General features: G+C 45.1%; 2 protein-coding genes and 5 non-coding genes across 10 annotated transcripts; 5 read left to right on the forward strand and 2 right to left on the reverse strand.

Moving 5' to 3' along the window:
• The first annotated feature begins 23151 nt into the window (after window positions 1-23151).
• Window positions 23152-50550, forward strand: PWWP2A (PWWP domain containing 2A). The gene is made up of 2 exons (XM_060240650.1): window positions 23152-23740; window positions 47752-50550. Exons 1-2 carry the CDS (start codon window positions 23247-23249, stop codon window positions 49418-49420), a joined length of 2163 nt encoding a protein of 720 aa, XP_060096633.1. The 5' UTR covers window positions 23152-23246; the 3' UTR covers window positions 49421-50550.
• On the forward strand, window positions 24704-24775 carry TRNAA-GGC (transfer RNA alanine (anticodon GGC)). The gene has a single exon. It is a non-coding gene; the product is annotated as a tRNA-Ala (tRNA).
• Window positions 24842-24908, forward strand: TRNAA-AGC (transfer RNA alanine (anticodon AGC)). The gene has a single exon. It is a non-coding gene; the product is annotated as a tRNA-Ala (tRNA).
• Window positions 45153-45219, forward strand: TRNAR-GCG (transfer RNA arginine (anticodon GCG)). The gene has a single exon. It is a non-coding gene; the product is annotated as a tRNA-Arg (tRNA).
• On the forward strand, window positions 45278-45352 carry TRNAP-UGG (transfer RNA proline (anticodon UGG)). The gene has a single exon. It is a non-coding gene; the product is annotated as a tRNA-Pro (tRNA).
• Window positions 50551-64970: 14420 nt separating the features above from the next.
• TTC1 (tetratricopeptide repeat domain 1) lies at window positions 64971-96306 on the reverse strand. 4 transcript variants are annotated; one of them, XM_060240665.1, is made up of 8 exons: window positions 96146-96306; window positions 92966-93284; window positions 85318-85378; window positions 78738-78850; window positions 78115-78151; window positions 71454-71602; window positions 67799-67853; window positions 64971-65513 (listed from the first exon to the last, which is right to left on the reverse strand). In XM_060240665.1, exons 2-8 carry the CDS (start codon window positions 93275-93277, stop codon window positions 65386-65388), a joined length of 855 nt encoding a protein of 284 aa, XP_060096648.1. In that variant the 5' UTR covers window positions 93278-93284; window positions 96146-96306; the 3' UTR covers window positions 64971-65385. The 4 variants fall into 4 exon arrangements, with proteins under 4 accessions (XP_060096648.1, XP_060096651.1, XP_060096649.1 ...); XM_060240668.1 differs by having other exon boundaries at window positions 96164-96269; XM_060240666.1 differs by having other exon boundaries at window positions 96142-96258.
• An 11743-nt stretch (window positions 96307-108049) lies between these two features.
• Window positions 108050-108120, reverse strand: TRNAI-GAU (transfer RNA isoleucine (anticodon GAU)). Its single transcript has one exon. It is a non-coding gene; the product is annotated as a tRNA-Ile (tRNA).
• Between the last annotated feature and the right edge of the window lie 12717 nt (window positions 108121-120837).

Here is a 120837-nt window from a genome sequence, read left to right on the forward strand (position 1 = left end):
TGACAAGCATCATTGAACTCCAAAGGGAGTTCCGGCCATCACATTTAAAGGGACGGCACACCTTTTCAATTCCTTCCTTCCATAGGAAATAATGAAGGATAGGGGCACCTTCTTTTAGGGCTCATAGAATTGGACCCCCTGGTCCAATCTTTTCGAAACTTGGGGGGTATTTTGGGGAGAGGCACTAGATGCTATACTGAAAATTTGGTGCCTCTACTCCAAAAAACAGGGCCCCCCCCAGAGCCCTGGATACCCACAGATCAATTCTCCATGATTTTCTATGGGAATAAATCTCCATAGGGAATAAGAGAGTTCCCAGCAGACATTTCCCTCCCCTCCCCCCGCTTTCTGAGGACCCTGAAGCGGGGGGAGGGTCTCCAAACCGGGGGATCCCCTGCCCCCACCTGGGGATTGGCAACCCTACTCAGGAGAACTGAGGGGGTGTTTGGAGTCCCTCCCCTTGATCACGTGACTGTTTATGCGGGAAATGGCTCCGTCTGGTTGGGAGGGGCTCCTCCCACTATGCTATGAAGAAATCTCCCAGTTGCTGGCCTGCGGCTGCACAAGGACAACTCAGTAAACAACAGTTACAGGGAAGTGCAACCCTTTTTTATTGAGCCTGCTTGTGGGGAGGGTGGGATATAAATGGAATAAAATAAATAAATACATTTTGAGCATGGGATGAAATTTCTGGCATTTCCTCCCTTCTAAACCACAAGCCCGTGTGTCCTGGTTCCACCTGCTTTCCAATCATGTATTACTTTCCACTTTTATCCCGCCCTCTCCGTAAGCAGACTCAGGGTGGCTAACAATCAGTTCAGACATTCACAATGATAGTTTTTTTAAAACAAATACAATTTAAAGCATTTTATGGTGTTGTTTAACTTCAATACAGGCGGGATCTTCCTTTCCTCTGACAGCGGTCCTAGGGGGCCTCAGTTTCAAAAGTGTTTTTGTGCCGCGATAGAAGGGGTCGCAAAATGAGGAACAGAAAACCTCCCCCGGCATGTGGAACTAATGACATCCTCGTCATGACAATCCTTTAGTCACACAGCTTTTCAAATTCAGGATGTTTTTAGAGTAAGCGGTCAGATTTTACAAATGCATTTAGGAATCATTTGTAGTCTTAGCAAAACCAGGGATGGGCGCAAAGCAGGAAAACATGGTTTGTTTTGTGACATGCCCAGTTTGTGAATCATGGGCCATTTTCAGGGCTAACGAATGAGTGAGGGTCGTGAGTGACACTGTAGAACGCCACCCCCACCGCATGCTAGAGAGCGGGATTTCCAGGAGATCTTGTAGGAGATTTCCATCTGATCACCTGCCTTTCAAGTTTGGTGAGGATGGATTTAGGGGTGTCTGAGTTATGCTCCCCCCCCCCAAGAAGGTGCTCCCAGGAAAGTGCTTTCAGAGAAAATGACAGGTGCAGATTCAAGAGGTTCAGAAGTGTAGAGAATGAACCACGTACAGGCCAGAGGCACCAAAGTCGCAGGAGATCTCCCCCTGATTCTCTTCTACATGCCCTCCAAGTTCTGTGCAGATTATGTCCAATTTATGCCCCACCTCACCCCCAGGAAAGTGCTTATTGGTTAAATGTCCGGGACAGGTTCAAAAGTGTATAGAATGGACCCCCTGCAAGCTACACACATCAAACACACGGGGAACCTCACCCTCAGGCCCGTAGCCAGAAAATTTGGAGGGGGATAACATTTTTGGTGGGGGGGGGCCACAGGACTTGGCTGCTTCTTCCCACCAGCAGCCAGCGTGGCCCAGAAGCAGAAGCCACTAAACAGAAAAGGGGCTTCCCTTCCTCCCCGCCCCCCCCAACTGTTAAGCTGAAGGGACTTGGGGTTTTCGTTTTTTCAGAGTGTGGATGTTTGCACTGAACTAACCACCAGAAGAATTTCAGAGGTGGGAGACAGCAATGAAGCCAGATGCCCAAGACTGGGGTTGAGGTGGAGGGAGTTGTCCAGTTCTCACTTGGGCTGGGAGGGCAGATTGCTCTCTCGTACTCTCGTGCACACGCACGCGCTTGCTCTCTTGCTCACTGTCACACTCTCTCACTTTCGCTCTCTTGCTCTACCGTTCTCTTTCTTGCTGTCACTCTCTTGCACTCTCTCGTTCTTGCTCTCTCTTGTGATCTCTCTCTTGCTGTCTCTCCCTCCCTTTTCCTCGGGTCCTATTGCTGGCCATATGAATTGGAACACATTGGAGGCCCTCCATTGGAGGGGCCCAACAGAGGGAATGGGGGTTTAAATAGATTGGCCTGCCCCCCTGGGCCCCACCATAGCTAAGGGCCTGCTCACCCTGCTGTCTGCTCTTCTACAATCTCTCCATGTTGAGGACAGATTACATTTCTGGGATCCCAGTTACAGACCCTCCCAAAAAGGTCTCCCCAGTTCTCCCTCTGGTAAAGACATCTGCAGTTACAGGAATCTATGGCATGGCTCAGGAACAAGCCAGGAACACCAAACTCACGGGGAAACTTCACACAAACCCAACAGGGTAAAAAAGTGCACAAGCAGGAGGTTACAAAATGTGGGTCCTCAGTCAAGGCACCTAGTAGCTAAGCCCTCTGCTTGTCATGAGCAGAGAATGGATTGGCTCAGAACCCCGAGTCCACCTATTGCGGGTAGAAAAGTACACAAGTAGGAGGGTATAAAATGTGGGTCCTCAATCAAGGCACCCAGTAGCTAAGCCCCACCACTCAGTGTGATTTAGGCTTGCCAGTCCTCAGGTCCCAAAGGGGGAGTTCCCAGTTTTGCAGGCTCCTCCCTGCAGCCAGCCAGCTGGCCTGAGGGCAAAACCCCACCCCCAACAGTCGTTATATACCTCAGGTTTAGAAGAAGCTTGCAAACTGTTTTGGAATGTTTGTGTTCCTTTAAATCTCAGTAGGAGGAAAGCTGCATGGGGGTGGGGGTGTGCAGGCAGAGCCATGTGGCTTTTCCCGGTGAATGTGTGAAGCTGTGAGAAAGGAAGAGAGCAGAATCCCTCTGTTCGTATTGCATTCATTTCAGAAGTCATTTGTGTAGTAAAATGGATAGTAAAGAGTAAACTAGAACCTAATAATGGGATAGAGGAAAACTCCACCCCCTAGACTGCTTTGTTCTTTACTTTCATTTTCCTATGTTAGTCTGAAGAACTTGATTGAAATACAATAGACTGTTACTTTCAGCAACTCTCGTGTGTAAATTGCCCTGGTGAGATCACAGAAGTGTGGGCTTGCAAACTGTGTTTACTTTGGCTGTTTTATGAGTGTGTGTCCCTTAATAAAGCAATGCTTGGAAATTCTACCAAAGCCTGGCAAGGGACTTGTGGAGGTATGACAAATTTCACTTCCATTTAGTGGAAGTGCAGCTGCTGGGGAACCCTTTGAAGGTAAAAGAAAGAGGATGAGAAAATGAAGACTGTATTCAGGGGAAGTGCCCTGCATATATAGAGACAGACAAGGTGGCTCAGAGCTCTGAGTCCACCTATCACCCATACTCCAGGAGGGAAGAGGTGTTCACAATCAGAAATAAATTATGAACGTTCTCTGTTTTTAACAAGTTCCCTGCTTCTCTGTCTAACTGCCAACAGCCAATAGAGGAGAGACTGTGGAGCTGAGCTGATATATAGCATTCTGATTCCATAGAGCAGAATAGGAACTCTGTTATTGGCAGCCTGCAGTGCCTGTTAAGCTTTGGAGGACTCCTATTTGTGTTTGCAAGGCTGGAAAATTCTTGGGGGGGGGGGCAATTGCTTTGAAGTTTTGTAAGCAGTTTAACTGAGCAGAGACAGTCTGGAAATGTATCCATTCACCACATGAAAATTCGTGGAGTATTCCTGCCAGTTGCCCTTCCATGGACATTGCTCCACAAACCATGAACTAACCAAAATTTGTGATGAGCCACTTAGTGCTCATCCCTAATCAAAACAAAACAGTCAGTGTATTTGCTGATTACTATGGCAACTTGTATAGTCTAATTAAACTGTAGTTCTTTTGTTGGGAAATAGGTGCGGGACAGACAAAAGGAAATACTTATTTAAAAAAGGTAAAGGCAGTCCTCTGTGCCTCTCTCATGGATTGCTGCCTTGTTGTGGCGAGAGGGCTTGCACAGTTCAATGAGGCTGTGGGCTATGCCATGCAGGGCCACCCAAGATGGACAGGCCACAGCTGAGAACCCAGACTAAATGCGATCCACTGGAGAAGGAAATGGCAACCCACTCCAGTATCCTTGCCAAGAAAACCCCATGAGCAGAAACAAAAGGCTAAAAGATATGGTGCTGGAAGATGAGCCCCTCAGGTAAGAAGGTGCCCAATATGCGACTGGGGAAGAGAGTTCAAGTAACCACAGAAAGAGTGAAGCGGCTGGGCCAAAGCTGAAAGGACACTCAGCTGTGGATGTGTCTGACGGTGAAAGAACAGTCTGATACTGCAAAGAACAATACTGCATCGGAGCGTGGAATGTAAGATCTATGAATCAAGGTAAGCTAGATGTGGTCAAACAAGAGATGGCAAGACTGAACATCGACATCTTGGGAATCAGTGAACTAAAATGGACGAAAATCGGTGAATTTAACTCAGAGGATCCCTATATCTATTATTGTGGCCAAGAGTCCCATAGAAGAAATGGTGTGGCCTTTATAGTTAACAAGAGAGTGAGGAAGGCAGTAATGGAATACAATCTCAAAAATGACAGAATGATCTTGGTCCGTATCCAAGGCAAACCATTCAATATCACAGTAATCCAAGTCTATGCCCCAACCACTGATGCAGAAGAGGCTGAAGTGGACCAGTTCTATGAAGATCTACAACACCTTCTAGAATTAACACCAAAAAAAGATGTCCTCCTCATCATAGGGGAACTGAAATGCCAAAGTAAGAAGTCAAAAGGTAACTGGAACAACGGACAAGTTTGGCCTTGGAGAACAAAATAGAAGAAGAAGAAGATATTGGATTTATCCGAAGAGTCTCAGTGAGGCTCACAATCTCCTTTACCTTCCTCCCCCACAACAGACACCCTGTGAGGTGAGTGGGGCTGAGAGGGCTCTCACAGCAGCTGCCCTTTCAAGGACAACCTCTGCCAGAGCTATGGCTGACCCAAGGCCATGCTAGCAGGTGCAAGTGGAGGAGTGGGGAATCAAACCCGGTTCTCCCAGATAAGAGTCCGCACACTTAACCACTACACCAAACACTTAACCACTACACCAAAAAGCCAAGCACAATATCCCACCTATCAGATCTCACTTGATCCCGAAAGATTCTACAAACCCTAATTCACAAAATATGTGGAATGTAGCACTGCTGCAAGCATGAGTGGGAACAGGGATCATTTCACAGAAAATGAGGTGCTGGAGCTCATTAGCACAACTCATTTGCATATGCCACACACCCCTGACATCACCGGAGGGGGTACTAAATGATATCAGCTCAGCAGCTACCTTCAAATGCTTCTTGAATTATAACTGTCATAGTAAAACCTTACTCTCACCATACTTTACAAATTACTTTCTCCTATGTGGCCGCAGTGGCATGATGAAGATTTCCATCTGCTTTATACGTTTTGGTTATTTCCCCATTTTCTGTGGGGGGAGGGGTATTAGAAAGCTTGTGAAGTTTGTCTTAGAGTTCAGCAAAATTCTCACAGAGGGTTTGAACAATGGAGCCCAGAAGCAAGTATTTGGTGGAGGGGAGGGTACACAAGAAAGAGCATAATAAAATGTAGAGGTTCTGCTCCTGTGAGTTCCTGCCGAAAATGAGGCTTGGTGGGAGAGAGATAACCTAACTAGTGAGGTATCAAAGATAGACTTGGGCTGGAGAACCCTGAATTAATGCACACTTAGTCAAGAAGCTCAAAAACTTAGCAGTGATCTGATAAGAAGACTGGTCCTCTTACAAATTAAACGTTGGTTAAGCAATGCCTTGATCTGGATAACCACAGCAAACCCAATCTCGTCAGATCTTGGGAGCTAAACAAGGTCGACTCTGGCAAGTTCTTGGATGCGAGACCTCTTTGGAGTAGGTTCTATTCAGCCACCTCTCTGAATGTCCTCCAGGCCCCTAGTAGGGCTCACCATGACTTCCAGGTGCAAACACATACAAGCACACACACACACACACACACAAAATACAAAAAAAAAGTTGGTTAAATGGCAGGAAGCAAAGAATATGAATGAATGGAGCAGTGGAATTGCACAAGGGTCAGTACTGGGACCAGGGCTATACATATTTGGAATTAGGGGTGAGTAGCATAGTAGTCAAGTTTGCAGATGCTACTAAATGATTCAGGGTGGAGAAAACAAAGGTGGATTGTGAAGAGTTACAGGAGGATCCCCCTAAACTGAATGCGTGGACAACAACATGGCAAATGAAGTTCAACGTGGGTGTATATAAGGTGATGCCTAATGGGTGGGGGGGATCCTAATTTTAAATATATGCTGATAGGGTCTGAAATGGCTGAAAGTGAGATCGAGTAGATCTTAGGAAAGGCTGGAAAGTGTGGGACTTTTCAGTCTATAAAAAGGGCTTTCCAGTTCAAGACGTGGTACAGGTATATAAAATTATGCATGGGGTAGAGAAAGTGGATAAAGGGAATTTTTTTCTTCCTCCCCTGTAATACTAGAAATTTGGGGACACCCAATAACATTGTTGGGAAATAGTTGCAGGACAGACAAAAGGAAATACCTGTTCACTCAATTAGTAATTAAGCTGTGGGATTCACTGCCAACGCAGGAGTGATGAGTCACAAGCACAGATAGCCTTCAAAGGGTTTTAGACAGATTTTATTGGCCCCACAGTGACTGAAGGGAGCCTCCATCTACAGAGACAGCAAACCTATTAATACCAGTTCTGGGAGGCAGTAGGAGGGGAGAACTTCTTTGTGTGTTCATTTGGCCCTCCGGGGCGACTGGTTTAACAGGATGCTGGACTAGATGGACCAACAGTCTGATCCAGCAGGCTCTTCTTATGGACTCAGTCGATGTCCCCTCACACACCCTAACAACAAAGCATCTTGTGGCACCTTAAATACAAGCACCATCAAAATGGGATCACTCCATGTAAGGCATCCTGAAATTACCTGGCAAGACATGATAAATGTGAGATAAAAATCGCTGCAGGAGTTAATCTGTTTGGTACTCTTGTTTTATAAGTAAGAGCAAGGCCTGGCTGGAGAGAAGAAATAGTCCTGACAGAATTTAAATAACTAAAGAAAAGGGAGCAAATGTTTGTCACCTACCATAGTGCTTTGACTATAGTTTAATACAAAAACTTGCCTTGAGTAAATGGAGATGCTAGTTGTTATGCTAAACGCTAGTTTATATCTTGGATCTATGGGTAATCAGTAGTTCATTACAATCTTTTGTGGTAGAAACAAGCACTAAAAAGAATTAGCCAGGGCTCAACTGGTATTGAAAGGACTCAATTCATAGTATAATTTGAAAAACTTGCAATTCTTTTTTTTCTTTTTTTTTCGGGGGGGGGGGGGGGGAATGTAAACATGTATTTACCAAGCTTTAATACGTAGTATCAGAAAGCCTAAGACTTTTCAGGAGATGAATAGTTTAATTTCATTACTGTGTTTCCAATATAGTAAAGATGAAAATAGAAGGGAGCTTGCTAAACCAAGCTGTAGAAGCACAACACCCATGAGTAGATACAGTGAACCTTTCTAAGTGATAGGTTCAAAATAGACTCAGAATTGATGACTTTCCTTGCATGAGATGGGAGCAAGTCTCCAAACGCTGTTTCTGATCCTAGCGGCATTTCTGTGGACTTAAGCCATTTGTGTTGCATTGAACGCAATGCACGTAACATGATTTTTTATATATAAAAAGATCAATTCTACAATCACTGAAATGCCTTTGTGGTGGTCTTACAGCCTCAGGTCGTGATGATGTTATCAGATCAGGTTGTGATGATGTTATCAGATTGTATTGATGTTATCAATACATGCAAATAAAGTTTGATACAGAATTGTTAGAGAATGCCACTCTAATAGCACACGCAGCATCTATGCTTATGTCCTCCAGGATGGGGGGGGGGGGGGCTGGTTAAGCGGTATGCAAAACTTTCTATCTACACCAACAGTACGGAAACTGCTACATGGAATCAAGTCAACTTTGGTAGACATACAATTGCTCTTAATACAATTGTACAACTGGGAATGCAATCCTGAATTGTTCCACTCTGAATCTTACTGAAGACTACTTAAAGGGGCTTACTCCCGGAAAAGTTTTTAAGATTACACTGAGAACATACAGTATCCCTAAACAATCCCAACCAGCAATCCAATTACTAGAGAATTTTCTACTTGTTATTTTGGTGCCAAAATCAAGCATATTTTCTGCAAAAGGTATATTTCTTGGTTTATAAATATGATTTCAAAATTCAGCCTCCAGTTTCATATTCATTCCTGCATAGACTATATATCTCCTATATCAGAGGTGGCCAACAGTAGCTCTCCAGAGGTTTTTTGCCTACAACTCCCATCAGCCCCAGCCATTGGCCATGCTGGCTGCGGCTAATGGGAGTTGTAGACAAAAAACATCTGGAGAGCTACTGTTCGCCACCCCTGTCCTATGTGGTCACTGTATAAAGGCCAGGTGGAAACAGGGCCATGGTTGTTTAAAAATGCCAGTATTAAGCAACTGGAAATCCTGAATCACTCTTTCACTTCACATGTGACTGACTCAAGTGGCTGACTTGGCAATGGGAGGAGGCTGAAATTGGTTCCTTATTCCCAGTTCTTTATTAATTCCTTATTTGTTACTTATTCATGAATTCAACAAAAAACACTAAGTAGAGTTTGAGAGTTTGGCAACGGGGGGAAAAATACATTGCATATTAAAACACAACTGGGCCGCTGCTTTGAAAGCCGATTCTCATTACTTTATTTTTGGACCGTGAAGTGACATCACCTTTTTCTCTCCCCCCCCCACCCCCTTTTATCTATTTGCCACGAAAGACATGGCCACCAATACCAGCAAGTTAAAGCTTAGTTTTGCCCTGTTTGTACTTGTTGGATCTGTCTTCCTGGAATTTGGTTACGACACACTGTGTACTTATTAAGTCACGCTCAGGTTCCAGCAGGGTCACCCTGTTCGTTGGCTGCAGCCAAAGTAACAACAAAGAGCCTTGTGGCACCTTAACGTTTGTCAAGCCACTGGTGGCATAAGCTTTCATGAATCAGAGCCCGCTCCATCAGATGCTATATGTCATATTATACACCGAGGTTATATTGTTGTTTGTTTTGTTTCTTTATTATACTGAACTAACCGCCCCATCCCAGCTTGCACCAGGCTCTGGGCACTATACAACGTATAATTTAAAACAATAAACAAAATAAATAGAGCTCATAGATTAATTAAAATTATAAGAGCTCAGATGGTGCCCAATAGCCCCCCCCCCTCAAAAAAAATACCCTGGACTTCCAGGTAGGGTTGCCAAGTCCAATTCAAGAAATATCTGGGGACTTTGGGGGTGGAGCCAGGAGACATTAGGGGTGGAGCCAAGATCAAGGCTGTGACAAGCATAATTGAACTCCAAAGGGAGTTCTGGCCATCACATTTAAAGGGACGGCACACCTTTTCAATGCCTTCCTTCCATAGGAAATAATGAAGGATAGGGGCACCTTCTTTTGGGGCTCATAGAATTGGACCCCCTTGTCCAATCCTTTTGAAACTTGGAGAGTATTTAGGGAAGAGGCATTGGATGGTATGCTGAAAATTAGGTGCCTCTACCTCAAAAAACAGCCCCCCCCCAGAGCCCCAGATACCCGCGGATCAATTCTCCATTATTTTCTATGGGAATAAATCTCCCTAGGGAATAATAGAGTTCCCAGCAGACATTTCCCTCCCCTCCCCCCGCTTTCTGGCGACCCTGAAGCGGGGGGAGGGTCTCCAAACGGGGGGATCCCCTGCCCCCATCTGGGGATTGGCAAACCTACTTCCAGGGTATCCCACCTGGGGTGGGGGAGGAAAACTTTCAAAGCATCTGGGGGGAATGGGAAAAGGAAGTGCCAGTTGAACTGTTGCTTTCCTCAACAAAAAGCCCTACAAGTCCTGCAGAGATCCCTCAGGGCCCTGAAGTTGTCTGGCAGAGTTTAACCGAGATGGCCCTGGTCCTAGTTAAGGACAGCCAGACCTGCCTGGCACCTAGGGTTGCCAATCCCCAGGTGGGGGCAGGGGATCCCCCGGTTTGGAGACCCTCCAAACCTGGTTTAAACCCTGGTTTAAGGAGAGGGACGGTGGCTTGAGACCCTGGAGAGCCACTGCTGGTCAGGGGAGGGACGGTGGCTCAGTGGTAGAGCATCTGCTTGGTAAGCAGAAGGTCCCAGGTTCAATCCCCGATATCTCCAACTAAAAAGGGTCCAGGCAAATAGGTGAGAAAAACCTCCGCTTGAGACCCTGGAGAGCCGCTGCCAGTCTGAGTAGACAATGCTGGCTTTGATGGACCAAGGAGGGTCTGATTCAGTATAAGGCAGCTTCAGATGTTCTTCACTCCTGGTGCTGGATCTAGATGCAGAATGGGACTAATGTCAGCGTATTTTCCTCGCTACATGAAGAGGGGAAGCACTGCATCCGTATACCTCCTATTTGGATTAACAGCGCGTTCTTGAGGGGTGTTGGGGGGGGGCGCTGAAAGTGCTGTGGGAGAAAACTTGCCTGTATGTCAGCATATATCTCCGTTACATCAGTGTAAGTCCAGGTTTATCACAGTAACAATGCAGGGCAGCTGCAGCTCGCTCGCAAGTGGTGGGGACAGGGCGCAGCAGCCGGCCCCCTGTGTGATAGAGGTGTAGGCCCCTCTGCCAGGCATGGTTGGGGATGGCGTTGGGAGCATGGCTACAGTTACTCAGCTCCCTGAATACTTTCAGCCTGGGAATTCCCCCTGTGAGAGGTGGAAAGTTATGCAAAAAAGACCTGGCATAAGCCATAAGCACCCATGGATCGCAAAAATGAAGTCGTCCACCACCATTGCAGCCACACCCGGGCTAATGGGTGTGGCCTCTCTATTGACTAGCCCTCCCTCCTGCCAGCTGACTAAGACTTTAAATATGGTGGGTGAGGAAAAAACTCCCCGCTTCACCAGTTTGCTTAATTAAGCTAACACTAAAGGCATCCAAGGCAGCTTTGAAAGGGTTCACAACTTTGCCAAGAGACGGCAAAGTTTGTAAGTTGACATTGAGGAGCAGAAGCCAAATAGCTCAGCAGATATGATGGATTCTTCAAGGGTCTTCACCCCCCTTCCTCTTGGCCAGGGATTGCCAAGGTCGTTTCCAGCGGGCAGTACAAGCCCGATTGTTGCTGGAGCTGCTGTCCTTGAAATACATGTTTCCTTCCCCAGGGATGCCTGGCCACAAGTCCAACAGCTGGAGAATTTCCAAACTGAGCAACTTTCTCATTGTACCGCTAACTAGCTGAAGTTAATGTAAATCCAGGGGTGGCCCGAGGGCACGTGGCGTCCTAGGCAAGGTGCCACCTCAGCACCCTCCTCCATAGTACCCTGCAGACTGTACCCCACTGCCTGCACCCTTCCACCCCCCACGGGTCGCAGGCAAAACTGGAGGAGGGTGGGTAGGGCACCCAGCGGCACACAACTTCTGTGGCACTCTCTTCCGGAACTTCTGGAAGGGAGGCGGAGCGACGCTGGTTGCCCAGTGCGGCCTCTCTGGGTGGCTGGCATCACACCACCTCCCTTCCGGAAGTTCTGGAAGAGAGTGCCACAGAAGTTGTGCTCCAGCTGGGCTCCCTCCCCACCTTCCTCTGACGTTGACCGCAGCCCATGGGGGGCAGAAGGGTGTGGGCAGTGGGGCATAGCCCATCAGGCACTGAGGAGGAGAGTGGTGGGGCATTTGCCTATGGCTCTGGGAGGAAGAAGGGCCCAGTTTAGCACACCCCCAGCCTGGTGCCCTAGGTAAATGCCTAATTTGCCTAGTGGGAGGGCTGCCTCTGTGAAAATCAGTACAATTTCTGCCAGTCCTTTGAGCGGTAGGCTCTCCCTGGAAACTCTAAGGTGAGCTGATGATGGTTGCAAGTCCTTCTGGACACCACAAAGAATCAAAGATGGGCCAGGACTCAGAGTAGTTCAATGCAATCTTAGCCCCCACAGTGTAATACGAATGGAATTCTAATTGCAGCAGTCTGTAGTGTCGTCTCCCAGTAGAGGGCACTGTAATGGCAGTTTCAGCTTCAGAAGCCAGAGATTTGAGCACCTTTACCCCGATGTTGTAGGGAATCTAGTTCAGGCTGTTTCTGAATGCTGGGACATTAAAGCCCCCCAAAAGCCCAATCAGCCACTGTCTCTCCAGCGCTCAGAGTCTCCCATGCTTTGGCTCCCAAGAAGTACCAACATCAGCACTCAGCTCACCGATGCTGCGTAGAAGGACTGTTCTGAAATGCTGGGACTCTTGCTGCCACATTTCCTCAGTGCTCTCTCGACCCCCTGTCCACCAGTCCACTAGTTTGCCATTCCTGGTCTGCAGTTTACCCACAAATCTCTCTGGCACGTCTCTCCAGGCTAGCAGGTATTTCAAGCTGCCTTAAAACTTGTTATGTATGTGGACCAAAGTGAAGACTGCCAGGCTCATTGGAGCCAGAAGGACTGAGCTTGAGGACTCGGGAACAAATGGGCAGCAGGATTCAAATCCCTGCTGCCCTGCTCCAATCACAGGTCCCCTGCTGGTTTGAATAACACAGGGGTGTCAAACTCATTTGTTAGGAGGGCCAGATCTGACACAAATGGGACTTGTGGGGCCAAGCCATAAGTATCATGGCCAAGCCATAAGAATGTTGGACTGGATGGGCCATTGGCCTGATCTAACATGGCTTCTCTTATGTTCTTATCATAAAATATGTCAGGTAGTAAAGATATAAACTTTATAATGGACACAGACAAACCCAATTAAAGATATTTTTAAAACTTAAAATACAAACATGCTTAAAACTCTTCCAATGGTTTATGTTGGAAAGGTGGGGGACTAGTGAAATTTGGCAATGCAATTTTTAAAATAAAACATCAAGAAAAAGCACAAGGCTCTGACCCTGTGGAAACAATGAAATGGCATTGTAAACCTCTCCCCACCAGTCTACTCAGATTGGCAAAGCCTTTCCAGTATAATATCCCCCTTTGGCTGTGGGTTCCCACATTAGAGTACTCACTAGGTTAGGTCCATTCAGGAGAGATAAGCTGGCTGAAAGCATCAACCCTTGTTTGCAAGGACACAACTCCAGGAAGCATGAGTTTCAGCTAGCTATAACCATCTCCACTCCATTTGAAACCATTGCAGAGTACAGCCAAAGCTGCAAGGAAAATGTGGAATGGATCTTAAAATCCACCCCACGTTTTTCTTGCAGCAGCCAGCAAAGAAAGGCAGGAAGAACCTGGAACTCAGCCTGCGAGCTTCAAAGTGTTCTTCAAAGAGCCTTTGAAGCTGCCAGGCTGAAACTGAAAGAGTCTCAGCCTGGAAGCTTCAAAGAGCCTGGGCGCTCTAAGAGCCTGGTGTCAAGCAAGCAGATCTAAAAGTAACCAGTCCTTGAGTTGAAACAAAGTATGGTTTATTGATAATCCATGTGCTTCTATTGAGCCAAGTATTGGAACTGATATAGAGTAGCAGTGAAATGCATACTTAAAGGTGGCACACCAAAGGTTCTCTAAACATTGCTACAATTGCTAAACAATCCTGTATTCACATGTGAAACTTCACACAGTACTCCCTTTATCTCCCTTGCGGTTATTCTTCCTGGGCCCAGGCTCGGCCTGGAAAACTGTCCCTGGAGGGTTTGTAGAATCTTTCGGGCTCAAGTGCCATGTTCTACTGGAGAAAGTTTTTCTTCCAGATGTTTCGTTCTCAGCTGCGGAGAACATCCTCAGTGGTGTTGCAGCCGGAGCAGGCGTTCTGACCTTCTTGGCTGCTGTGAGGCCAGGGCTGCTGGAGAGCTGCTATTTCTAGGCTGGAGGGGGTGTGGTGAGAGGGCAATTGGTTTGTGAATGTACCCATTGTTTGGTGGGGCTTCCTGGAAGGGTGGTGATAAGGAAACTGGCTGTGGAATGTGACCATTGTTCTGTGTTGATTGCTGGGAGGGTTGGAAGGGGTGTGAAGAGAAGGAAGATGGTTGTCGATTGTGCCGATTGTTCTCTGGAACGTGCTGGTTGTTCTGTGACCTTCTGCAATTTGTAGTCTGCAGGGTGTTTTGCAGAGCTGGGTACCAAGAATGGTGGATGGAAATGCCTTCTTCCTTTCTGTTAAAGTTGTGCTGGTGTTTGTAAATCTCAATAGCTTCTCTGTTCAGGCGGGTAAAGAGCCATGATCACTACCACCTTGCCTCTTCCTTGCAATGAACCCATAATAATAATAATAATAATAATAATAATAATAGATTTTATTTATATCCCGCCCTCCCCGCCTAGGCGGCTCAGGGCGGCTAACAACAATTCAACATTAACATAAATAGGTAAAACATTGAATTTAACAATTAAAATTAAACATATAAAAACCAGTTAATTAAATTAAAACACATAGCTTAAGTTACATTATATATATCTGGCAGCAATAAAGCTGTTCTGGCGCTGGTTCTGCCAGTTTAGATAATATTATAGATGGCGGTTCTTTGTTCCTAGCAACTCAGCAGTCGATATCGTTATAAGCTTGTCTAAAAGGGGCGGTTTTGCAGGCCCTGCGGAACTGGTCGAGGTTCCGCAGGGCCCGCACTTCCTCCGGAAGCTGGTTCCACAGTGCAGGAGCCGCAACTGAAAAGGCCCGTGCTCTGGTGTTTTGGAGTTTGGCCTCTCTCGGCCCAGGGATGGTCATTTTGTTTTTACCCACTGACCTCAGTGCCCTCTGGGGTTCATATGGGGAGAGACGGTCCCTTAGGTAGGCTGGTCCTCGGCCATATAGGGCTTTAAAGGTAATAACCAACACTTTGTACTGGACTCGGTAGGTAATTGGCGGCCAGTGCAGTCCGCACAGTATATTATAGTGGCGATGAAAGTGAGACCCAGATGAGCGAAGCGCAGGACCAACCGGCATCGTCCAGTGCACCGAGCTCCAGCGCCACCACACCACCAACACCTGGCCCAACTGCGGCTGCCACTCCTGGACCGCACAGATACATTCCGTTCAACCCAGACCACCTTGAAGACTGAAGCTGAAGTGAATAGTTTATTGTACATGGCCATTGGCCGTTACAATATAAAAGCACGTTATAAAAAACACAATATAGGATTTACATTCAAAATACCAAGCTTAAAAACCAAGTCTTCGGGTTGAAACTGTATGGCGCTTCTAAAATTCCAAGCATACAACGTTTAAAATAGACAACATTAACTATGCTGGACTATAGAGCTCAGTGTGATGCATTTCTAGGAGCCACCTTGGATCTAACTTTTCTAGCTGCAAGTGCGAAGAGTGCTACCCTACGTGAGACCAAAGGATTAATATCTGACAGTAGGAAAACTAGCCTTTCATTGTCTGGAAAGTTGTATATTTGGCTTAAAATTCCAGACAGAAATCTGCTTCTTAGGTCCGAATATAAAACCATTATGTGGTGGTAGAGATCTTCCACTGCAGTTCCACATATACATACACGTTGTTCCTGTGGTTTCTTGGCGTGTCTTCCAAGCAGCAGTTCTGTGGGCGTGGTCTGAAAACAGAGCGCAGTAAATGCTGCTCTTAGGCGATAAACTGCGCCAGCCCTGGCTTAGGAACTCGGGAACAATGGGCAGCAGGAGCCAAACCCCTGCTGTCCTGCTCCAATCATGGGTCCCCTGCTGGCTTGAATGGTCCAATAGGATGCTAGCGTGGGAACCCTGAGTGGTATATAGTTGGCCTTTTGGGCCCCGTTTGAAAGTCTTTGAGTGTAGCCCTATACTATGCTGTACCTAATCAAGAGCCATGATCACTACCACCTTTGGTATTGAACCCACTATATTATAAAACTAGTATTTGTATTTGTAACAAAAATTCTGGACCCCTGGGGAGGGCTTAGACCCACCCACCAGCCTGCAGGCCAACATGTCTGTCTGGATGACCACTCTGACAGCAATCGGGCTTGGGCTGCCCCTGGAAAGGACCTTGGCTGAGAAGACCCTTGAAGAATCCATCATATCTGCTGGGCTATTTGGCTTCTGCTCCTCAATGCCAACGTATAAACTTTGCCATCTCTTAGCAAAGTTGTGAACCCTCTCAAAGCTGCCTTGGGTGCCTGACTGTAGTGTTAGCTTATTTAAACAAACTGATGGTGAAGCAGGGAGTTTTTTCCCCACCCATCATATTTAAAGTCTTAGTCTGCTAATGGGCTAGTCAGTAGAGAGGTTGGGTGGATTATTGTGGACTTAGAGAGAGTGGAGTGGAGCAAACGCACAAGTGCACCCATGCACGGACAAGGAAGCATGGGCAAGCATCTCAGACTTCCTCCCCCTCTCTCCTTGCTTGAGGTGAGGTGAAGAAGAAGAAGAAGAAGAAGAAGAAGAAGAAGAAGAAGAAGAAGAAGAAGAAGAAGAAGATGATGATGATGATGATGATGATGATGATGATGATGATGATGATGATGATGATGATGATGATATTGGATTTATATCCCACCCTCCACTCCGAAGAGTCTCAGAGCGGTTCACAATCTCCTTTACCTTCCTCCCCCACAACAGACACCCTGTGAGGTGGGTGGGGCTGGAGAGGGCTCTCCCAGCAGCTGCCCTTTCAAGGACAACTCCTGCCAGAGCTATGGGCTGACCCAAGGCCATTCCAGCAGGTGCAAGTGGAGGAGTGGGGAATCAAACCCGGCTCTCCCAGGTAAGAGTCCTCACACATCACCACTACACCAAACTGGCTCTCCAGTGTGCCATGACAGTGTCTCCTTCACTCAAGCCCAGCAACAGTGCAGCATCGCGGCCCCTGACATGCCGTGGAAAAACTCCCCTGGAAAGTTTTCCATGAGACTCAGCAGGGCACAGGGTGTATCTGTGTCCGGGGGGAGGGGTTAGTCAGCTGCTTGTGGTGAACCAGTTTTACAAGTGTCCCTTTAAACCATTTCCTTTCCAATTCACAGCCTTCAACTGAAGCTCCTGCAGGTCAGATGGCAAGATCTCCAGGAGCACCTCGACACAGGACAGGGAGTGCGCATCGGCAGGTTCCATCCTGTGCCTTAACAGTGGGGCCCCGGAGCTGTATCTGCAGACCCTTCCAGGAAAAGACATCCATGGCTGAGGCTGACATGGCAGTTATGCTTGATCTCCATGACTCTGTTTTACTGTCTTGCAGGTGGAGATTCAACACAGAGGCTTGTGGGTGTGGCAAGTCCCTCCTCGGTCAGCTGTTGCAGTCCTGCTCTTGAAGCAGAGCTTTGCACCCAGCAAGCCTTTCCGGGCTCCACCTGCGATACTGTCCCACTTAGGATCATGCCCTGCCGGGGAGTCTCAGTCCCCAGAGTGGAAGCGGATGGAGTTGTCACCCTTGTCGTGGATTCCAGGGCAATAAAGTCTATGTTGTGCCACAACTTTGTCTCTGCTGCTTGGTTTCTGCTGTATGGCCAGAGGCCCATGCCACTCCCCGCCTCACTCCCTCTACACCCCATCTGCCACTCCTGTGGGCTTTCCAGGGGAATGCCTAAGAGGGCTCACTGGCCTCGCGGGTTTCTGTGTGAAGCGAGGAGGGGCCAGAGGGCGGTTTGCAGGCATAAGCTGTCTCATCACACTGATTGGAGTTTGAGGCTGGACCAGAGAGTCCCAGGGTTTGTTCCCCTCTTGTACAATGGAAGCTGTGTGGGTAGCCTTGGGCCAGATGCCAGATGTATCCCCTCCGCCTGACCAACCTCATGGGGTTGTTGTGATCATGGAATGGAGAAGGGTGAAGTGGTGCAACCCTTTGGGGGGGGGGGAGGTCGCTAATGGAATGAGTGTATGACTGAGGCTCCTGTGTCTGCTGCAGGATGGGGTTGAACATATGAACATGTGAAGCTGCCTTATACTGAATCAGACCCTTGGTCCATCAAAGTCAGTCTTGTCTTCTCAGACTGGCAGCGGCTCTCCACGGTCTCACACCTCTTTGCCTGGACCCTTTTTTGGAGATGCCAGGGATTGAACCTGGGACCTTCTGCTTACCAAGCAGATGCTCTACCACTGAGCCACCATCCCTCTCCTGCTCTCCAGGGTCTCAAGCTGAGGTTTTTCACACCTATTTGCCTGGACCCTTTTTAGTTGGAGATGCCGGGGATTGAACCTGGGACCTTCTGCTTCCCAAGCAGATGCTCTACCACTGAGCCACCATCCCTCCCCTGCTCTCCAGGGTCTCAAGCTGAGGTTTTTCACACCTATTTGCCTGGACCCTTTTTAGTTGGAGATGCCGGGGATTGAACCTGGGACCTTCTGCTTACCAAGCAGATGCTCTACCACTGAGCCACCATCCCTCCCCTGCTCTCCAGGGTCTCAAGCTGAGGTTTTTCACACCTATTTGCCTGGACCCTTTTTTGGAGATGCCAGAGATTGAACCTGGGACCTTCTGCTTCCCAAGGAGTTGCTCTACCCACTGAGCCACCGTCCCTCCCTCTGGCAATCGGGGTGGGGGGAAGGCATCTGTGTAAGTAGTATGGGGGGGGCACTGGGTCATGGAGGTTCTGAGTCCGTGGTGGTGGGAGCCATTGCAGGGGGTGGATTCAGAGTCTTCACGAGGGCTCGCCAATGGAACACGCTGGCAGACAGGGAAAGCAAATGATTGCAACCTCTTGCCTGTCGTTGGCACAGGTTTCTGCCAGAGGGCAGGTTGGGAGAGGAAAACGGGGTTCTCCCCAACTGCCCTTCCCCATCCCCAACTGTCACATGCAATGGCCACTCCCATTGACCTGATGCGCTCCTCCCCTCGTGCCGCCCCCACCTCAACGGTCCGCTGGGAGGCCACGCTGCAGTGGAATCTGCATGGGCACTGCCTCTAAGCAGCCAGCTACACCCCGCTCCACCGCCACAAGCAGCCAGCTACTCTCCTCCCCTCCGCTGCCACAAGCAGCCAGCTACACTCCTCCCCTCCACTGCCACAAGCAGCCAGCTACACTCCTCCCCTCCGCTGCCACAAGCAGCCAGCTACACTCCTCCCCTCCGCTGCCACAAGCAGCCAGCTACACTCCCCTGCCCCACCGCCACAAGCAGCCAGCTACATTCCTCCCCTCCACTGCCACAAGCAGCCAGCTACACTCCCCCGCCCCACCGCCACAAGCAGCCAGCTACTCTCCTCCCCTCCGCTGCCACAAGCAGCCAGCTACACTCCTCCCCTCCGCTGCCACAAGCAGCCAGCTACACTCCTCCCCTCCGCTGCCACAAGCAGCCAGCTACATTCCCCCCCCACCGCCACAAGCAGCCACAAGCAAGACTTGGCCTTTAGGGAGCTGACTAGCAGTGCCAAGGTTTCATGGCAACTGCAATGTAGGCGTAATTCAGGATCACTCTGTAATTGTACTGGTCACTGGCAGAATAAATAAATTGAATTGATTAATAGGTTTCCATTGCTACAGTTCTCCACCCAGGAAGGCGGCTTGATCAGTCCACACAGTTGTTTGGGGGGGGTGTTTGGAAAGAAACACTGAGGAATGCAAAAACATAGCACACAAGAAGATATATCAAAAATAAAGGTGTATTGTGAAGTACCAAGTGAAAACGCCACAAACGTTACAAGCATATAGTAGTAAACAGTACAGTGTACCGATAAAAGGTGTGTAAGTGCATTAAAGGAACCCCATAGTGCATAGTGGCAAGCTGCAGTACTGCAGTCCAAGCTCTGCTCAGAACCTGAGTTTGATCCCAGTGGAAGCTGGGTTCAGGAAGCCGGCTCAAGGTTGACTCAGCCTTCCATCCTTCCAAGGTAGGTAAAATGAGTACCCAGCTTGCTGGGGGGGGAAAGTGTAGATGACTGGGGAAGGCAATGATAAAAGTCTGATAAGAAAACTTCCTGATGTGACGTCATCCCATGGGTAACAATCCAGTTACACAGGGGACTACCGTTACCTTTAAATTCACGAAAAATAGACAGTATAATGAAGGGTTCAGATGGCATGAGATCTGATAGTTGTCACTGGGGCTCTGTCCCTTATATCATAATGTTGTCTGTGCTTGGAAAACAAGACAATTGTTTACATAGCATAGCCAGTATTTAAAACCACCGCCTTCCCAAGATTGCTCTGTATGGCGAACTTTCCACCGGCCATCGAAATAGAGGGGCACCAAAGAAGAGGTACAAGGACTCCTTGAAGAAATCCCTTGGCACCTGTCGCATCAACCATCACCAGTGGTCTGACCTAGCCTCAGATCGCAAAGCATGGAGGCACACCATCCACCAGGCTGTCTCTTCCTTTGAGAACGCACGCATAGCTGGTCTTGAGGACAAAAGGAGATTGAGGAAGAATCGCACTGCTACAGCACCAACCCCAAATCAGACTTTTCCCTGCAGCCACTGTGGCCGGATCTGCCTGTCCCGCATTGGTCTTGTCAGCCACCAGCGAGCCTGCAGCAGACGTGGACTACTGCACCCTTCTTAAATCTTCGTTCGCGAAGTCAAGCCGAGAGAGAGACAAGAGAGATAGCCAGTATACACTGCAATTTACAGAATAATAAACTAAACAAGACATGTTCCTTCTGCAGGTGTAGAATCTAAATTTCAACGCTGGTTGAAGGAAAACTAAAGAGGGGAATGGGAGGAACAGAAGCTGTAACCAAAAAAAAGATGAGAGGAATGGCAGGGTGAAGAGGAAAAAGGAATAAATAGGAGCCAGTGCAGGATCGAGAACTGCAACAGAGTTTGGTTTCATAGTAACACAGCATCACATCTGGATCTTCTAGAAATGTTGAATCAGAAATGTATACCTTCCCTCCTCAGACCTCTTTGTCTTGAGCCTGATTCAGGCACAAAGAGGGCCATTTTATGAATACTAACATTTTTGGCAGCAACTCCCAGAATAGGTTTATTTCTCCTCAACCTCCGTCACATGCCAACTTTTGTATATGGATGGCACATAGCCTAGTGCAAAGCCTTGCTTGTAATAAATGTTGGTTCCATTCTAGATGCAGGGAATTTTATTGCTTTGTGGTTCATAGTGCTTTACAGAGCAGTGTTTTCATTGTAATTGCAGGAGATATTGCAGAAGAATTTTGCTAAACATAGATTCAGGTGAGTACCGACAAAGTTTAATTCTGGGTATAAGCTTTTGTGTGGATGCACACTTCTTCAGATAATTGAAACAGACTTCCTCAAGCCTTATATATAGGTGTGTGGGGCGGGGTGGGTGCTGGTTGCCAGGAAGGGCTAGTTAGAGTCAAGATGCATTAGTAATTGAGAGATAAATATAGCTAAGATTGGATTAAAGCATCTGGTAAACCAGTGAATAGCAGCAAATTAGCATACAAATAAAAGAGTTAACAAATAGATGTGAGAATTAAGTTTGAGTCCAGTGGAATCTTTAAAACCAACAAAGTTTAATTATCGGTATGAACAAGAATTGTTTTGTCTAATTTGAATACGGACGCTGGTACCAAAACGTGCAATAAACCCAGAGGCCAACTTTGGTGCCATATACACACAGACTACACAAATCACTGAACCTAATCTCAACTGTACCATCTCAGGCTCATTCACTCGCTCATCTTCTCACTGTATATATGCCATTAAATGCCAACAGTGCCCTTCAGTTCTTTTTACAGGGCAAACCAGTCAACCCCCATGCCAGGGGATAGAGGGACACAAATCTGACATCAAGAATCACAAAACTGAGAAACCTGCAGAACATTTAATCCTTCCAGGACACTCAACGGGGGACTCCCAAGTAGTTGCTTTATTGCAAAGGAATTTCAGAAACCAACTGGAACTAGAGATCTCTAAATAACCAGTTGCTACAGCAATCAGGACAATGAAACCCCCTGGGCTTAACAGAGATCACTTATTATATCATTATCCATGCTAAATCACTCAGTTCTCACTTATACCGAATAAAATGTTCTTGGCCTTAAAGGCGCCACCGGACTTAGACCTTGTTCTCTTAAACATGTAGAAGTGTTTACTCGTGAAATTAATGTAACCCCTATACACGGGAGAAAGCAGCTGTCATAGCCTGGGACACTGTTATTGGACCTGTAGAAGTATGAAATCTGGAACTGATGTGTAAACACAGAGGTATCTGAGTAAGCTCTTTCTTATTTGTGTATATGTGTGTGTGTTTGTGTGCATGCACAAGCATCTGGAACTCATGACAACCTCTGGTGACTCACTAGGGTTGCCAATCCCCAGGTGGGGGCAGGAGATTCCCCGGTTTGGAGGCCCTCCCCCCGCTTCAGGGTCGTCAGAAAACGGGGGGAGGGGAGGGAAATGTCTGCTGGGAACTCTATTATTCCCTATGGAGATTTATTCCCATAGAAAATCATGGAGAATTGATCCGCGGGCATCTGGGGGGCTGTTTTTTGAGGTAGAGGCACCAAATTTTCAGTATAGCATCTAGTGCCTCTCCCCAAAATACCCCCCGTGTTTCAAAACGATTGGACCAGGGGGTCCAATTCTATGAGCCCCAAAAGAAGGTGCCCCTTGAAATTGAATTGAAAATGTGTGCCGTCCCTTTAAATGTGATGGCCAGAACTCCCTTTGGAGTTCAATGATGCTTGTCCCAGCCTTGATCTTGGCTCCACCCCCAAAGTCTCCTGGCTCCACCCCCAAAGTCCCCAGATATTTCTTAAATTGGACTTGGCAACCCTAATCCTAGCGCATATTGTGAGTTCACTTAATCGCTCACTTTTCGCTTTTAAAACCACAAATATGTGTCACAGCTAAATTTAGGATAACTGTGAGAAAACTCCCTTCTTTAATCAGCACAAAGCCTCGACGAACCTAAAGCAGGGCAAGAATGCCCCATAAGACCTAAGCAGCTTCCACCTCTTTGCTTTTTCAATAGACATCCGACAGAGCCAATGAGCAGCAAGAGAAAAAGAGGGCGGGCCTACTTTCGTTCCACGAATGAAACAAGAGGCGCTTCTTAACCTGCCCCCTTTTGATCTTTGTCGACACAGATCCCCACTAGCCCCGCCCCTGTTTCCCACTTCCTGCCCTTTGGAGCAACGTCTCCTCTTCTACCCAATAGGAACTCCCCCCGTCCCTTGACGGATCTCCCTGCCTTCCAATAGGAGCTTAGAAGCGGCCCCTCTCCTCCCCTCGGTAGGCGGCGCCCCTTGCCAGGCGGGCGAAGAAGGCCGCGCGCATCGATTCCGCCGCTGGTCGAGGGAGGAGGAAGCAGCAGCAGAGAAAATGGCCGCCGTGGCTGCGACTGCGGCGGTGCCGGGTGACGGGGGAGCCGGCGAGGCCGAGCCCATCCCGGGCACCGAGGCCGGCGCAGACGCGCTCCCTGCCGGCACGCCCGCCGCGGTGGAGTCCGCCGTGCTCGACGTGAGGGAGGAGCCGGAGCCGGCCCCGGGGGGCGAGGCCGAGGAGCCGCCGCCGCCGCCCACGCGAGACCCGCCGCAGGCCCAGCCCGGCCCGGAGCCCCAGCCCTTCTCCCAGCTCCGCGAGGCGCCGCCGCCCGCCGCTGGGGACGAGGAGGAGGAGGAGCAGCCGGACGCCGCAGCCGGGGCGAAGCCGGACGAGGAGGAGGAGGAGGAGGAGGAGAAGGAGGCCGAGGCGCTGCTGCTGCCGGGCTCGGAGGTGCGGGTCACCCTGGACCACATCATCGAGGACGCGCTCGTGGTGTCCTTCCGCTTCGGGGAGAAGCTCTTCTCCGGCGTCCTCATGGACCTCTCCAAAAGGTGAGAGCCGCGCTCCCCCCGAATCACTCTGGCTCACTGGCAGGGCGTCTGCTTGGCATGCAGAAGGGCCCGGGTTCAATCCCCGGCGTCTCCAAAAAAGGGTCCAGGCAAATAGGCGTGGAAAACCTCTGGTCAAGACCCTGGAGAGCAGGGGAGGGACGGTGTCTCAGTGGCAGAGCATCTGCTTGGCATGCAGAAGGTCCCGGGTTCAATCCCCGGCGTCTCCAACTCAAAAGGGTCCAGGCAAATAGGTATGGAAAACCTCAGCTTGAGACCCTGGAGAGCCATGAATGGGGCTGTGGCTCAGTGGTAGAGCATCTGCTTGGGAAGCAGAAGGTCCTGGGTTCAATCCCCGGAATCTCCAAAAAAGGGTCCAGGCAAATAGGCGTGGAAATCCTCTGGTCAAGACCCTGGAGAGCAGGGGAGGGACGGTGGCTCAGTGGTAGAGCTTCTGCTTGGCATGCAGAAGGTCCCAGGTTCAATCCCCGGTGTCTCCAAAAAAGGGTCCAGGCAAATAGGCGTGAAAAAGCTCAGCTTGAGACCCTGGAGAGCAGGGGAGGGACGGTGGCTCAGTGGTAGAACATCTGCTTAGCATGCAGAAGGTCCCGGGTTCAGTCCCCGGGGTCTCCAACTCAAAAGGGTCCAGGCAAGTAGGCGTGAAAAACCTCAGATTGAGACCCTGGAGAGCAGGGGAGGGACGGTGGCTCAGTGGTAGAACATCTGCTTAGCATGCAGAAGGTCCCGGGTTCAGTCCCCGGGGTCTCCAACTCAAAAGGGTCCAGGCAAATAGGTGTGGAAAACCTCTGCTGGAGACCCTGGAGAGCAGGGGAGGGACGGTGGCTCAGTGGCAGAGCATCTGTTTGGTATGCAGAAGGTCCCAGGTTCAATCCCTGGCATCTCCAAAAAAGGGTCCAGGCAAACAGGCGTGGAAAACCTCTGCTCGAGACCCTGGAGAGCAGGGGAGGGAAAGTGGCTCAGTGGTAGAGCATCTGCTTGGCATGCAGAAGGTCCCAGGTTCAATCCCTGGCATCTCCAAAAAAGTGTCCAGGCAAATAGGTGTGGAAAACCTCAGCTTGAGACCCTGGAGAGCAGGGGAGGGACGGTGGCTCAGTGGCAGAGCATCTACTTAGCATGCAGAAGGTCCCGGGTTCAATCCCCGGCATCTCCAACTCAAAAGGGTGCAGGCAAATAGGTGTGAAAAACCTCAGCTTGAGACCCTGGAGAGCAGGGCAGGGACAGTGGCTCAGTGGCAGAGCATCTGCTTGGCATGCAGAAGGTCCCGGGTTCAATCCCCGACATCTCCAACTCAAAAGGGTCCAGGCAAATAGGCGTGAAAAACCTCTGCTCGAGACTCTGGAGAGCAGGGGAGGGACAGTGGCTCAGTGGCAGAGCATCTGCTTGGCATGCAGAAGGTCCCGGGTTCAGTCCCCGGCGTCTCCAACTCAAAAGGGTCCAGGCAAATAGGTGTGAAAAACCTCAGCTTGAGACCCTGGAGAGCCACTGCCAGTCTGAGTAGACAAGACTGACTTTGATGGATCAAGGAGGGTCTGATTCAGTAGAAGGCAGCTTCATAGGTTCATATATATTCACAGGTCAAAGGGGAGGTACAGTGGCTCAGTGGTCGAGCATCTGCTTGGTAGGCAGAAGGTCCCAGGTTCAATCCCCGGCATCTCCAACTAAAAAGGGTCCAGGCAAGAAGGCGTGAAAAACCTCAGCTGGAGACCTTGGAGAGACACTGCCAGTCTGAGTAGACAATGCTGGCTTTGATGGACCCAGGAGGGTCTGATTCAGTAGAAGGTAGCGTCATATGTTCTTTAAGTGAGGGATGGTGGCTCAGTGATAGAGCATCTGCTTGGTATGCAGAAGGTCCCAGGTTCAATCCCTGACATCAACTAAAAAGGGTCCTGGCAATTAGCCGTGAAAAACCTCAGTTTGAGACCCTGGAGAGACGCGGAGGGTTACTTCTCCTCGAACCTTGTCTAGTCTTCAGTGCTACCTAATGCAATAACACTTTCCTTTCTTTTGTTCTCATTCTGCCTTAAGTTAAGACGGGGGACTGGGAAGGAAAGGATTCCTGCGGGAGTGGACTGAGCCGATGCCAGGAGGCGGCTGCCACCTGAGTTGCGTCTCATAAAGTCTGAACTTTTAAAAACCCTAAAATCGATGCCACTGTTGAATCTTGGTAGCAGTACCAAAAAAAAAAGCCGAACCGTAGTTCTTGAGTAAGCTTATTAGGCTGCTCTGCTTTTTACACCAGTTTGGTGTAGTGGTTAAGTGTGCGGACTCTTATCTGGGAGAACCGGGTTTGATTCCCCACTCCTCCACTTGCACCTGCTGGAATGGCCTTGGGTCCGCCATAGCTCTGGCAGAGGTTGTCCTTGAAAGGGCAGCTGCTGTGAGAGCCCTCTCCAGCCCCACCCACCTCACAGGGTGTCTGTTGTGGGGGAGGAAGGGAAAGGAGATTGTGAGCCGCTCTGAGACTCTTCGGAGTGGAGGGCGGGATATAAATCCAATATCATCTTCTTCTTAATTTGTGTCAGAAAAATGTGGAATTAACAGCAAAAAAAGTTACCATGCTCATAATGTATTATACACATCCAAGATGAAAAATATTCCATCACTAACAAAGTACATACTTTTCCCAGTGAAGATACTAACCCTGTTGAAAAAAAGTTGTATAAAGGAATCCCAAGCTGAAACATATCTGAAAACCCTAAAATCAATGCCACTGTTGAATCTTGGTAGCAGTACCAAAAAAAAAAGCCGAACTGTAGTTCTTGAGTAAACTTATTAGGCTGCTCTGTTTTCTAATTTGTGTCAGAAAAATGTGGAATTAACAGCAAAAAAGTTACCATGCTTATAATGTATGGATGCTCTTTTGCAATAGGTATACGTGTTGAGAAGTTTCTTCCTCATTGCTTTTCTTGTGTACACATCCGAGATGAAAAATATTCCATCACTAACAAAGTACATACTTTCCCAGTGAAGATACTAACCCTGTTGAAAAAAAGTTGTATAAAGGAATCCCAAACTGAAACATATCTGAATGTGCAATCTTGGGGTAGATTTATACATACAGTTTGCTTAAAATGTGTTGCTTTTTCTATCCATAGGAGCCTGAATTCCAGTGTGGCAATGCTTTGATGCATCTCAAGGTCTATAAAAACCCATTCTATTGAAAAGCAAATATGAATCTATGTTGTAATGCCAGAAGATTGTAGTATGCAGAGAGGATTCAGTGCACACTGTCCTTTAGATGCCCTTTGCCTTAAGGATATGGTTTAGATCAGAGGTTCCCAAACTTGTGTGTCCTAATGCCCCCTTTTCAGAAAAAAAAGGTACACAGCGCCCCCTGGAAATCTGCCTTCAAGAAGTGGTCTCAAAGATGCAGTGACATATTTGCACACAGAGTAAACAAAGGTATTGTAAAGGAGACACTTTGAAGCTAGAAATTCCGAGATTGTTTTATAAAATCAACCATAGCGACATTCCCATAGACACAGAATTTTTGAAATTTCTTTATAATTATTATCCATCCTCCCATTGTCAGCTCTAACTAATGCAATGGGAAGGTGCCCTGCCCAGCCTCTTTCAACCTGAAAGCAGCGGGCAACGGGGAGGGACGGTGGCTCAGTGGTAGAGCATCTGCTTGGTAAGCAGGAGGTCCCAGGTTCAATCCCTGGCATCTCCAAAAAAGGGTCCAGGCAAATAGGTGTGAAAAACCTCCGCTTGAGACCCTGGAGAGCCGCTGCCAGTCTGAGTAGACAATACTGACTTTGATGGACCAAGGGTCTGATTCAGTATAAGGCAGCTTCATATGTCCAAAATGGGGCGCTCTTCGTAGGCTTCCTTGGAAGCCTCTGACAAGTGCAGGTAGTGTTTGCCCTGAGAAGAAAAGTGGCGGCATGGCAGCAGTGCTTGGAGCTCCTGGCTTGCCTGCTGGCTGGCGCCATCGTGCCACAAGGAAAGGGGGTGTAAGGGGTGCCCAGCAGTGCCCCCGGCAGAGTGGCACCCTAGGCGGTCACCTACCCACCTACTCCCATGTGCTGGCCCTGCAGAAGACGCTCTGACCGATTTCCCACTCATCTTACGCCGCTCTCAAGCTCCTTAGTGGGGCTTCCCTCCGATTTCACACTATCTGCCCTGGGGCTGCAGCTAGCTTCGGCTTTTTCGCACTGCAAACAGAAACCTCTAAAACCCAGTTTCTGTTTGTGATGGGAAAAAGCTGATGCTAGCTGCAGCCCTGGGGTAGATAGTGTGAAATTGGAGGGAAGCCCCGCTGAGAAGAGGAACTTGAGAGTGGCGTAAGGTGGGTCTCTGTGCCTGGGGCATTGCGGTTAGCTGAAATCAACAGAAGCAACCACCTGGTAACCAGAGGACTGTAAGAAGCTTGACGCTCTGCAGAAAACCTTGTGCGGAGCAAACTACAGGTTGAAACTCTTTAGAGAAGTTTGTGTGATTGCCTCAGTGCTTCTTCTGTCCTGACTTGAACTGTATTGCTGATAGAGAAACTGCAAGCAAACTTGAGAAGCTGCTAGCTATAGCAAGTATTGGCTAGGATATACTAGTAAGGTTTTTTGTTTCTGTCTTTCTTTTTTGTCTGTACACCTCTATTTTTTTATTCTGTCATGTAAATAAACTGCATCCTTCTTATATTTTAATTGGAGAGAGTTTTGGTCCTCATTACTAGTCTAATTGGGTGAATTCGCACTAAGCAGACAAAAAGGAACCCTCTATTTTTGTTAATTGGAATTTTTCTCTAAATTAGAAATTCTGGACCCCTCCCAGAAACGTGATGTTTTGACATCTCCCACCCTCTTCTTTTCTTTTCTTCCTTTATGCTTCCACCGCCCCCTTATTTTTATTCACTGCCCCTCAATTGCAGCCAAGGCTATTACCGCCCCCCTGGATGGTTTCAGCGCATCACCCACTTCGGGAAACACTGGTTTGGATGAACTGGTGATTCTATAGCAGGGGTTCTAAGAATGAGGGGACTATGTCTCAAGAGGCAAACAAAAGAATACTCGCCTATAGGGCAACTGCTTGCTGGCATTTTTAGTATATTCCACAGGGACCTACATTCAGAGTTTAAGCCTTAGGGTGTAAACTAGAGCCAGTTTGGTTTAAGCCTTAGGGTGTAAACTGGGAGAGCCAGTTTGGTGTAGTGGTTAAGGGGCCTTGGGAACTGATGCGGAGCATCTCTTCTTAGTATTTCCCAAGAACTCCTTCACCATTCAGGTCAAGAATTTCAATCTGTCATGCAATTGTTAAATGCACAGAAACCCTTCCCACCCCCCCCAAAAAACCCAGTGCCAGCTCCATGCTAGTATGAGGAAGTCATATAGTACAACAGTCATTTGAAAATGTGTAGATACAAAGTTATCACCATTAGAGCCAGTTTGGTGTAGTGGTTAAGTGTGCGGACTCTTATCTGGGAGAACCGGGTTTGATTCCCCACTCCTCCACTTGCACCTGCTGGAATGGCCTTGGGTCAGCCATAGCTCTGGCAGAGGTTGTCCTTGAAAGGGCAGCTGCTGTGAGAGCCCTCTCCAGCCCCGCCCACCTCACAGGGTGTCTGTTGTGGGGGAGGAAGGGAAAGGAGATTGTGAGCCGCTCTGAGACTCTTCGGAGTGGAGGGCGGGATATAAATCCAATATCTTCATCATAAATGTGGTTGCGTTCTGGAAGGCAGAAGAGCCTCAGTGGCCCACAGCATACTTTAAGGATGTTTGGCCTTTAGTAAAGGAGTAGACTTGAAGGAAAACAATCACCTTTTAATTACAACACTGTCATTTCCCTTGATAGCTAGCTGTGGGGGGAGAGGCCAGAAGTAGCCATAAGCTTGTACTTTTCATGCAAAGGTTTGCCTTTACCTGTAAAAATCTCCAGTCTTGCTTTGAGGACAATTGGTAATGTGTTTTTCAGCATAGGGAGGTAGGACAGTGTAGTTTTTAGTAATGTTGGGAGTCCAGTCGCACCTTACAGACCAACAAAGTTTTACCGAGAATGTCAGCTTTTGTATGCTAAAAGCACACTTCATCAGACAGTGTCAATAAAACTTTGTTGGTCTTAAAAGTGCTACTGGACTCCGACTTTGTTCTGTTGCTTCAGATCAATGTGGCCACCCCACCTGGACCTATTTTAGTAATGTGAGACAAAGTAAATCTTGATGTTTGACTTATTTAGTTATCCTCTGTACTGCGTTGCCATTCAAGAATCTGAATCTGAGTTCTGTTCTCTGTCCAGATCAGTCTTTGCCTACTGCAACATGTTGTATTAAAACAGTCAAATGATAGTCGATTTTATAGGCAGTTTTTGCTGTTAACTATGAGGTTTACTGATATAGAATTAAATATTAAACAGACGAGATATCAGCTGCTGTCTTATTGCTCCTTCAATGGTTACAAAGGTTTGGTGCATGTAGGACTTATGAATCGGTGTGGAATCTTGATTGTGTCTGACATTTCATTAAGATGCATGGTGAATCTCGGTTCTACTACCTCTGTTTCCGAGGGTTAATAGAAATTAGTACAAATTTGCCGCCTGTCAGAATTTGCCTTGCCTTCTATAGATGGCAGCTACAGAAGCCGCTAAATGTGCTCCAAAGCAAGCTTGTCACATAGCCTTCTTGTTAACAGTCACCTTTATTTCCCAATACAAATATGAGTAATTGTTCATAATAAGTAGTTAGAAGTGACCACCTCCTAAGATCTGGTGGGCTTTTATTCATGACCTTCAGGAGTGTAGTCAAATATCTTACCATGCATTTTCTTTTGCAGGTATGAAGGCCAGATATGCAGGAGGAGTCAAGTAGGGTTGGAGAACAAAGTAACACCAGTGTTGTTAGCTTGAATGACCAAAGCAAAACTCAGACCCATAAAAGCAAGGAACTTCAGTTGAGCAAGCAAGTTATTTTACTCAGACATTGTACACTAGTTGTTGATGTGTATGATGTAATCTTATGTTCACAGTGTTGTGCTGCTAGTTTATCTGCTCCGGAACATTTCTTCAACTACATTTAACACTTTCAGAGATCTCTTAACTGACAGACTGTGTTGTCATCGTGTTGGCATAAGCCTTGCGCAACTGTGAAGGGTGGGAAGTAAGGTGCAGAGGGGGGGTTATTCTGACCTGCTTCTAAAACCTGTGCGCTTTAAAGGCATTGACAGGCAGCAAGCTGAGGTTGTGTGCTGAAGAAAAGTTGCTCATATTGTGCAGTGTTTACTTCTAAATCCAAAACACTTTGGTAACTCCAGTGCATTGCACTTGATAGCTCTAGCTGTCGTTTCGTTGCTTTTCTAGGTTTGAGATCTGAAAACCCTGTAGAAAGGAACTCATTTTTAAATGTGTTGCTTGCTCACATTTGTTTTGTAGAGTGACCTCCTGATTAGTGCTACAGTTGACAGTAAATAAAGATGCTAGATTTTCAGAGCAATTCAGTGTAAGCCCAACATAGTCAGTGGCCTTTGACTGGAATAACTGCAGAAGATTGTGCTGTCAGTGATCCATTGGGAGTTAATGGTTTGGATTTGCCCTCTGTTCTTGATCACAGATGGCTGGCTGTTTAGCATAGAGGAGAATATTAATGCATAATGTCACAAAAGTCTTGGCATCAGGAAACGCTGTTTACATAATCAGTTCCAACTTTGATTATATCATTTGATCTTTGTAATAGCACAAAAAAACCCCTTATTCTTGACATCGATATACCCATTATATATCCAAGTGCCCATCAGACTGAATTTTACCCACTTTGCCTGCAGTAGTGCGTGGAACCTGCATGTAATACTTCAGCTTCAGTGTTGGGTTTGGTTCATAAGATGACTTTGTTACTGAGTTATGAAGACACTAATTCTAAATGTGGCACATTTCCTGGTAATACCTGATCTGGTCATCAGTATGAAAAGGCCCTCAGGCTTAATTTACCTGTTCCTGTGTGGCCTATCAGACACCAATCATTAGTTTACCTTCCTTGCTCACTTTTTCCATAATGTGCTCTTTCGAAGTGGTGATAGGACATTTCAGGACTTAGGGTGAAGAAAGTGGTAGAGCTACTAGAGTGCAATCTGTATGGTAGTAAAAGCCCTATGAGCTTGTAGTACATTTAATGAAATTAAGTACACGAGCTTGCCTGTGTTGCTTTATACTGCAGCAGCCAGATTCTAGCAGTTCTAGAATATTTGTGCTGATCAGGACATCTGGAGATGTTTATTGTAATAAGATGGAAAAAAAGATTTAACACTAATATCTCCCAACTCTCAACAAAAACTGACAGCATTTGGCATGGAATTAATGGCCCTCATTATAGAAGTCTGATGTTTCATACGTGCCACACACTCCATATTAGCCAAAAGGTCAAGAAACAAAGTAACCAAACCCATACTAGCCTGTTGTTTCCCCTTTTAAAAATCTTCATAGGTAGCTCCAGTTTAACAGTTTGGACTTGCTCAGATATTTAGACTGGCCTGTTCAGAGATGTAAAATTTTGGGGAATTTTGAAGCTGTGGGGTTTGGGTTTTTTGTTTTGTTTGTTTGAAAAAGGAAACTTTGGAAAAAATTGAAATCTTTGCAGTACATCCCTAACTTTATTTTACAAGCAACATAAAATGCATCATTTATAACGTAGTTTATTCATAAAAATCGTGCTTGTTTGGCATACTTCTGAAATTTAAAAGTATTCATAGCTTTGTTTTCTGTAAGAAAAATTGCAAGTATACCCAGTACTTAAGAAGAGTTGCCAACTGCTGCACCCTGTACTATATAATGGCAAATGTACCTTTAATTTTTGCCATTTGAGAGGCAGGGAAAAAGAAAATTTGTAGGTAGGAAACAAAAGGTAATATTTGGACAGTCAACAATAAGTAGGACCGGGGGTCATATTGTAGAAAAATAGGTGGTGGAGCTCATCCAGGGATTGTTATGCAGCTGCACATACTATTCAGTGGACAAGGAGATGGAACACTCAGAAAGGTTCAGGAACTGCGCTCGTGAGCTCCCACTGAATGCGAGACCTGAGTAGGACTATGAGCATGCTTGGATATTACGCTAAAATTTATAGCATTAAACACTGGATTCTTTAATGTGTTATCATCAAACACATAGCTACTGTTGCCAAAATGACTTAAATTTAAACAGAGTGGTTTTTGAAAATATGAGTATGTCTACAGTATAAAAGGTTTTTTCAGTGTTCTCCCAGATTTTCCACTGGAGGGGAAATGCCCTTGGAGAAAAGATAAAAAGAGGGTTTTCCAAATTTTCCTGGGTTTTTTCTTCTCAAGCCTTGACATTTCTAGGCCTGTTACATCTCACGTGTCCTCTGCTACAATAGGAACTATTACATGCTTACAATCTTTTGGTGGCCCTGATGAAGTTTTCTTTATGGGGCACTTTCTTAAAGATGCTTGGCTGCCCTGTTTTTCCCCACTGACACTTTTTGCTAGGCTGAACATGTTCCTTAGCGTGTGTGTAGAAGACATCTTGTATTCATAATCCCATTTATTGCTCCAGAATGTTTCTCAGTCTACATATCCTTTGTACTTGGTGAGAGATGGCATGCAATTTTTTTTTTGAGAAATTAAGGTTGAAAAGTCCATTTTCAAAGGAGTACTAATTGTTTTTTAATTGGCAAAAGTAGGTTTAATTGGCAGTTTGAAATGGAATCAGAAATTAACCTAGATTTCCTGGGTCACATTCCTATGCCAATGATTTCTCGTCATTGGTGGGAGATGGCAGCTGCAATAACCTACACGTAACAAAAGTACTAAATCTAGAGGTCAGAGGAGTCCAAGTGCAGAATACCTGCCTCCAGGATTCTTTCTTTGTCCTTCTAAGAGCTTGTGCACAACTGTAAGTAAGGGTGCTGAAGCAATGCATTTTCCCTGTTTCCTCTTGATAACTGGAAAAGTTTGTTTTTTCAGCCCGGATTTCAGGGCACAGTTCTGGAAGGAATTATGGAGTAGAAAATGTTTATTGAAACTGTTGAAGTGTGAATAAAGTTGGTGATGAGTTTGGCATTCTCACCCATCAGCTTTAAAAAATGCATTTTTGTTTCTGCTGAGAGATCTTTAGGAAATGCAGTTGACATAGAAGCATTTCGTTGTAGAAACAGTCACTTCCTCATGAGGCATTGTGCTAGGGAAAGACCCAAAGATCAGGATAGGTTTAAAAAAAAAATCTAATGACTATTGGGATGTAAATTACGGTCTCCATTCTTCACCAGAGCCATTCTAGCACAGTGTAAAGCTTCCCTATAATATAATTCTCCAGGTTTACTGGCCACAGATTACCTACTCTCCCATTGGCTGAGCCACAATGCATGGGCACCAACCAAAGAACCAGTCGTTCCTTCAGGTGCTGGGACCGGGAACCTTTGCACAGCTAGCCAGTCACAGGCCGCTTTGACAATCAGCCATCAGCCCCTCCAGTCACCTCTGTGCCTCACATTGCGGCCAGCTGAAGCTGACGGAGGATAGCCTAGCCACAGCCATCCCCTGCACATTCTATCATGCTCACAGCGCTCCTGAGGAAAGAAGAGGAGGGGGCCAAAGTGAGCAGAGCTGCCCCCCCCCCGACCTGAGAACGAGACTCTTAAGGCCAGACCTCCCATCTGAGAAGCAAACAGCCGCAGGGCTGCTTGTTTGCCTTTGGAGGGGGCCTGCCCAACTATTTGCGGCCTCACCAGTGGCTACCCACAGCCTGGTAACTGCCCTCTACTACTGCCTCCTTCCTCAGAGACCGCTCCCGGATGAGATGTGTGGAGATGGCAGGGGTGTTTGACTCCCCATTGCCCCGTCAGTGGTGTCTGCTTGGGGGGGGGGGGGGAGGAGAGGGCCCATTGGTTTCCCGACCCCCTTGGCTGCAGTGGTGCTCATCCTTGCCTGCTCTCCCTCCCTCTCCACTTTTTTGCCTGTTCTGCTGCTGACAGGGTCCCCGATTCTTCAGCATCAGAGTTTAGGGATGTCTGTCCTTTGTGCCGGGCATGAGAATTCTGCTCCTTTGGAGGCACTGGGACGATCGCATTCCCCCTCCCTCCCCCCAAAAAACACACACACAGTTCTGCCCTCACAAATTTGACAGACTGGCAGGGCATCATCTTCACAAAACAACTTTCCTTTCCATGTCTAGAGCCCACTATCTATTCCAACAACGGGCCTTATTACTAGTTGTTCTATAAAGTACAAAAAAAGCCATTTGGGAGCAGCCCTGAACTGAACCAGTTTTTTTGGTGTTGCGCCCATCCCAAAAGGGCCCCATCTGAATCAAGCTGGTCTTGCAAGTTCAGTTCCCCCTTTTCTCCTGGCAGTGGAGAAAGGGCAGGGACTTCCACCTTTCTCCTGGCCACAGGGGAGGGGAGCAAAACTGAGAGTTTTAATGGCTCACAGCCATTTAACGCTAACAGCTAATGCGGTCCGTTGGCCAGCTGTTAGGTTTAAATGGCTGTAAACAAAAAAACTGAAACCACATAGGCTGAAATCTTATATAATAAAATTTTATACAACCAAACTAATTATGTGCTTAATAACTGCTATATAATATACTATTAGAAAAGTTACAGACATTCAGTAGAAGCAACGTTGTGAACAAAGGGAAACCTCTCTTCCAAATCAGTCTGCGGAAATTAATCCAAAAGCATTTTAAACCACAATCAAAATCAGGTTAGTCCATGTATTCCACTGCAATCACAAAATAGAACAGTCCAAGTGTCTTCAGTCCATACAGAATATGAGCATTGATAGCACTGACTGTTTGTCAGATGTGAGAATAATTGCAGAAGCAGTTCTTTGACATATTTGCCTGATATCTTATACAGAACGCTTTTGGTCATTTGCTTTGAGGAAGCTTTGGCAACATGTGGCTATTAGTTCTCCCTTAAAGGTGGGATCTGTTATAATCACTGCCACCAGGTTACCTTTATTATATTCCACATAGACTGAAGAAATTTGGACTGTTCTATTTTGTGATGCCCGTGGAATACGTGGACTAACCTGGTTTTGATTGTAGTCCAAATGCTTTTGGATTAATTTCTGTGGACTGATTTTGAAAAGAGGCTTCTCTTAGTTCACAACGTTGTTTCTGTCTAATGTTTGTGACTATTCTAATAGTATGTTAATTATAAATTAGTTATTTAGCACACGGTAATTTTGAACGTATTGAGCTTTATTATGCAAGATCTCAGACTGGGGTTTCGCACCGTTTTTTTTTTGACAATTTAAAATTTTTATTAAAATTTTAAATAACATTTCAACAACTACAACACACCCCAACACGGGGTCCAAGACATAACCTCACACCGTTTTTGTTTTATTTATTTATTCCTTGGATTTCTCTCCCGCCCTCCCCGCCGAAGCAGGCTCCGGGTGGCTCGCAACAGTCAAGATTAAACAATAAAACAATGAAAAAACAGCGTTTTGACAATTAATAAAACAATTAAATAATTTAAAAAAGTTTTGGTGCTAGTATAAATTTCAATTTCAATATATTCAGCAGTGTTGGGCATCCTCTTGTACTATAATTCAGCTGAAGGCTAGTCGAAACAGTACTGTTTAACAGGTCTTGCGGAACTGAGCAAGGTCCCACAAGGCCCTTACGTCTTCTGGAAGTTGGTTCCACCAGTAGGGAGCCGCAGTTGAGAAGACTTTCTCTCTAGTACAGAGGTCCCCAATCCCCGGGCTATGGACCAGTACCGGTCCGTGGCCTGTTAGCAACCGGGCCGTGAGTTATATAATTATTTCATTATATATTACAATGTAATAATAATAATACATTGGATTTATATCCTGCCCTCCACTCCAAATCTCAGAGTGGCTCAGAATCTCCTTTATCTTCCTCCCCCACAATAGACACCCTGTGAGGTAGGTGGGGCTGAGAGAGCCTTCCCAGAAGCTGCCCTTTCAAGGACAACTCTTGCGACAGCTATGGCTGACCCAAGGCCATTCCAGCAGCTGCAAGTGGAGGAGTGGGGAATCAAACCCGGTTCTCCCAGATAAGAGTCTGCGCACTTAACCACCACAAAGTGCACTATTGTATCATCCCAAAACCATTGCCCCACCCCCGCACCGGTCTGTGGAAAAATTGTCCTCCACAAAACCAGTCCCTGGTGCTAAAAAGGTTGGGGACCACTGCTCTAGTAGACTTCAGTCTTGCCTCCCTCGGTCTGAGGATCGACAATAAGTTCTGCGTCCCAGATCTAAGTACCCTCTGGAGAACATGTGGGGAGAGATGGTCTCTAAGGTAGACGGGTCCTCAGCCATATAGGGATACTATTGGCAGCCAGTGCAGTTCCCGCAGCCTTGGCTGTATGTGCTCCTGTATAGAGAGACCCAATAACAGCCTGGCTGCCACATTCTGCACCAACTGCAGTTTCCAGGTACAAGACAAGGGCAGCTCCATGTAGTAGTCCAGTCTCGAGGTGACCGTCGCATGGATCACAGTTGCCAGGTCGCTGCACTCAAGGAAGGAGACCAACTGTCTTGCCTGCCTAAGATGGAAGAAGGCGGATTTGGCAGTGGCTGCTATCTGGGCCTCCATTGCCAATGTGGGCTCCAGCAGCATCACCAAGCTTCTGACTCTGAGCACTGATATTAGTGGCGCCCCATCAAAAGCTGGTAGAGGGACTTCCCTTCCCGGACTGCCACAACTCAGGCAAAGGACCTCTGTCTTCATCGGATTCAGCTTCAGACGACTCAGCCTAAGCCATCCTGCCACGGCTTGCAACGCCAGGTCTAGATTTTCTGGGGCAGAGGCAGGCCAGCCATCCATCAGTAGATAGAGCTGGGTGTCATCAGCATACTGGTGGCAACCCAGCCCATATCTCCAGACAATCTGGGCAAGGGGACGCATATAGATGTTGAACAACATTGGGAAGAGCACCGCCCCCTGAGGCACGCCACAGTTAAGTGGATGTCTCTGGGACGATTGTCCCCCAATCGTCACCCTTTGGCCCCAACCGCAGAGAAAGGAGAAGAGTCACTGCAGGACCAACCCCTGAATCCCTGCATTGGCAAGGCGGTGGATCAGCAACTGATGGTCGACTGTGTCGAACGCCGCTGACAGGCCCAACAACATCAGTACTGCCAAACCACCTCGATCCAATTGTCACTGGAGATAATCCCCCAGGGCGACCAGTACTGTCTCCATCCCATGACCCGGGCAAAAGCTGGACTGGTATATGGGTCTAGGATGGAAGCGTCCTCCAGAAAGCTCTGTTACTGTAGCGCTACTGTCCTCTCGATAATTTTACCCAAAAAGGGTAAATTCAAGACCGGCTGGTAGTGTGCTTATTTGGTCAGGTCTAATGTTGGTTTTATCAAGAGGGGATGGATTACTGCCTCTTTAAGGGGCCTTGGGAAAAGCCCCTCAGAGAAGGATCTATTTACGATATCCCTTATAGGATATCGAAGCTCCATCCGGCACACTTCAACCAGCCAAGATGGGCAAGGGTCCAAATCACACGTTGTTGGGTGCACAGTGGAAAGAATTCTGTCAACTTCCTCTAGGCTAAGTGTTGTAAAATGCTCCAAAGCTGGTCCAGAAAACAGGCACGGAGTCTCGACCTCGCATGCTGTTTCAGCTGTGGCAGGGAGGTCGCAACGGAGCGACAAGACCTTATCTCCGAAAAAAGTCGTGAAAGCCTCGCAGCCAATATCCAATTCCCTACAATTTGGTCTGCCTTGTGGCAGAGTTGTAAGAGTCCGAATGATACTAAATAATTTAGCCGGGCGTGAATTCGCAGGTGCAATCTTGGCTGCAAAGTAAGCTTTCTTTGTGGCTTTGACTGCCATCTCATAGGACCTCATAAACTCTATAAGATGTTCTAGTCGCTTCGTCTCGAGTATGCCGTCACTGTCTCTCCAGCCATCTGAGCCTCCGTTTCATCAGCCGCAGTTCCAGGCTATACCACAGCGCCAGCTTAAGAACGAGGGCACCGGGGAGCAATCTCATCGATGGCCATGGTAAGCTGGTCTTGCCAGGACTTAACCAAGACATCGAGAAAATTGCCAGGGGGCCAGGTATCCCGCAGCACCATCTGGAACCGTACTGGGTCCATCAGGTTTTGCAGGCGAGCTAAAATATGCTCGCCGCCTAAACTGGTTTGGGGTGGCACATCCATACGGGCCTTCAGGACATAGTGGTCCAACCATGGCACTGCATCTGCAGTAATTTGGTCCACTGTAACCCCCGACGCAAAGATCAAGTCCAGCATGTGCCCAGCCTGGTGTGTGGGTGCTGTTACAAATTGAGAGAGTCCGAGGTCTACCGCCTGACTGGAGTTCGCGTCATTGGCGTGGACATTGAAATCACCCAGGATTAAAAGCTTTGGGTGTTCCAATGCCCAGCCTGTTATGGCCGCCATCAGGGACGATAAGGTGCTAGCCGGTGTGTTAGGTGGTCGGTACACAAGCCAGATCGCCAAACCCTCTCCAACATCCCACGCCAGACCCGCACATTCAATGCCGTCAATCTCTTCTTTTTTTTTGTGACCAAACTTTTTATTTTGCAATATATTGGAATAAATTCATCTATTCAAATTCAAATATACTTCTCCAATACATTACATATTTTCCTCCCCCCCCCCACTCTTAATCATGACCTCCGAGTCAGGAAAGCCTGGAAGGAGTAAGCCTCCCGTATGAATACGGCCACACCTCCCCCCCTCCACTCGCTAGTCCGTGATTGGTGAAAGACTGAGTATCCTGGGAGAGCTACCATCTCTCCGTCATGCACCCAGGTCTCAGTCACGCATGCCAGGTCCATATCCTGTTCACACAGGAAATCCCAAAGGATTTGTTTTGTTTACCATCATTTACTGTGTATTTCACCAGGTTTAAATGGCTGCCAGCCATTTAAACCTAACAGCTGGCCGGCAGACCTCATGATGCTCAGCTGTCAGATTTAAATGGCTGGCCCTGAACAGCCCAACCAAACCAGCCACAGGACTGGGAAATGTTTGGGGAAAGTACCTTCCCCAAACATCAGTTTGCAAACTCTAAACCAGCATAGGTTTGTGCTGAATTTCAGTTCATGAACCAGCTCGCTCCTATCCATACTACTAATTCCAAGACAGTATTTGACTAAACCCATGTCAAACTTTCATTTAGATATGTACAATTTCCAGAAAATTTGAAGGCATGGGGAAATGATGGGGATAATGGAATAGTTGCAAAATATGCCTATCAAGAATTAAGCCTATTTTACTGCATTATCAGAATAAATACATTGCTTATAACTTAGTTAGCATAGAAGAATATACTAGCTGGTATGTTTATTTTTTAATTTATTAGTTTTCTATTCCACCCGTTCCCGAAGAATTTAAAATATAAATGCCTTAGGCTTCCACAAGCAAAATGGCAAATATAGCCATACTTGAGAGAGAGACTTGCAAACTACCTTAGCACAAGTATCTTAACATTGCTGCCTGGGAGATAGGAAAAACTAAAAGTTGCAATAAGAAAACAACTTTTGTGGTAAAATATATTGTATATTATTTGGACAAACATAGCATTTATTTTATTTAGAAGATTTTGTTGCATGTCCATAAAATGTTAAAAGTTGTTAAAATCTAGCATTAGAAACCCCTACCAGGGCTTCATCAGTATATCTTCTCAGCATGGGCATGATATTCACCTAAAGCCAGAGACTGGAGCTATGAACAGACCTACAAACCTGAAAAGTTCCAGACCTGAAATCTAAAAAAAAATACATTGGTGGGGTTAAACGCTGCCAATAAAAGCAGCGCCTGTAGCTTTAAGAAATGAATGCCCTCTCAGTGGTTGCCAAGGGGGGTTGCTAGCTTTCAAGCCTTGGGTTGTGTCAGTAAGAGGAAGGGAGCAGTGCCCTTTTCATGCCTGTTTTTTGGCCTTTGAGAGAGGATTGATTGGGGCCAGGCTCCAGCAACCATCAGGAGACTTGCTGTCTTTATTTTATTAGGTTTGTATCCCACCCTATCCCCCAAAAAGGTCCAGTGCAGCTTACAATAATTAGATATAAACAGTAACAAAGCCATGTTAACATCAAGTTAAGCTCAGCAACCTGCCGTAAGTGCATAAATGATAAACAGGATGACAACAAACCAAAATAAGACTCAGGGCAGCCCTTAAGGACTCCTGTGAGATGACCTGTCATGTTATTTCTGGGAAATAATTTTATGGGCAGCAATTCTCTGGGGCAGGGGAGGCCAAGATGGACTGAGTGCCCACTGCCTGTTGATGGTCATACATGAAAATTTTCATGCTATATGTTTTGATTAGTGCCTTGTCTTAAGGGATTTCAGTCATTCAAAAAGTATTAAAAGGAACAAGATGGCAGAACAGCTCCATTTTACAGGCCCTGTGGAACTGTAGTAAGTGCCACAGGCCCTTGATCTCGCCTGGGAGTGTGTTCCACCAGGGCGGAAAAAGCCGTGTGGTTTACATGACCTGGTAGCTTGCTACTGTTCAGCAGTAACTGTCCCACAAACACAAATGTGGTGTAGGGCTTAGCGTTTCAGACTAGGATCTGGGAGATCCAGCTTCATTTCTCCTATCTGCCATGGAAGCTCACTGAGTAATCTTGGGCCAGTCACACCCTCTAGCCTGAGGTACCCCAGAGAGGTAAATGAAGTTAATAATAAGTATAGCTGAAGATGGGGGACAATTAAAAAGAGTGGGAAGGAGAGAAGGGTATGGGGGTTGCAGAGAGGAGGCAAAGAGGAAGTAGTGTGTGGCTTCAGGGGGATGTAAGATGCCCCTCCACAGATGCTTGTGGGTCCCCCACTGTGCAGCTGACCATGGTTTTCCCAGGTGGAGGGTGCCAGGGAAGAGAGAGAGCTGGAGAAGATAAAGATAGGTTGGCTGGTGGGTGGGTGGGTGGGAAGGAAGGAAGGAAGCAGAAAAAGGTGAGTGACTTGTGGCTTTGGGAAAAAAGAAAGAGGAAAAAGGGTGAATGAGGTTCCCCTCCACAACAGAAAAAATTATCGAACAGCTTAAAATGAGAGTATCCGTTTTTAGACTAAAACACTGCTTAAAGATGGGTAATGTGATCTTTTTGCTGGTGCTTAAAAGAAAGTAGTATAGTTGCCAGGTGAACTCAAGGGGGAGAGCTTTCCATAAGTGAGATCCTACTATGGAAGAAGCCCTGCAACTCATGTAGCCATTCGACTTGGTTTTCAAGTTAAACTTCATAACACTGAATGTTATCAAATATGCAATAACATTGTTGCAACGGTTACTTGTATTTGAATAATAGATTATTGAAACTGTGGTATATGTCTACAGTATATACAATCGTTATCTAATGCTGTTGATGGTCATACATGAAAATTTTCATGCTGTATGTTTTGATTAGTGCCTCGTCTTAAGGGATTTCAGTCATTCAAAAAGTATTAATAGGAACTTCTTTCAGCGCTTTCCAGCATTGTGGGTGCTTAGCTCCTAAGACATTGTTCTCAGGTGGCTGTGGGGACATGCTTCCATGGAAGTGCTGCTTACTCTGCAGTTGGCCCTTCTGTGTGTACAAGATCAGTCTTTTTCAGTAAATGCAGAAGGACCGGTGGCTGAGGAAGCAAATGCCTCAGTGGAAGAAGCCTTCACAGTAGCCATAAGAAAGGTAGGCGGAATGGTGTTAGAGGACCCAGGTCTTAATTTGGGAAAATTGAAAAAAGGGGGCTCAAAAACGGAATTCCCCTGCCCCATTTGTGTTTGTATCTTCCTCAGGTCTTCGGCTTCTTTGCTTGAGGAAGACACTGTTAAAGGGCAAGTGTTTGGCACAGCTGCAGGGAAAGAACAAATCCAAAGGCCAGCTGAACTGGTAGAAGTTCGTGGAAGAGCAGTACAGCTTTGTGGGCTCCTGTCAATTCCTATAGGGATGAAAGGAGGGGGGATGTATTTCAGGAAATCCCACAAAGAAGACATGTAGGCAACAGTTGTCCTGTTCGCCCCCAAAACTGGTATTGAGGAATGCTTGGATGTGAAGGTCCTTTTGGCTGTCTGGTGAACCTAACCTCCATGACGTTGCTTAACTTTCTTTAAAGCCCTTGAAGCTAATTTCCATCATTATATTGTGGCAGTGAGTTCCATAAATTAATTTTACATAGGTCGAAGAATTAGTTATTTCAGCGGAGGATGTCCTTGAACAGGCCAAAAGCAGTTTTTAAGCTCCTCTGTTGTTCACAAGCCTCGGTTTGTGCCCGTCCCTATACAGACTCTGTTGCAGTGTAATTTCCACAAGAGAGAGCACAGTTGCACAAGTCCTTTCTTGACGGTTGACTTTTGGGGGTCAATTTTAGCCCTGCACGTGGCTTCCCATTTTTGTCTTTCTGTTCTCACTTTAGTGTGTGAGGGGGCAGGGAGCCACAATCTGTTCTGCGCCCAGGCGGCTTCAGCCCAGGCAAAGCCTTTTCTTTAGAGCCCCTCAGGACGTGCTGCTCAGGCAGCCTGGCAGTGCTGCAATACCCTTGCGAGGCATGACGGGCAGGCCACATTCCTCCCTGGCTAGTGCTGGCAGCCTGCACAGAAATTTGCTGGTTTCCTTTTGATCATTTTTCTAAACATAAAAGCTGTATTCTTAGCCTATCATTATATAGGTGGAGTGCCGTTCCATCAAATATTTTAGTTGCCCTTTTCTGCACCTGTTCTTACGTGCTTACTGATCATATGTGAAGATTGAGACCAGTGCAGGGGGAAAGGTGTTCTAGTCATCTGGCTGGCAGATCATATAGGAGACCCCATGACAAGCAGACCGCTATTGGCATGAAATAACAAGCTGCCTCATAAACAGCTATAAATAATGGCAGTTTATTATTTTGAGGAAGATTCGATTGCTGCAGATTGTTGCTACTTAAAATGGATGCAAGCTGAAAGTATGTGCCAGATCAGTAAGTTGTCTTGTATGGCCAAATGGAGTCAAGCAATAGTAGCAACACAGTTCTATGCACTGTTATTCAGCTAGTCTCACTGTGTTGAAATAGTCAATGTGCAGGATTGCAGCCTCAATTCTGCTGCAAACTTTGCTTTCCCCTTCAGTTTTGATATTCTATCCTATTCATTTGGTCAACAACAATACACAAATAACAAACAGAGCTACAGAAATGTAGTAGGATGAGTTCTCTAATATAATTTTTGCACTTCAAGGTATCCTTTAGAGTTTGCATAGGCAAACCTTCAGTGGCCTTCATTTACTGATTCTTAAGGAGGGGAGAGATTTTGAAAAAGAAATAAACTACAGGTCTTGAGAGCAGCTGACACTGGTGTCATCACCAGTGGCTCGGGGGGACGGTGGCTCAGTGGTAGAGCATCTGCTTGGGAAGCAGAAGGTCCCAGGTTCAATCCCTGGCATCTCCAAAAAAGGGTCCAGGCAAATAGGTGTGAAAAGCCTCAGCTTGGGACCCTGGAGAGCCGCTGCCAGTCTGAGAAGACAATACTGACTTTGATGGACCAAAGGTCTGATTCAGTATAAGGCAGCTTCATATGTTCATCACTATTGCAAGTGGAAGCCAGAATTTGTTGTCTGTCCATTATGTTGGTAGGCCAGGTTTTATGGGGAAAGTTACTGTAGGCTGGATATAAATCATGTAGGGTGTGGGATGTCCCTCTATAACATGGATGCACACAAATGTTTCTTTTTACTTGTTTTCTCCAAATAAAGAAAAGGTATATTCAGTTTTTGGAATAACATTCTACTTTATATCATGTCTTAACAATGATTAGTTCATTAACAGACATTCTCAACCAAAATGGGTCATTTATGAAAATTTTCTTTAGTTGCTTGCCATTCTTCTGTTTGCTTTATGGCTAAGGTGTCCTCAAGCAGTGACTTCTTTTAACACAATGGTTCATTCTTTCTGAGAGTAAATATTGCCACAAACCTTTTTTATGTGTTTGTTCAAAGGGTTGTGTAGGAGCAGGACTTGAATATGGGAAGCATAATTTTGGATCCTTGTTCAGTTTTTATATTCGTTAGTTGACCTTCGTAATATCTCAGCTAGTGGTTTCTCCAAGCTGGAAGTTGCTCCTTGTAAGAATATATATTAAGAGTACTTTGCATCTCACAGGGTGGTCGTGAAACTAAGTTCATTGCCCTTTTTTAGGTGGTGGAATCCAAATTAAATAAATTCATATATTAATTTGGATCCTAAACTTTGTTTCCTTTTGTGTCTCTTTTTGTCCATTGTGAGTGTAGTCCTCCACTGCAGACTGCAGTCCTCTAATGCTAAAGAAAACAGTGCTGCACAGGCAGAAATATGACACACAGGGATGAACATGAATTATGAGCCAAAATTCATCACGAACCAGGTTCCGTTAGTTCTTCACAAGCCTCAGTTTGTGCCCATCCCTATACAAACCTCCCAAAACCATCAACGTGGTTTTGGATGCTTGTGGGATTCATGGTGGGAAGTGGGGGGGGGGTGAGAGGGGACACTGAAATGTCTTCGAGGGACGGTGGCTCAGTGGTAGAGCATCTGCTTGCGAAGCAGAAGGTCCCAGGTTCAATCCCTGGCATCTCCAAAAAAGGGTCCAGGCAAATAGGTGTGAAAAACCTCAGCTTGAGACCCTGGAGAGCAGGGGAGGGATGGTGGCTCAGTGGTAGAGCATCTGCTTTGGAAGCAGAAGGTCCCAGGTTCAATCCCTGGCATCTCCAAAAAAGGGTCCAGGCAAATAGGTGTGAAAAACCTCAGCTTGAGACCCTGGAGAGCCGCTGCCAGTCTGAGAAGACAAGACTGACTTTGATGGACCAAGGGTCTGATTCAGTATAAGGCAGCTTCATATGTTCATATGTCTTGCCTTATCTTGCAGTTATGATGATTCTGTGGAAACAGTTTAAACATGCATAAGCCACGATTTTCTTATTTCTGACTTGAATTCTGTACTAGTAATACTTTAATTAGAAAACAAGCTGTTTGCTGTATGTGCTTAGCTTCCTTGACATCTCAACCTGTAGGAATCTAGACAACTCAAAACTTGGTAAATATTACATACTCCAAGGTAGCAGCCCTAAATAGATTCAACATGAAATAGATTTCAGATTACCAGGATATTGAAGTAAGAATGTCAGTTAAAAGCTGATGCTAACAAACATTAGAATTCTAGTGGCAGAACGAAGACTTGCTCTGATAAGACGATGCATAAAAGCAGCTTGGTTGTTTTAAGGGTATTGTCCAGTCAGATTTCTGCAACATTTGCAGTTTGAGAACAGAATCTGTAAGTAGGCTGTACTAAAAACATATTTTTAATTTATATGCTCAGCTGTATTATCATTCTCCACAGGTCACATGATTATGAGAGATTACATATTTATTGTGCTGGTTAAAATTGTGTCAAACAAACATAAAAACAGTTCATTCATTGCTCTTTTTGCAAACATCAGGGTTACAGCGCTAGTAATATTGCTGTTAAAACTGTTATTAAAAAGATGGGTTTGGGATAGTTTAAGATCTTCACCTGGTAAATATAATCTATGTGGTAGCAGATTAGACCACATTCGAAGGCCATATGCATCTTTTTGTGACTGGAGATGGTTGGTGGGCTGGTTTTTGTGGAATAGTCATTGTTTCGTTAATGCAATAAGATCATACTATAGAGTGATGAGAGAGCCCCGTGGTGCAGAGTGGTCAAGCTGCAGTACTGCAGTCAAACTCTCTGCTCATGACCTGAGTTCAGTCCCGCCGGAAGCTGGGTTCAGGTAGCCAGTTCAAGGTTGACTCAGCCTTCCATCCTTCCGAGGTTGGTAAAATGCTTGCTGGGGGTAAAGTGTAGATGACTGAGGAAGGCAATGGCAAACCACAACCATAAAAAGTCTGCCGTGAAAATGTTGTGATGCGACGTCACCCCAGAATGGAATCGACTGGTGCTTGCACAGGGGACTACCTTTTTATAGAGCAATGAGTTGGATTTGAGTCCTGTAGCACCGGGAGTTTCAGGGTGTAAGCTTTTGCGAGTCAAAGCTCCCTTTGTCAGACACTTTGTCTTGAAAACTTACATCCCAAAACTCTTGTGGGGGGGTCTCTGAGGTGCCACTGAACTCGAATCTAAGTGTTCTGTTGTAGCCAACACAGCTACCCTCTTAAACTGTAGAGAGAGGCTGATCATAGTACAAGAAGGTGCAGGTCAAATCTTTCCCATGTTGCAGTGAGTAAGGACATAGTGCAGTTGTTACAGAGTTTGATGGGGTAGCATTCAGGTTAGTACGCTGAACAGTGTAGGAGTTTTTCGTGGTTAATTAGAAACTAGAATTAAATTGAGATGTATCAATTGGAAATTGGCTGAATATCTAGGGCTGTGTTACATACAAGTTATTACCAAGGACACATCACAAACACATGTCAAAGTTTTCTAAATCTGTGATTGTATTGAAGGCTGGGAGAAGGCTGTTAACTTGTAAGAAAAGAAATGCTGCAAACTTGCCTAAAAAGAAGTGATTGATAGCAAAGCTCTTGTTTTTACTTTGCTCTTCCCAGTTACCAAATAGTAGCTCCAAGGCATTTAGTCAGAGTTTACCTCTGTTGCTAATTTTCACAAAATAGCGTTGTGTGTAATGTGTAGTATATAAAAAACAAAGAAATAGCTGGCATGGATAAAGATGCCTATAAGTACCTTGAGAGCAGTTTGATTATAAGGGAAATTAAAACATTTTTGGCTGAGGCTGTGTCCCAGCAGCTGGTTTGTAGCCCTTTCACCAAGCCCCTACCCATGCCAATCATTGAAACACTAGCATAGAGCAAGATTAGCTGCTAAAAGCATCCCAGCATAGCCAAGCTATCACAGAAAATTGAAGTAATTTCTACCAATTAGTAGTTTTTGCCTTTGCATCCAGGTTGTTGTTTGCCTTAACACCTAAGAACTGTGGGGGAGTGGGGTCAGTCTCCTTCATGGGGAGGGGAGGTCAAGATGAAGCGTTTCTCATTTAGTGTGGAAATGGTGTGTGATATAATAATCTGGATTGCAAAACAATAATGATCACATCCAGCATCATTCTGTTACAGACTGGTAAAAGATGAGTGTGGGGATAAGCTGTTAACTCTGTATGTCTCTTTCTTTAAGGTTTGGACCCCATGGAATCCCTGTGACCATCTTTCCTAAGAGGGAGTATAAGGATAAACCTGAGATGATGCAGCTCCAAAGTAAATCATTCCAAGATGAGACACAGGTGAAGTGTGAAGCCAATGGTGTAGTCATGGACTCTTCTCCCATCCAGCCATCAGAACCTAACCTGGCTAAAAACCTGTGGACTTCCAAACCACCTCCCCTTTTCCATGAGGGAGCGCCCTATCCTCCTCCTTTGTTTATCAGGGACACATATAACCAGTCAATACCTCAGCCTCCGCCTCGGAAAATTAAACGGCCCAAGCGGAAAATGTACAGGGAGGAACCCACGTCAATTATGAATGCTATCAAACTACGACCGAGACAGGTCTTGTGTGACAAATGTAAGAACAGTATTGTTGCAGAAAAAAAAGAAATTAAAAAGACCAGCAATGCCAGTGACTCCTCAAAATATGAGGATAGTAGAAAGCGAAGAAATGAGAGTGTAACTACTGTGAATAAAAAATTTAAAACTGATCATAAAGTTGATGGTAAAAGCCAAAATGAAAGCCAGAAAAGGAATTCTGTGGTCAAAGTTGCAAATATTGCCCACAGCAGAAGCAAAGTAGTCAAAGTTTCCACTCAAGCAAATACGTCAAAAACACAATTAAATACTAAGAAAGTTCTCCAGAGCAAAAACATGGATCATGCAAAAGCTCGGGAAGTTTTGAAAATAGCCAAAGAGAAGGCACAAAAGAAACAGAGTGCAACCTCCGCTTCCAAAAATGCACATTCAAAGGTCCATTTCACAAGGCGTCTTCAGAACACCAGCTCAGGTTCCCTGCCCCCACGATTGCGCCTAAAGCCACAAAGGTACCGAAATGAAGAAAACGACTCTTCTCTCAAGACAGGGCTTGAGAAATTGCGGAGTGGCAAGCCCCAGTCTCGCTGCTCCTCTACCCGCTCAGCAGGTGAGGCCCCTTCAGAAAATCAGAGCCCCTCAGAAGGCCCTGAAGAGGCTAACATTGAGGTTCAGGACACAAATGAAGTGCATGTACCTGTTGATCAGGATGAACAGCAGACACTGGGCAAGAGAGGCAGCAAAAGCAATATAACAGTTTACATGACCCTTAATAAAAAGAAATCTGACTCTTCCAGTGCATCAGTGTGTAGTAGTGATAGCACAGATGACTTGAAGTCCACCAACTCTGAGTGTAGTTCTACTGAAAGCTTTGATTTTCCTCCAGGCAGCATGCATGCACCTTCTTCCTCCTCCTCGTCCTCTTCGAAGGAAGAGAAAAAGCTCAGTAATTCCTTGAAAATGAAAGTCTTTTCAAAAAATGTCTCTAAATGTGTTACACCAGATGGCAGGACCATATGTGTAGGAGACATTGTTTGGGCCAAGATATATGGCTTCCCTTGGTGGCCAGCCCGTATTCTTACCATTACTGTGAGCCGGAAAGATAATGGCCTTTTAATCCGACAGGAAGCACGTATTTCATGGTTTGGGTCCCCAACAACATCTTTCCTTGCTCTTTCACAGCTCTCCCCTTTTTTAGAAAACTTTCAGTCGCGTTTTAACAAGAAGAGAAAAGGTCTTTACCGCAAGGCCATTACAGAAGCAGCCAAAGCTGCTAAGCAGCTAACTCCTGAAGTCCGGGCCCTGCTGACACAGTTTGAAACATGAACATGAAAAGTCAGGTAGGCAAGAAACGTGGAGGCTCCGTGAAATGTATAGCCTAGGTTAATGCCATGAAGGACTTGGCCAATTAAAACAAAAAACAAAAAATTGCACTCAGTTGGCTGCTTTTTTGTACTGGAAGTTCCATTTGTAGCAATGTCTTGACTGAAAGTTATACTTAACAAATTGTACATGCAATCAAATTAACATAAAGTGAGATCTCAGTATTTTTCAAGAGGACTCTTTAAAAAAAAATTTTTTTTTTTTTGTAAAAGTTTAAAATTCCTCTGACCACCCATGCCCAGGAGCCATAACCTCAGCCGAAGAGCAGTTTATTTGCAGGGAATTTTTACTAGTTTCTACCCACTATATATACCATTTCAGGGTGGGTGGGTGGGGGGAGGTAAATAAAAGAAATGGAAGTTACAAACATGACCCAAATTCTCCACCTTAAATGCAGAACCCTTGACCCTGTCTAAGCCTTTGAACTTTTAATTTAAACATTTTTACTAAAAATTTATTCTAATAAGCTGAGCCTGCCAGTGTTGGTGGGCCCAAAGGCATTCAGAACTATACCCCAAACACTTTTATTTTATACAGTCCATTTTTAATCCTTTTAGAAACCAATTTCACATGAACTCTGTTAGAAACGTAGATAGGTCTTAGTGGTCACTTCTTTCCAGACACTCAGTCTATGCTATGCACCCAGGGATACTAGTATGAACTTCAGGGTTTAGCAAGTTAAGAGAGAACCTGTTGCTTATAGGCAGGTCTGAAAAGTCCCTCAGTATTTGGGATCAAGGGCTGTTAATGCTGCATAGGTGTGAATCAGAACTTCCAAGGGTGGGGTGGGGTGGGGGCTTCCTAGGACAGTTGTCCTGAGGGGTTAGCTTGAGAGTTTTTGTGTTGTGTAAATAATTGGTCAGATTTTTTTCCTGACTTGTTCTTAAATTCTTAGGCTACGTCCTAGTAAATTACACTTTGTGAACTGTCAGATGTGTATTTGGATGTACCGAACTGCATTTTTAAAAATATTTCCATTTAAGGTATCTGTTTGCAGGTCAGAAAATATGGAAAATGTAATTGTGTAATGCTCTGAAATGTACAAAAATTGTAAATAAAATTGACTAAATCTATTTGTGTGTGTTTCTCAAAAAGCTTTGAAAAAATCAGGAAACAAAGCTGATTATGTTCACGCAATATTTAGGAGACACTTAAAAATGGGAATAATTGTTGTTCAACACCATCTAAATTAGTTTTATTTTCTGAATATAAAATCATTGGTGTGTGTAAATATGGTTTAATTTTTATATAAATTATTCGTTTGCAGTGAGTAAACACTTGTCAGCTGTTCTACAAAAATAAGGTGTTTCCAGGGATAACTTTTTCCACCATTTCATGTTACTTAACATTAGTGTCTTCTGCATCTCCCTTGCTCAGTGTTGAGCATTTTTATGCAGTTGATTTACTTAAACACTGCACTCTCTAATGGACTCAGTTTGGTGTTTTCTTTTTTTTGCACACTTGTTTAAAAAGTGCCTAATTTCATCTCTACGAAATTCACACAGCTATTTTATGTGAGTAGTTTTTTAAAAATGGGAAAGGATTAAAGCAAAACTAAATGCAGATTGTATAAACCCAAATACACAATATAAAGAATTAATGACCCCAAAGGCTCTGTGTTGACAGTTTGATGCTAAGGTATGTGTTTTTACTTAATATTCAAGACTGAGTCATAATTTCATTTTGAGATGTTAACGCAGTTAATCTCATGGCGTGTACAGTTTTGAAAGCTGTTGTAGCAAAGGAATTAAGATGTTAGGTGATAAATTTCCTAACCTACAGCGAAATTAACTTCCAAATTAATCCAGTCATTGCTTTTTGAATTTAGAAAACACACAAAATTAATGCCAATATTCAATCTGTTTCACTTCTGTATTATTCTTTCCTGCAAACAGAAATGTAGCGTAACTTTTAGTTCTTTAAGGCAGTCTGTGCTTGATTTTTAAAGAATGCACAACGTAGCTGGTAGTTTTTAATGCCGTATTCAGGCTTGGAAATGCAGCTAGACTCACCATGTGTGACAAGATCAATGGGTTTAGGGCAGGTTACCTGCTGCTTTTGTAAGCCACGAGCCACCCTTCCCTCAACAGCAGCACATAAGCAAAGATTATGTTAATACTCAGTTGTAGAAGTCCTCATTTTGAAGATACGCCACCTTCCACATTAGAAGTACTATGGGGCTAACCAGTTTCCAAAAAGTAAACGGAAGCTTGCCTTCTGCACAGTGTCTTAACTCTGCAGTATTTACCATTTAGCCTATAGGCTGCAGTCTGGCAGCTTTTGCCTGGCACAATAGTGCTGAGCAAAAGGTGCTGTCCTCTTAAAACTTTTGTTTTCACTTTTCCCGGCACGTCTTGTTTTTTATGTTAGTTTTTCAAAATATGTGGGTTTTCAGAATCTTATTATTTGAATTGCAGAGTTCACTGATGTCATCTAAGATGACTTCATGTCATTTTATGAACTTCTGCGGTTTGCCTTTCCCCTCAGACATTAGGTAATGCCAGTTTATTTTCTGTAAGAGATTGAGTTGGTTGTAGAGACCATACTTTCTTTCTGCCAGCAAGAGCAGCTGCTTCAAAATAAAGGCGAGCTTGGCTCCACAGACCCTGCGGCAGAGCAGGGGGACTGGTTTTCTGCTCGCTTGCAGCCCATTTGCAGAGGGATGCCAAGGGGGGATGAGTTCTGACTCCCCTGCAAGCAGTCTTTGCATCTAAACCACTGACTTGTTGAGAAGTTTTGGCCATATTTGGAAAACGACACCTGGTCATTTGGGTGCAACCTTTTGTTTTGTAGATTTGCCTTAGGTTGCACGTAATCTGGTTTATCAAAGATTTCAGGTTTTCACGGCTGGCAACATCATTAGGGTTTGTAGAATCTTTAGTTCTTTAAGGCCGTCTGTGCTTGATTTTTAAAGAATGCACAACGTAGCTTGATAGTTTTTAATGCCTTATTCAGGCTTGGAAATGCAGCTAGACTCACCATGTGTTACAAGATCAATGGGTTTAGGCAGGTTAGAACACGGCACTTGAGCCCGAAAGATTCTACAAACCCTAATAATCTGGTTTATCATCGGTTTGCACTGTAGGCATCATTGAACATGCCCTCGTAAACTTGAGAGGAATCGAAACCATTGTGGCTTCAAACTATAGATGAACATTTTAAAAAAAAGTTTTTTCTAGCGTTTAATGTTTTGTACTGTTGAGCTATGGGGATATGCAGGGTGTTCTGAAATGGAATGAAATTAGATAGAATAGATGGCTTGTTACAACTGCAGCCGGTTATGGTGTTTTTCACCTTGTTGCTGTCTTTTATAATTGCAAGACCTGTAGTGACACAGACCTGGGCAAGCTGTGTGCACAATCTCAGTGGAACTCAAATGCACAGGCCTGTGTTGCTTGAAAAGTTATGGCACCGTTCAGATTTAGCTTAATTAATAGATGCATCAGGTGTAGCTTTTTAGTATTAACTGCATGACTAGTGCCAATATACTGCAGTTTGGAATACTGGCACAAGTTTTTGCAAAACGGGCGCAAACAGTGTTCCCTCTAAGCTGAGTTGGTGTGAGCTGGCTCACAGTTTTTTAGCCTCCAGCTCACACATTTTTGTCTTCGTTCAGGAAGGATGGCCCCAAAGCAAACTAATCGATGCAGTAGCTAAATCACTTGCTCACAACTTTAAGGCCAGTTACTCACAAAGTAGAATTTTTGCTCCCAAGACTCCACAGCTTAGAGGGAGTATTGGGCACAAATAGCTTGCTGCTGACCGACTCTCAAACTCTTCATTAAAACCTGAAGAGCAACTTTAGGAAAGCAACTTTGAAGGTTACAAACAAGATATGCCTGTGAAATGTATGTGTTCTGTTCCTCAGTACTGCAGCTGTGGGAACTTATCCATACAAATATTGGCTATGCAGTAAGAACTGACCAAGTTAAAATGACATTTTAAAATAAACGCTAGCCTGTCTTGCAGACTGTTCCCCCTACAATTTGATAACGGGCTAAAAGCTTGCTTGGGAAAGGTCAGATGTGTGTGGTTGACAGCGATGACTAGGCAGCATGAAACATAACTTGGATTAACCTCTGAAGGAAATGAGGCGTATCTACTTCCTTTTCAGCGACTTGTTCTCTTGGAAGTCACGTCTTGCAACAGGAGTACTAAGTGGTCTGTGTGCAAGTAAGCCGGCTAGTTGACAGATTCCTGAGCAGCTGAACAGCAGGAAGGCAGTTCAGTGAGAAATGGCATAAGCGATGAGGTTGCTGCATCTGGGGAAGGACAAAGGCTGCACTTAATGCCTGCATCTTGCTCCACAATACGGAATTGACTGGGTAGTGTGCGTGGGGGGGGGGGGGGGGGGGCGCAATGCTGGATTTGAAATAAAATTGCAACCCACATTGAATTTGTCTTCATGGAGGAACAGTGACAGTTGTTAGTTATGCTGGCTGCTGAATAAATGCAGCTATTTAAAAAGTGTCTTAAGAGGAAATATTTTGGAAAGGAGATAGAGTACAAATCTGAATCTTTAGTAGCGAAGTCAAGAGCCTCAGTGGGTGAGGTGAATGACTAATTTGGCAAGTGCCTGTTATTGGAGGGATATTCCTGGGCCTTCCAGCTTCCCTCAGTCCAACACAATTGCCTGTAATTTGTCAGTTCCTAACAGTCTGTCCCACTACAGCATGATAATGAAATTGACATTGTTACTGAGGTTGAATTTGGAGGTTAATTTCTCTGTTCCAGCTTGATCTCCAGATCAGCCGACCGAGCACCTCTCTAACGAGGCACTCAGGGCCTCAGCAGAGTGGATAAAGGAAGGATGGACTGAGCTCATCAGATTCAAAGTTAGCCTGTATTTTAATTGCAGGTAATGCAATGCTATTAAAGATTATTATTAATTGCTATTGTAAATGCTGATGACCTCAGTTAAATAATAAAAAGAGGCAGGGCTGCACAAATAGTGGGTTGGATCCTCAGACTTGAAATCAACAGTGAGATGTTACTGACTCCTAGCAAGAACTACAAAGCGAGCCCCTCAGGGGTGAGGGCAAAATCTGCTATCCATGCTTGACTGTGGGGTTGCCTAACCCTCACTGATGGTGGATATAGCTTTGTGCGGAAATGCCTTGTGTACCCAGGCATTCCTTGTGTATAAATCCTCGATCTCCGTGTGCCTCACCATCATGATTTCTTCCCTTACATTCTAAAGGAATTGCGTGAGGATCTATTTTGTTAATGCTTAGCTATTGCACACGAACTTACTTAGGTGCCCTCTGGTTTAATTATACGATGTGAGATTATCTTTCAAAATAGGGATAAAAGTATGAACTCTCAAGAGGAAGGATTCCTTTTTACGCACACACACAACATATAATTGGTTACACCATCGCTAATTTATCTTAATGGTGAAATAGTTGTCTGATAAATTCCTAAAAGCATTATCCATTTTCCTTGGTTTAAATTTATGGATTTCCTACCTGCCATTTGCAGCTTCAGGGAAGTTGATTCCCAGCAATGTGGGACTCGTGGGGGAGGGGAGGATTGTCCTGTCTTTTCTCTTCCCTGATGAAAGAGGTAGAAGGAGCAGTTTTGCTCCCTTCCCTGAGCCATAGTAGTTGGTACATATGAGTCCTGAGACTCCACTTCCTGGGACCTGAAAGGCCTGCTGGAGGAAGGCAAAATCCACAGTCCTTGTGCCCGTGGATTGCTGCATGCATCCCCGTATAATTTTCTGTATGTACAAGGCAGATTAGAGATTTTTTGAAATGAGGAATTCCTATTTCCAGACAAACTGGATATTAGATGATAATCAAATCCCGAGACACATGAAAGTTGTGAACATGTTTCTCATAAAAATCGTTCCACATTTACAGTCATCCACATATACAGTCCTTATCTTGGTGGTCAGTTGTTTGCTATATATGATACATGTACCTACTAAAATACATTTCTTGCAAGGTACAACTCAAATGAAAACTGGGCGACTTCCTTTCTTACATAGTTTTTTTTCAGTTCCCCAGTTTCTGTATATCATGAGACTAGAATAATCAGTTCCTATATTATTTTTTAACTTGTTTATATCCTGCCTTTCTCCACGGTGGGGACCCAAACCGGCTTGTTGTTCTCCTCTCCTCCATTTCGTCCTCTCAACAACCCTCTGAGATAGCAGAACCAGGTTTGAGCCCAGGGACCAACAAAGTTTTATTCCGGGTATAAGCTTGTGTTTTTTCCCCAGTGTATCTGAAGAAGTGTGCAGGCACGTGAAAGCTTCTACCCAGAATAAAACTTAGTTGGTCTTAAAGGGGCCACTGGCACCTTTGTTCTCCTGCTTCAGAACCAACACGGCTGCCCACCTGAACTCATGATTTAGGTTAGGCTCACAGAGTACGGCTGGTCCGAGATCACTCTGAAAAACTACTATGGCATTAGCGGGGATTCAAATGGCTGGCACTATGAACCACTACGCCACGCTGGCTTTCTGTATGTAGCATCATGGGAAACTGAAATGAATGCCTGTTTATCTGACCTGGGTTTGGCTTTACCATTTCCGTTCTGCAAACAGTGGAGCTTTTCTCTTAAGAGTTGCCTGGGCAGGGAGCCTCTTTTGCTTGGAGGACAGCTCTAGTTAGCGGAACAAGCTTTGCCTCTAGCCCCTAGCCTGGTCTAAAAGAATTGTGAGGGAAGAAAAACAAAATGTAGCTTTAAAAACTAAACAAAACTTTGACCAGAATTTTGCATACAGTTTGAGAGCAGCCTACAAGGCAAATGTCAATAGGAAGGATTTATCTTTTTGCCTACATACATACGGGCAAAATGTAGTTGTGCAGAATCAGTACCTAAGAGTGAAGTCTTACCTTAATGTTGCACAGTTTGTCTCCTCAGGCGCCTAAAAAAGTGGTGCCATGGGATCACAGAAATACACTCAAGAGTGAAGCTTTCAGTTCTTTAATGCTCATTCGCCCTGTATAGCGTTTGCCGAATGCCTCAGCTCACCCTGCAGCTTCCCCCTCAGAGGTCCCAATCTCTGGTGGCTTAGCGAGGTCTTCAAGCTGCTCGGGTAGCAGTGTGTTGGTGCTGGACCTGACCCCTGTTGAGAGGTTTCTCCTTGGGAGTTGTGGCATCTTGTCCTGGCTGTCTCTTGATTGTTCCAAAAATCTCTGCCTCAGAAGCGGCCCCACGTTGCCCTTCCCTAGCTTCCAAGGGCAGTCAGGCCCGGAAGATTTGCCACAGGTGTTGCATGAGCATTGCAAAAAATTTCTGGATTCTTTAACCATTTGGCTCATCTTCTGTTGCTGACCCTAGAGTTCAGGTTTGGATTGCTGTTCAAGGTATAGTCCTTGTTTTTAACATGGATTGTTTTATTAATTCCTCTGCTGCCACCGGATTATCGTATAGGAGGTTGTGCTCTCCTCATCTACTGAAAGCCAGGATCCTCTAGGGATTTCTCATAAGGCTTACAAATTGTCTTCTGTACAATGGCTGTGATTCAGCTGTAGGTATGTCCAAGAGCCTGGCAACGCCACATTTGAAATATAACATCCCAGAAAACAGTTTTGAGGGCCGAATCCTTGGTCTAGAATACACTGTGCATAAATTATAGCTTGATGCAGAGAATCTAAACTGTCAGAGGATCTCCCATGTGGATCTCCCCAACACCGATGGAAATGAAAGCCAAGGACACTTGCTGGATATTTTTTAATAGTAAATGCCCTCTTAGAACGATGCCCCATGAATCTTGGTAGATGAAATCACTTGAAGAGCATTAGAATCCCACAGGCTTATAGGACAGGAAATAAAGTATCAAAGGATGGAAGAGGGGTGTCATATGCGATTTTTCATACCTGGATTTGCCACCGCAGAGATTTCCTTTCACGGTCATTTGCTGGATAGGGTATTCCACTAGCTTGCCTCAGGGGTTATGTCTCCATCGAATGGGCCGATAAGTCTAGTGCCCTCTGCTTGTAGCCTTGGTTTGCTGGCTTTAAGTAACTCGAGTCCTCTTGCGTTGATGAAGAGAGCCTCTGCCTGTATTTGTGATGCCATACACAATCTAGAACTCTCCGTTTCTGTTCGCTGTCTTTGGCTGGCCCCTTTTCCATGGGACTAAACAGAGAACTCTAGATACAGCTGTCTGTGAATAGCAGGGTTACGTCGTTGTGCATGATGAGTAAGTACAAGGACATACTTTTCTCTTACAGTTTTTTCCTCCAAAATAAGACCCTTGGCAGTCTCTGCTTTACAGTGTGAATCTGTTTCAGTCTTCAGATGACTCTTTTCTGGCTGCCAGATCTATTTTAGTTTGTTGGCTTACTAGCTGTGGTTCACCGAGTGTAGCGTTGTGGAATCTTATTACTTTTAAGTTGTGTGATTTCAAGGCAGGGATCTTACTGTTTGTTTCAGGACTGAGAACGGCCCCATCCCAGTATTGCTTAGGATGGACCACATCAGCCATTGATACCAGCACATCATTTAAAAAAGCATGTTGTTAGAGGAGTATCATGGTAACATCCCAAGCGTAAATTCTAACAAAAATTAAAGATCAGACTGTAAGTCTGTTATGTGTGGCATCTTTCTGGCAGATTCACCACTTACGCTGGAGTGGGGTTACACTTCTGTAAGTTTTTCAGTGGGAACCTTTGATGCTAAGGGATACTGTGTCTGGTACGACCACGAGTGGCCAGTTGTCCCTCCAGTCGACATTGCTGCTCTCCCTCCTCCTTTGTAGGTGGAGATGGCAGTTTATAAAGTACCATGCTAAACAGCTATAGCCTTCTAAATACATTGGCTTCAGTTGGCATACAACATATAAATCTATTCACAATGGCATAGTGTGCTGGTTTCATATTAAAGTCCTAATTCTTCCCCCAAAGAGAGAGAGCGCATTACCTACTCAGCATGCACAACAGTGTAACCCTGCTATTCAGAGATAGCTGTATCTATTCAGGGTGAGAAACTTGGTCCTTCCTATGTGCGCTTTTTTTGTGTAAGCATTTTCTATTCCTTGTTAGCAGGAGCATTCTTCCCAGAGTGCTCAGGGTTAATTATTTATCTTATTGATTTCATTTACACCCATCTTCCTCCCTAGCGGGGCTGCAACATGGCTTATGTTTTTCTCCTCGCAATAACCTTGCAGCAACCTTGTGAAGTAGGTTAGGCTGAACGTGGGTCACCCAGCAAGCTTCAGTAGCGGGATGGTGATTCAAACTTGAGTCCTCAAGATCCTTGTCTAACCACACTACACCATTGCTGGCTCTGCTTGCACTTTTCCATTTGGGTCTTTTGCTCATGTCACCTGGAGCTATTTGCTGTATTTCCCAATGGTTTACGCACTGCAGTCCAAACTGCAAAAGGCCTACAGCTAAATGGTGTTTGGGTCTTTCTAGTTCTGTGATTCCAGGTCAGTGAACTTAGAGAAGGATCACCCTTATTGTGCTGGAAGCTCTCTGCTAGACCTAGAACACCGTAGTATGCATAAGAACTAGACTCGCATTCTTGGACTTTCATCTAGTTGCCACCATTACAACCGATAACTTCATGGTTTCTTAACGACAGAGGCCACAATCCAGGACTCTTATGCATTCTTCAATCCTACTGGAATATATGGCATTTAAAACTGCATAGTTGTGTACAGTGTTGTAGCCAGCACTATAATTGTCCTCACAAGTGTCCTGCTCACTGGGCCTGTATGGGCAAAGGTGAGACAGGTGGCAACTAGACAAAAGTTTTTCCATGGTGGCATCTTACCTATGGAATACTCTATCTTTTAGGCAACAACCCCAAACATTACTTTTCCCCCAGTTTTTTAAAGGAAGGAGTTTTATCTACTCCTTCCTTTAAAAAGTTACAACCTCTGGTAACTGTCCCTTACTGGGGACCTGGAGGATATGCAGAGAGGCGGCTAAACAGAAGCTGCCCCTGTCCTCTCAACTGGGTATTTCAAGGAGGTCTCCCATCCAAGTACTAATCACATTCAACCTTGTTTAGCTTCTGAGATCTGATGAGACTGGGCTTGCCTGGGCTATCCAGGTCAGGGCTAAAGCCTGTTTTATGAGGATCATTGTAGGTTGCTAAATGTTTTATGCTATTATGCTCCGGTTACATTTCTAATAGATAATTTTAATAATAATGTTGCAAGGCTGGCTTCAGCACCCCCTGAGGGAGGGCAGCCGCAAGGGCCCGGGGTTTCCAGCTTGGCTCCCCCCGCCCCCAATCTTCCCTCTAAGCTGTGGAGTTTTGTGAGCAGAAATTCTACATTGTGAGCTGCTGGTATTAAAGTTGTGAGCTGCTGCATAAATTATTGTGCTCTGGGGCCATTTTTCCTGAGCGAAGACAAAAATGTGTGAGCTGGAGGCCAAAAAATCTGTGAGTCAGCTCACGCTAACTCAGCCTAGAGGAAACACTGCTCCCTACCGCTGCTGTTGCCTGAGCTCCCCTGCCGCTTAGCACCCCCAGGAAAAGTGCATGCAGCTGGAAGAATAGGTGGTCAGTGTGGCTGAGCAGGCAGGGAATGATGTATGGACATGGAGTTGGGGCAGGGCATGCAGGGAGGCATGTAAGATGAGGAGTGTGAGCAGAGAGTGTGATGTTGGGCAGGGGAAGAGGGCCTGAGCACTCTCTCTGCCCAAGGTACCACAAAACCTGGCTCTGTTGTGCTGTCTTGCTTTGTGAGCCACCGTGAGCAGGTTTGATGGAGAGGCACTGTATGAATTTTCCAAACAACTATTTTAATGTATGTTTAACGGTGGCCTATACTGAAACATGAGCTGTTATGATGTAATGACTAAGAATTATGAATCAGGCAGTCCCATCCAAAACCTTTTTCTTCCATGAACTCACAGGGGCAAAGGATCTGAGAAAAGCTGCTCAGCCCTCCACCCTCACACAAATCATTCTAACCTACCCTAGAGTTTAATGGAGTACAAGAGAAATATACTTTAAGAGATCTAAACTGATACGTACTAAGTACTGCACAGTACAAGCATTGTATATGTACAGTACTAAGTACTGTAACTGATTAAAGTTATTTATGCCTTCCATCTACACTGTATGCTGGGATCTTAAAAGATGTTGACTTCTGATCTGATCTGAAAATGTAAAATATTCTGAAAGCGAATGGAAATGATGTGTTGAATGTTAGTTAGTGTCAAAGGGTTAGTTAGATGTCAGTGGAATTTATTTGTATGAGCTTAATAATACGTTCTCCTTCAGCGACACACAGCCAGTAAGCTTGTGCCTGTTAGAACTACAAGATGCCCTGAATACTTCCACGGTGGTATAAAAATGAGAAAGCAGAAATGAAAATCTTACTCTTATCCTTTCTCCCTCCCTCTCCTTTTTTTCTCCAGCTCATTAGTCACCTGTTTGTGTGGATGCTGGCATGAAGAGGGTCACCTAACAAGAAATGACATACGTCTGAAATGTCATTTTCTTCTGCAACCTACGTTTTGAGTATCATACATTGGGAGATAACTTCATTTCTAAAAAGAAAAAGACACCATCCCCCTTTTCCAGGACACCTGTACTTCTTGTAAATTTACTTTGTAATTTTAAGTTGTTAGAAAATATTTTATAAACTGTTTTGCAATAAATAAGGCATGAGCCAAGGAGCCTGTTCCAAATGAACATGGAAGGAACCACTTGAATTACTTGTATGAAGCATCACTAAGTGTACTCTTACTCTTCAAATGTGATAAGTCTGAATGGACCCCAGCAATGGAGTCAGGATACCTGAACATTTGGCTGTAAACTTATGGATATTTACTTCCTTAACTTGTTATTAACAAACTTTAACCTTTAGTGCAGGTGTTGGCAGAGCTGTAGCCTCTTACTGGAAGCATGTCCTAATTCAGTTGTGATGTCAAAGTCTGACAGTCCTGTTTTGAAACCAAGGTTTCCCATTGAAATGCTAGCGATGGTGGCAACATTAAACTCCCATGTAGTTCTGATAGCAAAGATCTTCCCCTGCGAGACTTTTTTTCTTTTTAACGGATATGGCCAAAATTGGAGATCAGTTTGTTGGAAGAAGGTGTTTGCTTGTGATTCTCTAGTAGTATCCTCCTTAACAAGCAGGAAGTGCTGACATGGGGGTGGTAACTGATGTGCGAAGTCATGAAGCTCTTTTTCTAGTGTATGGCGATATTGCACACAGACACTACACAATGCTGAGGGCTCCAATCCAGTTAGTCAAGTTTGTTAGTGATGCCCGTTAAAAACAATAGATGAGGCTTAATCACAACCAATTTGTTCTATCATTTCAAAGATATCTGCTCATTACTAATCTCAACCAGATTACGTTTTAAGCATTTCTAAGGATACTTGGTTTACACTTACAAATATACACACTCCCAATAAAGATGTGTTAAATCATATAAATGAGCCTTGAGTATTTAACGATTTAGTTCCATTTGTTTACAATTTAGTTCCACTGTCAAAAATAGCTTTTTACATTTAAAAAAAACCCTGCTGCTCGTTTTTATTTCTATGTAATTTTCTTAATGACAGACCAAGATTCAGCAGGTAGCCTGACAGAGTAACAAACTCTGAAATAAAATATATGCACAATTAAAAGACTGCTTGCGTCAAGTACTTCAACATAGCAAACTTGTTGTTGGTTTCTATGGCATTAACTATTGCAGACTAAACAGAAAAGATCACTTTTCCAAAGTTACCCATACCAGCAAATACAAACTGAAGTTTACTGCTTCATAAGTCCCGTGCATAATAAAATTTATATCAATTTTTCCCTTGGTAACAGATTTATATTTTTAAAAGCAATCTAAGCACAGGAAAGATTATCGATTATATATAACAATGCAATTCTATATTAAAAATTAGTATTTAAATAAAAACCTTTACAATTATTTATAAAATGGAGAGTCCATAACAGCCACTCTAAAAATTACCTACATGGTCATATTTAATAGAGGCTTCAACTGTTCCACTTTTCATAAGACACTGCAGGTGTTTTAAAAAAACACACACACATAAATACTGTGTAGTGCCGCCATGTAGATAAAGCAAAGTAAATGCTGTGGTTTTTCGATACAACAATTAGAAATAAATTTGGAGTGAAGGTAGAAAGGATGCTGCAGTGAGTCAGTCAGTGCAGCATATTTTGCCTGAAGAAACGTGCTGGTTTCTGTATTTAAAGGGGGGGGGATTCTGTAAAGAAGGAACTTACAACTTGGGTGGTAACAATGGCACAAAGTGATAGTTTCTACTCAGGAAAATTGTGTTGGTCTGTACTAACAAGGGTACATATCTGGACTGAGAGTGGGTGGAGCCAGTAGTCCCTGCATGGACAACATTCTTAAAGCCAGTGTTCTTAGTCTCCTTCCAGAGTATCTACATTGCCCAATTTTCACTTAACACCATTGTGTCACATGGGAGAGGCGCAGCTTTCTACTGAAAGATGAAGTAAAGGGAGGGGACATTTCAAAAACAGACAAAATGGCTAGTTTCTACTTGCTATGAAGGATCAAGTTAAACTGCAGCCATGTTATTTTTCATTTTGAAATGATATTGTCAGGGAAATGTTAGTGGTAGAAGTAATGTATTGCTTTTTACCTTTTTGCTTTAGTCGCTTAATATTTAAGCTTTGCTCCATGCTACCTTTTGTCTGTATACTATATTTCACTATGCCTCCTTCGGTTGGTAAACTTGAAAGAGGAAAACTGATTCAACTTTTAAGATTTGCTTGAAATTAAATGTTTAAGAATGTTGTGCACCATCTATTTCAAATAAAGCTTTGTTTTTCCCTCTGCACTTTTAAAAAAAAGTTTCACACAGTGGCCATTCTGTACAGACTTACGATGCAATCCTTTTCAGAGTTAGTTCAGGTTATACCAAATGAAATTATGCGAAGACTGGAATAATTCTCAGTAGCATTGCAATGTCAGTTTCCAATATGCCTCTTCTAGCCCTCGAGAGCCAGTTTGTTGTAGTGGTTAAGTGTGTGGACTCTTATCTGGGAGAACTGGGTTTGATTCCCCACTCCCACCTGCGGGAATGGCCTTGGGTCAGCCATAGCTCTCGTAGGAGTTGTCCTTGAAAGGGCAGCTGCTGTGAGAGCCCTCTCAGCCCCACCTACCTCGCAGGGTGTCTGTTGTGGGGGGAAGATATAGGAGATTGTAAGCCACTCTGAGTCTCTGATTCAGAGAAAAGGGCAGGGTATAAATCTGCAATTCTTCTTTTGTAACTATGATGAAGTACAGCAAGCCACCCCTCTCTCTCTACAGTCACATGGCAGGATCATTCCTTTGACATTTGTTGATCAGCAGTCACAGAGATTCAAGAACTGAATAGCTATTTATCTTAGGTAAGAAGTTCCATGTATATTAACAGAGTTTATAAAACTCTGAGATTAAGGACATTGCTCATTTTCATCCCACCCTTGTTCCAAGGAGCTAAAGGCAACATATGTGGTTTTATCCATATCTTATCTTTATAACACTGAAAGGTGGGTTAGGTTGAAACATAGCGTGTTGCATCGTGGCACATTTCCAAAGGCACAAGGGTTTCTACCACTGAATCACAAGTTTTATGGCTTTTTCCTCTGCTGTGGCAGCCTAATATGCATCCCATCGTGTTCATGCTAGTTCCCTCTCTTGTCACCAGAAGTCACTGCTAGGGATGGGCACAAACTGGGAGAATGTGGTTTATGAACCACAATTCCTTTAAACGGGGTTTGCAGAAAGCCTGAGAAACAGCTGAGTGACGGAACAAGCCTGCTCCCCAGCACTCAGTTTTGGGCTATCTTGTGCAGTCCCTTTAAAGTGTAAAGAAGAGGAGCTGGATTTATACCCTGCCCTTGACTTGGAGTCTCAGAGTGGCTTAGAATCTCCTTCCCTTCCTCTCTCCAGAACAGACACCCTGTGAGGCAGGTGGGGGCTGAGAGAGCTTCGAGAGAATTGTTCTCGAGAGAACAGCCCCCTGCTGCTCAGCTGTTTTTGTGTGTGGCTTTAAGGGGGAACAGAAAGCAGGGGCTTAAAGGGACTTGGAGTCCCTTTAAACCCCTGCTTTCTGCTGTATCCAGGAACCACCACAGACTGCTTTAAACGTTTGTGACAGTGGACCCACAATAGGGTGTCTTTGTCTTCATCATATAAAAACACTATAATATCCTGCGACACATTGTACTTTCTGGTAAAGATCTAAATACGGTGCTAGGATTTAAAATGTCAACCATATTCAACCCTGTTCTGTAACTCAGTAAGTTACATTAGACAACATGTATCACATTCAAAATGCTTTGACTAGTTTCCCCTAATATGTTAGTTTGGTATCAAATGATACTAAAGCAAACTGCTTAAATCAATCAGTTGTACTTGCCACCTTCAGCTAGGCAGTTCTACAGACTGGCACAATGATTTGCTGCACCTAAGCAACAAGTAGCATTTTCATAGGAGCGTTTTTATGCTATTTTATGCAATATTTATAGAAATTGGGAAAAAATAACTGACTAAGGTTGTTTTGCATTTTAAAAAAATGGCAACAGTGGAGCTTAAGAGTACCACCAATTTTTTTATTCCATGAAGATAAAAACTCTCACACAGCTCTCTCACACTGAGACTAAGGTTTGCAAAAGTTCACAAAACATTAAATGGTTGCACTTTGTTAACAGGTATGGGCCTACTGGGATTCTTCCATTTAGCAAAGCCAAGTTTTCCTTATTTCCTCACTGGGAAGAATGCAGAGTGCCCGAATAAAGTGCGTCTGGTCAGATCTCTTTAAATAAGACTACACCCCATAGTTGCCCATGCCTGCTGAAGTACTCCGCAGAAGGGGAAAAAAGCATAGCAATATGTTCAAATCTTTTATCTGGATAAATATGTTATCAGTTAAGAGTTTAACTCAATCCATTTGGCATTCACTTGGAAACATGCCTTCCATCAGCAGGCTTCAAGGTTGGGCTTACGTTATCGGTTGTTATTTTGAACAAAGTTGATGGAGTATGAACCAGTGGCTGAATCCTGCTTCACCTGGAAGTTATCTGTCGACAAGCCAAATGGGCGGAGGACAAAGTTCCCAAGGTCTTTCAGTTTTCCTGCAAATAAATAAGACAAGTATGCTTCTTGACATGTTCAACAATACAGAGATGGGGGAAGGATTTGTTCCTTGCTGCCCAAAAGCAGCACAACGTGAGTTCTGCTAAAAGTAGTCCTAACCTGTTTTTATCATTCAGGAAGGTGCTAAGACAGGGGGACTTATTTTTTCTACAGTCTTCCCCTGTCTCACAGCACTAAACGGCTAGAAAAAGGTTCCTAAGGAAAAGGCGCCACGTGCTTGAAATCTTGTTTGTTGCCATGTCACAAACTTTTGATTAATGCCAGTGTTGTATGTTCTGATGATTCAGTGCCCAGTACACGCGCACACGGAAAAAAAGGCATTTCTTCACAGACAGAACACAGTTGAATTTGCTTCCGATACTGAGTCATCTTCCAGAACATTTTATTTGTAACAGTAACCTTAAAACCTACCCACTTCCAAAATGTTGAAAAAAAATGGCAATATCCTCTAAAATGTTTTTAGCTGCAAACTATGAAATGGGCAGTGTTGCAGACCAAAGGAACAGGAAGAAAACCCAGGACTCACCCGATTTCCCCTGCCTGAAGACAATAAGTGTAGCCTGCTCCATGTAAAGCAAACAAAACTTGCATACACTGAGACCAGTTGCTTGAGAATTGACCTGAAGGAATAACTACTGCTAAGGCTTTGTGCTTTCAGCTGTTCAATAAAAGAGCCACCATAAGACTTGATTCTGAATTGTTGCATTCTTAGGATACCTACAACTAAACAGATTCCCCACTCCTTGCCAGTATGTGTTCTAGGCTTGCTTTATACAATCCAATTCAAAATAGTGCTTGTTCACAGTACACGCTGTTCTTCAGAAACAAAGATTATACATGATTCGGAACAGTTCACTAAGCCTGGAAGAAGCTCTGGTGTTTTGTGGGGTCAGTACGTCCACAGACTGGCTTTTAACTGCCGCGCTCCAGATACCGAATAAAAGCTAGACTCTACAGTTAAATGGGTCATGTTTCTGCCTCCCTGCAGCGTTTCACCACATATCACTAACTCCTTTGTCTCTGATGGTCCTTTAAATAGTAAACATCATGTTGGCGCTGAGACAGCATTTTAAAAAAAAAATCATGACCACATGGAAGTGCCTTGACAGAATTGCAAAGCCAAATAAATTCAGGTGACATAGAGGAAGTCAAAGAACTTGAATGCTGCCCATGCTTTTCAACACCTTAAGCAGCAACATGAAGTATCTACTGAGGTTAATGCTACACTGTAGATATTGGAGGGAAGTTGAATAAATTGCTTTTTACATCCTTTTTACGTTAGGTTGTCACTAAGTAAAATCCAGAGGGATGCATGCACTAATTTAGCAGTGTTTGCCTTTCACAAACTCCCATAAGTGAATATTTTTAAATATAGATACATTAGAAGTTTTCAAAGGACAAGCACCACTAGTATGTGCCACCATTTTCTTCCGCATTCCCCTTTAGAAGTACCTATTGGGAAACCAGTAAGAAATTGAACTAAACTGAAGTAAGCAAATCCCCCTGAAACCACCATGCCTACATTTCTCTCTTTATACATCTTTACACTGCAAGACAGAACTCGTTGAACCTAAATTTCACAAGACTGGCTTGCTTTATAGAAGTGACAAAACCAAGACTATCAGATTCTTTAACACTGCGTTCCAGCTGCCTGTGAACACACATATGTATGCTGGTTCTAACGAATAAATCATCAATAAAAACCTGTCTACACTCAAACCAACCTCTCATGGCCACTTGATCAGATAATCCATACACAGATTTCTGCTAATACATCATCAAGACGCAATCCTGTGGATGAATTAATGGATCAGCCCCCATTCCTTGCCTTTTTGGGGGTAAAGGAACCCAACGCAGCACACTCTTCCCCCGATCATCTGTGTGGCAGAAAGGAGGGAGATCATCACACACTACCTCCGCCCCAGGCATCTTTAGATCAGAATGAAAGTATCCAATTATTTGTCTTCCATTTGCGCACAAGCCTTACACCTGAATTAAAGGAAATTAGGACAGTACAATTTGCACTTCAGCAGCTGAAAAGTACGATGAAATGTTGGGATGCTCCAAGTGGCTGGAACCTCTGTTATGTTCTAGATAAGGATACTGGGTAACCCTTTGGTAAAGAAAGAAACAATTCTGGCCGAATCTACCACTTTTAATAGCATGGAAGTTGTCCCTCTGTTTGCAAAGAAAGCTGTTATCGGAACAGCATTATGTTTTAGGCCGACATCACGCAAGCATGCTGGATACCAGAACTACTTACCCAACATCTCTTTCTTAAGTTTTTCATTTCGTTCTTCTATTTGCCTCGGCAATCGCTAGAAGAGCAAACAGAGGATTGAGATGATGTTTCCGGAACTATTTACTCATGATACCCTGAGTAGAGTTTGACACACCACTGGTTACAAAAAAGGAGCTCCAGAGGAGTTGGGATGGGCACGGAACACAAAAATGGTGGTTCATTTTATTTCATGGTTTGTTGGGTTGCCTTTTTTGGTGTTTCAGTTCATTTCAGGGGGGTTTTCAATTTCCCGAACAATTTATGGTTCACTGGTTCATTCACTTTGAGAAGGTGGCGAGAGATGCCAAACTTGCGGCAAACTTTTCAGCGGACTCTCCCCTACTTGCTCTCCAAGTTTGACATAAATTAGATTCTGCCTTGCAGTGGCTGACTTCCTTTCTCCAAGATCGGGGACAAAGGGTGGTGATAGGGGAGGAAGCATCCCAGAGGCACTCTCTTAGTTGTGGGGTGCCGCAGGGAGCGGTCCTATCCCCGATGGTATTTAATATCTATATGCGCCCCCTTGCCCAGATTGTCAGGAGGTACGGACTGGGTTGCTATCAATATGCGGATGACACCCAGCTCTACCTATTGATGGGTGGCCAGTCTGACTGTACCCTGGAAAATCTAGACCTGGCATTACAAGCCGTGGCCTCTTGGCTCAGACTGAGTCGGCTGAAATTGAATCCGACGAAGACGGAGGTTCTCTACCTGGGTCGGGGCGGTCCGGGGAGAGAGATCCAGCTGCCGGCCCTTGACGGGGCACCACTGATATCGGTCCCCAAGGTCAAGAGCTTAGGCGTGCTCCTTGAGTCCTCCCTTACAATGGAGGCTCAGGTGGCAGCCACCGTTAGATCTGCCTTTTTCCATCTTCGGCAAGCGCGGCAGCTGGCCCCTTACCTGGAGCGCAACGACTTCGCGACGGTAATCCATGCTACAGTCACCTCAAGAATAGATCACTGTAATGCTCTCTACATGGGGCTACCCCTGACGCTAACCCGGAGACTACAACTAGTGCAGAACGCTGCGGCACGGCTGTTAATGGGGCTACCGCGACGGGAGCACATTCAGCCAGTGCTGAGAGAGCTGCACTGGTTGCCTGTTGTGTTCCGAATTCGCTTCAAGGTGTTGGCATTAACCTTTAAAGCCCTTTATGGTCAGGGACCTGCCTATCTACGGGACCGCCTTTCCCCATATATCCCCCAGAGAGCACTGCGATCAGGGACAAAAAATCTGTTGTCTGCCCCTGGCCCAAAAGAAGCCAAGTTATGCATAACGAGATCCAGGGCTTTTTCGGTGGCAGCACCAGAACTTTGGAACACCCTCCCAGAAGCTGTAAGGGCCCTGCGGGATTTGTCGGCATTCCGCAGGGCCTGTAAGACCGAACTATTTAAACAGGCTTTTGCGGTTGATTGAAAAGGGGCTGCCACCGGACATCCTACAGAATGCTGGCGATCATAGTCAGAAGTCAATACCGCCTAGATTGGACTGAGACAGCGCTAATAGTTTTAAAACTGATAAGTAAATTATGGTTTTATATGTTTTATTGAATTGATTGTTTTTATGATGTTGTGAGCCGCCCTGAGTCCGCTTGCGGAGAGGGCGGGATATAAATGGAAAGTAATAAATAAATAAATAAATAATAAATTTGGAGGGGCCAAGCTACAGCTCCCCCAAAGCCCCAGCAAACTGCTCTCCTAGGAGTATTGTCAAGCTGAGGAAAGAAAGGGAAGCCGCCCTACAGGAAGCTTGGAAATCGACTAGAAGCGGCAACACCGGACCAGAAGCACGGGAGCCTGGGAAGAGCACAGCTGCAGTGGCTGGGGAATCATTCCAGCACCAGGCTAGTCTGGAAAAATGAAGCAAACACCAACCAAATGACATGCCAAGAAAAAAGGCCAATCTGGGTTCAACAGAATCAGACGAACCAGTTCAGAAAAAGACAAATTGGCCATTTTTAGCATGAATCATGATTTGGGGTTCAGTTCATGCTCATTTTTAGACATGACTATCGCTATTTATTTCAGACCACACCACCAAAAAGCAAGGCTCAAGGCAGTATATAACATAAAAACTCATACAATGTAAAAATAATAAAATTTAAACCGTAAAGTCAATGCTACTAAAAAATGGTGATAAGAAATCCAAGAAGAGCCGTCTTGCTCACAGCGGGGACAAAGAGGGTAGAAGACAGACGTGCCAGAGAATGAAGAAGAATTGCAGATTTATATCCCGCCCTTCTCCCTGAATCAGAGACTCAGAGCGGCTTACAATCTCCTATGTCTTCTCCCCTCACAACAGACACCCTGTGAGGTGGGTGGGGCTGGAGAGGGCTCTCACAGCAGCTGCCCTTTCAAGGACAACCTCTGCCAGAGCTATGGCTGACCCAAGGCCATTCCAGCAGGTGCAAGTGGAGGAGTGGGGAATCAAACCCGGTTATCCCAGATAAGAGAGCTGTGGCTGACCCAAGGCCATTCCAGCAGGTGCAAGTGGAGGAGTGGGGAATCAAACCCGGTTCTCCCAGATAAGAATCCACGCACTTAACCACTACACCAAACTGGATGCAACCATCGCTGTCCTCAACCAAAGGCCTAGAAGAACATCTCTGCCATACAGGTCCTGCAGAACTGCTTCACATCCTGCAGAGCCCAGATGCTATTCAGCAGAGAGTTCCACCAGGTTGGAGCCAGGGCAGAGAAAGTCTTGGCTCTGGTCAAGGATAGCCGGATGTTCCCTGGGCCAGAGATATTTGTCTACTGAGCATAGTGCCCTTCTGGGGGCATATCAACAGATGTGGTCCCAAAGATACTAGTACTTCCTGGGTAAACACTTAGTGCCCTCAGTGCCCCTGGCCACTACCTGAAATGGGAAGTCCTTAAATGGGAAAGGGCAGGTTAGGCCTGCACCGCTTGGAGGATGTTTTTGAATATTTTATCACAAGTGATTTTCTAGTTTCTTTCAAGTTGCAAACTTTGGGGAACGAGAGGTTTGCATTTCAAAACTTCAAAGTCACTCGTAAAGAAACTGTTATCAAACATTTTATGAAGTGGGAAAGATTACTCGGATTATATAAAGTATCCTGGTTTTTGTGATGTTTTAACAGTGTCTGAGTATTTAAGGAAAACCGTTTTGCCATGGTCCTTTGGTCAAGCAAAAGATTAGACTATGGGAAAAACCTACAGAGCTCTAGAGATCAAATATCAATCTCCGTGCGAATCTCAGTCACATGCATTTCGTAATGAACCCAACTTAGGCTCTGGCAAAAACCACCCCTTGCAGTATATTCATTCCTATAGCAATTAATGTAGCTATGTGAAAAAATGCTTCTTAAAGAAAGCCTGAAGTTTGTCTGAATGTAAACTATCCACGAAAACTTACAGAACAGTCCCCATAGTAGGGCTGTTCCTTTGATCTCTTCCCCTAATCTTATCGTGCTTCCAGTAAGAAGCAGGCCCACACACTTCAGTTCAAGAGAGCACAGACAACTTTCAGTAGAAAGCCATGGCAAGACATTAAAATGGATGGTTAGCAAGTTTTAAGAGACACCTCTCCAACATTTTTGAAGGGTGTCATCATGTAAAGTCTTTTTTTAAAAAAAACATAGTGCAAAAAAGTACTTCTTTAGACGAAGGCTTACCAGACAAGCTTCTCTCGCTTGATGTACCGAGGGATCCTTTTCCAGCACGTTTTTGTAATCCTCTAAGGCTTCATCTAATTTTTCTGTTTTTTCATATAATTCCGCTCTCCTCAAGAGTGCCTTGATGTAATCTGGATTTAATTCAAGGGCTAAAAAAACAGAAGAAACCATGAAACACTAAGGTTTAACAGAGTCTACCAAGAACATTTTCAGCAGCTCCCTAGTGAGGCTCTCCTCAAAAAGCTCCAAGATATACAATAGTGCTTGCGCTGACAGCATCATCTGGCAACCCTACCTGAATAGACTCATACTATTACTTCACGGCACATCCAATTCTACACCTAAGGAAAACACACTGATCTGCCCAAGGAAGCCAGTGCCATTCCTTGTCTGCAAGTGATTCTGGGCATTTCAGGTACTTCAGATTTTAAATGTTTGTTTAGATGAACAGTGCTGGTTTGCGTGGGGGAGCCTGTTAGTCTATAGCTGACCAGCAAATTGGCCTAAGCATCTGCTTCCCTTTGGAACCCAAAGCTCCATCTTGGACTACAAAAGCAGCTGACTCCTAGAAGCTGTTGTTAAACATCCTTATCAATTGTTCCTTAATCACCAGAAGCACCTTTTGCCTCCAAGCAGGGTCCTGTAAAGGGAAGAAACTATCAAGGCCCTTTCAACTCATGGAAAAGTCCTAAGCAGGGTCATCTCCCCCTTCAAGATTCAAAACTCTCTCAAGCTGTTAAAACATGTTAAGTCACCTCATTCAATCATCACAGGGTGATCATTCATTCAGGCAGTAGCTGAAAGCAAAGGGGTTTGCTCCTTTATGCAGTTTTAAGCAACTAAGATTCCATCATCCAAAGCTACTTTTTAACTAGGGAAAGTGCTCCAGTTTTAAGCAGCTAAGATTCCATCATCCAAAGCTACTTTTTAAATTTTGCCTCAGCTTCAGGACATTTAAAACTTCATAATGTAAGGGCTGAACAGAACATCTAGAAAGCAGATGACAAACTGATGATTTCTGACCAGAAATCATTATGTAGTTTCCTGTTTCATTTACCCAATCGAAAACCTCCTTACTTCTCCAGCATGGTTTTCAATACCATGCAATCTACATATAGATTACAATACCATGCAAACATGCAATCTACATATAGGTAAGAATCTCCAAATTGAAAATGAAACATAATATGTAATCTAGTCCTTTTGTTAGGCAGAGATCTATGGGCACTAACTCACTTAGCTTAAATAAACACACACCCAACCACAAATACAAAACACTCCAGATAGTAGTAGCCAAGATCATTCATTGTGCGTGAACACCCACCAGATAACATATTCTTTTTGAAAATAACTTAGCCACCAACTGAAAGCCTGATTAATATTGTCAACTATGAAAAGTTCCAATTTAAGTTAACATCTTGACCAAACATTAATTTGCCCAGCAATGGAATAGTAAGCTAATATGAAAAATTCTATGAAATAAATAGTCAAAGGAATTCATTGGACTTTAAGGATATATTTGGGGATTTGCTCAGTAATCCAAGCAAACTGAGGAAATATATCTAATTCAGAATGATGCCATAGAGGATATGACTAACAGAACCACAAAATGGAGCTATGGGCAGATGCTGTGTGTGTGTGGGGGGGGGTCTCTGCAAACTTGGAGAAGAGTCCCAGGTATAATATTGCTGACCTTCTAAGCCTTCATCTCCATAAAGTAAAGCCCTAGAGGGAGCACTTGAAGGCCAAAACAGTCCTGCAAAGGTCCTATTCCACCTCCCCTGTCCTGTCCCGATAGAGATGGACTTGGTGGGGATAGGCCCAGTCTCTGGCACCATGCAACAGTACTAGATTGTGTCTGGGGAGAGACCACCACAGAAGGGAAGGAAAGCAGAAGGGAGGAGGCAAATAAAAGCAGGTTATCTGGTGGGTGAGAAGGAAGCAGGAAAAAGGGAGAGGCTATGGAGGCTTTCCGGAAAGGGAGGAAATAGCTACGGAGGCAAAAATTAGATTCCCTCCCCCCCGCACAGGTTCTTGGGGGGCCTCCTGTTTGTATTTGCTAAAACTCAACGGGATGACAGGATATTTCTTACTTTCCCACCTTAAAATAAGTCCATTAGAATAGCTCCAGGCGGGCAGCCATGTTGCTCTGAAGCAGCAGAACAAAGTTGGTCCAGTGGCACCTTTAATGATGATGATGATGATATTGGATTTATATCCCGCCCTCCACTCCGAAGAGTCTCAGAGCGGCTCACAATCTCCTTCACCTTCCTCCCCCACAACAGACACCCTGTGAGGTGGATGGGGCTGGAGAGGGCTCTCACAGCAGCTGCCCTTTCAAGGACAACCTCTGCCAGAGCTCTGGCTGACCCAAGGCCATTCCAGCAGGTGCAAGTGGAGGAGTGGGGAATCAAACCCGGTTCTCCCAGATAAGAGTCTGCACACTTAACCACTACACCAAACTGGTTCTCCAGTTTAAGCCCAACAAAGTTTTATTCAAGGTATAAGTTTAAACTTTATTCCATAACTTCATTAAATTATTTCAAAAGTTCAGTAGAAGCAGTGAACCTAGACTTAATAAATTCACTTACTTCAATAAAAATGTATAGTTGCATAAAGAAAAAGCTCAGAAGACCCAATGGCCTCAATGCGGTTCAAAACAAAATATGGGGAGCTATTACAGAAACGAATCTAACCTGCTATAACAGAACAGCAAATATAACATGACTATTACAAGATGGTTATCTACCGGAATGAGGAATTTTAGATAACGTGAATCTATATTTCCTTTTCCATATTGTAACAAAAAGCAGCCCAATCCACAACAACAATGTGCTTTTGGGGCAACTTCTTCCAACTCCCCACTGTTTTTGCAGCTAGGAAACTTTGGTGCTAGCCAAAGCAGTTGCATTCTGCATCCACTTGGGAAAACTGCTTCTAATCCATGTTCAGTAATAGGGAGAACTCCTCATTCTCAGACATACCATTGTCCCTATCTTACCCATTCACCCTCCAAATTCTTCCCACATTCTGTTTTAAAAGGCTAAAGACAGCTAATTGCAATACATTCTGTGCTCTCTGATCAGTCTGGCAGTCAAAGCTAGCATCGTTAACAAGTTCCTACATTCCAGTCTCTAAGAGCACAATCCTAGGGGGAGGGCAAAGTGCTTTGGGAGCAAACCTTCCCCCACATTGGCGGAAATTGCATTTGCGCTGGCATAAGTCCAGTCCTGCCGCACCAGAGGGCACTTATGTGGGCATGGTGCCGTCGAACCGCGACCCTGCTCGAGTGGCACCGCCAAAGGGCTGCGGCCGAGCATTGGCGGAAGTGTGGCGAAGCAAGGCGCTCCGGCGCAAGACGGGGAGGAGTCAGGGGCGTGGCCAGGCTTAAGCGGTTCCCTAAGGAGTTCGGGCCATGACACACATCCCCGAGAGGCGTAAAGTTACGTCTGTGAAAACGGCAGCTTATCCCATAGGCACTCATTGAAACCGAAAACAAAGGTTGCCCCCACCGCGGAAGCTCACAAACCCCTTAGGAAGCAGTGTGATTGCCTCACCAACCCCCTCGCACCTCGAGCTGGCAAGCCCCCTCCCCAGCAGCCAATTGCTGTGCCGCCCCTCCAAGAAAAACTTCCACTCTGGCCTCACACAACTCAGTTGTTAGAAACAGCCTTGCATGGCGAGGGGCTCTGCCAGTGAGCTCCCCGCCATGCGGACTTAAGAGCGAGGGACGGGCATGTTGGTGACAGGCTCATCATTGCGCAGTTGCTTTGACAGTATCTTTGACTTGCGAGGGGGAGAATGAGGTCTCTCCCCTGGGGCTAACTGCTCGTTTCCAGGTCTCCACAGATTCCCAACTCCCAGAGGCTCAGAGTGCGAGGACAGTCGTCCATGGCTGGGTAAGTGCAATTGCACACCCCCACTGCTCTCCCCCTCCCCTCGCTCAAGACCGGGTGGTGTGTGAGCATCTCCGGCACTTGAATCAGGTAGCAGGCTCTGGCAGGGGGCATTTGCTGGCCCTGCTCCCCTGTGCTACTGCCTGGTCTGTCCTCTGCTGCTTTCCCACCCCTGACAGGGCATGGGCAGGGGGGTTCTGGCAGCTGCCCGATGTGGGGAGGTGGATCAGAGACTGTCCCTTTAAGAGAGCGCCTGGCTGAAATGCAGGCCGCTCATCCAGCTGCCACCCCTGCAGGTGCTCTTGATCTCTGTTTGTTTTGCAGGTGGGAATCCAAGACAGAGGCTTCTGTGTGTAGTGCTTCACCCCCCCCCACTCCCTCAGCTGTTCCTGCCTGCTGCTCTGAATGGAGTCCCACCCCCCGCTGAGACTCCCCAATGTGCACCGGGGAAACCATTGCACTCTGTTCCGGAAAAATAAAGTCTGAGCTGTGCTCTCTGTTGTCTCTCCTGCTTGGCATCTGCTGCACATTCCCTGGGCACCTCCCCCTCCCACTCTGTCAGTGGCCTCTCCGAGGGAATGCCTGGGAGGGTGGGTACACTTGGTTCTTGGGGGTGGGTGGAGAGAGGGCTATGGGCCGCCATGCTGCCCCCGCATGGCTGGACAAGGGAGGGGGGGTTGCTGCCCCTCAGCCTGGCCAGGCTGACGCCTGCCCGACCCCAAAGGTCTGTTGTGTGCAACGGGGGGGGCTGATGAAGTGGATGCATGCCAGTGGCTCACACTCTGAGTTCTGTGGCCCCCAGAGGAGGTGTTCCGTGCACAGAGCAGAGGGCATCAGGACAACACGGGGGGGGGGTCTCTGGGTGGGGGGGGTGTTTGTTGGACTTCGTGGTCTGCTCACTCCCAGACACATATTCCAGCCGCTGTCTATGGCAGTGAACTCCTGCACTTTGTGCATCCTGTGCGTCTGCGCATGCCTCTGCCCGTCTGCCTGCCACTGGCAGAGTCTCACAGCGGGAGGGTGTGAGGGGATTGACGGCTTCTCAGGCGCAGGCTTTCCACCCCCTCTCCCGGTCACATGCCATGGGCTGGTCAATCCCGTTAAAATATAAGAAATATGGAAATGAGAGAAGACCTTTATGGATAGTGCCAGCTGAAGTGATAAAGATAACGGCTAAGACGGGTGAAGAAAAGTGGCTGTCATATAATCAATTATTAAAAATACAAAGTGGGAAAATAGAACGGAAAACTGCTGAAGAACTGAGTCATAAATATGATTGGTTTCAAATACAACAAATAAAAAGCTTGGTGGAGAATGATATCAAAACTGAAGGAATAAGGAAAGAACAAACAGAAATGGAAAAAGTTCTGCTTGGAGACAATGAGAAACTAATTTCAAAAGTATACAAATTACTTTTACAATGGTCTACAGAAGATGAAGTAGTGAAATCTCAAATGATAAAATGGGCAATTAATGTAAATAAAGAAATAAAGATGGAATCTTGGAAATATTTGTGGAATATGAAACTCTATGAAACTCGCAACATGTCAAAGTATTAAAGAAAACTGTTTTAAGATGATGTATAGATGGTATATGACTCCTAAAAAATTAGCAAAGATGAATAACAAGATGCCAGACAGGTGTTGGAAATGTAAAAAGCATGAAGGTTCTTTCTATCATATGTGGTGGACTGGTGAAAGAGCTAAAATGTTTTGGCAGATGATCCAGCAAGAGATCATCTAATATCTTGGGATATGAGTTTAACAAAGTTGCAGAGACTTTTCTGTTGGGATTACAAATGGAAAAATTTCCAAAAGAAGATAGAACTTTAATCTGGTACTTGCTCTCAGCTGCTAGGACATTGTATGCGCAGTTGTGGAAGCAAGAAAAAATACCAGAGAAATGGGATTGGATTATAAAAGTTATGACATGGAGTGAAATGGACAAATTAACAAGAATATTAAGAGACTAAGATTTAGAAGTTTTTAAGATGGAGTGGAAGAAGTTCAGAAGATACGTAGAAAAAGAGTGGAAAATAAAAGGACATTGGGCAATCTTTGATAAGGATTAAGTTTTTAAAACAAGAATATAACTTTTGGTTTTTTAATAGTTAAGGGTACCTTTAATATTTGTTTTTCTTTAAGTAAATAACACTGGCGGGGGTCAATTAACGGGGGAGGGGTGGGGGAAAAAGTAAGATATGGGGTAGATAAATCTTTCCTTTTTTAAGTTGTAAGATATATAGATTTGCTACCATATGTTACCAATAAAATTGTTTATTGAATCCCGTGGTCCCACGCGACCCTGTCCCTCCCCCACCCCCACCTTGGCAGCAGGTCAATGGCATGGCCATGGGCGGCATTACTATGGTGACAGCTTCTCTCTCACTCGCCCACACTCCCCCTCCCTGCCTGGCGTATCGTCTCCCCTTTGGGAGCCAACTGCAACCGCCTACTCTAGTTCTACACTCAGGCGCAGTTACATGGCACTTCTCAGGATTGGCCTGCCCGTGCCTTCATCTCTAATGGCCTCATAAGTTTTAGTCTTGACTGCCAAAACACTCTATAACAAACATTCTGGGTGGCAGTGGGATATTTCAGCAATGCCAATGCCTATTCCATGCCCTATGAAAAACGGATGTTCTCACCCTTTTCAAACCACAATTTATCTGTGTTCCCCTGTGGTGATGAGAATCAGACACCATGATGCAGAACAGATTCCGGCAACAACCAACTTTAACATCAACAACAAAAGAAAAACAGTACCTTTACTGCAGTCCCCTATGGAAGCTTCTGTCTTGTCCTTCAAAAGAAAAGATGACATTGAATATTTACCATCTGGCATTTTTAAACATTCAGGAATCTGAAATCTGATCAAACCTAAAAGTGAGCTTTACAGGATAACAAAAAGACTTCAACGTAACCGGCACAGTCTGTAGAGCAACCTGCAGGGAACTGCTAGGGAACATGTTTCAGGAAGACTGGTGCAAGAGGCAAAATGTTCTGGTTGTCTTTCCTCAGAGCCACAAGGAAAGGCAAAGGACAAAACTAACTTAGTCTTTTGCCTAGTTAACATGCATCAATACTAACCCTGCAGTCAACAAGGCAATACTGATAACTTCATTACTCTCTTGATTATTGTTAATATTGTACTGGTGACCGGTCTGCTTTTATGGAACCAAAACAGTGGGCTTTGTTTCCTCAGTTCAACATTTGTCCTATATTCCCCCACAAGTACTTGCACTCTACTGAGCAAAATCATCCCCAGAGTACAAAACAGAACCAGTGCCTTGAGTTGTAAAATACACCTGCATCTAAAGCTCGGAGAATAAATGCGAGAGTCATTACAGCAGTTCTTGCCACTTCGCAGGCCTGGGAATTAGTTTTACCTGTTTCATTCTGGCTGCAGCTCTATTAGAATACAAAACAGATCTATCTGTGCCGTAGCAGGCTGGACAGACTCGCAGGGCTTTTGCATAAGAATCTTCAGCTTCTTCATATTCTGAAGGTTAAATGAAGAGTTATGATGAAAGATACCCAAGCGATGTCCAAGAATTCATACTGTAAAAATCCTTAGCATCAGTTCCTCCCTCCAAATCATAACTGTTCTCTAAAATGTATAGTGATGGGGTAGTGATGGGGTAGCAATGCAGGAACAAGCAAAATGTTACTACTATTTTTAGCATGATGGCATATATACCTGTGTATATACCAAGTACTACTTGACATATTTCTTAAACTTCAAAGTACAAATGCTTTAGTTTTTTTATAACCCAGGATTACAGAGATCTGTAAACCGCTGCACCCTGTGCTATTTTAAGTGCACGTGTTTTGATTTTTGCCCTCTCGAGAGGAAAACTAGAAACTGAAAACAGGAGAGACATTTTTTATACTAAATAAAAGAATGCGTAATACTAACGGAAAGCTTTTCAAACTGTCACAATAGGTCTCAGAACATATTTGAATATCTAGTTGCATTTATGGCAATGGAAACAAGACATTTCAGGTTTTGGAGGAGTTTTGCGCTCCCCAAAATGACCAGCTTTTCTGTTGAAAAGGAGTATACTGTCCCTTCACCCTGTACTTTTCCTCAGAATGTTTCTGGCTTTTTACTCAGGCCCTTTACAACTTTAGTCAGTATTATGACCTTTTAAAAAGCAAATCAGATACAAGACAAATTACATTTATAACATTAAATCTTTATTTGTAGTCAGACATTAGATACTATATGAAAGAAATGTACATGATGCCAAGAGCTAGCTGATAAGAGGGGGGGGGGGGAACTGTGGTATGGGATTATTTGTATTCCTCTGCTTTGTTTTAAATTAATGGCCTGTGTGACCTCCCGGTAAGGACAACCTGGATCAGACATAAAATTAATACTAGCCAGTCAGAGAAGGCTTACAAAATACTGAAGTAGTAGTCTCTCTCTCTCACTCACTCACACAAAGATATTATCTGTAGAATCAAAGTTGGAGACACAGCTAAAGAGATTATCCTATGACTTCCATGTACAGTATTACCAGAACAGAGAAAATGTGTGGGACATTACCCCACAAACTCTACAGAATGGCCGAAACAATGGCCTGGCTACTGGGGCATTTTCCAGCTTTGCCACAGTGCTCTCTACCTCTGCCACAAAGCCTTTCAACTCAGACATGGTGTCTCCTGTCTCTAATGTAGATACGCAGGTCGCATGTTCCAGCCTAACCACGGCATTTTCCATCTCTGCTGCCATATTTGCCAGCTTTGCTGCAACATTCTCTTCTGAAGGATTACAGGCCCCAGAGGACTGGCAGGACCTAAATGAAACCTGCCCAGTGACCTGGAGGCCCAGAGAATCTACCAGACCAGTCACATCAGGGTAAGGAGATCTAGTGCTCCGACTGCCAAGCAAAGCAGTTAAACCGATGCTCCTGATGGACACAGAGGAATTGCTCCACTACGCCCCAGCCCCTTGAGTTGACTTGGATATTTCCAGAGGACATCAGCCGAACCCGGGGGCCTACGGATGCTGTCATTTGTGCAGATGACTTTGTCTTGTCAGCAGACAGGCTTAGACTGCCCTTCGGGTGTTTAAACCTCAAAAGAATATTGGATTGAGGCAGGTCAGTGCTGCTGATACCACTTGATTTGGCAGCAACGTTCAATACAGTTGACTACGACGTGTTGACTCTCTGCCTCGCTGACGCTGGAATCTGTTGGGAAGCCTTACGGTGGTTCACCTCATTTCTCCACAGTCAGGGACAAGGGCAGTGTCTCCTACGCACCCGCTGGAATGCAGGGTTCCTCAAGGGGCACTCCTCTCCCTGAACTTGTTTAACATCTATATGCACCCCCTCGCCCAGCTGGCACAGAGTTTTGGGCTGGGACGTCGTCAGTATGCAGATGACACCCAGCTATTTCTGTTGATGGGTGGTCAGCCAGATGCCACTCTGATGAACTTAGCTGAGGGGTTGGAGGCTGTGCTTGGGTGGTTGAAGCAGAGGCACCTGAAACTGAATCTGCCTAAGACAGAGGTGCTGTGGCTGGATCGGGGGAGGGCAGGGACGGAGTGCCAACCCAACTCTTGATGGCATGCCCTTAACTCCGGCATCAACTCTCAGGAGCCTGGGCATGACTCTGGATGCCAGCCTGTCTATGGAGACCCAGGTCACAAAGGTTGCCAAGCTAGCATTTTTCCAACTGCGCCAGGTTAAGCAACTAGCCCCCTACCTGCCCTGCCCCAACCTAGCCATGGTAATCCATACTATGGTTACCAGGACAGACTACTGTAATTCCCTCGATGCAGGCCTGCCCTTGTGCCTGACCCAGAAGCTCCAACTGATCCAGAATACAGCCGCGCAGGTCCTCACAGGGATCCCCCAGAAGGCATATAGTCAGCCTGTACTGCGCGAACTGCACTGGCTTCCAGAGCAGTACCAGACCAGATTCAAGGTCTTGGTCTTGACCTTTAAGGCCCTTAGCGGTCAGGGAGCTACATATCTCCAGACTACCTCTCCTAGTATGCCCCAGAAGAGGCTTGCACTCAGGTCCCCCAGCCCAAGAGAGAGCCAGCTGTCCTCAACCGGAGCTAGGACTTTTTTGGCCCTGGCCCCCACCGGGTTGAACTCTCTGCCAAAGAATATCCGTGTCCTGCAGGATTTACTGTCCTTCTGCAGGGCATGCAAGGCAGAGATGTTCCACCAGGCATCTGGTTGAGGACAGTATATAGTCCGGCGGTCTCTCGCTCTCCCCCACTCCCCGGAAAAAGACCCAGGAGCTCCAGAAACTAACTTTTTTTTGCCATTTGTAACTGGGAACTTTTTGCACTGATCTGACTTTAATGTTGTTTCTTAACTTCTTGTGGCATATATTGATGTAAGCTGCCCTGAGCCTTGCTTGTGGGGAAGGGCAGCCAATAAATTTAATAAATATCCTGGTTAAGAAACTGGAACATTTCCTGAAAAACTACATGCACCCCCTTGCCCAGATTGCCGTAGGCTTGGGCTGGGATGCCATCGGTGTGCAGATAACACCCAGCTCTATCTATTGGTGGGTGGCCAGGCTGACTGTGCCCCCGGGGGTGGCTCCGGCTGAGTCAACTGAAACTGAATCCGATGAAGACAGATGTCCTGCATCTAAGTTGTGGCAGCCCAGGAGCGGAGATTCCACTGCTGCCTTTCAATGGGGCGCCGCTTACATCGGCATCAAAGGTTAAGAGCTATGGGGTGCTCCTGGATCCCTCTTTAACAATGGAGGCCCAGGTAGCAGCCACCGTCAAATCACTGTCAAACCATGCTACGGTCACCTCGAGGCTGGATTACTGTAATGCCCTCTACATGGGGCTGCCCTTGTCTCAAACACGGAAGCTTCGACTGGCGCAGAATGCTGCAGCCAGGCTTCTACTGGGGCTTCCTTTGAGGGAGCACATTCAGCCTGTGCTGAAAGCGCTGCACTGTTTAGCCATACCAGATTCATTTCAAGGAGTTGGTTCTTGCCTTTATTTGGCCAGGGTATGACCTGCAAACCTTTGGGACCGCCTTTCCCTGCATGTTCCCCAGAGAGTACTACAGTCAGGGTTTCAAAACCTGCTTTTGATCCCCTTAAGGAGGCCAGGCTGAAGATGACCTGAGCCAAGGCCTTCTCTATGGCAGCTCCACGCTGGCGGAATGAGCTTTTTGAGCAGGTTAAGAAGAAGATATTGGATTTCTATCCCGCCCTCCACTCCGAAGCGTCTCAGAGCGGCTCACAATCTCCTTTCCCTTCCCCCCCACAACAGACACCCTGTGAGGTAGATGAAGATACTGGATTTATATCCCGCCCTCCACTCCGAAGAGTCTCAGAGCGGCTCACAATCTCCTTTCCCTTCCTCCCCCACAACAGACACCCTGTGAGGTAGATGAAGATATTGGATTTATATCCCACCCTCCACTCCGAAGAGTCTCAGAGCGGCTCACAATCTCCTTTACCTTCCCCCCCACAACAGACACCCTGTGAGGTAGATGAAGATACTGGATTTATATCCCGCCCTCCACTGCGAAGAGTCTCAGAGCGGCTCACAATCTCCTTTCCCTTCCTCCTCCACAACAGACACCCTGTAAGGTAGATGAAGATATTGGATTTATATCCCACCCTCCACTCCGAAGAGTCTCAGAGTGGCTCACAATCTCCTTTACCTTCCCTCCCCCACAACAGACGCCCTGTGAGGTGGGTGGGGCTGGAGAGGGCTCTCCCAGCAGCTGCCCTTTCAAGGACAACCTCTGCCAGAGCTATGGCTGACCCAAGGCCATGCCAGCAGCTGCAAGTGGAGGAGTGGGGAATCAAACCCGGTTCTCCCAGATAAGAGTCCGCACACTTAACCGCTACACCAAACTGGCCCTACAGGATCTTTCTCAATTCTGCAGGGCCTGCAAAACTATTCTCTTCTGCCAAACTCTTGATAGCTAAGATTGGAGACTGCAGTACTGAATGATCTGAACCAGCTTGAAGCACAGGCCTGGCCCTATGATTTTGATGGAACCTCTGAGTGTAACAGCTAAAGATGAAAAAAACAGATACAAAATGGATATACAACTATCCACTGTCATTACATATACCATCTTTTTAGGATTATTATAGCACATGTATTATCTTAATGTTTTAATGCATTATTGTTTATATCTGTTTTAACTGGTTTTGTTTTATTGATATGTAAGCTGCCTTGAGCCTTGCATCTCTACAAAGCATGTATTTGTTCACCCTTAAAAAGTGGGAGCTCTACTAGCTGAAGATTCTGATGCCTAGTTTTGCTAATCAGTGATGGATAGAACCACATACATCTACAATTCGGGGCCCAAATACATCCATTTCCAATACCTACTGAGCTGTCTCCCTGTACTAGCTAGTGGACTGGCAGCCATTGGAAGCTTGTGCTCGTCCCCTACATCGGAACTGTCAGCAACTCTTAGGATTGCTGAAAACCAGTTTGGCTTCCTCAGGGTTGTTCCCAGAATTACTCAGACTTCTTCAAAACATTTCAGCCAGCTGTAATCTTAACACCTCTGCCCCCCCCATTAACATTGGGATGGGATATAAATAAAATAGTTTCATGGGATAAGAAATAATTCTCTAGGGTATCAGATCACTGACAGAAAATTTTCTAGTTCCGGCAATAGTCATAAGGATAATCAAAAATTTTAGAATTACAAAATGTTCAGAACAACAGCATCTCAAGGGCTTCAAGGCCAGTCACAATATTTAAAAATAGTAATCATTCATAGACAACATTTCATACTGCTACCCAAAAACAGATCACAGAAGATTCCACAATGCTTTCCAAAGCAAAGAAGACTTTGCCCAAAACTAAGCATGAACTAGGAAGAGAATTCCACAATCAGAATGAAGATACACTGAACCTTGAGACAACTGCTTTCTGGGTTTTTGAGATTTATTCTCAATAAATGTAGATTGCAGCCCTAAATTCGCAGAGGACAGTTCCTTCCAGAACCAGACAGAATACAAATGGAAGGCACAGCATGCAGCAATCTGTTGCTGCTACCGAAGAGTGGATCAGCACCTGAATGGAAAAATCCTATGTGTGCTGCCTTGAATTCCATAATGGCAGCTGGTCCAGTTAAGATCCTTCTCATAAGCCCCACTCTCCGCACCCCACAAGAGGAGCGTAATGCTCCTCACCTTTGGAAAGTCCTTCATCTTGAGGAATGCCTGGCACTTACCCTACTTTTCTTTCAGGAGCCTGTTCAAAACATAAGAGAAGTCATGTTGGATCAGGCTAATGGCCCATTCAGTCCAACACCCTGTGTCACACAGTGGCAAAAAAACAAAACAAAACTCAGTTGCCATCAGAAGCCCATCAGTGGGGCCAAGACACCAGAAGCCCTCGCCCTGTTGCCCCTCCCAAGCACCAAGAATACAGAGCATCACTTGCCTCAGACAGAGAGCTGCAACAATACGCTGTGGCTAACAGCTACTGATGGACCTCTTCTCCATATGTTTATCCAATCCCCTCTTGAAGCTGGCTATGCTTGCAGCTGCCACCACCTCCTGTGGCAGGGAATTTCATGTGTTAATCACCCTTTGGGTGAAGAAGTTCATTTATTTTTACCCAGGCTTTTGAGTTGCTTTTGCAGTCTGTTTTCTGAAGACTGAAAACTGTTTTTCAAGATTATATTGCTAAATGTTTTATGATCTTTTATGCTCTGGCTGATGTTATGTTTTTTTATTCTACCATGTTTTACTTCATAAGCCACCATACTGAAGAGGCAACATATAAACTTTCTAAAATAATGGAAGAAGGGAAAAAATGGCCAAAGGTTTCAAATGAAATAATTAAGAGGGATATATTTTAAAAAGTTTGGTCAAATCCTGGTCCAGATAAAATTTCCACAAAAAATTAAATGAGTACTGTGCTGAATAGCCCCAGTCTCAAGACTAAACCTAAAGACAAGGATAGAAAAAGGACTATTAGGTCATTAGACGTTTGCCTACCTCTTTTCTTAAACTGCTTGTTTCCTTCTTCTTTTAGCTTTATACTCTCGTTTCTTCTCTTCTGCAAGACACAGAATATGGCAGAGTCACACAGCGTTTGCCTGCAGTAGCAAAAATAATAGCAGTAATTTGGAAAAACCCAAATGAACAATTAGAACAAATTGTAATCTAGAGCAGCTTTCAGAAAGCTTTTACTTTTTAATATCTAGTTGCATAGTCATATTTATTCACCAAGTAATTCTGTTTCCCTACTTTGCAGATATTGTTTGTTGTTACTGTTAATTTCTCAGAAGGAAACAATATTTGTTTCCCTACCTCTCCTGACATTTAAAATTAGGGGAGGGCATGGATGTTTCATATTGTCACCTGTAGAAGTGCAACCAGTCAGCATATTCACAAAAAAAACTGTAATTACTTTTAAAAAGAAATTTTAATCAATTTTTTAATTGCCCAGCCTTTTACAGTGTCATTTTCTTTCTTGTTCCTGTGAAGTAAGGCACTTCCCATATTACAGATGGGGAACTAGGATTTGCCCACAGGCTGTTACAGAGAAAAGATTCTGACAGGAGTCCTTCAAAGCCCCAGACCACAAAGACTCTTCATTTACAGAAAGGATATGAACAAAGCTCAGATTTACCGTGAGAGTATTAATTTTAATTTTCATCAACATGGTTACTGATGCTTATGTGTTTTTAAACTATCTGCCCGTCTCTTGGTGGTTAACTGATGGTCAACTCAAATGGACCCTCTATGCCCTTCTTATAGCTAAGAGACTTGTATTACATCTCTGGAAGGAAAAAGCCTACTTCTGGTAAACCAAAAGATTGAGGATCTTAGAACTCTATTAATATTTGAATGCACAGCATATAGACAATTGTATATGGACTTATTTTTAGGTTTTTAAGATTCTAACTTATTTAGTTGTTGGATCATGTTTCCCCTTGATTCTTTTTTGTCTTTTTTTCCCAAAGGAAGACATTTTAAAAACATGTTTAGTGATGTTAAAACCAGTTCTTTTTGATAAGACGAGAAGCATTTGACTTCTCTCAGGCATCCCCTAGTTTCTTGCTTTCCACTCTCCTAAGGGCAAAGTGGCCCCCTTATTCTACTGCCTTCTCTAGTTCCTCAGGTTCCAGGCCCCCTTCCACTCCCCTTGTACTTTCACATTTATGACAACCAACCCCCTCGCTTCCTGATCCTTTATTTCTCAGGCTCTGTAACATCATAAGAGCACAGCCAATGGCAGATCTGTTGCTTTGCCAGTTAATATGACTACACTGAGAAGGAGACATTTAAAAACAGAAAAAAGAAATCTCAGGGAAATCCAAGCAAGATACAGTATAAAGAAGAAAGATTCCCAGTGACCAGGGCTTCAGTTTCTTGTGTAGTTTCTCAATGATTAGCAGTAAGAAAATTATATAAAGCCTATAAGTACATATAAATGTGCCTATTTTGAATCTTTGCAAAGGTCACAGGTTTGACTTTACTACTCAGACCGTGAGTTACCTCGGAACAGAATTAGATTTGTTCAAGCATATCACCCAGAAAACACGCTTAGAAGCAGATTTTGCTGAGTCACTGGTGCATCTACCTTTCTCCCAAATGAATAGAAACGGAAAGAAAAATTGCACTCTACAAACAGCAAGCAGACTGATACGGCCTCAAGGCAGAGACTCTGACGCATCTAAGTTTGGGCTACATTTTAACATTCCTTTACGATATGATTCATTCCGTTTATAAACTGCCCTCCCTGAGGGGGCTCAGGGCAGCGTACAACAATAAATTAAACAATCCAAACAAATTCAATAAAACAATTAAAAGAATACAGAACAAAATGTTCATCCAAAGATGTCTCGATGTCACGTTTGCACTCTCTCCATGGAGGTGAGCAGACAGTGAGAGATGGAGGCCAGCTTGACGGTGAACCATTGCTGTCCTCAACAGTAGGCCTGGTGGAAGCCCTGCGGAACTGTGCCCGGTCCTGCAGGGCGTGGATGTCACAGGCAGAGAGTCCCACCAGGCCAGGGCTGAAAAGACCCCAGCTCTAGTTGAGAACAGACAAATATCTTTCAGGCCAGGAATCACCAGGAGTTTTTGCTCCCCAGAGCACAATGTTCTTCAGGATGTATAATGAGAGATGGCCCCAAAGGTATGCTGGCACCAGAACGTTCAAGGCTTTGCAGGTTAATACCAGATTCTGACCTGGTACTCAACCTGGAGCCAGTGCAGCTGGCAGAGCACTGGCTGAATAGGTGCACTTAAAAGGGTCCCTGCAAGGACCTGGGCTGCTGCATTCTGGACCAGTTGCAACTTCTGAGTCAGTCTCAAGGGTAGGCCAATGTAGAGGGCATTACAGTAATCCAGTCTGGAGGTGACCATTGCATGGATTACTGTGGCAAGGTTGGAGGGAGACAGGAAGGGGGCTAGTTGCCTGGCCTGGCATAACAGTAAAATGCCAGCATGACAACGTTTGTGACTTGCGCTTCCACTGATAAGGAGGTATCTAAGATCATACCTAGGCTCTTGGCAGTTGGCACAGGTATTAAAGGTGCCCTGTCAAGAGCCAGGAGATGGCACCCCAACATTGAATTGCCCTTACCCAGCCAGAGAAACTCCATCATTTTGTGACTTCAGCTTCAATCAGTTCTGTTAAAGCCATCCAACTACCGCCTCCAAACCCTTGGCCAAACTAGATGGTGGCGTCTGTCCATCCATTAACAGATACAACTGGATGTCATCAGCATACTGACAGCAATCCAGTCCAGTTGGGCAAGAGGCTGCATATAGATGTTAAAATAATACTGGAGAGAGGATTGCTCCTTAAGGAACTCCACACACCAAGGGATGGTGTGAGGATACCCTCTCCTAGATCCACTTTCTGTCTCTGACCCAGGAGAAATGAGATAAACCACTTCAAGGCAAACCCTTGAACTCCCACGTTAGTGATGTGGCAGGCCAGAAGACTGTGAATGACCATGTCAAACGCTGCCGTTAAGTCTAGCAACAACAGCAGCGCAGACCCACCTCAATCCAGCTGCCTACAGAGGTTGTCTGTCAGGGTGACCAATGCCATCTCCATCCCATGACCAAGGCAGAAACCAGACTGGGATGGCTCCAAGGCCAACCTGTTCTCCAGGAAATGCTGAAGCTGCTCAGCCACCACTCTCTCAGTTACCTTACCTGGAAACGAAAGATTCAAAACTAGGCTGTAAGTGGAAGGATCTAATTCAAGTATCATTTATTTAACAGTTGAAGAAGTCATTTCCCATCACACATGGCATTTTAAAGCTGCCCAATGCAAACACTGGTGAATGCTTCTGACAAACAAAACCATGTGAACAACCCATTTCGGCATTCATTTATGTTTCAGAAAGGTATTCTTTACAACACTCTCTCTGATAAAGAGCAAGAACCTGAAGGCAGACAGTCAAGCTCAGATCAAGAAAGGTTTTGTCTCCTGTAGCAGGAGAAGGCCGAGAAGAGTGAGCCAAGAGGCTGCCTCCTTTCTCCACAAGAAAGAAGAAGGCGGCCTCTTTCCCGGCTCCCTTTGAAGCGGGAAAGGGCCAGGCAAGGCCGGGCCAAACTGCACATTCTCAAAGAAAGAATGCGCGGCTTGACCTGCCCTGGACTTCTCCAGCCCTCTCCCACTTCAAAGGGAGCTGGGCAGGCACCGCGGGGATCGGCATGAGGAGGGATGGAGAGGGGGTGCTCGCACCCACCACTGCGGCGAGGTGCTGCCCCAAGCAGCCGCCTACCTCGCTGACTCCCACATGTCTTCTTTGAATCTTGTCCTGAACTAAGACTGGATCATAACCAAAACTGAACTGAAACCAACTCAGCCTAAAATAGTGTACTAGACTCAGGAATCCGTGAAAACCAAACAGTCTGAACACAACTGCTTGGTGTAGGCATGCACTGCCTCTTTTTGCTTTAGGAAAACAAGGAATGAAAAGCAGACTAGAACAAGTTAGGGACCTACAACTGGTAAACAGAAAAACAGTGGATGCCAAATACAGACCACAGATGGGGAAATAAACAAATAGTGCCACTGGTTGCAACCTCACAAAACAAACATACATATAGAGGGAAGGTACAGAATTAGCCTCTCATGGATTGCTGCCTTGACATGGCGAGAGGGCTTGCGTGGTTCAGTGAGGCTGTGGGCTATGCCATGCAGGGCCACCCAAGATGGACAGGCCACAGCTGAGAACCCAGACAAATGCGATCCACTGGAGAAGGAAATGGCAAATCACTCCAGTATCCTTGCCGAGAAAACCTCACGGACAGTAACAAAAGGCTAAAAGATATGGTGCTGGAAGATGAGCCCCTCAGGTTGGAAGGTGCCCAATATGCTACTGGGGAAGAGCGGAGGGCAAGTCCAAGTAACCGCAGAAAGAGTGAAGCGGCTGGGCCAAAGCCAAAAGGACGTGGGCCAAAGCTATGGATGTGTCAGATGGTGAAAGAACAGTCCGATGCTGCAAAGAACAATACTGCATTGGAACGTGGAATGTAAGATCTATGAATCAAGGTAAGCTGGATGTAGTCAAACAAGAGATGGCAAGACTGAGCATCGACATATTGGGAATCAGTGAACTAAAATGGACAGGAATGGGTGAACTTAACTCAGAGGATCACTACATCTATTACTGTGGGCAAGAGTCCCGTAGAAGAAATGGTGTGGCCTTTATAGTTAACAAGAGAGTGAAGAAGGCAGTGATGGGATACAATCTCAAAAATGACAGAACGCTCTTGATCTGTATCCAAGGCAAACCATTCATATCACAGTAATCCAAGTCTATGCCCCAACCACTGACGCAGAAGAGGCTGAAGTGGACCAGTTCTATGAAGATCTACAACACCTTCTAGAATTAACACCAAAAAAAGATGTCCTCCTCATCATAGGGGACTGGGATGCCAAAGTGGGAAGTCAAAAGTAACTGGAAAAACTGACAAAGTTTGGCCTTGGAAAACAAAATGAAGCTGAGCAAAGGCAAGAGTTTTGTCAAGAGAACAAGCTGGTCATAGCGAACACTCTCTTCCAACAACCTAAAAGGCGACTCTACACATGGACATCACCTGATGGGCAACACAGAACTCATATTGATTATATACTCTGCAGTCAAAGATGGAGAAGCTCTTTACAGTCAGCAAAAACAAGACCTGGAGCTGACTGCGGCTCAGATCATGAGCTACTCATCCCAAAATTCAGACTTAAACTGAAGAAAACTGGGGAAGCCATTAGGCCATTCAAGTTTGACCTTGATCACATCCCTTATGAATATACAGTGGAGTTGAAGAATAGTTTTAAGGGACTAGAGTTGATAGACAGAGTGCCTGAAGAACTATGGACTGAGGTTCGTGACACTGTACAGAAGGCAGCAATCAGCACCATCTCAAAGAAAAAGAAATGCAAGAAAGCAAAGTGGCTGTCTGATGAGGCTTCACAAATAGCTGAGGAAAGAAGGAAAGCGAAAGGAAAAGGAAAGATTCACCCAACTGAATGCAGATATTCAGAGAACAGCAAGGAGAGATAAGGAGACCGTTCTGAAGGAACAACGTAAAGCAATAGAGGAAAATAACAGAATGAGAAAAACAAGAGATCTCTTCAAGAAAATTGGAGAAATCAAGGGAAAATTTCGTGCAAAGATGGCCATGATAAAGGGCAAAAACTGTAGGGACCTAACAGAAGCAGAAGAGATCAGGAAGAGGTGGCAAGAATACAGAGAAGAATTACACAAGAAGGATCTCAATGTACCTGACAACCATGACAGTGAAATCGCTGACCCTGAGCCGGACATTCTGGAGTGTGAAGTCAAATGGGCCTTAGAAAGCATTACTAACAACAAAGCGAGCGGAGATGATGGTATCTCAATTAGCTTTTCAAAGTCCTAAAAGTGATGCACATATTATGGCAACAAATCTGAAAAACGCAACAGTGGCCATGGGATTGGAAAAACTCAGTTTATATTCCAATTCCAAAGAAGGGTAATGCCAAGGAATGTTCAAACTATCGCACCATTGCACTCATTTCACATGCCAGCAAGGTCATGTTAAAGATCCTAAAAGCTAGGCTTCAGCAGTATGTCGATCGGGAACTACCAGAAGTTCAAGCTGAGTTTTGGAGAGGCAGAGGAACTAGGGAACAAACTGCCAACATTCGACGGATTATGGAGAAAGCATGGGAGTATCAGAAAAACGTCTATTTCTGTTTCATTGACTACGCTAAAGCCTTTGATTGTGTGGATCACAACAAACTGTGGCAAGTCCTTAAAGAGATGGGAGTACCAGACCACCTCACATGTCTCCTGAGAAACCTGTATAAGGGTCAAGAAGCAACTGTCAGAATGGGATATGGAACAACTGATTGGTTTAGAATAAGAAAAGAAGCTCGACAAGGATATATATTGTCACCCTGCTTATTTAATTTATATGCAGAGTACATCATGCGGAATGCTGGCCTAGATGAAGCAGAAGCCGGAATTCAGATTGCCGGGAAAAACATCAACAACCTCAGATATGCAGATGACACCACTCTAATGGCAGAAAGTGAGGAGGACCTAAAGAACCTCTTGTTGAGAGTGAAAGGGTAGAGCACAAAAGTAGGCTTGAAACTCAACATCAAAAAAAACCTAAGATCATGGCATCTGGCCCCATCACACCTTGGCAAATAGAAGGGGAAGACATGGAAGTCATAACAGACTTCGCATTTCTTGGGTCCAAGATCACTGCAGATGGTGACTGTAGCCATGAAATTAGGACGTTTGCTCCTTGGGAGGACAGCTATGGCGAACGTGGGCAGTATAATAAAAAGTAGAGACATCACCCTGCCAACAAAAGTCCACATAGTCAAAGCGATGGTATTCCCAGTAGTAATGTATGGCTGTGAGAGCTGGACCATAAGGAAGAATAGATGCTTTTGAGATGTGGTGCTGGAGAAGAATCTTGAGAGTTCCCTGGTCTGCAAGAAGATCCAATCAGTCAGTCCTAAGGGAAATCAACCCAGACTATTCCCTGGAAAGTCAGATGGTGAAGCTGAAATACTTTAGCCACCAAATGAGAAGGGAGCACTCACTGGAGAAGACCCTGATGCTGGGAAAGACAGAAGGCAAAAGAAAAAAGGGATGGCAAAAGATGGCTGGACAGCGTTACTGATGTAACAAACACGAATTTGAGCAGACTTCGGAGGATGGTGGAAGACAGAAGGGCCTGGCGTGACTTGGTCCATGGGGTTGCAAAGAGTCGGACTCGACTGTGCGACTGAACCACGACAACAACAAACAGAATTAGCATGCAAAATGGTAATGAAACCAAGAATTTTACGTCTGCACACAAAAGCTCACAACCTGAATAAAGCTTTTTGGTCTTAAAGGTCCCACTGGACTTTAATTTTGTTCTATTGCTTCAGACCAACACAGCTGCCCATCTTTATCATATGCAAAAAGACCTGGCCATAGATTGCTATACCTGCAACTACCACAGCGTATCAAACAGGATCGGACTGCAAGAAAATTTAGCAGACCGTTCATTTAAAATCTCCAGCGACACTAACAAATGTTCAGGTGGAAAAATATTCCTCAGTTGGCATAGATATTATGAGTGTATCAGTCAGAACATGTTCTAAGAAATTCAGAGTTTTATGAAAACATACCTGTTTTTCTTCCTCTGACATATCTTTCTCAAGTTCTAACAGATATTTTTCATCTAGATCTGTTTGCTCTTCTGAAGAATCTACCTCGCAGTTGTGATTCTCTTCTGTCACTTTTGATTCAAAGGAGTCATTACAGTCATGAAAGAGCTCATCATCTTCTCTGGCTCCTGAGTCAGCAAATGGAACATCTCCTTCACTGATTTTGGGGGCACGCACATTATTGCATTCTCTTTGTGAAAGGTAGCTTTGGTCTTCCGAGAGTTTCAAACCCTCAACTAGTTTTTCAGGAGGAATGGCATCTTCAGACTCCATCTCAAATCTGCAAATTTAATAAAAAGAGACATTGTATACAATAGTTAATAACATTAAAACTTTTAAATAAAGTCAATAAAGTGCCAGACACCTAATCACAACAAGAAGATGATATTGGATTTATATCCCGCCCTCCACTCCGAAGAGTCTCCGAGCGGCTCACAATCTCCTTTACCTTCCTCCCCCACAACAGACACCCTGTGAGGTAGATGAAGATATTGGATTTATATCCCGCCCTCCACTCCGAAGAGTCTCAGAGCAGCTCACAATCTCCTTTACCTTCCTCCCCCACAACAGACACCCTGTGAGGTGGGTGGGGCTGGAGAGGGCTCTCACAGCAGCTGCCCTTTCAAGGACAACCTCTGCCAAAGCTATGGCTGACCCAAGGCCATTCCAGCAGCTGCAAGTGGAGGAGTGGGGAATCAAACCCGGTTCTCCCAGATAAGAGTCCGCACACTTAACCACTACACCAAACTGGCAGCCACAAGACACCTAAAGACAAATACTTGTGCCCATTGGATCTTCATTTTTTTCAGCCTCATTCAATAAGCACTCAAATGTACTTCAGAGTTCCCAAATTAGTGCTCTGTGAAGAAAAATGAATTCTCTCAATTCTGTTTATAAAATGAATTTTTGTACAAACTTCCTCACATACCGACATAATTATAGCCGTTTTTCACACTGCAACAACCAATAACTAGGATCAAAGACTAAATATTAGCCACAATACTAGTTATCAACTAATCCCATTCCGTTTCATGCCCAATGCATGCTTACAGTTCACCATGAATTTCCAACTTAATTTCTAACACAAAGTATCATAACACTCCCTTCCCTAAACAACGGTTACGAAATACTGGTTTTGAACTCATCCAGAAGCTTTAGCAGAAGCATGATACAAAACCATTGCAGAAAGATGATTAATCATCTTTATACCAAAGCAAGCCACTGGCCCATCTATCCCTGCATGTTCTGTTCCGGCTAGCTAACAAGTCCGCAGGGTCTCAGGCAGACTTTCCTGATTTTGCTGGTAATTTTAATTCCATATGTCCAGAACTGAAACTAGCCCCCCCCCCGAAGATCAGCTTTGCACATGGGGGGGGGGGGCTAGCTTCAGTTCTGGACATATGGAATTAAAATTATGAACTATATGAACCTATGAAATTATGCACCAATGAATTATAGCTTCCACACATAGTATTTACCAAAGGGGTGCCCTCCACCCCTCCTCCCAGAACACCCTGCCATGCTTCCCACAGCCCTAAATGTGTGGAAGCTATAGTTCATTGGTTCATAATTTCATTGGCTCATAATTTCATAGGTTCATATAGTTCATAATTTTAATCCCATATGTCCAGAACTGAAGCTAGCCCCCCCCCCAAGAAGATCAGCTTTGCACATGGGGGGGGGGGGGCTAGCTTCAGTTCTGGACATATGGAATTAAAATTATGAACTATATGAACCAATCAAATTATGCACCAATGAATTATAGCTTCCACACATAGTATTTACCAAAGGGGTGCCCTCAACCCCTCCTCCCAGAACACCCTGCCATGCTTCCCACAGCCCTAAATGTGTGGAAGCTATAGTTCATTGGTTCATAATTTCATTGGCTCATAATTTCATAGGTTCATATAGTTCATAATTTTAATCCCATATGTCCAGAACTGAAGCTAGCCCCCCCCCCCAAGAAGATCAGCTTTGCACATTGCGGGGGGGGGGGGCTAGCTTCAGTTCTGGACATATGGAATTAAAATTATGAACTATATGAACCAATCAAATTATGCACCAATGAATTATAGCTTCCACACATAGTATTTACCAAAGGGGTGCCCTCAACCCCTCCTCCCAGAACACCCTGCCATGCTTCCCACAGCCCTAAATGTGTGGAAGCTATAGTTCATTGGTTCATAATTTCATTGGCTCATAATTTCATAGGTTCATATAGTTCATAATTTTAATCCCATATGTCCAGAACTGAAGCTAGCCCCCCCCCCCAAGAAGATCAGCTTTGCACATGGGGGGGGGGGGCTAGCTTCAGTTCTGGACATATGGAATTAAAATTATGAACTATATGAACCAATCAAATTATGCACCAATGAATTATAGCTTCCACACATAGTATTTACCAAAGGGGTGCCCTCAACCCCTCCTCCCAGAACACCCTGCCATGCTTCCCACAGCCCTAAATGTGTGGAAGCTATAGTTCATTGGTTCATAATTTCATTGGCTCATAATTTCATAGGTTCATATAGTTCATAATTTTAATTCCCTATGTCCAGAACTGAAGCTAGCCCCCCCCCCAAGAAGATCAGCTTTGCACATGGGGGGGGGGGGCTAGCTTCAGTTCTGGACATATGGAATTAAAATTATGAACTATATGAACCAATCAAATTATGCACCAATGAATTATAGCTTCCACACATAGTATTTACCAAAGGGGTGCCCTCAACCCCTCCTCCCAGAACACCCTGCCATGCTTCCCACAGCCCTAAATGTGTGGAAGCTATAGTTCATTGGTTCATAATTTCATTGGCTCATAATTTCATAGGTTCATATAGTTCATAATTTTAATCCCATATGTCCAGAACTGAAGCTAGCCCCCCCCCCCAAGAAGATCAGCTTTGCACATGGGGGGGGGGGCTAGCTTCAGTTCTGGACATATGGAATTAAAATTATGAACTATATGAACCAATGAAATTATGCACCAATGAACTATAGCTTCCACACATAGTATTTACCAAAGGGGTGCCCTCCTCCCAGAACACCCTGCCACGCTTCCCGCAGCCCTAAATGCGCGGCTATGGCTGCTTCTCTGCGCTCACCCCCCTGCCCTGGACCCCTCCGCTTGACCCCATCCTTACACACCCCTCAGCGTCCTCCCACCGCTTAGACTCCGTCCCTTCCAGCCGCGCTGTTTCCGGATGCTGCGTCTTCTGCTCACTGGCCTGGACGTCACTTCCTACTTCCGCTGCCAAGCCAGTGATTGGCTGAACCCAAAACGGGTTTCCAGCAGGGGGCACGAAGCCGGTGTGACGTCACAAGCCAGCCTTCGGCAGTTCCCGGGCGCCCTCTCGGCCGGCGCCGTGCTGGGAGGGGCGGGGCCTGGGGGGGCGGAGCAGCCGCGGAGGGAGTTTGTTGTGTGGCGGGGAAGGTCGCGCTGCCGCCTCTGCAGGGATGGCCGGTTGCTTCTGCTGCGTGTGGGCTGAGGGTAGGGTTGCCAAGTCCAGTTCAAGAAATATCTGGGGACTTTGGGGTGGAGCCAGGTCCCAGGAGACTTTGGGGGCGGAGCCAGGAGACTTTGGGGGTGGAGCCAGGAGACATTGGGGTTGGAGCCAGGAGACTTTGGGGTGGAGCCAGGAGACTTTGGGGCGGAGCCAGGAGACTTTGGGGGCGGAGCCAGGAGACATTACGGTTGGAGCCAGGAGACTTTGGGGTGGAGCCAGGAGACTTTGGGGTGGAGCCAGGAGACTTTGGGGGTGGAGCCAGGAGACTTTGGGGGGGTGGAGCCAGGAGACATTAGGGGTGGAGCCAGGAGACTTTGGGGTGGAGCCAGGAGACTTTGGGGGTGGAGCCAGGAGACATTAGGGGTGGAGCCAGGAGACTTTGGGGGTGGGGCCAGGAGACTTTGGGGTGGAGCCGGGAGACTTTGGGGGTGGAGCCGGGAGACTTTGGGGGTGGAGCCAGGAGACATTAGGGGTGGAGCCAGGAGACTTTGGGGGTGGAGCCAGGAGACATTAGGGGTGGAGCCAAGATCAAGGCTGTGACAAGCATCCTTGAACTCCAAAGGGAGTTCTGGCCATCACATTTAAAGGGACGGCACACCTTTTCAATGCCTTCCTTCCATAGGAAATAATGAAGGATAGGGGCACCTCCTTTTGGGGCTCATAGAATTGAACCCCCTGGTCCAATCGTTTTGAAACTTGTGGGATATTTTGGGGAGAGGCACTAGATGCTGTACTGAAAATTTGGTGCCTCTACCCCAAAAAACAGCCCCCCCCCAGAGCCCCCGATACCCGCAGATCAATTCTCCATTATTTTCTATGGGAATAAATCTCCATAGGGAATAACAGAGTTCCCAGCAGACATTTCCCTCTCCTCCTCCCGCTTTCTGAATCAGGGCTACCGTGTTTTGTTTTTAGTAATTATTTTAGCTCGGGATGGGTGCTTCGGAGCTTGTGCAAAACCCTATTTGGTTAAGAAGCTACCGGTAAAATACCTTTAACCGTGTAGCCATGTTGGTTATAAGCAACAGAACAAAGTTTGAGTCCAGTGGCAGATTTAAGAGCAATAAAGTTTAATTGTATGCCCACTTGGGGAGGGACGGTGGCTCAGTGGCAGAGCATCTGCTTGGGAAGCAGAAGGTCCCAGGTTCAATCCCTGGCATCTCCAACTAAAAGGGTCCAGGCAAATAGGTGTGGGAAACGTCAGCTTGAGACCCTGGAGAGCAGGGGAGGGACAGTGGCTCAGTGGCAGAGCATCTGCTTGGGAAGCAGAAGGTCCCAGGTTCAATCCCTGGCATCTCCAACTAAAAGGGTCCAGGCAAATAGGTGTGGGAAACGTCAGCTTGAGACCCTGGAGAGCCGCTGCCTGAGTAGACAAGGCTGACTTTGATGGACTGAGGGGGGTCTGACTCAGTACAAGGCAGCTTCATATGTTCATATAAATAAATCTAACATATCAAATGTCTATACTTCTTCAGATACATTGAAACAGATGTCCTCAAGCCTTACATATAGGTAGAGAGCTGGAGGGGTTAGTTACAGTTAAGTTGCATAAGTAACTGAGCAATACCCAAAAAGTATAGCTAAGATTCGATTAAAGCCGTTGGTGAGACCTGTGAATAGCAGCAAATAAGCATACAAATAACAGAGTTAACAAACAGATGTGAGAACTAAGTTTGAGCCCAGTAGCACCATTAAAACCAATAAAGTTTAATTCTGGTATAAGCAAGAACTGAGTGACTCAGCATGTGTAGACGCACACTTCTTCGGATACATTAAAACAAACTTCCTCAAGTATTACATATATATAGATGGGAGGGTTAGTTGCTGGGAAGGGCTAATAACATCCCATTAAACCTCTGCTTAAAAGGTAGAATACTTTTCTCCAGGCTTGCTGACAAACTTATTTGTGAACAGGATGCTTATTTGACTGGGGAGAGATTGCCTGGGAAGACCCAAGAGTTAACTGTTATGTCCCACCCCCCCTTTTATGCCACCTGGAGAACTGCAAACAGCCTGCATTAGTTGCCTGGGGAAAGTCTTGGCCTTTGTGCCCTGATTGGCCACTATGTGAGACAGGAGGCTGGACTAGATGGGCTATTGAGCTGCTCTTATGAGATCTAACACTAGAAGGCCAAATCTTCAACATAGCCATAGAGATAGAATGAGAAGTTAAAGCAAGGCTATTGCTACCTATATGTGCCAGTCCAAGCAAAGGTATGATTTTGAAGGCAAGGGTACAAGTGTCCAGGCAGCAAATAATCCAACAGGGAGGAGAAGTAGCAGCTCACTGTGTCCAGAACAGGTACCTTCATAGCTACACAGTCTAGACTGCCTTAGTGCTATTTTCAAAAGTACACAGTCGGGATTTGAGCCTATGTAGGGCTCCAAATAGGCCCGGGGGGTGGGGAAGTCCTGTCCCTTTAATAAAGGCTTAATGTGTGGAAATTGTCCGCTGAAGTTTTTCATGGCATGGAAGTAAATAATATCACCTGGTAAATAACATCCCATTGAGCTCCTATTTAAAAAGGACAGGACTTTTTTTCTCCAGGCAATTGGCAGCCTTATCTACAACCTACTAAGTTCCCCTGAGAAAGCAAGAGATCTTGAACCTACCAAGCGCTCCAGCCAGTTTACAGGAGTCTGTCTCTTCTCTCTCCATAGGAGCATCAGTTTAAGTTTATTTCAGTTTATATCCCGCCCTTCCCACCGAAGTGGCTCAGGGTGGCTCACAACATATAAAATCTAACATAGAATTTTAAATTTAAAATACATCAATTACAACAGTTAAAACGGTAAAATAATAAAACATTTAAACAGCGATCTATCAAAATACCACACTGAACCTTCTATAGAATTTCTAATGCCAGTTAATTATAGGCCAGCCGGAAAAGGGCTGTCTTACAGGCCCTGCGGAACTGGCCAAGGTCCCGCAGGGCCCTCACCTCTTCTGGCAGCTGGTTCCACCAGCAAGGAGCCGTTACAGAGAAGGCCCTGTCCCTGGTGGATTTCAGACGGGCCTCCTTTGGCCCGGGGATAGCAAGCAGATTTTGAGAGCCCTATCTCAGTACTCTCTGGGGAACATGTGGGGAGAGACGGTCCCTAAGGTAGGCAGGTCCTAGGCCATATAGGGCTTTAAACTACTCAGAACTACTCTTGCTTAGGTAGACATATCTGCTCACTCCCTTCAGCTGGGAATAGGGAGTCTTCTCTTTCACCCCCTCATGGACTACTTGATCCAAGCCGTTAATGCTCACTAAGGGGATATTTATAGTCATTAAGAAATATAATCGTGGACTGCAGGTTATGTCATTTTAAGGCATGCATATAAAACTAAATCATTCACAGATTTCAAGCTCATTAATATTTTGAACTGAGTTTCCTAAGAGTTGTGCAGAGGACTCCTTTAGATAAACCACAGATTCTAGAAAATGGAATAAACTACATATTGGTTGCTTGGACTGCTATTAAAAGAACCTCAGCATTTTAATTTTGTGGCGTTTAAGCCCCTAGAAGGTCAAATAAAATAGCCATCATCAAATAATATATAAATCTTGAAAACACTTTCAAATAAAGAAATGATCTTTCAGAAATACTACATAATCAACTATTATTAGGACTACGTTAGAGTGCTGCATAAAGCTAAACCTGTTATTTCCTCACAAGTTGTGATGGGAGGGGGAGCAAATATGGTTGAAGACAGGATACAGGATGATCTTGACAGGCTAGACAACTGGGCTAAAACAAATAAAATGAATTTTAACAGGGATAAATGTCAAGTTCTTCATCGAGGTAGAGAAAATCAAAAGCATAATTATAGGATGGGGGAAACTTGTCTTGGCAGTAGTATGTGCAAAATAGGACTTAGCATACCATACACTGAACATGAGTTAGCAGTATGATGTAGTAGCTAAAAAGGCAATTGTGATTTTGGGAATTCTAGAAAACAAGTATAGTGTCCAGATCATGTGAAGTGATGGCATCACTTTCCTTTGTTCTGGTTAGACTTCACCTAGAGTCTTTTGTTCAGTTTTGGGCACCACCATTTAAGAAGGATATAGATAAGCTGGAACGTGTCTAGAGGAGAGCATCAAAGATGGTGAGGGGTCTGGACAAGTCCTATGAGAAAAGGCTGAAGGAGCTGACCGTGTTTCGCCTAGAAAGGAAACAACTGAGAAGTGATATGATAACCATCTTCAAGTACTTGAAGGGCTGTCATACAAAAGATGGCGTGGAGTCTTCTGTTGCCTCAGAAGGTTGAGCCAAAACCAAAGAGTTGAAAACAAATCAGAAGAGTTTTTAGCTAAACAGAACTTCCTTGACAGAGCAGTGGAGCAGGCTTCCTCGGGAGGTGGTGGGCGCTCCTTCTTTGGAGGTTTTTAAACAGACCAGACGGCCATCTGACAGCAATGCTGATTCTGTGAACTTACGCAGATATGAGGAGGGCAGGAAGGGTTGCATCAGTACTTAGTTTTTGTGACCCTTTCTTACATGCTCAGGGAAATTTTTTCCACTTACAAGCAATCCCAACTCTTATTTGTCAAAAATACAATTTATGAGCACATATATAAGAGGATGTTAGCAATTTTCTTTCTCTAAGGCAGGGTCCCCAATCTTTTGAGCTGGCAGGCGCCTTTGGAGTTTTGACACAGGGTGCTGGGTGCAACCACAAAATGGCTGCCACAGGAGGTGGAGTCAACCAAAAAAATAATAGGGAGTGAGGTCATGCATATCTGTATAGTAACTCTTCAACATTTCCAGCAGAAGCTCTGTTTAACAGGATGCATTTTAAAATGAACATATTTCAAAATATTTTCATGCATACACAGAGCTTAAAGATCCTTGTGCTATGGTGACTGTAGGCCAATATTTTTATTCCCCTAATTCTGATGGGGGTGTCTGAGAGAGAGTAGCTTGCCTAAAACTGCTGTTGTGAGTTTGTAACTGAGGGCTTATTGAACCAAGGACTTCAGGGCTCATGCCCACACACCAGCTGTCATTGAAGGTCATTTATGTCTCCAATGCAACCAGAGACTGGCCTCAGCTACAGTTGCTAGATTTAAGATCACTCAGCACAAGAAAAGAGGATTCAGCATCCTCACCATTTTCTGTCATTCTATCCAAGCTCTTCCATAGAAGAATTCACAAGACTCTTTTAAAGGTGATTCTTGCTGATAGTAAAGGAAGGCAGAGCTGTAGGTGAAAGAACAGTCAGCACAGCCAACATCCTGAAGATTAAGAAGGACTGCAGCTCAATTAACAAGCTTGCCTCTTCCTCCTGCTTCTTTAGCTATTTAAAGCATTGTAAACATCATAATGTGAAAGCAGAGACACACTTTCTGCTCCTCTGCCCCAAATACAGGAAAGATGTTTACTAAGGCTATTAAGGAGCATGTTACATAGTAGTGAAGTTAAGTAATATTTAATCTTTGGAGAATGGAGAGATAGAGAGAGCGTTCCCTATGAAATGGTCAGAAATTATCTAGGATGTGTTGTGGAAAAAGAATATCAAATAATAAAGTCTATCCTGGGTGGTTTAGGCCAAAATTTGAGTCAATACCTAAAAAGCCTGTCGTTTAAACTGACAATCCATCCTGCCAATAAATGATCACTTAGCAGTTCCCTACATAGCAGGGTTCTACCCATGTCTTCACTGATTGCAATAGGAGGTAAACTGTTTGTGGTGCCATCGGCTGGATTATGGAGCAAATCCTATGTTCTAGGCTAATTCTAGGGCTGTGAGCATCTCTGATGTCATCTGCCAACCTGTTGCCATATTGACACCAGGAGCGGCTTCCTGGCTAGAACTGTGTTCTGTTCAGGGAAAGGCAATGTAAATGGTATTTAAGGGAACCCACATAAGAAATGAGTAATACAGCACTATAAACAAATTGTCTGGAAAAGCTCTTTAGATATATACATATCCCATGAAATTGGCTCCTCAAGTTTTATGGGGCTAACACTAAACTGACTTTTAAAAGCGCTGAGTCTATGCTGAAAGTCCATATTATGTGTGCCATGTCTGTAGATGCTAAAATGTGAAAGAAAGAAAGAAAGAAAGAAAGAAAGAAAGAAAGAAAGAAAGAAAGAAAGAAAGAAAGAAAGAAAGAAGGTAAAGGTAGTCTACACCAGTCGTTTCCGACTCTGGGGTGACGTCACATTACGATGTTTTCATGGCAGACTTTTTACGGGGTGATTTACCATTGCCTTTCCCAATCATCTGCACTTTCCAATCTCGGAAGGATGGAAGGCTGAGTCAACCTGGAGCTGGCTACCTGAACCCAGCTTCTGCTGGGATCGAACTCAGGTCGTGAGCAGAAAGCTTGGACTTCAGTACTGTAGCTTTACCACTCTGTGCCACAGGGCTTAATGTAAGGGTGCCACAAACTGGTTGTACATTTATTTGTTTTTTTTAAAAAAAATCCAGAATAAGAACCAAATAAGAAAGTTCAGCGTTTTTTCTCACTAAACCCCTTTCCCCATTCCCTCCCTTCTAACTTCTTCCCTTCTGGTATAAGAAATTTGGACACACATTCAAAAGTCTCAGCTTCCCAGACCAGCTCACCCACTAGTTATTATAACCTATTTTCCTTGCGTCCCCTCTCAGAACTGAGCAGGGAAATCCAGGCGTCTTTGCTTTCTCCTCCTCTCTTTTCCAGCTCCTTCTACACACGTGGAATTCTTGCCATTTTATCTGCACGGTTTCAATTGTGGAATAAGAACTCATTGCAATTTATGCCATTGTTATTTTTAGAAGGCTGCCTCCTTGGCTTAAGGCAGGCTTTGTACGTGGCATGGAGGATGGAAGGGCCTGCCCAGATCTTGTGGACCCAGAGAAACACAGGGGAAGGGCCTGCCCAGATCTTGTGGACCCAGAGAAACACAGGGGTTTTTGCAAATGAGCCTTCAAAGCAGTAAGAAGCTGTCAGCCTAGGCAGGAATAGTAGCAGCAGAGCACAGCGATAACCTGTGAAGACTGTAATGGATGCCTTCACGCTGTTAATAAACAAGCAAAGGGGGAAAAAAGTGGACTTAATGCCATCCACTCTATGGTAGTTATCTATTCTATGACCTTCAAAGGTGGCTAACCAGTAGCATGTGATGCTTTAAAAATCTACCCCAGTACTATTTATTCTGTATCTTTAAAATGCTTTACAATCTTTACTATGTTTCCGAAAAGCCCTGTGAGAAAGGCCATTGTTGTTACCGTATTATAGATTGGGAACTGAGACACGGCCATTTGTAATGAGCAAGACCACGCAATGAGCCCCGGTAGAGGTAGGACATAAGCTCGAGCAGGGCTTCTGCATCCCTGTGCGTTCCTACTAAAAAAAAGCCCTGATTCTAGATATAAATTCATTTGAGCCACATTGATTTTAGTTACTTCTCTTTATACATTATTTCATATTTGCTTGCGTTTTAAATCACCCCTGACTTGTTCTGCCTTAGAGATTCCAGCTCTGTTGCTGGAATACAACTGAGCAGCAAAGCTTTTCTTTTTGAGGTCAAATGTATAAGAAAACTTTTCTCCAACTCCCTGGTGATTACTTAAATTATCCTTAATAAGACTGTGACCTAATTAGGGGAGGGGTTCCCCAGGAAATTGGTACCCTGCTTTGAGGCCACCCCACTTCCTGATGAGATCCTTACGCACACATTCTAGGAATGTCTAAAAGGCCTTTTAAGAGCTAGAATATGTTTATGTTCTGTAGGCTGCCCTCCAAAGAAGCCTCAGGCCTCAGCACAGGGTAAGCCTCCACACACAAATACTCTTCAGGTAAAGCCTGTATTTAGCATTCAAGCAGACCTGATATATAAATTGTTGAAACAACATAAAGAATCTAATTCCTGACCTAATCCCTAGCTGAACGTACAAAAAAAAATGCTTGTCCTGTTTCTATAACCATTCTTTCTCAAGCTAACGAAATCTAAAGAAAACTTTATAATCTAAGCCTACCAAAGGCTGCCTTCATACTCTAACCTTCCAGCCAAACTGTTCAACTGTCTTCTGCTCTCATAAAACTCTAATATTACCGGCACATGCAGCTATGAATAAATCATAACATTTCCATCACAGCAATCTACTGGAAGTGAGCTCCCAAGTCCCAAATAATAGCAAGCCTTATAACCTGGTTTGTCATATCCACAGGCTCCAGGAAGCTGATCGGTTTTCCTGGGGCCCTCAAGGCTGAATCTGAACCAGAACTTATATTTGCAACATGTTTCTAATGACTGGTGTCAAGAACAGGTGGACTGTTGACAGTTTGCGTTACCATGGATTGTGGGGAAAGCAAGTAGTGGAGACAATGGAGCTTCTGAGCATATTAATTTACATATATCTTGAACTCCAGGATGAATATTTCCTAGGTACAGACTAGGGGTTCCTTGCAGCAGGTTTCTCTGGCTCTGCAGCTTAACAGAAAGTGAAGGAGAGAGTTGAAACCCTTTCCAATAGGCAGCCTCTGACCTGTCCTTATAAGATAAGGTGTATCATATCAGCCAGGGGTCCCCATGGTGGCACCATTGGAATTCTGACACAGGGTGGTGGGCGCAAAAGCAAAATGGCTGCTGCCGGAGGAGGCCAAGCCAACCGCAAAATGTCAGGGAGTAAGGTTATGCAGAATTCTCATAGTAACTCTTCAGCATCTAAGGCGGGAGTTCTGCTTAACAGGATGTCTTTTAATCCACGCAGACAACCGGAAGCCCCGCTGAGGACAAGCCCCACTTTCTATAAAAACCACAGAGCCCTTGTGCACCACTTAAGAGCTTTCCTAGGTGTAAGTCTCATTGAATAACATGGGATTTACTTCCAAGTAGATTTGCTTAGGTGTGTTCCCACAGTAAGACCCCGCTTTCCCTGATTTGTACGTTGATAGGGTTGTCAAGACTGTGTTGGAAAATACCTGGAGACTTTGGGAGTGGATCCAGGAGAGAGTGGGGTTTGGGGAGTGGAGGGGCTTCAGCAGAGTACAATACCATAGAGTCCACCTTCGAAACAGCTGTTTTCTCCAGTCGAGCTGATCTCTGCCAGCTGGTGATCAGTTATAAAAGCGGATCTCCAGGCCTCAACTGGAGGCTGGCAACCCTAGTATGTAATGTTTATGCTTGCATTTACTTATATCCCACTTTTCTCCCAGTTGGGACTCAAAGCAGCTTAGAGCATTATTCTCCCCTCCTCCGTTCTTCTCACGACAACCCTGTGAGGTAGGCTAGACTGAGAGTTTGTGAAGGGCCCAAGGTCACCCAGCAAGTTTCTGTGGTAGAAGTAGGTGATTTGAACTCAGGTTGCTCAGGGTCCTAGTCGGTGACTCTATTCGCTATACCACACTGGCCATAAGTACCTTAGGTTTTTCTTTTGAAATAAAAGTTGAAAATATAACAATAATAAAGTGCTCTGCTTAGAGCAGGATAGAGGGAAATGCAAGAATCATCTGGTGAAGCTGTACAGTAGAACAAACCAGAAAACAAGTTTTCACCTAAGATAATTCATTTTGTAGAAGTTATTGTCACAAGAAGATGTATATTTTTTCATTTACTTCATTTATACCCTGCCTTTCTCCCCAGTGGGGACCCTTAACAGCTTCTGTCATTCTTCACTTCTCAGTTTTTCTGTGTGGTGGTTTGGGGCCGACAGTGTGACCAGCACAAGGTCACCCAACAAACTTCAAACCTAGGCGTCTAGTCCAATACTCATAACCAGTATTCTGCACCGCCATTAGCCCCGGGGCTGGGTTTTCTTTTTGTTTTTAAAGGATTATACAAATGCATGGTCATCAGGCTGCATGGAGCCGTGTTCAGGGCCCCAGCGGCGGCGCCTTTGTTTCGTGAGCCCCTGGAGTCTGGACTATCCCGAGAACTAGGGTTGCCAATCCCCAGGTGGGGGCAGGGGATCCCCCGGTTTGGAGGCCCTCCCCGGGCTTCAGGGTCGTCAGAAAGCGGGAGGAGGGGACGGAAATGTCTGCTGGGAACTCTGTTATTCCCTAGGGAGATTTATTCCCATAGAAAATCATGGAGAATTGATCCGCGGGTATCCGGGGCTCTTGGGGGGGTTGTTTTTTGGGGTAGAGGCACCAAATTTTCAGTATAGCATCTAGTGCCCCTCCCCAAAATAACCCCCCCCCCATGTTTCAAAAAGATTGGACCAGGGGGTCCAATTCTATGAGCCCCAAAAGAAGCTGTTTTTTGAGATAGAAGCACCAAACTTTCCATATAGTATCCAGTGCCTCTTCCCTAAATACTCTCCAAGTTTCAAAAAGATTGGACCAGGGGGTCCAATTCTATGAGCCCCAAAAGAAGGTGCCCCTATCCTTCATTATTTCCTATGGAAGGAAGGCATTGAAAAGGTGTGCCGTCCCTTTCAATGTGATGGCCAGAACTCCCTTTGGAGTTCAACGATGCTTGTCACAGCCTTGCTCTTGGCTCCACCCCCAAAGTCTCCTGGCTCCACCCCCAAAGTCTCCTGGCTCCACCCCCCAAAGTCTCCTGGCTCCACCCCCAAAGTGCCCAGGTATTTCTTCAATGGGACTTGGCAAGCCTACCGAGACCGATGAGAGCCGAGACGGAGCCCAACGTTTGGGAGGGCAGCTCGCAAGGCGCCGCCACCGTTGGAGCCCCGCAAAAGCCAGCTGATCGCCCTCGGTGCGAAAGAGCAGCAGCGCGGAGGAGCAGCCACGAAGCCGGGGGCCCAGGCAGGCAGGCTCCCCCTTTTGGCCGTCGAGCATCGCCTGTCTCGGCCGACAGGCGGCGGGGGCGTGGTCAGATATTTGCATAATCTGGTCTCTTGCAGCAGCAGCAGGCGGCGGCGGCGGCTGGGCTCTCTGCCTGCGAGGCGGAGCGTGGCGCTAAGCGGCGGCAGGGGCAGAGAGCGGGGCTGCGGGGAGGGGAAGCAGAGGACACGCGCGGCACCGTCGCTTCGCCAGCCTCGCATCGCAGGGGATTCCAGGGGCGCCGGAGCGGGTAAGCGAGCGCTGCTCACGCCCAAAGACACGGCTGCGGCTTCAGCGTGGGGCTCGGGTGCTCCGAGGCAGAGGATGGGAAGGACACAGACCAATAAGGTCCCCACCTCGCAGCACCTTGCAATCCAACACAAGCCCCGCGGAGGAGCGGGAAGACGAGGGGCATCTGAAGCTGCCTTCTGCTGAATCAGACCCTTCTTGGTGCATCGAAGTCAGTCTTGTCTTCTCAGACTGGCAGCGGCTCTCCAGGGTCTCAAGCTTGAGGTTTTTCACACCTACTTGCCTGGACCCTTTTTAGTTGGAGATGCCGGGGATTGAACCTGGGACCTTCTGCTTACCAAGCAGATGCTCTGCCACTGAGCCACCGCCCCTCCCCTAACTGGCAGCGGCTCTCCAGGGTCTCAAGCTTGAGGTTTTTCACAGCTATTACCTGGACCCTTTTTAGTTGGAGATGCCAGGGATTGAACCTGGGACCTTCTGCTTACCAAGCAGATGCTCTACCACTGAGCCACCGTCCCTCCCCTAACTGGCAGCGGCTCTCCAGGGTCTCAAGCTTGAGGTTTTTCACAGCTATTACCTGGACCCTTTTTAGTTGGAGATGCCAGGGATTGAACCTGGGACCTTCTGCTTATCAAGCAGATGCTCTACCACTGAGCCACTGTCCCTCCCCTAACTGGCAGCGGCTCTCCAGGGTCTCAAGCTTGAGGTTTTTCACAGCTATTACCTGGACCCTTTTTAGTTGGAGATGCCAGGGATTGAACCTGGGACCTTCTGCTTACCAAGCAGCTGCTCTACCACTGAGCCACCGTCCCTCCCCTAACTGGCAGCGGCTCTCCAGGGTCTCAAGCTTGAGGTTTTTCACAGCTATTACCTGGACCCTTTTTAGTTGGAGATGCCAGGGATTGAACCTGGGACCTTCTGCTTACCAAGCAGATGCTCTGCCACTGAGCCACCGTCCCTCCCCTAACTGGCAGCGGCTCTCCAGGGTCTCAAGCTTGAGGTTTTCACGCCTATTTACCTGGACCCTTTTGAGTTGGAGATGCCAGGGATTGAACCTGGGACCTTCTGCTTACCAAGCAGATGCTCTGCCACTGAGCCACTGTCCCTCCCCAAATCACTCATCGTAGAGTAGTTAACCTTCAGTGCGCTTCACTTGTAATTCAAAGCGTTCAAAGCGTGGGTCTTTATATCCAGGAGTTTCAGTCACTGTGGTTGGCAGCAGGACCGCCCCTAGACTGTCTGGCACTATAGGGGAGGCTAACTTCTGGTGCTGCCCCCCCCCCCACCACTGATAATGTCTCCGAGTCACAGGGAGGCACCCAATTCAGTACCCCAGAAGGCCCGTGCCCTACACAATAGCCTAGTTTGCCTAGTGGGAGAGCCAGCCCTGGTTGGGGGATTATAAGAATGGGGTACGAGTTTTCAGGTTGAATTATTCTCTGGTATAGAATATGCACCCCTGTAACCTGCTGAGCGCTCATTAGAGTCCTGTTTTGTTTTTGCTCCACTGGGTGTCAGAAAGCGTCATATTCTTTCCACCGTTCTGCTTTGATTGCGGGAAGAAGAATCCTGCAGAGTTCATCCTTTACCTCAAGGGTAGTCATAGTCCAGTGCGCGAAGGACCTTCGTGATTAGTGAGAAGCATAATGCCTGAGAGTCGCCGGAAGGTGTTTTCATCTTGGAATGCTGTGATTTGTTGGCTATTACTGATGAATTTTATGATTGAATTAAGTTTTATAAATTGACTGTTTTATCCAATGTTGTAACTGCCCTAAACCCTGTATCTCAGGAGAGGGCGGAATATTAATTAATTCAGCATATAGGAAAGTGGGATATTGACTATAAATTAGTCTAGGTCTGCAGTGCTTCATTGCTTAATGGGATAGATTAATCATTTTGTTATCCTAGATCAATTATAAAGATGCCTCCAAATGAATCAGACAATGGGCTTGTTTAAAAAAAATGTTAATTGTTTTAATACAAGCCTCTGATACCCTGTAGCAAGCAACCAAACCCCATCTTAGAAGAAGTGTCCCCCTCCACTTGTCTCTCACCTGGGAATGTCTCCTCTGACCTGCCTGCTGTGTATAAGGATTTAGTTAATTAAATGGCTAAAAGCCACATTACTTAATTGATTGGGGCTGCAATCTTGACCTTTCTTAAGAAGAAGAAGATATTGGATTTATATTCCGCCCTCCACTCCGAAGAGTTTCAGAGCAGCTCACAATCTCCTTTACCTTCCTCCCTCACAACAGACACCCTATGAGATGGGTGGGGCTGAGAGGAGTCTCACGGCAGCTGCCCTTTCAAGGACAACCTCTGCCAGAGCTATGGCTGACCCAAGGCCATTCCAGCAGGTGCAAGTGGAGGAGTGAGGAATCAAACCCGGTTCTCCCAGATAAGAGTCTGCACACTTAACCACTACACCAAACTGGCTCCCTACTTAACCACTACACCAAACTTACTAGAGAGTAATCCCATTGAGATAAATGGTAATTATTTCCTAGCCATATTTAGGATTGCGCTGTAGGTGTACCGGCTTTCTGAGCGTGCTTCACTAGTCTTCTTAGTTGCAGGAGTACAAAGGGAAGGGGAGAAGCCAGAACCAACAACAAGAGCTAGAGAAAGGGTAGACAACACTTGTGCAACAAGATGACTTTGGAGCAGAAGAACAGAGTGAAGGAGAGTGATGAAAAATTATTTTTTCACTATTTGATAACCTACAGGGTGCCTGCCCATGTCTAAATGCCCAAGCCACTTATTATTAAGACTTGTATTGAGAGTCCCCACCCCAGTCATACTCAAATAGCAAGAGAGGGAGGAATTCTAATTGTTTTGGTTTTATTTATAATTTAAATGTCTAGATTTCCCTCCCTTGAGTATGCAAGGCTCAGGGCAATGAACAACAGCAACGATAAAAAATTTGATGATAAAACAATTGGCATAATATATAATTAAATTAATATGTTGGATGGCCCAGTCCCAGGGTAGACCATTGTTTGATCCCCAAAGAATAAGAGAAACAAAATAAAGACATTGATCATGGAATGGAGCAACTTCTGTTAGTTGAAAACTGGAACGAGTGAAAAAGCTTCCAAGTAATACAGAGCTCATAATTCATGCCAGATATTTGCATAATCTGGAAATTTAATATCTATATGTTCACAGAAGAATTCATTTTTTTTCTGTTTGTTTACTGTGAAGAGTCTGGATGACTCCATGTGCAAATTCTCAGTGCTCCCTCTAAACCCCGGAGTCTTGAGAGCAAAAAATCTACTTTGAAAGCTACAGGCATCAAAGATGTGAGTGAGTGGTTTGTCAACGGCATCAATTAGTTTGCTCTGGGGCCATTTGTCCTGAGCTAAGACAAAAATGTGTCAGCCATAGGCCAAAAAGCTATGAGCTAGCTCACATTAATTCAGCTTAGAAGGAACTAGGGTTAAGTCCAATTCAAGAAATATCTGGGGACTTTGGGGGTGGAGCCAGGAGACTTTGGGGGTGGGGCCAGGAGACTTTGGGGTGGAGCCAGGAGACATTAGGGGTGGAGCCAAGATCAAGGCTGTGACAAGCATAATTGAACTCCAAAGGGAGTTCTGGCCATCACATTTAAAGGGACAACACACCTTTTTAAATGTCTTCCTTCCATAGGAAATAATGAAGGATAGGGGCACCCTCTTTTGGGGCTCATAGAATTGGACCCCCTGGTCCAATATTTTTGAAACTTGGGGGGTACTTTGGGGAGAGGCACTAGATACTATATGGAAAGTTTGGTGCCCCTATCTCAAAAAACAACTCCCCCAGAGCCCCAGATACCCGCGGATCAATTCTCCATGATTTTCTATGGGAATAAATCTCCATCGGGAATAATAGCGTTCCCAGCAGACATTTCCCTCCCCTCCCCTCCCCCCGCTTTCTGATGACCCTGAAGCGGGGGGAGGGCCTCCAAACCGTGGGATCCCCTGCCCCCACCTGGGGATTGGCAACCCTAGAGGGAACACCAGTACAAACTGATGCATGTGTATGTACGATGCATGAAGTTTTAAAAAAGAAACAAACTTTGCAGCATGTATAATTTAGTTTCATTTGTACAAGCACATTAGTAGATAGTGAAGCAATGGAAGAAAAACAGTAAAGGAATCATCTCCTTTTTTTATTTTGTCCTAGACCTAGAAGAAAGAGAGTAGATAAAGACAAAGAGGTCCTAAGCTAAGGTACTGGGCCTCTGATATAATGGTCGGTAGCTGTTACTTGGTTGTGGGATTATTTAGGGTTTTTGATCTTTCCTGCCCTTTCCCTTTGCCCACTAACTCCTGAGACTTCCAGAATACTGGAGATGGCGATTACAGGACTCACATGGACAATATATATGGCTTTTTTGTAGAATATATAAATGGCTTTTTCTACAGCAAGAACTCATTTGCACATTAGGCCACACCCCTGGTGTCACCAGAATTGATGCCCCCTCTTCAGGAGGTTCCTTTCCGCGTGCTGACACAGAACAGTGCAGCGCCGTCAGCTGCATTTCATGGACATGTTCTCACACAGCCCAACGAGAGACCTTGTTTTGCCCTCCCCAAACATGACCAAAGAGAGAGAGCCACGTGTGACAGAGTGGGCAGTGGCAGGCCCAGCTTCTCCTGGGAGGGGGCACTCATGGGTGGCTCCACGTCTCTTACTCTCTTTGCAAGCCCGTTGGAGAGGACAGAGCAGGCAGTCTGGGACTGCATGGCTGCCTAGTACCTTCCCTCTGCCTAAAACCTTTTCTTTTTAGCTGGAGCTCTGGCCAAGCCAACCAGAACGACGTTCCTGTGAGTTCCTGCTAAAAAACCCTAAAACTCTATATATGCATATGTGTGTGTGTGTGTGTAAATCCAGCCTTCTTGTTAAGATCTGCCTAGGGCTATCATGTCTCTTCTGGCCCAGGGGCGTAGCTAGGATTGTTTAGGTTGGGAGGGCTTTAAAAAAAATTGGGGGCAGCCAAATTTTTAAACAGGCCCCTGTCCTACAAAGGTGGGGTCAGGAGGCGGCGTCTAACTGCTTCTTGCAGCCAGCCAGAAAAGTCACCATCTGGTTATGAGAAGCAGAGGCAACTTCCATTTCTCAGAGAGAGAGAGAGAGGTGCGACCAAGAGGTCCAATCTTCCTGCTTCTTACAACTGGCTGGAGAACTCTCTGGCTAGCTGCGAGAAGCAGCCAGACATCCTGACCTGTGGCCTTCCCTCTCTGCCTCCACCTGAGGGCAGCCCCCTCTCCCCTCCATGATTCAAATCAGGAGCAGCCACCGGCCCCCCCACATGATTTAAAGGCCTCGCCAATCAGCTGTTCAGCAGGCCCTTTCAATGGTGAAGAGAGGCTGTGACTGCTTCTGCACACCCCTGCCACACAATTTGAATTGCAAGGAAGGGAGGAGGCCACTGCGGTGGCATGGAGGATAGGTCACAGGTTGGGGGCCCACCCAGAAGTCAGGGTGGGGCCCCCATGGCCCCCGCTGTGGCTACAGGCCTGCCCTGACCACTGGCTGGAGATGGGGGGAGATAGGGTGGCCATAGAGTCTACCCTCCAAAGCATCGATTTCCTCCAGAGGGACAGGTCTCTGTAGTCTCTCTGTAATTCTGGGGGGTCCCCAGGTCCCACCTGGAGGCTGACATCTCTAGTCAGTGGCGCCTGGGGTGGGCAGGGTTTGGAGAGGACAGGGACCTCAGTGAGGTACAATGCCATTGAGTCCACCCTCTAAAGCATCCATTTTCTCCAAGGGAACTGATCTGTATAGTCTGGAGATGAGCTGTGATTACAGGGGATCGCCAGGTCCCACCTGGAGGCTGGAATTCTTAGCTCTGCTTCACAAGCTTTACTCTCTTTACCGCCACGTTCAGAGTCTCTGCCTTGAGTCCAAAGGAGAATGGCAGACTATAAATAATATAAATTAATAAATAAAGGTGAGGCAGGGCTCGTTCAGTAATGGTACCTCACTTGTGGATTGTCCTGCCTCTTGTGGTGGTACATAGGTTGCTTTCTTTTAGATGCCAGGCCAAAATATTTCTATTCACCCAAGCTTTTAATTAAGAGGCTAATTTTTTAAAATACTGTTTTAGTATGGTAATTATTATTTTAAACGGTCTGTGGTCTGTTCTCATGATCTATAGCAGGAGTGCCCAACGGTAGCTCTCCAGATGTTTTTTTGCCTACAACTCCCATCAGCCCCAGCCATTAACCATGCTGGCTGCGGCTGATGAGAGTTGTAGGCAAAAAACATCCGGCCACCTCTGCTCTATATTTTAAGGCTGGGCTGGGGATCCCCCTCTCCCTAGGTTTTAGTTTATTTCTTCTAATGCTTTGTGTTTATTACTTTCATTTTGTAAGCCATCTTGGACAGGCTCTAAACTAAATATATAATCAAAAAGACACATGGTCCAATGGCTGCGGGCAAAATTGTCCCTTTTTCTCTTTCTTTTGCCAGCAGATGGTGACACAAGAGCAAATGGGGGCAATTTTGCCCAGCTCCCCCCCTCCCCACACACGCAGCTCCTTCAGCACCAGCTTTTTCAATGTCTCAGGGGAGCGTTGAAGAAAGAGAAAGGAAGTGGGGGGAAGGAACTGAGAAAGATCCGTGTCAGCAAGCAGCTTCCACTAGGGCTCAATCAACACCAGCAACTTCACATATTTGCATCCTTCTTTCCCTGACTACAGTCAGCCAAAGAGGAAGGAGGTAGAGATGGGGGTTCTTTAGGACCAGAAGCCAGCTTCTTGGAGGCCTTCCTCTAATCTTTGCTGGGATTGAGGTCACAAGTATTTTCCAGGCACCTAGCCAGGGAATCAGAAGGATGAGTCAGAGCAAGGCCACCTGAGAGCCACAGTTCAATGCCAGTCATCTTTATCTCTCAAGGGCTGGAGTATAACATCCTATCACGATTCAGGAGTCTAGCATCACATTCTGTGTCTGGAACAAACACAGACAGCCAGAGAAAGGCAGAAGTTTTAGACCAATGGACAAAGCATTGACTTGGATCTGGAAGAAGGGGGTTCAAGTGTCTGATCTGGTGCCTGGGGAAAACATGTCTTGCAAATGGGGAACTGAGACTGATGAAATGGTGGTCTACCACTCGTGCTTGTTTTAAGGCAAATAAGATAAACATTCTTGCGCATCAACAGTCATACATACGAACATACTAAGCTGCCTTATACTGAATCAGACTCTTGGCCCATCAAAGTCAGTATTGTCTTCTCAGACTGGCAGCGGCTCTCCAGGGTCTCAAGCTGAGGTTTTTCACACCTATTTGCCTGGACCCTTTTTTTTTGGAGATGCCGGGGATTGAACCTGGGACCTTCTGCTTCCCAAGCAGATGCTCTACCACTGAGCCACTGTCCCTCCCCAATCTGAATTATAGGTTAATTCATATTTTATAGACTAAAGATCATCAGACAGCTCTGAATTAGGAGAAGACTGAGCTTTGTGTAAGACAATTTAGAAAGAAAGTTTGTAGTGAAAAGTTCATTTTAATAGTGCGGATTCCATGTGGATTCTGAGACATTTAAATCTTCAGAACTAATGAGTCAAATCATTTTTGTCATTAGAAAACTGACCAATTACAAGATAGGCTCAGGTGGGCGGCTGTGTTGCTCTGAAGCAGCAGGACAAAGTTTGAGTCTAGTCGCACCTTTAAGACCAACAAAGTTGTGTGCTTTTGTGTACATCTGAGGATACGTTTGTGCACATGAAACAAAATTGTGTGCAAGCGCACTTCCTCAGCTCATACCTCAAATAAGATAGCTCAAATGAGATTGCTCCACTGGACTCAGTGTTTGTTCTGAACAATTACAAGTGAACTAGACTTAAAGTCTGATTTGGTTGGCACGCTGTGAGATTGATTTGGGGTTTGAATGTCTGTTGAGCAGTGGTCTTCAACATGGTGCCCTTGGGTGACATGACACCCTCCAAGCGTTTCCAGAAAGTTGACACATTTTCCCCCCAGAAAGGATTCTGATTGGCCACTGAATATCTGATCAACTGTGCAGCTCAAGGATCTTCACTGAGTGACCAAGAGGTATGCAAGAAACAACTTTTAAACTATATGTCCACCTAAAAAGGCATCTTGTTAACAGAGCTTTTGCTGAAATGTTGTAGAGTTACTGTTAGAGTTATGCCTGACATTTTGTGGTTGGCTCCGCCTCCAGGGGCTGCAAATTTGTGGTTGTACTCACTATTCGGTGTCAGAATTTCAAAGGTACTCTCAGGCTCAAAAAGGTTGGTGAGCCTTGTGCGTTAACATAATAGTTTAATGTAATATATCAAACTTTCTGGGAAGAGAGAACTTTTGGGGTCGAGATTTCTCCCCCTCACAAAAGGAAAGGTAGAGAGACTGCTTGAGTGGAATTTCTATACTACTGAGGATCAGCATTTCTTCTAGCATGAAGCTGCATCATGTGGGAATATATTGAATGTGTAAATTGGGGCAAAGATGCCACCATCTCCATTAATAAGAACTGTTATAAGTGGTCACACATTAATGTATGTTGTCTTAAAAGACCAGAGCAGAGCGAGGCAAGTGGGCATGAAGGCGCAAGCTACTAGAAGAATGACATATAGATTGGGAGAAAAGGTTTAAATATGGGATTCTGCTTACAGTTTTGGGAGCTCAAAAGTCCTGTGGTATGACGACGTCCTTTCTCTATCCCTTCCCCTGTAGCTTGTGTCTGAAATTGAATGTAGGGAGTCCACATACTTCTCAAATATATTTCAAGATGTACACACATTCTGTGCCGCTAGGATAGCCTGGTCCCCCAACCACTGAAGGGGGTTGGGGTATGGGGCTGGGAAACTCCTTGAGATTTAGGGGTGGCACCTAGAGAGGATAGGGACCTCAGGGAAGTACAATGCCATAAAGTCCACCCTCCAAAGCATCTTTTTTCTACAGGGGAACTGATATCTGTATTCTGGAGATGAGATGTAATTCCAGGTGATCCCCAGCTCCCACCTGGAGACTAGCATCCTTATGACCCAGACTGGAAACACAAAGGAATTAAGCTTTATCTGTTGGCCTAAAAATGTATTTAAAAAAAAAAAAGGCTAATCGTTATAGATTAGGCTAACTCACTGAAATTAATTCCTGGGGGGTAACCACATTAGTCTGTTTCAGCAAATATAAACAGGAGTCACATGGCACCATAAAGGTGGGCTAGAGATGAAATCTCTTCAGGTGCAATTACTGGATCCTAACTATACAATCATGTTATGTAAGTCAGGGTCAAGGGGCCAAGAAGTACAGGAAATGCAGAGTGAAATGTAAATTTGAATCTAATCAAGACAGTGTTTTATTATATATTGTATTACAAATGTGTATAATAATAATAATAATAATAATAACTTTATTTTTATATCCCGCCCTCCCCCGCCGAGGCGGGCTCAGGGCGGCTAACAGACATGGAGATCCCATGATTCATATAAACAATATAAACAATTTTAAATATAACAATTGCATAATAAATTATTTAGAATAGATAAAAGGTATAAAATGGGTGCTAAAATACTGTAATCATAATATCCACAAGATGGCTAGATGTCCACACGTCAGATTAATCGGGTTCTATCTCGAAAGCGAGCTGGAAAAGAAATGTTTTGCAAGCCCTGCGGAATTGGTTCAGGTCCCGCAGGGCTCGCACCATCTCTGGAAGGTGGTTCCACCAACGAGGGGCCATCACTGAGAAGGCCTGCTCCCTAGTAGCCTTCAACCTAGCATCTCTTGGCCCAGGGATTGTTAGTAAGTTCTGAGAGCTAGATCTCAGTGCTCTCTGGGGCACATATGGGGCACGTATGCTGCCTTTCTGACCTCATCAGGTCCACCAAGGTGGCTGATAGATTAAAGACATACGTCATAAATACACATATTTAAAAAACCATTAAAACTTAACAAAAACACCGTTAAACCAAGCTAAAATATACATAAACATAAAAATATTTTCTTTTTAGATCTGAATTTTAGACTACATGTAATCTTGTATTTCCTTTGTTTTAAAAACCTTGTGACCCTGCTGTCTGTTAATTTTTTCAAACCTTCAGCAGAAAAGTTCTGCCTAGTAAGCAGCCACTCATTGTGCCCGAAGAAGTGGGCTCTTCTAGCCCATGAAAGCTTATGCCAGAATAATAGTTCATTAGTCTTGAAGTTGGCTCAAGACCTCTGTTTATCTTCACTGAAGTATACACAGCAAAAGGAAAGATGAGGTCAGTTTGCCCAGCAAGTTCTTGTTATGGTAATATTTCGGTCCTTGGGCACACTTTTCTCAAAGTCATAGCAGAAAGCAGCAATGAGTATGGATTAAATGTATTTCACTTTCCAATGCTTCATTTTTCAAGGGAAATCCTATATATGTTCTTGCACTGCCAGGGAAACTTTGTGTTTACAACTAAATTTGGAACTTGAGGTCTCTTTATTTCTGTTAGGGTTGCCAAATCCAATTCAAGAAATATCTGGGGACTTTGGGGGTGGAGCCAGGAGAAAGGTTGTGTGTGGCAAGCATAATTGAACTCCAAAGGGAGTTCTGGCCATCACATTTAAAGGGACCGCACACCTTTTAAATGCCTTCCTTTTGTTGGAAATAATGAAGGATGTGGGGCATCTTCTTTTGGAGCTCAAAGAATTGGACCCCCTGGTCCAATCTTTTTGAAACTTGGGGGGTCTTTTGAAGAGAGGTGTTGGATGCCAAGTTGCAAATGTGGTACCTCTACCTCAAAAAACAGCCCCCCCCCAGAGCCCTAGATACCCTCGGATCAATTCTCTGTTATTCCCAATGCGAATCAGTCTCCTTAGGGAATAATGAAGTGCCTAGCAGACATTCCCCCCTCCCCTGCTTTCTGATGACTCTGAAGCGAGGGGAGGGCCTCCAAACCTGGGGATTCCCTGCCCCCACCTGGGGATTGTGCAACTCACAAAGGGAATCACGGCAAAAATAGACAGAGAAATCCAAAGCCCAAGGCTTTCCGTAAAGACCAGCCTCCGTATCAACATCAAACTTAATAAACAATACAAGAAAACACTTTTCAAGTGCCCTTCAGTATGATAATGGAATGGCGTTTTTTGCCCAGGGTATGAAAATATTGTTAAAAGGATTATTTGCAGCTTGAAGAAGCTTGGGCGAAACAAGGGTTCCAGTACGACCTTGTCTTCTCAATTTTTGGAGTATTGGCTGCATATATTAAGAGATATTGATCATCGGTACAACTCTTTCACCAGGATTCTTTGGAATGAACTGAACAATTTGCCACAAAGACTGGATTAATTCTTGGTGAACACGTTTCCTTTTGTGTTAAGGACTAATTGTATGGTCTTCTATGAAATAATATATGCTTATGTTTTCTTGTATTGTTTATTAAGTTTGATGTTGATACGGAGGCTGGTCTTTACGGAAAGCCTTGGGCTTTGGGTTTCTCTGCCCACCTGGAGATTGGCAACCTTAATTTCTGTAGTGCTGGGTGATTTACTCTTCTTCCGTGGTGGAAGTGCTCAGATTGTAGAAAGTGTGTGAAAGATTTGAGGATGAGGGACCTGTGATGATCTGAGAACTGATCCAGAGCAGTTTATCAGGAAGCGGAAACCATGTAGAGTGGATTCTTCATAGAACCCCAACCTCCTTTCTAGGCTTTGATTTTTGTCCTGTGTCTGTATGATCCTCAGAGTATTTTGAAACCCACTTTCTACATTCTCCTCATGGATTAGAAATCCAGAAGGTAACTGACATATAGGAATTTGTCCAAAGCAGCACAGTGAGTCCTAGATAGTGGCTTAGCAGAGCTGATGTAGGACAGTCTGGTATAGTTGATAGGATTTGCTACATACGCCATCATGGAGCCACTTTATCTCTCTGTATTATCTGTCTCCCTTAAATATCATCTAAGAGATGAAGCAATAAAGATAGTAGTTCAACCACAAACAGACCTATGAATAAAGTACAATGTGCGTGGCTGTAGGATACAAATTCAGCAATAATAACAATTTATTAATACACATTTATTGTGAAATAGCAAACAATAGTATACATGTGTTTAACTCTATAAAAATTTAAAGGTTTCCCTCTTCAAGCATGATGCATTAAGTGTAGCACTTCACTTTTTTTTTCCAGTGAGAGAGAACCCTAAAGTTGTGGCAATTCAGTTCTCATTTCTGCAAATTCAGTTCACAGTTCCAGATGGCTTGCCAGCTTCATTCCAGTTCTGAGTAGATCTTCATCAGAGTAATTCTTATCTTACAATTTCAAATAAAGTGCATCAATATATTTTGAAGCTTCAAATGAGCAGCCATTATCTTTTTGTGCCCCAGAGAGCACTGAGATCTAGCTCTCAGAACTTACTAACAATCCCTGGGCCAAGAGATGCCAGGTTGAAGGCTACTAGGGAGCAGGCCTTCTCAGTGATGGCCCCTCGTTGGTGGAACCACCTTCCAGAGATGGTGCGAGCCCTGCGGGACCTGAACCAATTCCGCAGGGCTTGCAAAACATTTCTTTTCCAGCTTGCTTTCGAGATAGAACCCGATTAACCTGACATGTGGACATCTAGCCATCTTGTGGATATTATGATTACAGTATTTAGCACCCATTTTATACATTTTATCTATTTTAAAAATCTATTATGCAATTGATATATTTAAATTGTTTACATTGTTTTATGAATCATGGGATCCCCATGTCTGTTAGCCGCCCTGAGCCCGCTTCGGCGGGGGAGGGCGGGATATAAAAATAAAGTTATTGTTGTTGTTATTATTATTATTATTATTTATGACTGCTGGACCTGTCTGGAACTGTGAACTGAATTTGTGGGACTATGAACTGAACTGCCACAACCGTAGGGATCTCCTCCACAGGGAAAAAAAATGTGAATTGCTACACTTGATGTGTCGTGCTTGAGGAGGAGAATCTTCACATTATTATGGAATTAAACACATGTATACTATTGTTTGTGTGTTAATGTATAAATCAGTTGTTATTATTAGTGCTGAATTTGTACCCTACAGCCGCATATGTTGTATCTAAGAGATGAAATATTAGGCAAAGTAGTATGAGTTTATTGTTGGTTCAGGGTCATTTATATTTTCAGACTATATTGAGTTCTTCATCATGCAAATAAACAGCAGCAAAACATCATGGGAAGTTCCTGGGGGGTGCCAATTCTTCAGCTGTCTTCTGTAGCTGTGCCCTTAACACTGGCATGATGTGCAAGAATTAGCAGATGAAGCTTCTTTACAGTACAGAGATAAACATTTATCACCTGCTCATTGCCACAGACAGAACCACTATTACAAATACGGACACAGAGGCCGGCTGAAATGTTGTCTCCCCAGAACACAGATCTTACTTGCAAGCCAAACCCTTATCAGATACCATTCTTGCTTCGATAT

The sequence above is a fragment of the Heteronotia binoei genome, chromosome 5, assembly GCF_032191835.1.
Source record: "Heteronotia binoei isolate CCM8104 ecotype False Entrance Well chromosome 5, APGP_CSIRO_Hbin_v1, whole genome shotgun sequence".
NCBI classification, from domain to species: Eukaryota; Metazoa; Chordata; class Lepidosauria; order Squamata; family Gekkonidae; genus Heteronotia; species Heteronotia binoei.

What these genes read in the sequence shown, in the direction of transcription:
- TTC1 (XM_060240665.1), bottom strand. Translation starts at nt 93,277, where the DNA reads ATGGAGTCTGAAGATGCCATTCCTCCTGAAAAACTAGTTGAGGGTTTG. An exon ending in TGTCAGAGGAAGAAAAACAG is followed by an intron (nt 85,379 to 92,965) that starts GTATGTTTTCAT and finishes TGTGTCTTGCAG; the next exon opens with AAGAGAAGAAACGAGAGTAT. An exon ending in CATAGGGGACTGCAGTAAAG is followed by an intron (nt 71,603 to 78,114) that starts GTACTGTTTTTC and finishes CTGTTTTTTTAG; the next exon opens with CCCTTGAATTAAATCCAGAT.
- PWWP2A (XM_060240650.1), top strand. Translation starts at nt 23,247, where the DNA reads ATGGCCGCCGTGGCTGCGACTGCGGCGGTGCCGGGTGACGGGGGAGCC. An exon ending in CTCATGGACCTCTCCAAAAG is followed by an intron (nt 23,741 to 47,751) that starts GTGAGAGCCGCG and finishes TCTTTCTTTAAG; the next exon opens with GTTTGGACCCCATGGAATCC.